General features: G+C 46.4%; 2 protein-coding genes and 2 long non-coding RNA genes across 4 annotated transcripts; 1 reads left to right on the top strand and 3 right to left on the bottom strand.

The window, feature by feature from the left end:
* Positions 1-618: 618 nt before the first annotated feature.
* On the bottom strand, positions 619-45,162 carry ONECUT2 (one cut homeobox 2). The gene is made up of 2 exons (XM_081562332.1): positions 43,614-45,162; positions 619-2,695 (listed from the first exon to the last, which is right to left on the bottom strand). Exons 1-2 carry the CDS (start codon positions 44,836-44,838, stop codon positions 2,409-2,411), a joined length of 1,512 nt encoding a protein of 503 aa, XP_081418458.1. The 5' UTR covers positions 44,839-45,162; the 3' UTR covers positions 619-2,408.
* Positions 45,163-48,617: 3,455 nt separating this feature from the next.
* LOC145534563 (uncharacterized) lies at positions 48,618-50,252 on the bottom strand. The gene is made up of 2 exons (XR_014074747.1): positions 49,787-50,252; positions 48,618-49,397 (listed from the first exon to the last, which is right to left on the bottom strand). It is a non-coding gene; the product is annotated as an uncharacterized LOC145534563 (long non-coding RNA).
* Positions 49,167-118,703, top strand: LOC145534562 (uncharacterized). Its single transcript, XR_014074746.1, has 7 exons — positions 49,167-49,391; positions 68,733-69,132; positions 74,010-74,158; positions 75,319-75,492; positions 103,402-103,570; positions 106,363-106,500; positions 117,223-118,703. It is a non-coding gene; the product is annotated as an uncharacterized LOC145534562 (long non-coding RNA).
* ST8SIA3 (ST8 alpha-N-acetyl-neuraminide alpha-2,8-sialyltransferase 3) lies at positions 99,761-108,194 on the bottom strand. Its single transcript, XM_081562330.1, has 4 exons — positions 107,912-108,194; positions 106,323-106,442; positions 103,374-103,931; positions 99,761-100,503 (listed from the first exon to the last, which is right to left on the bottom strand). Exons 1-4 carry the CDS (start codon positions 108,088-108,090, stop codon positions 100,221-100,223), a joined length of 1,140 nt encoding a protein of 379 aa, XP_081418456.1. The 5' UTR covers positions 108,091-108,194; the 3' UTR covers positions 99,761-100,220.
* Positions 118,704-121,896: the final 3,193 nt, after the last annotated feature.

The raw sequence follows: 121,896 nt of genomic DNA, 5'->3' as shown, positions 1-121,896 counted from the left end.
CAAGAGTAAGGGAGGGTTAAGCAAAGAACATTCAAGTGACAGTATGATTCCCCACGCTCTGCTGAGCAGAGAGAACTGCCCAGCACCCCAACACCTTAAAGTGGGGTTCCATGGAACCTTCTGAGAGATTCCATGTCGGGTAGAAAGCCATAAAACAAAATGATAGGGAAACAATAAAATCAAATAAATGACCCTTTCCTCTCGTTGCTCAGAAACAAAATTGATTACCTTTACACAGATCAATGGCGCTACTAGCATTTAAGCCAGGCAAGAGGGGATAATGAACTGAAACAAAGGTGTGAGAAATCCTCATCTTTGGTATTGTAGCTGTTGAGGTTTCTGTTGCTCTGTTCCGTGTTCTTTTGAAAAACTGCATAGGCACAAATTAAAGACAATCTTCAACTTTAAGATTACCGCGTGAGGTGTCGGATGAAGCGGCAGCCACGGAGGCTCTTCCTTATTTCTCTTCCTGTCTCAAACCCTTTTTAAAAATCTGCTTCCAAAAAATATCCCAAGAGGTCTGTTTGAACACAGTGTGTCTCGATGATTTTTCTGTTTTTTTTTTTTTTTTTCTGGCGTGCTTCCTTCTTGTTGGTGGTGGATTTTCATGGACGTCCATTTTTCTTTATTCATTTCAATGGGACAGTTTTGTTTGTTGCAGAAGTAGGTGCAGAAAAATTTCTTTGGTTTCGATTAAGTAATTCATAAAAAAGTCAGTCTCAAGTGTCTGTAAAGCATCACTGCAGCGTTTGGCTTGCTTTGAACACCCCTGTGGTGCCCGCCTGGGGCCATTCACTGGTAAATATGCACATGATGACCTTCGCAATCTCCTGGGGTCCTGGGGGCCCTCCTCCACTTGCTGTGGGAAGGTGACAGTCAGGAACCAGAAAGCCACTCGCTCGGTGGCTTGGCTAACATCCTTGGCGTAGCCGGGCCACTCGGCCCAGTGATGAGCCAAATGCGAGCGCTAAAAGCCATTTGGAGTTGCGCAGGTTTTCTGACTTCTAAAAGTAATCACAGTATTTTTTCAGGCTAGAAAATGGCAAGTAATAAATGTCTTTGGTTTGCAGTATTCTGCTTCTTTGGTGTGCTGTGTTTTTCTCCAGATTTATTCAGCTGTTCTGCTAGGATGATTCAATAATGGAAGAGATTCAGGACTAGATGATGGTTATGAGTAACATGTTTGGTGGTTTGAACTCTTTATTTTCTTTTCCTTGCTAGGAAACACTGAAAACGTCCCTACTGATGGGATGGACAAGGGAACAACCCAAATCTGAAAGAGCGAGAATGTATTATGTGGTGGTCATACTGCGCAGCAGGAGGGGCCAGGCAATGGATAACCAAGAAGGATATATTTATGATCTAAAAAAATCTAGATCTTTTAAAATGCTGTATTTGCTCCGCATACCGTAACAGTTAAATTGGCCTCCTGAGTGTGCGTTTTCATTATGTACAAACAGAATTTGTAGCAAACTGCAAAATGTGCTTGAAGCCATATTCCCAATGATTCCCTCTCCTCTTGACTTCCCAATTGGTGTCTTGAAAATCCAGATGCAGTGAATCCAGAACCTTCCTCACTTCTCTATTTATCTTCGTTGTGCTTGATACTTGGTGCTCAAGTGAACTGACTTGGTTTGTTTTATTTTTTGATGGATCCAAGACCACATGAGATTTCCAGGAGGTAAGGAAAAGAAAATCATAAACTGGATCAACTTAAAGCTTTCTAAACCATTCAATGAAAAAAGATGCCTGAGTTGGGAGAAACAGGTCCTCGGATTTTTTCTTTTTGTTAACTTCCATATTTAAAACTTGTGCTCAGTAATTGTCATTCGGATGGTTTTTTATGTTATGGCTGTGAACATTGGTGAACTACGGTTTGATGAAGCTAAGCACTTGGAAAGCAAATGAGGTCATTCTTGTTGCTAGATTCTTCTCTTACTGTAGCATCTTGGGAACTCAAACTCAAGAGTCCTTATACAAGCCAGAGTCCTACTATTAACTCACAGGAATGCTGACTGCAAGAGGCTGACAGGACCCAAACTGGGATGCTGACATTCTAAGCAATCCTGGTTGGCTGACACTACGCTGGAATTGACTTGCTCTAGAAAGGCCCCATTTGGGTTCCTGGGGTGCTTAGCACGCTCGCTCAGAGGACAATGTCCGGTTCAAAGAGATTAGTTTTCAGCTTGCACGTGGACTCCATAGCCATTAAAAACAAACGAACGAAAAAGAACACCTGGCCTATGATTACAGCTAGAATAGAAAAGTTTCTTTTCAAGATTATTGTGCTTTCAAATCACCAGTGAAGGGCCCCAGCTAAGAATCCGGTGTCTCTGTCCTCTGCGTTTTCTTTGGGTATCGGCTGTCCTCGTCGGGAGGCAACTTGTGCCCAACTGAGAGTCCTTCCATCACGCTTTGGTACAAGTGCCGGAGGCGGACGAGGCACCACCCGTGCTCAGGTCGTCCTGCCACTTCTCCAGGCTGCGGCGCCGGGCGTTCATGAAGAAGTTGCTGACGGTCGTGAGCTCCAGGCCCAGCTGCTGGGAAATGGTGATCTGCATCTCTTTGGACGGGCGCTTATTCTCCTTGAAGATGGCGAAGAGCGTTCGGCGTTGGAGGTCGGTGAACACCAGGCGGGATTTCTTCTGGGAATTGTTCCTGTCCTTGTTGGGCTCTTGCTCTTTGCGTTTGCACGCTGGAAGGGGAAGAGAAGGAGCAGAGAGTCAGGGTGAGGCTGAGACCGAGCCCTCCCCCCAAGCTGATGCCCCGAGAACACGGACAGACTCGCAGAGGGCATGCAGACCGTTAAACTTTATTCTGCGAATTGCCTGGCTGTCAGTAACCAACCTTTCCAGTTCATCTCTGCGTGATGGAAGGCATCCGTTAGTGGGGGGGATGGAGGGAGGAGGAAAAAACAGAGGTGTTCTACACACTCGGGTTTCTGAACCAAATGCCATTTCTTTCTCTTTCACCCCCGACTGCCCACCCCTACCCCCTTATAACTCTTCATCTGTGAAATCAGGTATTCTGAAGAAAAGGTCCCCTTCCCCTGGGGGAAGCCTGGTTACTCGGTTCCTCTTTCACAGTCTCCCTCTAGAACTGCTGAGAGCTGAGCCACAACGACTTTCTGGAGTCAAAACTTAAAAGTGATGTCATTTCTCAAAATCAAACCTTCCACCCATGTGACTTAAAAAATTGTGAACAGAATGAAAGGAGTGATGGCATCATCGCAACCCCAAATCCCCTTCCTCTAGACTCTCGAAAAATTAAAAAAAAAACAAACATAAAATCAAACAGGGAGGGGAAGTCCATGAAAAAGTTGGTTTAACCAGTTGTAGTTTGGCTGGTCTGAGGTGAAGCCAGTACACAAAGACCAGGGCTGAGGTTGGCAGAAGAACCCACATTTACAGGGGATCAGATTAGAGCCCTAGATATGTGAATAAGTAGATATACAGTGTCTGATTCAGCAGCTAGGTCTCCACACCTGGGGTGCCAGCACACTTTAATATGTGTCACTGCTCTGCTCACCCTACAAGTGAAGGCGGGCATCAGGTCTGTGTGACGCTCCCGACTGGCTCTTTTTGGAACCGCGGACATAACTGAATGCCTGGGATACTGAGGACAAGTGGTATCTTACTCTTTTAGGAATGTGCATATTTCACAGACAGAGTGGGTCCCAGAAAAGTAACCTCTAAGGGCTAATACAGTGCATACGAGTCACAGATTTAAAAACGAGAAGATGTGCTAAAATCACTGGACAGAAACCTCAGCTCATTCAAGGTTTTTGTGTAGCCTGAAGAGCCTACACATTGGAAAATTCTCTGATGCTGGGAAAGACTGAAGGCAAAAGCTGAAGAGGGCAGCAAAGGATGAGATGGTTGGATTAGACGCATCACCGACTCAATGGACGTGAGTTTGAGCAAACTCTGGGAGATAGTGAAGGACAGGGAAGCATGGCGTGCTGCAGTCTATGAGATGACAAAGAGTCAGACATGATGACTTAGCAACTGAACAACAACAACAAACACAGCTAATCCAGGAAAGGCGAGGAGGGAGCAGAAGTCTAGCTTTGAGCATCCTTCCCTGAATCAAATCCTACTGGACATTCTGGCCCCAGCTGAGGTCTCCTTGTACTCTTCTGACGTTCCCCCAAGGCGAGCTGTCTGGAGTACTGTCTGGAAGCCTTTTCAGACTTCTCAAAGCCCTGATTTGTGAGTCTTGCTTCTGAGCTTTGGGTCAGGCCATTTTTCTCTCTGCATTCTGCAATGGGAATGAGCTGTAGTGGGGCTGTTGCGGTGTGAGTATCAGGGGAACATCCTTCAAACTGCTGGGTCTTAGGATTTAACCTGAGGACCAACACTCACAGGAAAGATATTCTGGAAGCTGAACTCCCCCCGACCCAACTGGCCAGCCTCCCTGCTGGGTGCCATCGGCCGTAAAGGGCTCACTCCTGAAATAAGTGAGAAGCTGTGAAAAAGGGCAGGGCCAGGAGAGCCCTCCGAAAGTAAAACTGTTGGGCAACGTCAGCTCTGTTAAACCCCCTCCTCCTGACTTTTCCTTCTCTTACTTCCAAAAGGAATCATGTTACCTTTGAAATTTAAACACAACACACATATGAAAGTGAAAGGCACTCAGTCCTGTCTGACTCTTTGTGACCCCATGGACTATAGAGTCCATGGAATTCTCCAGGCCAGAATACTGGAGTGGGTAGCCTTTCACTTCTCCAGGGGATCTTCCCAACCCAGAGATGGAACCCAGGTCTCCCGCATTGCAGGTGGATTCTTTACCAACCGAGCCACCAGGGAAGCACACATATATACACACCTATAAGAAACAATTTGTTTTATTCCAAACCCTGATCTCTTGGAAAGTTTGGGCTCTCTCAGATAAAGGGCACTTGCCCTGCAATGGGAACTCAGAAAGGGCTGAAACGGCTTACAGTTACTCTTCTCCCATAGGAATTTCCCAGTTAAGATTTCTTCTTTGATTATCCCTGGGAGAGTCTTACACTTTTGTTGGATTTTGGATTTTTACTTTAACCTCATTGGTAAACTTACTCTCTCTAGTGCAATCCTCTACAACCGTACTTCTAAAGTTCAGAGTGAGGACTTCCCTGGTGGTCCAGTGGTTAAGAATCCACCTGCCAATGCAGGGGACATGGGTTCGATCCCTGGTCCAGAAGTTTCCATATGCTACCAGGCAACTAAGTCTATGTGTCACAGCTACTGAAGCCCACACGCCCTAGAGCCTGTTTTCCACACCAAGAGACGCCACCTCAGTGAGGAGCCTGCAGGTCGCAGCTAGAGATTAGCCCCTGCTCGCCACAACTAGAGAAAGCCTGCCTGCAGCAATGAAGACCCAGCACGGCCTAAGTAAGTGGGTACTAAAAAAACAAAGCTTAATTGCTCAGGGATTATCTGGAAAGCTCGTTCAAACGCAGGATCTGAGGCGGTCAACCTGGGTGAGGCCCAACAGCCTGCATTTCTAATGAGCTCCCAGGTGATGCGGAGGGTCCATATCCTGCTCCTGCTTGACCACGTCCAATCTTCCTTGATTTACAAACCTAACATTCCAGGTTCCTGTGCGATATTGTTCTTTACAGCATCGGACTTGACTTTCACCACCAGACACATCCATGGTGTCACTTCCGCTTTGGCCCGGCCGCTTCCTTCTCTCTGGAGCTGTGAGGAGTTGCCCTCCGCTCTTCCCCAGCAGCATACTGGACACCCGCCGACCTGAGGGGCTCCCCTTCCCCTGTCGTGTCTTTTTGTCTTTTCACACTGCTCATGGGGTTCTCGCGGCAAGAATACTGGAGTGGTTTGCATTCCCTCCTCCAGCGGACCACGTTCTGTCAGAACTTCCCACTCTGACCCGTCTGTTTTGGGTGGCTCTACACGGTATGGCTCGTAGCTTCACTGAGTCACGCAAACCACTTCACCACGACAAGGCTATGACCCATGAAGGGGAACAAGGATCTGTCTCGCTTCTGGAGTCTCAGAGGAGCACCCTGATGGAATGGAATGTTCTGGAACCCAACGCCTAGATTCTAATCTGGGCTCCTTCACCTCCAAGACTTGGGATCTTGGTAAATGACTTAACCTTTCTCATCGGCATAACTGAAAGAAGGCGCTCACCTCTATAGAGGCTTCCCTGAGTCAAAGTGTGTGCACGTCGCCTTCCCTCTGGCTGGGTTATCCCAGGAATCCCAAGGTAGGTAAGTGGAAGAATTATTCTTACTTTAAAATGAAATAAGTGGAGACCTGAGGATGTAAGGGACTGAGCTGAGGTCACATTCCAGGTTGGCTGCAGACCCAGGGCAGGCATCCAGCCCTTGGGTCTCTCTACCTTTGTCCTCTACAGAAATGGCACCCACGCCCCTGGCCCCTTAGATAGAAACTGCTGCCGGGAAGCCCCGGGGGTCTGTGCCCAGACCCTGACTTTTGCATTACGGGGCAGAGTTCTGGAATCTGTGCTTTCACAAACCTCTGAGGGCGCTTCTGAGACATGGGAGCCTGTGTGCGCGACCACACAGCCAGTTCAGGTCCCCGGATGGCTGTTCCTGCCCCAGCCTCCTGGGACATGGGTGCCATGACTGCATCTGGAAGATTCGGAATCAGCAGTGGTGTGGGGAAACCGCCTGATAACAAGATCTGGCCACATATATTCTACCCACATCGGCTGAGACCCTCAGTCAATTCATCCTCTTTGGGTTAATCACACAGTCCTCAGCCTTCATACCAGTATTGATTATTCTTCAGATAATGCTTTATCGGTGCCTTAAAAAAAACCCATTAAGAAACTGAAGTATAGTTAATTTACAATGTTGTGTCAGTTTTAGGTATACAGAGAAGTGATTCAGTTATATATACATACACAGACACACACATATATATTCTTTTTCAGGTTTTTCCGTTATAGTCTATTACAAGATACTGGATATGGTTGCTTATGCCGTACAGTAGGTCCCTGCTCTTTATTTTATATATAGCAGTGTGTATATGTTAATTCCAAACTCCTAACTCTCCCTCCCCATCCCCTGCTATCCCCTTTGGTAACCATAAGTTTGTTTCTATGTCTGTGAGTCTATTTTTGTTTGTAAATAGTTCACCTGTATCGATTTTTAGATTCCACACATAAGTAATATCAAATATTTATCTTTCTCTGACTTACTTCACTTAATATGATAATCTCTAGGTCCACCCAGGCTGCCGCAAATGACAGTACTTTTTGTTCTTTTTTATGGCTGAGTAGCATTCCATTGTGCATGTAAATACACATTATGTGTGGCACACGTACACACACACACATATATATCTCACATCTTTATCCATTAATCTGCTGATGGACATTTACGTTGTTCTACGTCTTGGCTACGGTAAGCAGTGTTGCTATGAACACTGGAGGTGTATCTATCTTTTCAAATTACAGTTTCCTCTGGGTATATGCCCAGGAGTAGGATTGCACAGTCATATGGTAACTCTATTTTTAGGTTTTTAAGGAATCTCTATACTGTTCTCCATCATGGCTGCACTAACTTACATTCCCACCAACAGTGTGGTAGGGTTCCCTTTTTTCCATACCCGCTCTAGCATTTACTACTTGTATTAATAGACTTTTTAATGGTGGTCATTCTGACTGGTGTGGGGTGTATTTGCGCTTTTAAGAGGGTACTTAGGCTGTGCTGATGCTGGTCCATGTTGGCCTGTCAGATTATATTTGAAGATATATCCATATATGAGTTAAGAGACAAAATGTTAACAGTTTAACGTTCAGCAACCTGTGGGAATACCAGACCACCTGACCTGCCTCCTGAGAAACCTGTATGCAGGTCAGGAAGCAACAATTAGAATTGGATATGGAACAACAGACTGGTTCCAAATAGGAAAAGGAGTACGTCAGGGCTGTATATTGTCACCCTGCTTATTTAACTTATATGTAGGGTACATCATGAGAAATGCTGGGCTGGAAGAAGCACAAACTGGAGTCAAGATTGCTGGGAGAAATATCAATAACCTCAGATATGCAGAAAACACCACCCTTATGGCAGAAAGTGAAGAAGAACTAAAGAGTCTCTTGATGAAAGTGAAAGAGGAGAGTGAAAAAGTTGGCTTAAAGCTCAACATTCAGAAAACTAAGATCATGGCATCTGGTCCCATCACTTTATGGCAAATAGATGGGGAAACAGTGGAAATAGTGGCTGACTTTATTTTTGGGGGCTCCAAAATCACTGTAGATGGTGATTGCAGCCATGAAATTAAAAGATGCTTACTCCTTGGAAGGAAAGTTATGACCAACCTAGACAGCATATTAAAAAGCAGAGACATTACTTTGCCAACAAAGATCCATCTAGTCAAGGCTATGGTTTTTCCAGTGGTCATATATGGATGTGAGAGTTGGACTATAAAGAAAGCTAAGCGCGGAAGAATTGATGCTTTTGAACTGTGGTGTTGGAGAAGACTCTTGAGAATCCCTTGGACTGCAAGGAGATCCAACCAGTCCATCCTAAAGGAGATCAGTCCTGGGTGTTCATTGGAAGGACTGATGCTGAAGCTGAAACTCCAGTACTTTGGCCACCTGATGCAAAGAGCTGACTCATTTGAAAAGATCCTGATGCTGGGAAAGATTGAGAGCAGGAGAAGGGGATGACAGAGGATGAGATGATTGGATGGCATCATCGACTCAACGGACATGAGTTTGGGTAAGCTCCAAGAGTTGGTGATAGACAGGGAGGCTTGGCGTGCTGCGGTTCACGGGATCACAAAGAGTCAGACACGACTGAGCGACTGAACTGAACTGAACTGAACCTTCAGAGAAAGAACAGATCACCACATCCTGTGTATTCCTTCCCAAAAGCTTCCCAAAGCCAACAGATCCCATACCAACAAACACAAAGCTGCAGCCTGTGGTCTGACAACGCATGGCAAGTCCAAAAGCCAAAAAGAATGAGGCAGCAAATACATAACATGCCCAAAGTCCTGACAGTTGGCAGCTGCCACCCCATGATTCTTACAAAAGCAGTTGGTCAGGAGTTGAAGGAAGGTACAAAAAGAGGGCAACGTCTGCTTTGCAAGTCTAAGAAAAAGCAGACAGCTTGAACGATGTCTGGTAGTTGGCATGAAGGCAGGAACCTCAGAATTTCTCAGACAAGATGTGAAGTCAGCTATGCCCAGGGGCACAGTCAAGAGTGTCAATGGTTTTTCTGTGAGAACATTGTGTGCTACAATCAAATACCCATCTCAAAACAGCTCAGGAAATGCCAAGTCGCTCCCAACAGCCCAGGAATGTGTGCTGGAAACCCAACAGATGGTGCTCATCAGCGGTGTGGATAAGCTGAGCTCCTCCCACTCAAGGAAAGCTCTGCTCCTGGAGGGTGGGAGGTTAGTTCAGGCTCCTGCCAGTGCTGGGATCTGCTTCTTCTCCTCCCTCTTCCAGGAGAGAAGAGAGGGTGTGCCACGGGGCCGTGTGTGTGTGTGTGTGTGTGTGTGTGTGTGTGTGTGTGTGTGTGTGTGTGTGCACGCGTTGTCGGATGGGAGGAGGGAGACATCCCCCAGCCATTCCCCATCTTCCTTCCTCTCTTGGAAAGTGGTCCCCATGTGGGCCATGGAAGTTTGAGAGCTCATTTCTATGGCAAACACAAGGAAAAATCATTTGTGTGCAACGAGGCTGCCTACTGGGGCTACATAGCTTTTTCTCCCCTCCTGGGGCAGGAACAGTGTCAGCTCAGATGGAGAATGCTGCCTGTCTTTTGTGGCCCATGACCTGGGACCAGCAGATTACAGAGACAGAGGCATCTGTGTTCACCAACAGAGGTGACAGCTACTGCCTAAGACAAGTGGACAAATGTTTCAGACCACCAGGCTCCTAGGGTGAAATAAGAAGGGAAACGCTGGCTTGAGGCTCAAGCCCTCTGAGATTCACCTGTTCGCTGGTGGCCACCCTTCGAAGGGGCAGAAACTGACAGAGAAAGTTCACCTCCAAGCCCGTGCCACTTCCCTGGAGCGGATCTTCCTAAACCAGGAGTGAGAGAACTTCTCTCTACCACTGGCCCTTTCTCCCTGCCCTCCGCAATGGGGCCAGGCCACTCCTGGGTATCCTCAGGGGCTCAGCTGTCCTCCAGCACCCAGGGTACCTGGCCGCAGTGCCGTCCAACGCTCTCACGTGGGCAGCCAGGCACATGGCAAGGTTGTACAGCCAGAAGTCATTCCCATCAGGAGGGCATTCAAAGGGAGGCGGGACAGGGTGAGGGACAGTATCAGAGACACGAGGAAAACATGTAGGAGGCCGTGACAAGCCACACGTCGCCACAGGCTTTCCTTTCATGCACAGCTGGGGAGCCCCCCGCCAGCCACAAAGGGCAGAGACCATGTCGTCCTTCTGACAGAAAAGGCTCATTCTCACCCATCACTGAGTTTCCTTCCTGGGACAGAGGTCTTTGGTATTTGCATGCTGTGAGTGAAAAAGTTCAGTGACTTGTTTAGGGCACCTGATGCAAGGAGCTGACTGATTTGAAAAGACCCCGATGCTGGGAAAGACTGAAAGCGGGAGGAGAAGGGGACGGCAGAGGATGAGGCGGTTGGATGGCATCACCGACTCAATGGACATGAGTTTGAGCAAGCTCTGGGAGCTGGTGATGGACAGGGAGGCCTGGCATGCTACAGTCCATGGGGTCGCAAAGAGTCAGACATGACCTAGCACCTGGACGACAAAATGAACGTCAGGGCTGACACGTAGGCCTGGAAGCCCCTTCCCTGCTGCTCTCAGTCCGGAGGGGCCAACAGCGGCCCTGCTCTGTCTGGAGCTGAGACCCCCCGCTCTCCCCCCCGCCCCACGCCACGGGGATTCTGCCCCAAGAATGCAGGTCCCTGTTGAGAAGATGCAGGTCCCGTCTGTTTCTGGGGAACCCGTCTCACGATCCGCTATGGAATCATGAGCACCAGAAGGGTCCCTTGGACTCTGGCCTGACCGCCTCAATTGGCAGAAAGGAAAATGTCTCACGGAAATGAACGACATGCAGGAGGCCACATGCCATTGACTTGAAACAAAAAGACGCTGTAGGTTCACCTTTCTTGAGGCCACGGACAGGGGGAGAAGACTGACACGGACGTGGGCAGGGCAGTTCCCACCCAACCTGAGTCCGGAGCCGGCTCTGCCGGTCAGCAGCCGGGTGGCTGGGGCGTGATCGCTGTGCCTCCCTCCCCCTCCTGGGGGCCAGACCTGAAACATCCTCCTGACGGATGTGCCTTCCTCTCCCTCTGCCTGGTACCATCTTACATATCTTCCCGAACCAAATGCAAACGCTGCCTTTCTCCGTGACTTCTCAAGGGGTCAGAAGAATTAAGGACATCGTCAGCCATTCCCTGCAAGCTGTTATCATACACAGTCCCTTCCACCTCTTGAGTCCGGTGGTGGGCAGCTGCCTCTTTTGGGGGATACTTATCCCACCTGTGTTAGTGGGAAATGGAATCGGGGCATCTCTTCCCTTCCAGTCTAGAAGCTTCAGTCTCATTAACCTTTGGACCACCTCGCAGGGGTCAGGAACGGTCTGCTGGTGGAGGCAGTCTGAGCAGGCACCGAGCGTGAGTTAGCAGTGGGGTAACTGTGGGTACGAAGTCGTCTTTGGGGTCTGGAAACATTGGCCTCCCAGTGCTTGTGGTCTTAGCTCACATCTTTTAGATTTGATTTTTATTTTTTTCTTTTTTTAAAATTAGTTTTTATTATAGTTGTTTTAAATGTATTCTGCTGTACAGCAAAGTGAATCAGCCATATATGTATATGTATATATACGAGTGTGTGTGTATATATATATGTGTGTGTGTGTGTGCGTGTCCAAAAAATCCCCTCCCTTTTGGACTTCCTTCCCCTTCAGTCACCACAGAGACCGGGTAGAGTTCCCTGTGCTATAAGGCTTGTTCTCATCAGTTATCTGTTTGATGTGTAGTGTCTACACTGTGGACATGTCAATCCCAATCTCCCAATTTCCCCCCCCTCCCATTTTAAACGCCCATCTTTCCTGCTTCCTCTCCGCATGTTGGCTGTTTCTCGTGAGTTTCTGGCCCGTCCAGTCCTCCAGGAACCCAGCAGCCCTTTCCAGCTCAGCCTCCCCTTCTGCCCCCATGCCCCCTCCTCCAGGCTGCACTCCAAGCTGCACTCCCCCCCGCTGACCGCCCAGCATCATCTCCCATGTCAACCAGCTAGCCTGGGAGTCCTGTGGAAGTAGACCTTTCTTTCCAACCCTCTTCCCTGGAAACCACAAACACACAAACCAAAGAGAGGTCCTTGCAGAGGCCTGGGGCGGGGGGGGGCGTTGGTGAGGGGGCCATGCCCCCACAGAGCAGAGGAACCGTGGCCCCACCAGCATGACGTGATGCCTGGAGATGCTCAAGGATGGCAGTGGAGAGCCACCCCCCACCCCCGCACGGTACCCAGAAGACGCATCGGCCTCAGGTGCAGGCAGAGGAGACTCTTTCTTGGTGTGGTTTCTGCCCCTGGGCTGGCTGCCCTCCTGTGCTGGCTGATGCTGAGGGCTGCCTGCCTCAGCTTAATCAGGTCAGTGGAAGGCTTAACCCCTGCCAGACTGACTGCATCCCTTCCCCCTGGGAAGGGGGCCATTTAAATCCTCCTTCGAAGTCATTCTGCACAACAGCCTCGGTACAAACAAGAAACAGCTCTGAGGGCAGGCGTGGCGAGGAGGGAGCAGGACAACTGAGGCTTCGAGGAAGCAAAGCAGCCCTGCAGCAGGACCCAAAGCAGGCTAACTGCAAAACTGGCCCCCGTTCTGCCCCTGCTACCATCCCGGCCTCCTGCCGCCACTCTGCAGGGCCTCCCGGCAAGAGATGGAGGTGGTCTGCACTTCCTGGATCCGGGCCGGTCTGGCGATTTGCTCTGGCCAGCTGACTGTGGCATAAGGGACAGCCTGGGCCTCCAGAAGCCGGGTACATTTTTCATGCTCCTGGAGCACTGGATGCCACGTGACAAGCCCAGGCCAGCCTGGGTCCGCCCATCCCAGCTGCCGACTGCCACGGGCCTAGCAGAGACCACCCGAGAGTGGCCCGGAACAGCAGAACTGCCCAGCTGACCCATGGACTCCTGAGCAGAAATAAATGTCCATGGCTGTATGCCACTGGTTCTGTGGTTCCGTGGTGGGTGGCATTCCTGTGGCTAAACAGAGCTGATAAGGAAGCGAAGGACAACTGTCGCCTTCCTGCCCAGGCGGTGAGTCAAGTGCAGGGTGAAAAAAAACCTCAGCCTGAAGTCCAAGACCTGGTCGCCAATTTTACACTGGCCACTTATTAGCTGCATGACTTGGAGCCTCCGTTTCCTCATCTGTAAATTGGGGATATGAATGCAAACCCTTCCAGACATCAAGGGTCTAGTTCAATGCTTGGCACACAGTCGGCACTCTGTAAATATTCTTCCTTGCTTCACAAAGAAAGAAGTAAAAAGGGTGGGGGCGGGGTAAGAAAGTGAGGTTAAGAATTTATAGTCTGAAATGATTTGCCAAGACTTAATCAACAGTGGATGTACTGTCCAGAGGGCTTATGGCAAATAAAAGGTTAAAGAGTTTTGCCTTCCTGGTGGAAGTTGCCTCGGAGCCAGCTCCCAGCCTGGTAGGAAAGGTAAGACGGTGACGCGTTTTTACACGTGTCCGAGATCCTGATAGGTTTGGGACCCCTGGTGTTTCCTAACATCACTAATTTATGTCCAAATACATTCTACATGTGATGGGTACTGTGAGCCCCTAATAAATAATGCAGGCGTGCTCTATTCTCCCCGCATTCAGTAGATACTTTCCCTGAATAGTTCAATGTGATCTTGCCAGGGCACCAGGTTGGGGTGGGGAAGGAAGCCACTGGGGTGTGCATTGGTCAGAGCAGTCACTTAAACCCCCAGGATACGGGTTTGAAAACGGTGCCCAAGGAGGATCGTCTCCAGCTTTCATCTGAAGAGCCTGAAGCCGCCCTCCTCCAAGGGCTTCTGCAGAGAGGGGGCCTAACTGTCTCCAGCAAGCAGGGCACACGCACAGGGGCTGCAGCTGGGTTGGGACCACCAACCGAGGCTATCAACAGGGTGATGCAGAAGTCCGTTACAGAGGAAGGTCATATCTGGACCTCCAGCTTTGTTCCGAGAAACCTACGGGGTTTTGAGGTCAGAGCAAAGGAAATCAACTCCCTTACTTCCCTGTGTTGCTGTCGGGATGGGAGGAGGGATGGTTGTCCAGGAAGGCCCTCGTTCATCAGGAGTTAATCTGCATGCCCAAGAGCTTTTGAAATAATAACAGCATCCCTTGCATTCAAATAAGGAAGCAAGAATAGAAGAGTTATGCACTCTGATAGTCCATATTTAATGTTCGGGAAGCCGTAATGCTGATAAATTGTAGCAATGCGGGCTCCTCTGGCCAACGGGATAGGTCCTGGCACATTGCTACAGGGACCAGCAGAGGTGGGGTATGACGCACAGGACGGGGTGGGCTCAGGGTGGCCGGGGTGCTGATCAGTCCCCGGGGAGGCGGGAGGGCTTGACGGAGGGGGAGGGGCTGCCAAGGACAAGATCTCTTCATCATTTATCTTGTGCTAAGATTTGGAAATTATAAATAGCTTGCAGTTTGATGCTTTGCAGTTTTCCCTGCTTCTCTGTGACTCCAAACCTTATCATCAAAGGCCACCTTGGTCCAGATGACCATGGAGAGAGTAGGGTAAACTTGACCCTCGAGAGCTACATTCCAACTCCTCTCTCATTTGTCCAAACGCCCCTGGCCCGAGTCAGGGGGGAAACGTACTGGCTTTGTCTCCGGGCTGGGAGCTGACTTTCCTCACAGACCAGCTCAGGCAGCAGAGCCGGGGCACCCAGGCCAGTGTCTACTTGGGCGGCAACGGGCAGAGAAAGGGGGGTCGCGCTTCCCAAACCGACTTGGGGTCATTCTCGGTCGCTGGGGTTTTATCCCTCCTTTTGCTCCCTTCTAACTAGCCTTCCCTGGTGAGAAAACCCTCTAAACCATTTGACACATTATCCTTGACAGCCAAGAGACTCTGAACCAAACAATCCATGTGCCAGAGAGCAAGCTGCTGCCTGGCTTATTATTCGAGCAAATATTACTGGTGGGAGATGCTGGAGCAGGAGGGAAAAAGGAGAGAGAAAAGAGACGAGGGAAGGAAAGAGAGGGGAGGGGAGCATGCGTGTGTGAGCACGCACCCTTCATTCTGAAGACCCTAGAAGGGGTCTGGCCCCAAGTGCAGAGAAGCCAGGAGCCCCAGGAAGCCTGGCGTTGCCCGGAATGCTTAAACCCCACCTGGGGCTTCACCTCTGACCTGGGCACATCTCTGCCCACCTGGGGGTCCCATGGTGCCCCCTTCCTCCTGTCTGGAAAACATGGGTGATAGGTGAGAACTTGCTGTGCTTCCTCTAACCCCGCCGCTGCCTTCACCAGGGCTGGGGGATAAGCGGGATACGTGGGTAGGTTTAGTCGCGCGGTCGTGTCTGACTCTTCGACCCTGTGGACTGCAGCCCGCCAGGCTCCTCTGTCCATGGGATTCTCCAGGCAAGAATACTGGAGTAGGATGTCATTTCCTCCTCCAGGGGATCTTCCCGACCCAGACATCGAACCTGGGTCTCCTGCATTGCAGGCAGACTCTTTACCAACTGAGTCACCAAGGAAACTGGTGTAAGCAGGTTGGTCGTGACAAGTAAGACAGTACCTCCCCCAGGTCTATTTATTGTCGCATCAGAGGCAACAAGCCAGCCACCGTACTGAGTTCCTGTGCCTCTAAGACCTCCTCGGAGGATGACAGATTTTATCTCCTCTGTTTTCCGGGCAACACAAAGTCACTGGAGGGCACTCAGCAAATGGGCTCCTTGGCTGCCTGACCGCTTGCTCAGAGAGAGGCCCGCGTGGCCCCAGAGGGGGGTCCCCAGAGGGCAGGCCTCCAGAGGGGGCACCGGGTCTCTGCACCGTGCCGCCCGCTCTTCCCACGGTCCCTCCAGGTACGTTCTGCCCGAGGGTGCGGCTCAGCTGCCCAGCGTGGACGTGCCTTCTCCTCCCCTGCTCCCCTTTCAGCAGAAACTCGGAGAGTAAAATGGGGAGCCCCAAGGAACAGGCTTCGAACAGCAGAGGTTCCGGGTCAGCTGGTAAAACCTCTGAGTCCTAGACTGGCAGGGTGTTAGAGCCCACTTGGTCCTCTCCTTGACTTTAGACAGATCGAACCAGTCAACCCTGAATATTCATTGGAAGGACTAATGCTGAAGCTCCAATTCTTCTGCCACCTGATGCGAAGAGCTGATTCATTGGAAAAGACCCTGATGCTGGGAAAGACCGAAGGCCAAAGGAGAAAAGGGCAGCAGAAGATGAGACGGTTTGATGCCATCACTGATGCAACGGATGTGAGTTTGAGCAAACTCCGGGAGACGGTGAAGGACAGGGAAGCCTGGCATGCTGCAGTCTGTGGGGTCACAAAGAGTCGGGCATGACTGAGCGACTGAATTACAAAGGAGTCCGGGGCTCCTGGGGCTCTTAGAGGTGTCATGATTTGCCTAACATTGACCACAGGAGTCAGTGACCGAGGCCTGAAAACCCAGATTCCCTCACTACTAACTCAGTGGGTTTTTTTAAGTTTTTAACTGATTTTTGACTGTGCTGGGTTTTCATTGCTCTGCGGACTTTTCTCTAGTTGTGGTGAGCAGGAGCTGCTCTCCAGTTGTGATACACGGGCTTCTCACTGCCGTGGCTTCTTTTGCACCAGAGAGCGGGCTCTGGGGGCTCCAGAGCATAGGCTCAGTAGCTGTGGCACACGGGCTTAGTTGCTCTGCGGCTTGTGGGATCTTCCTGGACTAGGGATTGAACCTGCGACTCTTGCGTTGGCAGGCAGATTCTTCACCCCTGAGTCACCAGGGGAGCCCCGCAGTGTGGTTTTTATTCTTTCCTTGGCTATTAGAATAAATCTTTAGGGGGCACTCAGCTTTTGGAATCATGATTTCCGGTCATCTATTCTGCCTGTGAAGAAGCCTGGGAGAGAGAGATCTTCAGAATGGCTGCACTCCTGCAAGCTATCCAGGACGTTGCGAGTTGCTGAAACAAATATTTAACTCTGGAGGGAACGCTTCCCTAAAAGTGGGTAGAAGAGTCCAGTACAGCCTCGCCTAACTTCCCACTAAAATCATCTTAAAGACCGATTAATAGAATAAAACAGAACTCACCAAACTGAACATCAAGACTGCCATCAACTTGCAAGAGGGGACATTTATGAGGAATTTTCACCTAAACACAAGGCCGATGCAATTGGGTAGGAAAAATAACACCTGAGTCCTCCAGCTGTTCCGAAATTCAAATTAAGCAGCGATCACTCAACGTGATGGGTGAACCCTTTTGAAACAGCCAGAGTGCTGTCCACTTCCTTTTACTAATACCTACTAGAGCTGAGAACCGCAACCCTCAGAAAACGCCCAGGGAAAAACATGAGGCTGGGTGGGTACAAGGGGGACATCGATGGCAGTAGAAAGAAGCCCAGGAGGTACAGCTTCCAAAGGGCGCTCCAGGTGAGAATAAGGACAAGAGGACAATCTGGCTCATGGCATATCAGGGACTGGGAATTCCTCGGTTGTTCAGATGGTAAAGAAACTGCCCGCCAACGCAGGAGATGTGGGTTCAATCCCTGGGGCAGGAATATCCCCTGGAGAAGGGAATGGCAACCCACTCCAGTATTCTGGCCTGAAGAATCCCATAGACAAAGGAGTCTGGCAGGCTACAGTCCATGGGGTTGCACAAAGTTGGACATGACTTAGCGACTAAACAACAATGACGACATGTGGGGAATTGATGCACACACATCATTTGAGCAGCTTGTCCGCAGCCTAGGAATGGGCGCAGGTGAAGAATCTATGTCAGTCCAGCAGAGCCAAATTACAAGAAAGCTAGTTAAATGGTAGGAACTGGGTTAGGTATATTAATTGGCAATTTACTGTAGGTCTACAAGGTTGAGCACACCAACATCCAGAAAGGAGGCTGGGAGGAAAACACACACCCTTCCTATTAATGCCATCAGGCCTGACTGGGTCTTCCTCCTGAGAATGAATAAATAGGACAAAAGGAAACAGATGGAAAATATTGGAAAACATAAAAAGCTATCTGGAATCAGAGAAAATTCATCTGAAAATATCTTACAGAAACTTAAAGAACATTTTAGAGAATTATTTGGTATCTCAAGATGATGCAGAAAGAGCTGGATTCTCTGAAACAGGATCAGAAAATAATTAAGAAGTAAATGAGACAGAACTCTATAAATAGTAGTATGTAAAAAAAAAAGTTAAGGAAAGAGATGAGAAAGATAGAAACTCTTGCAAGAAAATGAGAAATACATAGCATTGGAGGAAATTAAGAGCAAAATAGACGCCACACTTGTTAGGTTAGAATTTATGCAGTTCAGGTGGTCTTTCCTACAGGGAAGCATTTTCAGTTATATAATGACTCAAAAAGTGTATCTTACATTTTAAAAAACTTTTAATTTTGTATTGGGGTACAGCCGATCAACAATGTTGTGACAGTTTCTATCTGTATACTCTTTATGAAAGGAAAACTGAAGACATACTTGGAATATAATCAAAATTAAAACCTCAAGAATATGATATTTTGCTAGAAAAGGACTGGCCACCAGCTATGCGTGAATATAAACAGTCCTTCACTCAAGCCAAACATCGAAAGGAGTATTATTACATTAACAAACAGCACCTCTTTGGAAAGACTACATCAATGAATCTTTAGGAAGGTAAAAGGGTCGGTACCTCCTTTTACAGAAGGATTTCAATGATGTTTAAAAAGAAATAATTCCATTATTAATGGTTTTCATCATTATGTAAATAGCAGAGTTTGACAAAAGGAAATTCCTGTAAAAAATACCTTTCTCTAAAAAGTTATCTCCCTCTTGGAGAATTTAACCCAGATTCATACGTGCAGTTAAAGGGGGTTGCATATATGTCAAATGATGAAAAACAAAACCAAACAACCATGCCTTTTAAAAAACCTAGAAGGAATATTTCAAAGTGTTAAGTTTCAGGTGAGGTCTGAAAGCACCACTAAGATTCAGTATTACGCTGGAAAAGTAGCCAGTGCAACTAAATGAGAAAAAAACAATTAAGAAATGGGAATTTAGAAAGGAATGATGCTATTATAATGATAAAATAACAAAAGTCAGCATAACTGAGTGCTCATGACTTGATAAGCATTTTTGAAGTTGCACTAACTCAATTTTTAAAACCAACCTATGAGGTGGTTTACAATTAATTATCCTGAGTCACAGAGGATTAGGTAAATTACTTAAGGTTACACAGAAAAGTAATAGAGCTGGGATTCAAACTCGGGTAGTCAGATTCCAGACTCCTTGTCCCAAACAGCTACCCTATATTGCTTCTCTCGGCAGAAAGAGAACACTCATAATGATAAGTTAATATGATTTTTTTAACCTATGAAACATAAGAGCCTCAACACCCAAATTATTAGAACCAATGAGAAAGCTGAGTAAGGTAGTCAATTTTAAGATGAACATACAAACATCAATATGGATTATGCATCCATAGAAAATCCAAGATAACACATAGATAAACTATTAGAATTAATATGAGAATTTAGCAAGGCTCCTAGACTCAATATCCACAGACAAAAATCAACTGTTTTTCTACATAACACAACAAACACAAAATGAAAAAGATACCATTTACAGTAGGATTAAAACATCAAGTACATAAAAATGAATCTAACAATAGGTATGCAAGAGTTTGGCAAAGAAAATGATATACTCTGTTAGAGAAATTAAAGTATACTATAAATGAATTGTAAGACTCAATACTGTAAAAAATTTAATTCTCTCCATATTGATCTATAGATCCAACCAAATCTTTAATAAAAATCTTAGCAGATTTCTCTCATTCCCTTCCCATCTTCTTTCTTTCCTTTCAGCTTTTTGGATTTAATAAGCTGATTCTAAAATCTAGGGGAGGATACAAAAAAAAATTAAAGACTAGTCAAGCTATTCTTGATGATGAAGAAGAATAGACATGAGGAGTTGCTATATTAACTATCAAGACCTCTAATAAGACTCTAATGGTGTAATACAGGGAAAGGATATACAACAAGACCAGCATAACAGAACAGAAAGCCGACAAACAGATCCACATACACATGGCTGTGCTGTGTTTAGTCGCTCAGTCATGTCTGACTCTTTGCGATCCCACGGACTGTAGCCTGCCAGGCTCTTCTGTTCATGGGGATTCTCCAGGCAAGAATACCGGAGTGGGTTGCCATGCCTTCCTCCAGGGGATCTTCCCAACTCAGGGATTGAACCCAGGTCTCCCACATTGCATCCAGATTCATTGCTATCTAAGCTACCAGGGAAGCCCAAGAATACTGGAGTAGGTAGCCTATCCTTTCTCTAGGGGATCTTCCTGACCCGGGAATTGAACCAGGGTCTCCTGCATTGCAGGCAGATTCTTTACCTGCTGAGCTACCAGGGAAGCCCCATATATACATGACACAGGATTTAATAAGATGGGCACTGCAGAACATGAGGGAAGGTAGTCTTTCTAATAATGGAGCTAGGGAAACTAGACAGGCATGGGGGCAGGGCTTGATTCTTGACTCCCTACTTTATGTCATGCACACACAAAAAAGTTCTGTAGGAATCACAGAACTCAGTGTAAATGGCAAAACAATAAAGTTTTATAAAATAACATAGGGTAATATCTTAATAATCTCAAGAAAGATTTCTTAAACAAGACTTAAAAAAAATACTATAGCAAAGGAAAAAGACTGATACGTTACAGCACATTAAAATTGAGAACTTCTGTATCATAAACGACACAAATAAGAGAGGAAACGGACAGACATACAGAGAGATGGGGAGGGAGACAGCCTGGAAGCAGAGCCATGGATATTTTCAGTGCCTGTGACTGACAAAGGACCTGAATCCAGAATGGATAAATATATGAAGTCTTTTGGAAATCAACAAGAAAAAGTCAGACATCCCAATAGGAAAACAGGCAAAGACTTGAACCGGCACTTCACAGAAGAAGAAATCCAGATTTCCAACAATTATATAAAAAGGTACTCAAAATGACTAGCAATCCAGGAATTATACACATAAAACACCCTTATATATCTACAAAATGGATTAAATGAAAATCTCTCAATCTCAGCTACTGGCAAGGACATGGGAACACTCTCAGACCGCTGGGGGCAGTGTAAATTTATGTAACAGGTTAGAAAACTGTCTGGCAGGATCTGATATGGTTGAATACGCGCATGTGCTATGACGCAGAAATTCTGCTCCCAGAGAGACCACCACCTTGTTGCGGATGCTGTCACAGGCTGGCACTCCCCCCCTGGGGTTTTTGATGGCTGCCATCCAATGGCCATGAGGCCACGTAAACTTTTAATGAAAACTGAGCAGCAGAGGTCTGAGAGTGAACCAGACTTCCAGAGTCTTGCCCATGCTCAGCCACATAGCTGCTGAAACGGAAGAAAATTTTGTTTTTGTTATTACTTCCCAACTACCAGTTCTTCGGGTAGATTTCTCTGAGCACTCTCCTATCTCAGATTCCAGGAGAGGCTAACAGAGATGCTCACCTCCCACTGGGAGCTCCGCCCCTCTGCTGCGCTGGACCCCCTCCAGAGGACCCGACCTCACTGCATCCACAGGGCGGGGTGAGGGTGCAGCTGCAACCAGACCCCATCTGAGCCCGCCGGAGACGCGCCTGTGGATCAGAACTAATGCCATTAGGCAATCACTCAGGGAATAGAGCTGCAATTACCCCTTGGATGCTTTCTCCAAGATGACCACATGCAGAACACCAAGAGGGGAGAGAGTAATGAATCATCAGGCAAATTAACTGGAAGCCGCTCTAATTAGTGTTATAATTTTTCATGAAAACACTAATGAATATGAAATAATGTAGCCATGAAACCACTAGGACAATTAATGCTTTGGAGTAATTTGGGGTCAGGAAAGGATTCTACAGACTGTTTAAATAGACTTGCATGTTGAGAACTCAGTGGAAGCCCCTGGCTTCAAAATCTTCTATTAGCAGGTAAGTTGTTACTTCAGGAAAAGCAAAGTGTCTGTGGGTTTTCTTTCTTTCTTTTCATGTTAAGGCTCCTGGCTTTGGGAATAAAGATGATGCCATGAACCTTTTCCGGGAGTTAGATGAGAACCAAATACACACACAGTGAATGGATCAGGGGAACAAGAGAAAAAGCAAGGTCCAGCCATACTGAAACCAGAAAAGAAGAAATAGTACTTGGCACTTTTACCCTCAGCATTACCTGGATGTCGGAGAAAATAGCTTTCTGAAATGACTCCCAAACCTGCGATCATGAAGACAAGCTGAGCCTTGGTGGTGGAGTTGCAATTTTCATACGTACAGTTATACAATTCTAGCAAATGTAGAGCTTGTGCTCAACATGTACCACACTTACAGAATGGACGTTACCCCAAAATCAGTCAGTAAGGATGCCAATCAGAACCTACTGCACACATAGAAGATTCCCAGGTTCTAAGCCCACGTTTAGCAAAATGCTTACAATTGTTGAGTCTTAAAAGGACCTGCGGGGTGGGGGAGAGAGGGAGTGTGGTAGGGTGAATAACAGTGCTGTGTGTCTAACCAGCTTGCAAGGGGAGCACCCAAAGACCAGCATGGTGTCCGGCCATCTCTCTCATCACAGTTCCACCAGTGAAACTGACATAAATTCTGTCCTTGTGAAACAGGGGTTGATCCTGGGTATGCAGGCAGTGCTAAACACTACAGCATCTCATTTAACCAGCACACCAACTATCGAGTCGGCACCAACCTTATCCCCATTCTACAGAGAAAGCAGCTGAGGTTCCTTGAGGTTAATGACTTGAGTGAGCTCACACAGCTAGTTAAGTGGTATAGCTGGCACCCAAACTGGATCTGTCTAGCCCCGAAGCTCATGCTTCCAGTGATGACACCAAGCAACACTGATACATAAAAACGATGGAAGAGTTGGTGACTCAGGCCAAATCTGCTTATGTACAGAGAAGTTACAAATGTAATACTAATCAATTAATAATAATAATAATGATAACAACTATATTAGCAAGCATTCACAATGGATCAGCTGTTCTAAGTATCTATATGCCTGAGCTCATTTAAGGTTCACAATAATCTTATGATATACTCACTTTTATTTAAGGTATAGGGATTGCTATAGGCTGAATGCTTGTGTTCCCCACCCCCCCAATTCATTTGTTGAAATTCTAACCTCCAAAGATGATGGTAGTAGTAGGTGGGGTCTTTGGGAGGTGCTTACATCATGACAGTGGAGCCCTTATGAACAGAATTAGCGCCCTTATAAAGGAGGCTCCATAGAGCTCCCTAACCCCTTCCCCCAGGTGAGGATACCATTAAGTCTGCAAGCTTGAAGACAGCCCTCCGCAGACCGTGCCGGCATACTGATCTTCTTCTTCCAGCCTCCAGAACCATGAGCAATACATTTCTACTTTTGATAAGCTATGCAGTCTGTGGTATTTTGGTACAGTGGACTAAAAGATAAACAAGATAAACTTTGAAAGCTTTGAAGACTCTAATGAATTCTGAAATGTTTACAGGTTAGTTAACAATGCCAACAAAAAGTACATCTTTGGAGCTGTTTTATTTTTTTGAAATACTAAAGCAGTGCTTATGGAATGCGAACAACATGGCCGTGTCAGGGAGAGCCAGGGTAAAAGATGACTAGGGTCTGTTTTTCTTGTCTTCGGTGGTAGAGTGGGTGGAGTTGAGAGGTAAGGACTTTCTCCTGGGTTTTGCTTCCAAAGATGAAACATTGGAAATCACACCTCGTCCACTGGAGATGCATCCTCAGACGCTTTACCATATTTGTTTTCAAACCCATCTGGAATTCTATCCACCTCTGTTGTGCAAATAAGACTTTTGTATGCCCTGGCTTCCCTGGTAGCTCAGCTGGTATAGAATCTGCCTGCAATGCAGGAGACCCCGGTTCAATTCCTAGGTCAGGAAGATCCCCTGGAGAAGGGATAGACTATCCACTCCAGTATTCTTGGGCTTCCCTGATAGCTCAGATACTAAAGAATCTGCCTGCAATGTGGGAGACCTGGATTCGAACCCTGGGTTGGGAAGATAACCTGGAGGAGGGTATGACAAGCCACTCCAGTATTCTTGTTTGGAGAATCCCCATGGACAGAGGAGCCTGGCGGGCTACAGTCTAAAGAGCTGGACACAACTGAAGCACTCATGCATGCCCTAAAGGAGGTAAGCAGCCCAGGGCTGGACTGTCAACTTGTAAACAGGAGCATCAGCATTCCAGCTCATCCATGAAAGAAGTTACAGGTTTTGTTTACAATGCTCAGAATCTGAATAAGCCTAGCAAAAACCAGAGACACGAAAACACAAGGACTTTTTGGAATGACAGGGTGAACAAGTTCAGTAACCAGAGACGGCTTGTTATGAATAACAGGAGACTACATTTGCCTACAGAGTGTCATTTCTTCACCTCCACGGAAAGTAGAAGCACTGGGTATTGATTCATAGGATGCCATTTCATATGCACGCAGAACAAATCCAGCTAAACAAAGTTATCTGCCCAATGGAACTCAAAAATATTTCTCAATTGAATTTTAAACAGACTTCGATGTGAAGGAAATTTAATTAGGTGAGTAATATAGAACACAATGAAATGTCCATCAAAATTGCTTCCAAAGGTTTAAAATGTTTTCCTTTTCAGACAATGTAGTTAGAGCTGCTGAGATATCTGTGTTAGTACCGTGTCTTGAGAAGTGGGCCTGGGAAATCAATGTGATCACCTCTCTGAATTAAGTATGCACAAAGAAGAGCAACTGAGATCCATATAAATCAGCTCAAGGAGCCCACTGTGTCCCAGACCATTAGGGGACAGGCAGGGAAGAAGTAAGATGCAAATAAACACATTATCTGAGGCATACTCACTAATGGAAAGCATCTCTTAACACCCACATTAAGAACCAAGACAAAACCCATCAAATATTTTTAACACTGCTTATGATTTAAAAAAATTAAAGCATGCCAGAGGTAGAATTTCAGGTTAAAAAAAAACAAACAAACCCAAAACCAAAGCAAACCAAAAAAAACCCTCAACAAGCCTCAGACATTGTGAGAGTCACAAATGAGTAAATCTCTCGATCTTTCTGATATCACCTCCAAATAGCCCCTATATTGGCAAAATGAATCAAGGGCTCGAATTGTTTGGATTTTGTCTGCTCAGAATAATGGACCTCTGGATTGGATGGCTTAACTTCTGTAGGCAGTAGCTTTGGACTTGGTTCCTCAGATGTTTGGTGATTATTTCAGTGGAAAAAAAATAGAAAATTTTAAAATTAGGTCTTATCATAAAACACATGGAGAGCCACATATGGTCATCTAGTGAAATTGGAAGGGACGCCCTGCTAGGACGACAAAGGTGACCCTAGGGATCACCAGAATTTACTGAGTGCCAACTATGTGTTAGGCACCGTGCCGCACTCAAGGGAAGAGGAAGGAGAGGGATGCTTGGGTCCTACCTGCTTCCAGCTAGAGGGCAGGTCAGGCACAGCTACAGACCAGACTTGTACCAAGAAACATGGCTTCTAACAAGCGAGGCATAGTTTGTTATTTGTATGAAAGTTTGCTACTTTCTAATGTCTTTAACAGACGTGCTGGGTCTCTGCTGCTGCCAGCGGGCTTTCTCTAGGTGCAGAGAACAGGGGGCTACTCCAGTGGGGGTGCACAGGCTTCTCCTCACCCTGGCTTCTCCTGTGGAGCACGGGATTTAGGCGTGCTTGTGGGCTCTGCAGATGCGGCACAAGACCTAGCTGTCCCACAGCATGCGGGATCTTCCCGGGCCAGGGATCGAACCTGTGTCCCCTGCACTTGAAGACAGATTCGTAACCACTGGAGCACCAGTGAAGTCCGATAACCGGTTTTGAAATACTTCCACATTTATTTTCCATTTGTTGTCCTTATCCCAACCATGGAAATGGCATACTCCAAGAATGGTAGTGAGCTAAAATACGTGGTAAGAGGTAGATGGCAAAACACACACACACACACATACACACACACAAACCCCAAGCCGCTCAAACTCCAATCCACCCTTTCCTGCACCTAGGCTCCTTGCTGTGGCATTGGCTAGCATCCCCCGCTCTGTCTCCAGGCTCAGCCACGTGACCTGCTTTCCCGGGTGGAATGTCACGGGGTGTGTCATTGCTGTGCCTTCCTCTTCGCCAGTGCCGGGAGGACCTACCCAGGGTATCCCAGAGGTCCCGGGAGAGGAGACATGGACCAGAGCCAATCTCACACACACACGATCAAGCCAGCTGAACCACAGATGCAAACCCAGCTGGGGTCAGCCTAGACCAGCTGAACCCTACAGATACGTGAGGAAAAAAATGTTTAGTGCTTTTTTAAATTCATTTTTTTATTGGAGTACAGTTGATCTATAATGTGTTCATTTCTGCTGGGCAGCAAAGTGGGTCAGTTACAGAGACATATATCCATTTTGTTTTAGATTCTTTTCCCATGTAGGTCATTACAGAGTATTGAGTTCCCTGTGCTATACTGTAGGTTCTTATTAGTTATATCTTTATATACAGTCATGTGTATGTTAATCTCAATCTTCCAATTTATTCCTCCTCTCCCAAGTATCATATGATATCCCTTATACATGGAATCTAAAAAAAAATGGTACAAATGAGCCTATATATACAAAACTGAAATATAGTCACAGATGTGGAAAACAAACTTATGGTTGCCCAGGGGAAAGGCAGGGATAGAAAATGTTTATTGTTCAACGCCACGAGCTTTAGGGTGGTTTGTTACTTATTATTATGGCCATGGGTAACTGAGACATAGCACATCATAGATGTTCAATAAAAGATGGACTTTATTTCTTTTCTCTCCTTCTCCCCAACATCCAAGACCATCTTGGCCCTTAGGTCATCACTCTAGGAAAGGGATTCTGTGGAAAGTCCTGAAGACAGCTGATCAGCCTGCTATCTGACAAGTTGTTGTCCAGGCCATGGTACCCCAACCAGGAAAGAGGACAGCCTCTGACTCGGGGCTCAAGGCGCTTCAGAGAGGCCTCAGAGCTGCCTCTTGCTCTGCCCAGCCCTGCCTGTCTCTGTCTCCGTGTCAGTGGAAAGCTGGTTTGTCTAGGCAAGGCACACAAATGACGGTCACTCAGGCCAACTGCTTATCTAGCATATCTAATCACCAATGCAGCACAGCAATGCACTCAGTTAAAGGCATTTAAAAAAAGGTCAGGAATGTTTTAAACATTCTATTCATATATGCATAGCTTTCATAGTTTGTTACTCATGTAATATGAATGTCAAAATGTAGCTGCAAAGAGAAAAAAATATCTCCAGGCAATATACAGTTTCCACAAAAGCTATACAGCGAATTATCTTAGTTTCAGTTTCTCATGAAAGTTGACACAATGGTGATCACTCAGTTCTGTAGGGATATTACAAAGAGAAGGGAGGATTTATCCCCTCAGATCTTAAAATTCCAGTAAAATCAAGGTGAAAAAAGATAGTTTTTTCCCCCCATGCATAATTACTTGGTTCAGTATTGTGAAGGTAGAACCATGTATGTCCCTGAATACCTCTGACTACCAGGTTCCAAAGATCTCAAGTAACTTTATATCCTTACCTGCCGAAGACCAGGAAATGAGAAAGAAAAAGGATAACCTTGTAAGTGTTGACCCTGGCTTTTTTTTATTTTTTAAAATAACTACCTTATTTAGCCAGTGCCAGGCCTTAGTTGCGGCATGCAGGATCTTAGCTGCCACATGTGAGCTCTCATGCGCAGCATGTAGGACCTAGTTTCCCAATCAGGGACTGAATCCAGCTCCCTGCGTGGGGAGTGTGGCATCTTAGCCTCTGGACCACTGGGCAAGTCCCTGGCTTTTTTCTTTACAGGTAAATTTAAGTCAATAACAATCTAAGAATTTTTAGTGTATTAAGTAACTGCCATTAAAACACAAACTTGGCCTACAGATAACCGAAATGACTTAGAAGAGCAAAATAGTCCTTCTGATGTGCTGATGTGTTTGCAGGCGCAAATATTCTAAAATGGGTAACATTTTCAGCTTTGTGTGGAAGCAGAACCACCTTTGTTATTTACAAGACATTGTGAGCATTGTTTCCTCTATATTAACCTGTGTGTCATTTCAGGTTAACACAGGAATCTATTTTTAACTATGTAAGCAAGTATTTCTGTCAAGGATCAAAATATTTACAAAAAAGGAATACTCCTTTTTAAAGAGTAGAGGCTAGAAAAGAATGCCAGATATAAGCAGACATATAAAACCAATTTTCCCCACTCCACAACTGAATGGTTGAAATTAGGAGAATCCATAAAAACAGGCAGGAATGCATCAAAATGACTCATTTGAAAAGAAATGACTACTGTGTGTTCAGCCATGGACCAGCACCTGTGGGAGACAGGGGCGTATGGCTTCTCCCCTCCAAAGCCATAGGAAAGGGATACAGAAGAGATATGGAGAGTGGTGCAAGACTCCAGCTAAGAAGCTGCTTTGTAGTTTGTAAGAGATGACTGCAACCAGAGTTGAGGAAAGGGAGAAAAAAGAATGGGCTGGAGTTTGTTGTGAACGTTCAGAGTTGGAGGACCCGAGGTGGCCAGGAAGGATGGGCAGGGTATGGAGAGCGCCAGATGAGATACGACATTCCAGGAAGGAGGAAGAGAGGGTGTGGAGATACGGAGGGGGTGAAGAGGGCAGTATGCGAGCAGGGCAGCAAGAACTACCTGTTTGAGCAGCTTACCTTGGCAGACTGCTCAACTGGTAACATGGGTCCCCAGTTTAGTGCTTAGTGATCAGTATTTCACATCCCTTCTCTCAGTGGCGATAGTCTGAAACTTTCGAGAGGATTTAACCTCACTTTACGATTCCCTTTAAAACTCATACATACCTATAGTATCTTAGTTTAGGAGGAAAGTGACATTAATGAGAACTTGATATCATGAAACATGAAGCACTGCTTACAAACGATGAACCAACACTGTTGATTCTTTTTCTAATGCCACCTACTAACTTGGGAGGGTAAAAAGGCATTCATTAATTTATTCACAGGTGTTTACTAGCTGCCTGTCATATGCTATAGCCAATCTTTGGTCTCATAGAACTTAGAATCTAGGGAGGGGGAGGACAGTGACAGGTAAGAAGGTCACACCTATCTGTGTTCTGTGTGAAATGGCAGGGGTAGTCCAAGGAGATCTCAATTTAGGAGACCAGAGGAAACTTCCTGGAGGCAAGGACCTTTAAGCTGCCAAGATGTGAAGTTGAGTTGAGGTTAGCTGAGTGAGGGAAGAAGTGTTCAAGGCTAAAGGAATGGCCTGGTGTGTCTGGGGCCCAGAGTGAATGGGTGGGTTGAAGGGAGATGAGACTAGAGGTGGGCAGCGGTTAGTCTATCCTGTTCAGGAATCTGGACCTTCACCAATGGTCAAAGGGAGCTAACAAAGAGTTTTAAACAATGGTGTACTGTGGCCTGATGTGGGTTCCAGAAAAACCACTCTGGCTTAAGGCTGGAAAATAGATAGGAGAAGGTAAGACGGGAGATGAGGAGACCAGCTCAGAGGTTGTTATAATCGGTGATGCCTCCAACAATGACTGATGCGGAAGCTCCAATATTTCAGCCACCTGATGTGAAGAGCCGACTCATTGGAAAAGACCCTGATGCTGGGAAAGATTAAGGGCAGGAGGAGAAGCAGGTGGCAGAGGATGAGATGTTTAGATAGCATCATTGACTCAATGGATATGAATCTGAGCAAACTCTGGGAGATAGTGAAGAACAGGGAAGGCGGGCGTGCTGTAGTCCATGGGGTCGCAAAGAGCCAGACATGACTGAGCGACTGAACAACAGCCAACGAGTGCAGTAGTGGAGGGGATGGAGGCAGATATTTAGGAGGTATAATCAGCATGGCCAGTATGGCTAACCTGGGGGAAAAGGAAAGAATTTTGAGTTAACTTCCTGGTTTCTGGCTTGAGATTCTGTGTACAAGATCGTGCTACTGAGAGAGAGAATAAAAGAAGAGACTCATATTTCATGATGAGGGGCAGGGGTTAAGAAAAATGAGTTTACTTTGAGATAGACTGATTTTGAGGACACTCAGGCAAAGATGTACAGATGCAAAAGGAAAAAGAGACACCTGCAACTCAGGACAGATATCAGGGCTGGAAAGAGACCTAGAAGTCCTCAGCAAAGAGAGAAGACAGCCTAATGGATGCAATCTTGGGGAGTGAGTATGCTGAGTGGAAATAAAATAGCCTAGGCCTGAATGATGGACAGAGTCCACAAAGGAGACTGAGGAGTAGCCAGAATTCCAAAAAGGAAAGTGAGAGAGTCCAGTATTTCAGAAGTCAGGGGCAGAGTGGTCAGGAGAGTGTCACAGGCCACAGAGAGGCCAAGGAGAGAACTAAGAAGTAGACACTGGATTTAGCTCCAAAGACCTCAGCAGTGACACTGGCAAGAGCAGGTTCAGTAAACAGGAGTGGCTGGAGTAAGACAGCAAAGGGCTAGGGCTGGAGGGCAAGTAATAAACACATGCTGAGTTACAGCAGCTTCTCCCAGAAAGTGGAGGGAGGGAAGAGTCCACGTTAGAACTGGGGTCAGAAGAGCACTAAAAAAAGATAGGAGAGTTTGGAGCACAAAAATTCGATGGGAAAAAGCTAATGAGGTGCGGGACAGGGAGGAAAGAGAGGCTGGGATATAGGAAGACAGTAACATGGAAACACACATTACCATATGCAAAATAGAGAGTCAGTGGGAATTTGCTGTATGACTCAGGGAACTCAAACCAGGGCTCTGTAACAACCTAGCGGGGTGGGATGGGGAGGGAAGTGGGAGGGAGGTTCAAGACGGGGGGAGACAGGTAAACCTATGGCTGATTCATGTTGATGTTTGGCAGAAACCAACACAATACTGTAGCAATTATCCTTCAATTAAAAGTAAACAAATAAAGTTAATGAGGAAGAGGTTATAACCACAGGAAAGGATTGGGTCCTGAGAAGGCAAGAGAGGAGGGGGCCCAGAATGAGGTAAGGAATGGGTTTTCTTGCTTTCCTCTTCATTTTTTAATTATGAAACTATGACAACACATTCACGGGAGACTTAGAAGATACAGGACAAAGTTACATGTAGTTCCAATTATTTTGTAAGTAGGTAAATTAAGATTTTTAGTCGGGAGTTTCAATATCAAACTCTCAAAAACTAACAGAATCAATATACAGAGAAGTAAAAGGATATTGTAGACCTGAAAAGCACTATGAACCAGAGGAAGTGTTTTTCTTTTTAATATTTATTTTTAATTGGTTGATGACTGGTTTACAATATTGGTTTCATTTCTGTCGTGTGTCGACGTGAACTAACCCTAGGTGTATATATGTCCCCTCCCTCTTGAATCTCCCTCCCACCTCCTGCCCATTCCCAGCCCTCTAGGTGACTCCAGGGGCCCCGTGTGAGTTCCCTGAGTCACAGAGCAAGTTCCCAGTGACTGTCTGTTTACACGCGCTGGTGCACAGGCATCCACGCTGCCCTCACGGCGTGTCCCACCCTCTCCCTCTTCTCTCCCCTCCGTGTCCTTAAGTCTCTCTTCTATGTCTGCGTCTCCATGGCTGCCCTGCGAATACATCCATCAGTACCATCCTTCTAGATTCCACATACACGTGCTAATATACGGTATCTATTTTTCTCTTTCTGACTTACTTCAGTCTGTGTAACAGGCTCTAGGTTTATCCACCTCATTACAAGTGACTCAAATGCATTCCTTTTTATGGCTGAGTAGTGAGGAATTGGCTTTCAAAAGGAAGAATGTCTCTTCCTTTTCAGAAGAATGGAAATAAAAAAGGGATCAGAAGGGTTAAACATCAAGAGTGGACTAAAGAATTCACTTTCATGCCTTGAACATGAACTGATATAAATTCTGATATGTTAGGAGGCATCTGAAGCCAAGATTTAAAAAAAAATCCTTTAGATTTGTGGACCTATCATTCTGTTTCAGAAAAGCAAAAAGTTCTTTTACTTTTTTTTAAGTATTTGGAGTCAAAGAAGACTACAGGAGAGGTCCTGTTTACATTGCAGTCTTGTCAAAATAGAATATCTTTTAAAAACTACATTGAGTTCACTAGAAAGAAAGTGCATTTAGTATAAGCCCTGGTGGAGTGGACAGACTTATTTTAATAAGATGCAGTGCTGCATACAAAACAGATTAAAAAAATGACTTTCCTTACTGTCAAATCCATGTTTTACTGGAAAAGGTTTTGATAGTGTAACCCAACAACTACTAGGAAATGCATATCTGCAAATCTGAAGACCATATGACTTGAAGAAACTGCTTTAATCAGTGTTTATCAAATAGATTTAAAACCAGCTCTTAGATCTAATTCAAATATGTTCCTGCTCACTTACAGAGCAAAATTTCAGACACAGAAAATGATTTTTTTTCCAACACTGAGAGCGAATGCTCTACCAGGTTTGTTTTGCTTGGGGCTGGATTTTCTTCCTTTCATCCAAGTCACTTGGAATTTAAAGATGAATTGTCACAGGGAAGAAAATCTCATTTATCATACCCTTGACTTTCTTTTAAAGGGGATACACTTGTCTGTTCCTATGCTCCACCTCCCCGAGAACCACTTTAGCAATAAATTAGGCTTGAACTAAAGTTCCCTGATATGGAGCAAAAGTTTTACATTTTCATTAGCTTTGGGAAGTCAAGGGCTATTTTACTGGAAATCTGAAGAGATAGGGTTGTGCCTAATCACAGACCAAAAGGACCCACCTGCCTCCTTTCTCTGGACTAAAGACGCAAATAAAGCAGAGCAACTGGCTGAAAACGGCCAGAGGCAGGGGTCAAGCCTAATGTCAGCTCTCACCGCGGCCAGGGCCATGAGACTCCATTGTGTGGGTTCCAGGAAGAGGCGCCACCCCTGGCCCACGGAAGTGGTGGAGGGGTTCCTCTTAAAGACTGCCCTGTCGAGGAATAACCTCAAGAACTCCAACCTGCCTCACTGGAGGCAGCCTGGCAACATGACTGCTGACATGATGTCAGAATCTTGGTTAATACAACAAAAACTGTGTTTGCAAAAATCACGTGGTGGGGGAAATCCGTTTTTGTGCATTTGTGTATGGGCAACCAGACCATAAACCTTGAAAGGAAACTCTAAATCTGAAATACCATGTTGAGAATAGCAGTCACTGCCTGCAGAAGCCAATTCAATCCACCCCCTCCCCCTCCGCCCCCCGACACACACACACAGAGGTAATGTTCCTCCTCTCCGAAAGGAAGGCATCCTTCAGCATCTTTGGTCTTCACCTCCATCACCTCCTCTCCCTCTATTACCGCTGACCTCACACAGAGCACCGAAGCCGCGGGCGAGAGAGGACAATCGGAGGCCCTGTTCAGAGAGCTGGAGCTGCTGATCAGGTCCCCGCCCGGACTTAACCCGGCAGAGGACCCGGGCCCCTTCTCTGGGCTGAGATGTAAATTTGCTCTGCTCAGCGTGGGCGCGCTGGCTCTTGGGGCGCTCCGTGGCGCTGTTCGTGGTGCTGAAGTCTGCGCCAGGGGCGCGCAGGCGGCAACCCACCCACCTGCGCTCCGCTGTCAGAGGCTGAGGGCCCGGATCAAGGGGAGGCGAGCCTGGAAACACCTGCTGCCCACAGAGCCTCAGCCAGCACCCGAGTCTGGCTCCAGGTGTAGCTCGGTGGCTTACTTCCTTGCAACTGCAAAACGGCTGGTTCGCTTCTTCTCTTCCCAGGGGACTTCCCAGAGCCCACCTCTGGCTCATTGACCTGGCAAGTTTTTCCTGATGTCCCTTCTGCACACACTGATTCTCTCTCACCCACCTCTCCCTGGTACAATATTTTGCCTTTGCAGAGCACCTTATACTTGGCACAGTCCTCGCTGGCACCAACAACTGAACCATTTCTCTTCTCTTCTCTCCCACAGATATATATATATATATATATATATATATATATATATATATTGCTTTGTTTACTCTGCCCCTCTTCTCCTCCCAAGCACTTTCCAACTAAGCAGGAGACTATTACTTCAATGTGCAGGGTGGGTGAATCACCTTATCCATGACAGCAAAACTGCCGATTTCTCCTTAGCAACTTATTAGAACAGGCAGATATTAGACTTCCAAGGGACCAGGAAAAAGCCGACTAAGAAATTCCTAGGAAAACATGGGTAGTGGTCAGGAAGTGGGGAATGGAGACCCAGATCCTGGGAACAAAGTGAAGGAAAGAGCTTGGGCCTTAGGGGCGCAAGGCTTACTGCAGTTATGAGACTCCCGGCAGGTGGCGCTCTAGCTCAAGGTGCTCTTGGTAGAAGCGTTGACTGTGCTCCTGGCTCCACCTCAAACCTTCTTTCTGCTAAACACCCCCTCCCCCGCCCCAGGTTTGGAGCTCTGTCTTCTTGATCCAGGCACTTATCCAGACTACATTCCTGCTAAAAAGCACCGTTTGCACAATTCTATTTGGTGTAACACACAATGAGGAAGGGAACATAAATAAGAGAGACAAGGTCAGTGGGAGGATTTTTTTCTTTTCCGTGTGTGGGTCTCAGATCAAAACTGTGTAATCATCAATAACATGATTCAGCATTTGGGAAATGCAAACAAGTTGTGCAAGTGCTTGCTCTGGTCAGGGCCCTGGAGGGGCCCACAGGGCTGGAGCGAGCTTGCAGAGGGCCGTGCCAGCAGGACACCTCCTCCCTCCCACCAGGGCAGAGCTGGCTCTGCCTACAGCCTGACTGGCGTGACCTTTGGCTTTTGCGACACACACGCGGCTGGGCCGGGGTTAATGGCACTTTGCAGGGAGCTCCAATTGAGTAAACAAAAAATGCCTTGCCCTGTTCTAATGGAGCGCATTATTCTGAGGCCTGAGCCTTCACCCAGGCCGCTGCAGCTGCTCTTCAGGTCAGTGCTACCAATAAAGCAATTAGCCAATGAGGAAACTCTTCTTCCCTAAGGGGGACTCGGGGGTCTTTGTTGCCTTGCTGTGCTTTTGCTTTGGGTTTTTAAACAAGCAATCCAAGTTGATCTGAGCCTCTTACATCAGACTCCAGGATGAAGACAGTGAAACTGTGTGTTTGCGGAGTGTGATATTTTAAGGAACTGGTCCCTTGTTCAACACAGGCTGGAGAGCTCACAGCTTCCTGTTCAATTAACCTGAACCATAGCTGAACTCTGCCCTTTGAACTCACTCAGCAGATAAATACATTAGCGCACCTAAGGAATCATTAATATTTTTCAATCACATAAAACAAACATGAATGTCTGAACTCAACCCAAGAGAAAGCCAATTATGTACACCGCATAGAACATGTGGAAAAAAAAAAAATCACAAATGGATGTTATTTCCAGAACAAAAAGGGTCAAGGAAGAAATAAAACAGATCATGTCCACAGTTCTGGAAACAAAGAGGACTTTCATTTTCATCTCTGTAAACATGAGAGGTACCAAGCAATACTTAGCAATTCCTGTTCCATCTACACTGCTCTAGAAGAAAAAGTGGTACCTCACTTCTGGTCTGGTTTCTATCCTCTTCCATCAGAAGACACAACTCCAAGCCCCTCTCTTTGAAAGTGACTTCACTGTTCATGCTCACATACAGAGTCCAAAATATTGCATATCTGGGGACAAATTTTATTCCCAATCTGCTACAAATGAACCAAAAGAATTTTTGTGGAAGTTTTACTGCCTTTAAGGGAACCAGTTTTAATGAAGTAAGCTAGCTGCTTGATTGAAATAATTTCACAGTAGAAAATGATGTTCCCGTGATGTTAGTCTAGCACCTAAACAGATTTTGTTTGGGGGTGGGGGAGGGGAGGGAAGGGAAGGGAAAGGGAGAGGAGACATGTTAAATGCATCTATTTTGTTCTTATCCCTGCGTGTCATCTCAGAAGAATGAGTAAAGCATCCCCAACCGAGTCATTATGCATTTCAGTTTGATTCAGTTTCACTTCCCACAGTTCTGCCTCATGACTCCTCCCCTCCAACCCCCTTTTCATTTCTGTTTGGTTTGGAGTGTGGGCTTAATGCCCAGCTAGCCTAGATGAGAACACTTAAAGGAATATCACAAGCGCGAAGGGTAAATCTATTGAACGAGGGTCTTTAACTATGTGGTTTCCTTAAAGGGAAAGGTTGGATCAATAGGATCAATATGAAAGGTTTCCCTGGCCCTGCATAAAAGGGTAAGGGCTTCTCTTTTCACTGGTTTAACTTTACTCTCTGACAAATGCAAATCAATGGATCTGTGTTTACAACAGATTCCCTAACAGACCCAACTTGGGTACAGCCCAGAGCCTCGCTCTGGGGGGTGGGGCGTGCAGGCTTGTTCTGGGGGATGCTCCAGGCCCTGGGGGCGGGGTGGGCTTGATGTCCACTGGGATCCTGTGGCTACTGCCCATGGTCTCTCCAAAGAAAACAGACAGAAATGGAGCACCCAATTCTTCCAAAGATGCCTCAACGCAAACAAAAAGCCTCAATTCCTAGGAGTTGGTCAACCTACTAACTGGTTGTACCAATACAGACCTGGCAGGTTGACTACACAGAAGAAGCTGGAGTGGGATACTTACAATTGGAGCAGCCCAGATATTTCAGTTTCTAGAATGTTCCTTACATCCTTTCTCAGGTGGTAACTGGCTCTCTTAGCTACTACGAGGCAAACCACCAAAAAACTGTGGGTTTTTTCCCCCCTCAATTTTACCTTTCCCTTTAAAAATGTGATGCTTTCCAGAGATTACATGACTTCAAGTCAATGCCGGTTACAGAGAAATTATTTTTCTTCCTGTAGGAGAAAGTATATGTATATTTGATTATGCGAGCCAAAGTCCAATGCTGATTAAATTACATTGGAGGTGTGCTTCCAACCCAAACAGAGTCTGCTTTCTACAGAAGAGTAATGGATCTTCAGATGGCGAGAGGGGTACCAAGGTGGAACACAGCGCCTCCTGTCCCTCTGGGACAGTTTGTGTGGGACAGTTTTCCTAACAAATGTCCATAGCTCCAAGGAATCCTCCCCCACACAGAGACTAGCCCTGTGTGCACAGCCCACGCCTAGCCCATCTGCACCCTGCTGTGCATCAGATGGGCTCAGTCACCCAACGCCCCCCCCCCCCACAAAAGCCTGCGTCTATTTCTCAGAGTCTTTGCCTGGAGACCTGGGGATCATAGAGCTTTTCCCCAAGGGACTGACATGCATTAGGGGGACGGACGGGGTGCTGGGGGCCCCCAGCCCACTTGTACGGGCTCTGTACCTGACAGCATGAAGATCCTTCTCGGGGTCCCTCATAATGGCCTCCCCCCACCAGGAAAAGCAATTTTCCCAGGTCAGGGAAAACAGGGACCTCTGAGCAGGCCAGGGGTGAGCATAGTCCAGGCTCTGCAGATGAAGGTTCAGGCCCCGGGCTCCTCACCATTTACCCTTCTCCCCAGGGCTCTTTATCCAGACGGTGATCGCTATTTATTCCCTCCTTGGTTCCCTTCCTCTGGCAGGAACCCAGAAGCGGAATCTCTCTGCTTCTCCTCTGAGGTTTTCATTCCTCCAGGGACGCCCCGACACGACGCCATTTCTCCTCCAGACAGTTTCTGCCAACACCAGCCGCCGCAACAGTGAGAACCCTGCACCCCCTTCCCCTGATCTGTTCTTAGAAGAACATGTTCTAAAGCCCAGAAAAGGCTCACCCTTAAGTGAGGTTGTGGAGTGAAGGCAGCGGCAGACGCAGCCTCTTTTTCCCCTCCGGTTCCAGCCTGGAGCTCCAGGAGGTAAACCCTGCCCTGGGCCCCCTGTGACCTCTGGGCAGACCTGTGTCTCTAGAGAGAAGTGGGCACACTCTCCTCCTGGAGACGAGGGGCACCTGGGGAGCTCAGAGTCCCCTTCACCATTCCCCAGGAATCCAGCCGTGTTTGAGGATTCTAGGAGGGGTTTAAAGCCCCCAAAGCCTCCTCACCTCTTCCGGATCCTGAGGGCCCTTCCCCTGGGGCTTGTCGGGAGGAGCCAGCTGCCTGCCTCACCAGGCGGAAACCACCGTACCCTTTTGGTTCTGTATCTAATCACCTGAGCTGATTCACGTACATTTTCAGAAGAGGAGGTAGGGCTAGGCGTCAAGGAACCATTTGAAAGCCCCCTTCTTTAAGGAAACCCGTTGGTGGGAAGATGACCCCGTCTCTGGGGAGAACAGAAAGAAATAACTGCTTTCCCTTGGCCACACCTCAAGGCCGAAAAATGCCAGATTTGTTTTTGTCCTCTCTCCTTTCTTTGCTCCTTCTTCTCATCCCGTTCTTGGAGAAGGAAGGAAAACACTCCTTTCTTCCAGGTTGAAACCTTCTCTTGAAGGAAAAGCTTTCATTTTTCTCAAACTGGAGAACTTATAATTAAAAAAAAAAAGCTCAACGATTTAGTTCTGATCTCACCCGCACCACCGCCCCAACTTTCTCTTTCTTTTTCTTCATTCACCTTGGTATTCCTTCTGGAAGAGTCAGCTACTGGGCAAGACGGGAAAGGTTGGCAGAGTGGAGGTCTCCCTGCCAGGGGAAGGAACAGCTTTGAAGTTCTTTCTTTTTCTCCATTAAGGCAGATGTCTCAGAGAAAACTTTCCTACCAAGGGGCCAGGCCTGAGTCAGGGGTCTCAGAAGGGAAGATCGCTCCAGTCCTGGGGAGGCTGGCAGTCCCCGGGGCTGTGTTTTCTCATCATCCTGCCCCCAGCGGGGTAAGAAATAAGATTCTTCCCCCGTTGACCCAATTAGTCCAGAGCAGACCATACTGAGGGGTGATGCCTAGGCCACTGTCACTGGGGCCTTGTTTAATTGTCCAACTAATGCATCGGTGGGAAAGTCTGCGAGTGGGAACATTTAATGCGGATGTTCTTTCTTAAGGAAGACAAATCTGGATGGGAATGGATCCTCGGATCAGGAAGCTGCGAGGTTCCTAAGCAGCTTTAGAGACCTCGTTTCTAACGTTCAGCTCGGAATATCCCGCATAACGAGGGGTGACCAGATTTCCCGGATGGTTTCAACGGAGGAGAGAAGTTGCCCTGGTCCCTGCTGGATCCGATGCGGGCTGCGCGGGGCGGAGGCGACGGCACCCCCAAGCGCGGGAGGCCTTGCATCCCGCGCGACGCCTTCGGGACACCCGGGGAGCGCGCGGCGGGGAGCGCGGGGACGGGGCCAGAGGCCGGCAGCCCGGCGACAGAGGAGATCGGGGGTAGGAAGCGCGGGCTGGGGCTGCCGCCAGACCCGAGCGCCCGCCTGGAGCTAGGGGGGCGGCGCTGCGGGAGCGCCGGGGAGCCGGGCCGCTGGCGTGCGCTCTGCTGGGAAGAGGGCGCCCGTCAGGTTTACTGGAAACGCGCCGGATCGGATTCCGGATCAATGAAATCTGGGTCCACACGTTTACGTTCTCGTTGCCAGCATTAATGCTCTTTTAATCTTCTAAACATTATCAGCATCGATCTCCCTCCACATACACATTTGTTTGAGAAAAGTGACAAAGCCACACGGCGCAAAGCCTGGAAGGAAAAGAAAGTCTCCGCCTCTGGCATCCAGGGCGCGCGGCGGCCAGGCTACTTACCGCGCGCAGGTTCACTGCCCTCCGCCCACCCTACAGCGAATTAGGAAGGTGTTCTCCAGGCCACCGGGGATTTGATCAAGAAAGGATGGCGGCGAGCTTTCCAATTATTCACCCGACCAGCCGGCACGAGAGAACACGGGGTGTGCCGTACCGACAAGGGCGGCTAACCCGTCGGGAAAGACATACTGGGACCGACCGGGAGCCGGAGAGGGAGGGGGAAGGTCTCTGCAAACGGGGTCCCCGTCGGCACCCCGAGGCTCACCCCTAGGCTCAGCGAGGCCTCAGGACGTCCCCTTGGCCCCAAAGGAGCCGCAGGCGCGCGCGGAGCCCCTGGAAGGCGCCCCGGTCCACCGCGGGCGTCAAGGGGCCCAGGCGACATCCCGGTGGGTTGGTTAAGGGTTCCTCGCCGCTGGAACAGGGTTGGCTCCGGATCGGCCGCTGGGAGCTGCTGCTTGAAGCGGGCCAGGCGTCTGTCTGCCTTGGGGACAGGAGACAGGCTCCCCGCAGGCCGCCCGGGGAGTCCGGCTCACAGGAGGCCGAAACCTCGGCAGCGAGGGTCGTCGGGGGCTCTGCTCTGTCTTCCAGCTGTCGGAGGAAACCAACTCCCGCAATGGGGAGCTCGATTTTCCTCCAGGAGGTGCCCCTCCACTGTCTTGCCTGCATTCTCTCCATCCCTCCAAGTTAGTGTCGGTGCTTGGTTCAGAGGCCTCTTGGGCGCGAAGCCAGAGAGAATTTGTGCTGGAAGCCGCCGGGGAGTTGGTCCCCTCCTTCTTAAGCCTCTTCTCGGGTTAATAAAAACCGCCCTGCGGGGAGTCAACCCTCGACACTGCTGAGGAGGCCCAACTTGGCATGGTCGCAAACAGTTTCCGCTGTGTCCACCCTTTATGAACGGAGTCGTGCAGTTGGAGCACATTTCTATGAAATCGAACCTGAGTTTCCCCGACATCTTCTCCCTTCCCCTTTAAAGTGCTACCTGGGGATGTGGATCCAACACCCCCACAGCAAGAGAGGAGAGTCAGGCCCCCTTCTGCTGTGATGGGGTGGACTCCACCTCCAGGAGAGGGGGCCAGCGCTGGCCCGAACCAGACGTCTTAATTCTTAATTCAGGGTTCCCTCAAAGCCCTGTCCGCTTAGGCCTTGGCAAGACCCCAAATGAGAACAAGAAAGGGAAATTAAGAAGAGACTGAGAGAGAAACTTGGTCTTAGTGAGATGGGGGCCGGGCACTCTCTGCCAGGTTCCGGAGTCTGGCAGACTTGCCCTGTGGAGTTGCTGGGTTTGCGGAAATCCCCCTGGAGCCTTCCTCTGCACTGGGAGCCCCGGGGAGAGTGGGATCCATACTCCCGGAGAAGGCCTCAGCGTTTCTTCTCCATTTGCTCCCCTTCGCTAGCGCTCCTGAGCACATAATACCTACTTACCAGGCCCAGCTTCTGCGTCAGTGTCTGAAGAGACTGATCTACTGACCCCAAGCTGAAAAGATTCCTGTGTAATAATAACCACTCGACACACTTGTAGCTGCTGATAAAATGGCCAGATAAAAAGGCTAAAGCTCTTGTCCCTTTTCAACTCGGGGTAATAAAACAGAGACGTATTTGAATGCTTGAGCAAAGCGGGGTCCCTGGCAGGAGATTTCCACTCGCTGAAGGAGGCTCTTGGTCTCTCACCGAGGGGACTTTCGGGCTCCTGCTCCGAAAAGCCCTGGTGCTCAGAAAAGCCCCCAGGACTGGCCCTGGACTCTTGGCGATGGGTAGTGGGGCTGCGGTCCCCCACGGATGCCACACTCTCCCCTAAGCCCTGCAACGCTGTTGCAAAAAGGCTTGAGACCGGCCAACCAGCAAAGCATTTCTATCCACCTCACTTTCAGACATTTGTAGGCAGAAGGATTGCTTTTTTTAAAAAGCTCTGTCCTCTGCGGGACAGGCATGAGGGGGCGGCAGTGCTCTGAGATGAGCCCCAGTAGGAGCGGTGTCACCCTGTCTTCACCTTACGCTGGCCTCCCTTTCCCAAGACCGACCACCAAGTTTCTTCCGCTGCCTGTGCCCAGGAGGCCCGTCCTCGCTAGACTCTCGGGAGAGGGACCAAGGGCATGTTCGGGGGCCTAAGACAAAGGGGGGGATCACACCGCTTGGAATTGTCAGTAGGCTTCCAGTCCGTTTTTCACTGATACTATTTACTGCTTAATCTTTTCAAGGGACCAAGAGCAATCAGAGAAAATGGGAGGAGAGAATGAAGAGGAAGCTAGGAGAAAGATAAAGTAGGTTTCGAGATCCATGCAGAACTATTTGGAGGTCACCGACTCGCGGAAGCTCTAGGAGTGGCGGACCTAGTTTTCAAGACCTTTTCGGATCCACACTGCGGGGGTTACGGACTAGAGACTGGAATCCTCCAACAGGCAGAGGCGGACGGCGGCTGTCAGACTGGAAACGCCCCCTCCCTACCGCTTGTCACATCCCCCAACCCTGTCCAGCGTCGGGAGAGTGCACCCCGTAAGCCAGACTCATTGGTGCGAGGAAAGCCCCAGGGAGCCGGAGAGGAAGCTTGAGCTCTAGCTCCGGAAGCCGGTCGTGTGCGGCTCGGAACTTCGGGCTCCCCACTCCCCTATGTAAATCACCGCCACCGCGAATTGTCCCCCAGATAATCTGACGATTGGGAGAGGCGGCTCAGTCCAAAAGAAGCCGCCCAATCCCGGCCTGCAGTCGGGGGCCGTGCCTCCTCCCCGGCGGGGCGCCTGGACACTTCGCCCCTCCTGGCCCGCGGCAGGTTCCCCGGGGGCGCAGCGCAACTGCCACGCACACCGCGCTGGGGCACAAAAGCGCGCCACCGGGTGCCAGTCGCAGCCCGGGCTGCGCCTTTCTCTCGGCTCCCGCCGCCCACACGGGAGGTTTCTGCGCTCCTAGAACAATAGAGGGCTGTACCTCGCGGTTCGGCCGCTAGAGGAGGCACAAAGAGCCCAAGCCGGCTCCAGAACAATGTAACCGGCGCGTCGACCCGTCCCCTCCCGCCGGCCGCCGGCCCTCCCCGTCGCCGAGCCCGGCGCACCATCCGTGTCCGCTTAATGCAAAGGCGGAGCCTGGAGCCCAGTGCCGAAGAGGCGTTAACTAACCTGCATCTTTATTTCTCAGCACCCTCTTTCCGCGAGCTCCCAGCCTCGTCCTCGGGCTCCAGACACACCTCAGCACATCGCAGCCAACGCTGGGAGCCGGGCAAAGGGCAGCCGACCAGTACGGCAGGGCGCTCCCCGCTCTGAGTTCTCCTGTCCTCCCAGAGGGGTGAATGTGGCAGTCCCAACCTCACTGTGGGCAGGGACACGGGCCCTGGCCCCAGCCTGCTCTTTCCATCACAAAGTCCCCGCGCCAATGTCAAGGCCGGAGATCGGCTACGGAAGCGCGGTTGTATCCCGGCCCCCCACACCCATCCCCCGGTTCTCCGCGTGGGCAAGGCTGTGCTTCCTGTCAGTGACCGAATAAGTTTGCCCAACACGGTGGGGAGAAAAAACACAGAGAGCTCTTCCCCCTCTAAAGCCCACTACCTCTCGCCACCAACTGCCTCCATATGGGGAGACTGGGCAGCTGGGAGAAGTGAAATGTATTGTCTGAACCAGAGTTCAAGTGCACAGGGTTCTGAATAACGGCAACCCCGCCGTCTCCGGGAGTCCGGGAAAGAGAGGGCTCCTAGCGGACACCGCGCACCCCTCACCGTACTTCCCACAAGCGGGGAAGATCCAAAAGAGAGGGCAGAGTTGTTGGCACGGTGAGCAGAGTGCGAACAAAACGGGGGTGGGGGTTGCTCAAGAAGCTCGGGAGACAGGGAGGTGGAAGGGAGAGAAAGAGCACGGGAGAGCAGAGAGGCGAGAAAGAGGAAACGGAGAAGGAATGAAGTAGAGAACAAATGGCAAGCGTGGAGGGAGAGGGGCAGGGGACCCGGAGGGGAGGCTCAGTGCCCGCACCCGGGGCCACGGGCGCCCAGCAGCCTCTGTGTTAAGCCTCTAGGCTTACCTGCCAGGCGTAAGGCGGACATGCGCTGGAACTCGGGCTCCTGCAGCCACTTCCACATCCTGCGGAAGGTCTCCCTGCCAGATTTGAGTTTACTCCACGGTTTGGGGTTCCGGAGCAGGTCGGAGAGAGTCCCCTGAGACCGGCACAACACCCTCTGCGCGAAGATCGCCTGGGGGATGCTGTAGCGCTTCAGCTCGGCGGTGATGCGCTGGGCCACCTCTTTGGTGTTGATCTCCTCCAGCTGGCCGGAGGTGGCCACCTGCGACCCCGAAGACGACGAGGGTGGCCTCTCGCGGCTGGGCGCCAGCACCGGCCCGTGGGACTGAGCGTGGCCCGGGTGGTGCAGGCCGTTGAGGTGCGACATCATGGCCGCGGGCGGGGTGCCCAGGCCGCGGGACAGGTGCTGGTCGCCGCGGGTCAGCATGGCAGTGTGGTGCGCGTCGAAGTTGGGGCTGAGCATCTTGTCGGGGCCCGGGGGCCCGTAGTTGGGCAGGCTCTGCTGCGCGTTGTGGAGGCCGCCCAGCCCGTTGCCCAGCGGGGTGGCGGCCAGCGGGGACAGGCTCTGGCCCATGCCCGGCATCTCCTTGTAGGGGCTGTAGAGGTTGTTCATGGTCGGGAGCCCGCGCTCGTCGCGCAGGAGCGTGAAGCTGCCGCTGACGTTGCCCGAGAGGCGCTGCTGGTGGTGGTGATGGTGGTGGTGGTGCGGGTGATGGTGCGGGTGCGGGTGGTGGAACTTGTCCGACACGGTGGAGATGGGCGGCAGCGGCTGCAGCGGCGTCAGCGTGGTGTAGGTGTTGCTCATGCCCATGCCGGGCGGGGACGAGTCGCAGGACATGCTCATGGCGTGGTGGAGCGGGATGGACAGCTCGGGCCGGTAGTCGCCGCCGTCTAGGATCGAGGCCATGCTAGTGACCATGGCCGAGCGCGACGCCGCCGCCGCCGCGGCCGCGGCCGCCGTGCCCAGCTCCTGGTGCGCCGTTGGCGGCGGCGGCGGGCCCCGCAGCGAGCCGGCGGCGCCGCGGCCCGCGTGGTGGGGGCTGGGGCTGGCCAGCAGCTCCGGCTCATGGCCCGGGCCCCCGCCGCCGCCCCCGCCGCCGCCCCCGCCACTGCCGCCACCGGCCGGCCCGTGCAAAGTGCCCAGACTTTCCATTGTCAGCTCCGGGTTCATGGCGCAGCCTTCTAGGTCTTTGGTGAGGCATCGATAGGCGGTGTAGGCAGCCTTCATTCAGTCCATCGGGGCCCGGGGGCGGCGGCGGCGGCGGCGGGGGCGGCCGGCGGGCTGGCGAGGCGCGCGTGGCGGAGCTCGGCTGCGGGCGGCGACGGAGGGCGCGGGAGAGCTTGCGTGTGTGTGTCTGTGTGTGTGTGCGCAGGGGGGAGCGCGCGTGCGGATGTGCGCCCCGGGCTGCGGGCGGGCGCGCCCGGGGCGGGGGCGGGCGGGGCGCGCGTGCGGGAGGCGGGCGGGCGCGGGAGGGTCACCGGGCCCCGCCGCGCGGGCCGGCGCGCTGCCTCGCCATGTCCGAGCCCGCTCCGGCGCCGCCGTCCTCCGTCTGCGCGAGCGGGAGCTGTCCAGAAGGGCTCTGCCGCTCGCCGGGGCGGCCAACCTAACCCTCCCGGGCCCGGGGCGGGGCAGCGCCCGACGGGCGTCGCGGGCAGCCACTCGGCAGCCGCGGCTTTCCCAGGGGGGGCGGGCCTCCTGCGCGCCGCGACCAATGGCTGCGGAGGGGGCGGGGCCGCGCGGTTCAGGTTTGGCTGACGGCTCTGTGCCTCTTTTTTTTCCTCCTTGGCCGCTGGAATCAAACGTCAAGGGGAGGGAAGGAGGGGAGGGGAGGGTGGTGCGGACAGAGAGGCGAGAGTGCGGGCGAGGCGGAGAAATCACGGTGGAGATGCCGCTCTGTTTCTTCCGAGTTGCCACGACCCGGACTAAAGGACTTTGCTTCACCCCAAAGGTTTTCTCGAGGCTAGTGAGCCAACTGCGTACGGCTGTTAAATGCAAACTCACATCTCCGAACAAGCCACAACCCGAGGGTCACTAGCTGGGAGCCAGTAATGCAGCTTTTTAAAAAACGCAGGCGCTAATGTGTTGTAATGCACAGTAAATCCCCGAGACTGGGGAGTGCATAGTCTAAGGGGCGAAGAGAACAACCAGCGCCCTCGCCGCCCCCGAGCGGGCCGCCGTGATGCATGCAAAGTTAACACGATCACATCATTTAATTACCCGGCGAGCCCATAAATCTCTTAGTTATGAGCCTTCAGAAGGGCCCTGCTAGATTGCAAAACAAAACTGGAACACCAGGAGCTGCGGTTTCAAGGTGACCATATGCTGGCTGCGGGAGCGAGTTGGAAAGGAGTGGGTGGGGAGGGGGGTGTGGAGAGGCTGGGGGTGGGGGCCCTGTACAGTATGCTTGTTGCCGATGCCTGTAGCGAGCAAACTTCGGGGTGCAGGGGGTGTGTAAACCGTCCGGGAGGTTACCGATCTTTACACGCACACACACACACATGTCCCTCAAACCCTGGGAGAGGGACGCCCGGGGTTACGGCTATGGGTAGATGACCTGGAGCCCAGATCTGCATATCCAAACCTTGTTTCTGAAAAGAACAGAGCCCTGGTCAGTTCCAGAACGCTGGCAAGTCGCAGCTTTGAAAAGTGCACCCTCACGTACCCAGGATTTCCGTTGTTGACTAATCCCCGGTCGGCGACTGGGAGTGGAGCGCGCGTAGAGAGAAGGGGCAGATTTCTGCGGCCCCGGGTTGGGGTGGAGGGCTAGTGGAAGGCCGAGAGCCGCTCGGCAAGGAAAGCCTTAAAAGTAACTGCTTCTTCCAGAGCAGGTTGCGCTCTGTTTGCCTCCGAAGATTCAAGCTAGCTGAGGTTGCGCAGATGTTGCCTTTGTTTAAAGAGACAGTAATTAAGGACAGAGTGGACATAAGTTTGAGAAGCGTGACCTATTTTCTTTTGATCAGCTGTCAAAAGAAGAGCAGGGGGTCTCCTTAAGACAGCCCCCTCCAACCACTTCCAGCTGTTAGAGAAAACTTGATAAGAAAGGAGGACACAGTCTGGAATACTGTATATGCCTTCCTGGCGCTGGAGAGGGGTTTTATTCATTTGGAAAACAGCTCTTAGTCTCAGTCACCCCTTATGGCTGCCCTCCTCTCTATTCTAAATACAGAGCCAAAAAGAATAAAAATAAAAATCCTCCTCCCTCCCATCATCCTGTCACATGAATGTACGGTGACACTATTTACAGATCAACTTTATTGAGTTCTGGCCCAAATCTTGCCAATTATTCTTTCAGATAGCCTCTTCTCTGTGATATCAAAGCCTGGGCAAGAAAGTGGATGATCCCCTGATTTGCTAGATATACTTTTCTTAGCTGCTCAAATCTTTAATGGCACAGCACTAGACAGGTAGCATATCTCACTTTTCTGTCTCTCTGACTTTTCTCTCTCTTTCACCATCTCCTACCATCTCTCTTCCCCCTCTCCACCTTATAGATGGTGGCTGGACATTTGGGGATAACTTGAAAGTTCAATGTTTGAAATACACATAGAGTGGAACAAAAGTTCACAAGAGTGCAATCTCCTGTTGGCCCAAGAATGTTCAGAGACTGAAAGAGGGCGGGAGAGGAATCCGAAGTGTCCTAGTACTGAAGGCGGCCTCCCCTCCACCCTGGCTTCAGGCTCGAGGAGTGGCCCATGACCCCAGGCTGGGACTTGGGTAGGCACTATCGCGGTTTCAGACACCTCCGCATATAAATGGCCATTTAAATAAAATTTTAAAATGATAAACTCATTTACCACCCTACCAGGATAAATCTGCTCCGGGGTATTGCTTCTCCGTGTGCCTGGAAGCTGTCACGTGCTGGGGAGCTGAAAGGTGAGTTGCATATTCTGGCCTCTTCCTCGCTCTCCCCTTCCTCCCCCTGCCTTCCCTCGATCAATATTGGCGATCTCAGGGAAATCATGAAATCGTATTGGCTTCTTTGTGTATAATTTCATTGGGCTAGATTAAAGCAGATTTTTCACTTTGTTTTTCTGATAGTGGTTTTACGTTTTTGTATTTCAACCCCCAACCCATTTAAAAGAAAAATTAATGTGCATGTTTAGTCAGCATCCTAATTTTTTTTTTTACTGAATTATGTTTGCATGTTTTCCTCCTTTCTTTTTAAACAGGAAAAATATTTAATATATACTCAAAGATAATTTAAGAACATCAGTACTAATATTGAATACAATTTTCAAATATGTTTTGAAATAGCTTTGATTTTTTTCTCTCTACAGTTCAAGAAAATAAAAAGGAGGAGTTGCTTTCTGACCACCTCTTGAATAGCACATATGCTCTAACCTTCAGAAGTTCTGAGACTCAGAATTTTTTCTTTTATTTTAAAGTTACACTCTTGTTCCCCGTGACCATATAGCAATGCGACAGCAGAAATGCTACTTCATGACTATTAAAATTACCGGTCATTATATCAGGAGCAGACTATCCATTGCTCAGAATACCCCCATTTACAGCACCGACTTTCTTCAAGACCACACACTTAAATGGGTCAAAAGAAGCCTGTAAATAAAACACATTGACAACAAATGAAAGCCATTGTACTGTAAAAGAAAAAACAAACTGAATTTGAGTTAGCAAGTGGGGGAAAAGACTGGAAAATTTTACTGTTGGAGTTTTCATATGTGTTTTCACATTAAAAAAAAATTTAAGCATCTGAGAAGGAGAGAGTGTGAACATTCAATTAAAACAGAGAACTTATAAATTATTCACACACACACACACACACACACACACACACAAAATAAACAGACCACAAGTAAACCCAACCTGGATAACGGGCCCAACAGCTCTGTTTTTCACTAAACAACAGTAACCACGGCCCAAACCCCGGGGTAGAGGAGGGTGGATTATTTTCACCGAAACGTTCAAAATCCTGAAGAAGGTTTTGTGTTGGGGAGAACGCATTTGTGCTACAACTAGGTTTATCAGAGCAATACAAAAAGACATAATGGTGGGCTGATTTGGACTATTTTATTTTTGTCCTTCCCCAAACCATCTGGCGTGTGAGTGTAGGGGTATTGATCAGGATCTGTGCGCTGCAGACCCCATGCCAATCCATAGCGTTTCTGGCAATCAGCGTCGCCCATGAATTGCAGCTGTCTGTGTAGCTCCCGAACAGAAATCTTCAAAAAAGTCCCCCCCTTATCAAACACATCATCCGTTCAGGGGTAAGTCAATACCATTTCTTTGTCATTCCGTGAGCAGGGATTATGCAGGAGAAAGTTTTTGTTGTCTGTTGTAGCTGCTGCTGCGCCCTTTTTTTTTTTCTTCTTTTTTTAAAGGAAAGAGAGCAATTTTCTAGCCATTGAATGGTAATGGTTTTCCAGAAAGGCCTCAAGCGTTTGTAGGAATCGGAAGACAAATGCCGTTTCAATATTGTGGGGGAATTTTCAAAGGAGGAGGAAATTCTTATGTTGCTATACACAAACAATAATAGTGATAATAGAGGGTTCCTTTTAATGACGTTGGATTTTCTCGGAGCCCCTGGTGATGAAGACGCCGCAAGTCCGTGATTACCCTTGCAGATGGAAGGTGGGTGCTAGTGGAGGAAAGGGCGTCTTCGGAATCGTGACTGTTTGATATCTCCATTAGCTCCAGTTTTCTTCAGCCTGAAAGCTCCGGCTGGTTGGGCACATGGAGAGGAAAACCAAAACCGAAGCCTAGCTCACTAACTTCCTCCGGCCACTCAGCTCAGAAATTCACTGATCCTTCTCAGATTCCAGGTGAATCTAGGAAAGTTGTTTTTAAAAGTTTTCTATTAATAGGTGGTGAGGCTGAACGAGTCCTTTTTTGGGGGGTCTGTTTCTGGCGCTGCGTGGATGTTGTTAATTAAAAAGAAAGAAAACCTGCCAAGTTAGTTACAAGAGCTGGTGGGGGACTGCCCTGAACTTTAGGGTGGACAAAGGACACTCTGCACCAGGTCGGGGAGAGTTGGGAGTTTGTGAGTTCTCTTCCCACCCTCAACTAGCCTCTTAGGGAAAGAAAAACTAGGCTCCTGGAGCCCTTCCTGCCGGGAGAACTGTTCTCTCGGAGCCCCAAGCTGTTGTCTGGATTCGAAGATGCGGAGTAAGGCCGCCGGCGCAACCCAGCGGCATATCGGAGCCTGGGCGAAACCTACCTAGCCTCAGTTGTCCGGGCGCGGGAAGTGGGAGGGCTTGGGGGAGGGGAGGGGGTGGCGGGGACCCCGTCCCGGGGAACTTCGGCACGTGCTCTGGGACGGCCAGTCTGGAGGGGCAGCGTCAGCCGGAACGCTGAGCTTCGCTGCAAAGCTTCTTGCCCTTCCGCCTGCCTAATTTCAAAGAAAGCCCAGGACTAGGTCCGCCGACCGTGATCGCAGCCCTTCACCCCGTCAGGTGGGAGCCTGATGGAGTTTTGTGTCCTCAAGGACGCACAACACACACACAGATACACAGAGACACACACAGGTTTTTGTCCTTCGTCCTCCCTGCCCTCTCTGAGTTCCCCGGCCCTCTCGCTGGGGAGGAACTTCGCGGGGGGTGGGTCCCCGGGCCTCCGATCTGGATCCTAGGTGACTGTAGCCAGGGCTGGGTATTGGGACCGCAGTCCCTGCCCGGGCACAGTCCTTCCTTCGGGGTTCACAACAGAACCTCGTCTGGAGCCCCACCCCCTCTTTCCGATTCTGATTGAGAGGCTGCTACCACTTCGGAAGCTGGTGGGAGAAATAATTTGATGCTTGGGGGAAATAAAAAAAGTGAAGGAGAATTTGAGGTCTCGAACCTGTAAAGATCAGAGAAGGCTTATTTTATTTATTTAGTTAGTTAGCTGGAGGAGTAGGGGCGCGGGGGTGGGGGGAGTCTGACTCTTACACCTACGTAGCATTCCCCGCCCCCCCCAAAGAACGTTGAGCTTTAAGAGAGCAACTTGTTGGCTTGAAAACCACGTGGACGAATTTTCTTCTCACTGGCCTTAAGGTCCTGCCCCACGTTTTCTCTCCCCGCAAAGCCCTGAAGTCAGTTTTAAGCCGCGGGGAGCTGCGCTCGCGTTTTCTTTTTACAGTGGGTTTCCCAAAGCACAATCCAAGTATACCTCAAGTTCTCCTCTCCTCCAGTCGTCAGCCCGCAAAAAGAAAAATTGGCGTGAGGTCCTTTTGTTCAGGTCAACTTGTGCGTGAAATCTTTTTGTCGTTCTTTCAAAAGGAAGGCAAAAGTTGCAGTTGATTTTTAAAAGGACTCTGAAAGTGGAGCTGTTTTCAAGTTGTTCCAAGACACCAAGCACTGGCGTCGCTTTTGTTTATTGCCTCCTTAAAACGATCATTTATTTGCTCTGGACATAACCCTTTTTGATTGCTGTTTTCAATATTGTTTGGACATTAACACAAATATCCAGCACTTCTCTCTATGCAAATGGGGGCGTTTAAAAATCTTTTTATATAATTTCAATGGTCTAGCTACCACTGATTTAAAAAAAACCTACAGAATATTAAAAAAAGAGTCGGATTTTAAACTTGAAAAGTATTATTTCCGATTTCAAGGGTAATATTTCCGTTGGAAAACTAAAAACCAACTGAGGGGTTAAAAATATTCATGCGAATCGGACCGTTTCTTTTTTAAAAATCACATGATTATATATATTTTTAGATTCCTGGGACATCAGCCTCCAAGGACATTAAGTTGCCAAGTAAGTCTGAGCTGATCTTTCAAGGTAATACAATCAAAAGTAGAAGAGAAAACACACTCGAGATTATTTTAGGACCATTTAATTTTTGGAAAATCGCTTCGATGGAACTTTTGAGAAATTCTGAATTGTTTCGCTTCCAAAACGTGTCGGAAAAAAGCAAACTCTGGCCGAGTGCAGGGTTCCGGGGCGGCCGTGAGCGTTCGAGGAACCGGCCACGGTCCCCGCGGGCCACAGCCTCCAGCGCCGGGCCGGGCCTGGCCGGGCACAGGTGGTTCGGCTGCTTCTGAAAGACGCCGGGCGCCGAGGGCGTCCTGCCGCCGGGCCTGGCAGAGCGATGCCCGCAGCGCACCTGACTCGGGGCAGAGAGACCTGTTGGCCACCGGGAAGCTGCGTTTGCGCGGAGCGGCGTCGGGGCCGCGGGCGCGCGGTGGCCGCACGCGGCGGACCGCGCCCTGGAGCTGCCCCGGGTTCTGCCCTCCAGGCCCCAGGGCCTGCGCCCAGCCGCTGCTTGGGAGGCGGAGAGAGCCGGCCAGGATTGATGTCTAAATCAATGCCGTTTCTAGGCGCTTCTCTCTGCTCCTCTCCGTCTTTCTCAAAGGCAGAGCGCCTCCTCAGAGTGGATTTCCTCTCCCTGTGCAAAGTCAGGGAGAGGCGAGTGTCCGCAGGAAACCGAGATCGCTGCCCTGCGCCGGCCCCGGAGAGGTGGGCGGACCTTGAATAAGCGCCAACAGGGGCCTGGGAGCCTCCCGTGCGTCCTCGTCCTCCTTTTCCCCCAGGTCGCCCCCCACCCCATCAATTCCTACTTCGCTCGCCCACCTCGGAGGGCTCGGCCCCGGCTCGGGCTGCTCTCGTGGCGGTGGTAGCCGGCGAGGCCTGACCCCGTGCGCCCTCGTAGGTCTTAACAAGGCCCCCAAGTTGACGGGACCCGGGAGGGGAGCTCCTGGTCTCCGACTCCAAGCCCGGCCTGGCTGGGGCCGGCCTGGCCGCTTCTGATTTAATTCTTCACCGACGGATTAGGCAGCTGCAATTGTCGCGGAAAATCAGCGGCCACTATTGATCCCCGGGACGAGCAGGGGATGGGGAAACCCTGGGGGCGCAGGCGGAGGGCGGGGCGGGGTGGGGGCTCGGCTCCGGCCCTTGGGTGCCCTAGATCGGGCGTCCCGATTGGGGCCTCCGCCGAGCACGCGGCCGGGTCAGGCCTTCCGAGACTCGGTCTCTTCTCCTCGAGACGAGGCCGCCCGGCCTGCTCCGACCCGCTGCGGGCCTGCCCTGCGGAGGAGGAGGAGGGGGACTGAAGACAAAAGGCCGGGCCGAGGACGGATGCGCTCTCAAAGCCCGCGGGGGACGGCGGGGCCGGGGCGGGGAGCGGTACCCGCTGCCCCCGCCCCGGGCGGGCTCCCGCTGTCAGGAGGCGGAGGGGCGCCCCGGGGGCGCCTCCGGCCCCCGCACGCCCGGCTCCCCGCACAGGCTGCCTCCTCAGGGACTGGGCAGGCCTCGGCCGCTGGACAGGGGTGAGCTGCCACCGCCGCCGGAGCAACAAGTCCTCAAGGCAGAGGCCCCCCGAGGGCAGGCGGTGGAGGTCAGTTCCCTCTGCTTTGTCTCAAACAAACTTGAGAATTGTGTGTCCTCAGAAAAAAAGGAGCTGACCCAGTTGTGTGGACAATGTATGCTAAAGAAGCCGTTCTGGTTCTAACTGATGCAGAAAGGTGGAAGATGGGATGTCTGGAGACATCCTTTGTATATGGGAAATCCACGGGCAGCCGGAGTAGCCCTCTGCCGTCTATATCTCACCTTCCGCTACGCTGGACGTCTTAAAGCCACGTGGGTTCCCCTTACCTTTGAGATTACTTTTTTATACGACTTTTATGGGAATCACGGATTGTACAGGAAGTGTGTAAGCTATATAGAGCAGAAGTATCAAAGGTATCAAGCTCCTCATTTCCGTTGTTTCATTTTTCTCTTTCTTTCCAAAACTATCTGAAGTATTTACTGCCTTCTTTTGTTGGAAGGAACGTGTGCTTCAGACTTTATCCTGCAAAGAGTTGAGCACTGGCTCCCTGGAGATCAGATATAGAGTCAAAAAGGGCCTTCTCACTACATTGCCTGCTTCATAATCCATGGACTGAGTATAGGTCACTGAACACAAAATGGCCTTTCCTCTCTTGCTTACTCAGATGGTTTAATGGATTTTATAATGGTTTTGCAACTATCAGACTGGGGAAATCTGGTTTGGGGGCATTGTGCTCATATCAACCAAAGGCAATGCAGTATGTCAAATTCTTTACCTTATCAATATAAACTGGTGACAACATAATGGAATTTCTTAGGATAATTTTGAAAGATCATGTTTTGAAACACCAGGTTCCAAACGTGGTTTGTAATTTTCATTGTGGAAAAATCCTTGAGTTTTTCCATTTAGTTGATCTTGGGCTTGGTGAAAGTTCTGAAAACCCTTTCAATCAATAATATTCTATATACGTCTGCTACCAAACTATGATGTTTGATCCCATTGCAGTTTTTAGCATGTCTTGCTCCCTCTTTTTTTTTTTTTTTTTAAGTAGGAGACTTGTTGGGGAGGCAGTGAATTAAGAGTGAATTTAAACCTCCAGTAAAACAGAGATGCGGGTGAGTGGAAACATTTTTAGGAGTTTACCAACACACTAAGGTTGCCTGGATTCATACCTATGATTAAGGCAAGGATTTTGTTTTAGGAGGACGGTTGTGCTTTGCAGATGCTGTTCCCAGTGAACTGTGTTCACCCCCTTGAACTTGGAGAATGTCAGCTCATATCTAAAATTTCAGTTACCATTTTTATACTTCTTTTTTAAAGCTATTTGCATATCTGAGTTTTGGAATTTTTTTTACTTCCTTTTTCCCCTCATACTTTAGTTTTTCTCCCCCAGCTCTTAATCTAAACTTCTCTTTTTTAGAGTTATTACTTAAGTAAATTGCTCATTATGTAAGTGATACGCTCACCATGGTAATTAATACTGTATCATGGCATACTTGGGGAAATAATGACTAACCCTAGTTTAGTTAAAAAAAATTTTTTTTTTTTGCTTTACTCTTGCTTCAAGAAGAACTTGCCTTTTTAAGATATTGTAACTTAAATATTGGGACATAAATGGGGGATAACTTTGTAATGATGAGCTTCATATTCCAAATGCTTTCAAGATTCTCTTTTTCAAAAATGAATTTTCTTGTAGTTCTAATTCCAAGTGATGTAATTCAGTGAATGGGTTCTGGGTTTTTTGGTTCCTATCTGTGACTAACTTACAGACCAAGAAAGGCAGAAGAAATGGAAAACAGAGAATGAGAGAAAAGAAGCTGTCAGAACTTAGTGACTCATGAGACCAAAATTGCTTCAGAGTTATGTCATTTTTTAGAATTTATTACACATTTCCGATTGAGGGATTTTTTTTTTTTTTTGCTGAAGGGACTTTTAAATTTCATGTGAAAAAAATTGCTTAAGCCCTGTTTTTTCAAAGTGGAACCATAGCAATATTTACTATATCATCAAAGAGTCCTGAAGGGAGAGATGTGGGGACAGTTTCAAGGGTCATGTTTAACATTAGGTTTGTTACACAATGTGAGCAAACAGCAGCAACCCTGGATATTTTGTTTTCTTGGTATTCTGAAAACAATTGGGTGTCAATCAAACAAGCATATTAAACCAGGGTCCCTTACCTTGTAAATGAACATTTGTGTGGACTCATTTTAAAAGTGAGTAATCCCTTGGAAAACCAATTGATCATAATTATGTATATATGTTATATGTATGCTTAAAATATTGATTTCTGTATGTTGGGGTTACATGTAGTAGTGAGTAGAGTTGGGGTAGGGTAGGTGGAGTGAAGTGGGCAGTGGAAAAAGTTACATCTATAGGAGTCTATTGATCTATGATGGGGTAAAATTTTTTCCCTTGGTGTACTCTCCCCTAGGACACTTTAGATCATACCAACCTTTAACACTGTGTTTGTAAACTTTCTGGGTGATATCCACAGTGAGAAATGGATTTTTGTGTTACAACCCCAGCACATACGTATGTACATTTCAGGAAGGAACGGCATGTTTTTAAAGTGACCTTTTGTAGCCAAACTTGTATTGGAAATTAATTACTGAAGTTTTAGAACCCTGTCTGGTTGTTCTGTGTTATTTTCTCTGCATAGCCTGTGTTTTTCTTGCTACTCATTTAGTACTTGCTTTCTCATTTGGTATTATTTGTGTTTGAGGTTCACTGGCTGGTTTAGATAGCACAGGAGGACGCCTTCCAGGAGGGAAGTGTCTTGTGCTATGCCCCAGGGCTCTTGATCCTACCTTGTTCATTATTTTTTTGAAGTCTTTACTGAAGGTTAAAAGATCTGCTCATCAAATCTGTAGGTGACACAGAGCTAGCAGTCATATCTAATATATTGAAAGACAAAATCAAGATTCAAAGTGAAATATGAATATTGAAATGAAAACCAGTATGATTTAATCAAACACAGACCAATATAAAAGCCCTTTATTGAGGCTGAAAATAGAAATCAAAAGAGACTCCTGGATTGCCACAATAACGCATGTACAAAAATAGAGGTGTTAGTTTACTCTAAATGCAAAATGATGTAAACATATTATGCTCTATAAGCAGCTAATGTAATTTTAGGCTGAACTAATAGAAATGTGGTATATAGCTTACAAAGAAGGTAGCAGTTTCCCTGTATTCTGGGCTGGAGGCTTGTCTTGCTCTAGCTCCCTCATTTTAATACAGATATTGACAAGTTAAAGATTACCGTGGGCTCTCAGGGTGTGAGGGAAGAGGAAAGCATGATTTATGGGGAAGAGTTCAAGCAAATGTTTAGGCTGGAGAAGAGGTGAATGGTATGATTACCACTTCAAATATTTGCCTAGCTGTCATGTGGCAGAGTCGGGGGAGAGTAGTTTTTGCTGATCCCCAGGGCAGAGTTGGGACCAAAGGGTAAAAGTGTCAGGGGAGTTGACTTTGATTCTCATAATTAAGGTTGCTTGAGAGTACAGCAAGTTACTGCCTGAGAAGTGAATCGTTTATCCACAGGAGTATTCGGCAAAGGCTGAGTGACCATCTGGCTAGGATGCTATAGTAGGGATCAGCTGAATTAGGCAGCAGGTTGAAATAAGTGATCTTTCTGGTTGAATTGGAGGGTTTTCTCAATGATTTTAGACTATTGTGAAAGTGATTTTACATATAGATGAATTTAAGAGATAGATTTAATATTCAAGCTTGTAGGAACTTCAAATGGACCTGGTAGAGCATTTTCTGTCTAAAAGCTCTGTGAAAACAATCTCTTATTTACAGAAAATGCAACCTCATTATTTCTTTCTTCTTTAAGCTTTTTATTTTGTATTGGGGTATGGCTGGTTAACCATGTAGTGATATTTTCAGGTAAGCAGCAAAGAGACTCAGCCGTACATATACATGTGTCCATTCTCCACAAATTCCCCTCCCATCCAGGCTGCCACGTGACATCGAGCAGACTTCCTTGCACTAAACAGTAGGTCTTTGTTGATTAAAATGGATTCATTATTTCTTGTCTGCATTTTTAAAATCCAGAAGAGCTCTGAAAATCAAGTTTTTTGAATCTCATGTTGAAACTGCCTTAACTGAACTGAGGTGAGATATCTCAGTCTTTATCCCACTTAGAATGAACATTCATACGTATCTCTGCAGAAATGTTAGTGTGTTTAATTATAAGGTGCTTTTCCAGACCCTGTTGGTGGTGTGTAGTGTATGCTTTTTTGCTGCTAACACCTTCCCAATATCTGAAAAAATGTTCAATTCTAACCCATCTATTTCCAAATGATTTGGCTAGCGGATTGTTATTATTACTTGCCTTATAATTAGATAGTTCTTGTTTTTTCAGAGTAGCTTGAATCCATTGGTCAGAAATCTAAACAATAAGCCACATTACAAAATGTAGGCTAGAATGATTCTCGGAACAAGTATTGAGTCCCTAAACCTTGTCACAGAAGGAAATTGCTTTACAAGCCAAATTTATCCTAGATAATGAAACGGTAAGTTGCTCTGCCATTCCCATATTTATTTTATGAAGAGGTTAGTGGCAAAAATGATCAGTGTCAAAGGTCTCCTCCCAAGCATATTTGATATTACTTAAGACTGGCAGTGGGTGACAGTATCACACTTGTCTGGCCTGGGAGGAGGATTTAGTAGGATCCGTTAATTAATGACTTTCATTTTACAAATCATTTCTGCCACTATTACTCATTCTGTAGACATTTATGGAACACCTACTCCAGGCTGGCCCTTGGCTGGGCAACAGACAAGATGAATGAGATGTAAGTAACATCCTTAACACGCTCGCATACTAATTCGATCCTCAAAACAACCTGTCAGATAGGCAAGGCCGATACTATTGTTCCCATTAAAGATGAAAAAATGGAGTCTCCAGGAAATTAAGTGACTCTCTGAGGGTCACACATCCAGTAAGTGGTAGAACAGGACTTGAATCCAAGGCTGTAATTCAGAATCTACGTATTTTTCCGTTGTATTAACATATATTAAGGACCTGTTGTTCACCACACAAAGTGTATCTTCTCATCCAAACTTTATCTTCGACTTTACTTTTACCTGGCTGCTCAGAATTTGTAGCCATTTTTTATGCGAGGAGAAGGCATTGTGAAATGAGTTTTATGGGAGATTGGTCTCCAATTTCTTCTTTTTAATATTTATTAAATTTAAAAAATGTTTTATTTGGCTGCACTGGGTCTTAGTTGTGGCATGCAAACTCTTGGTTGCAGCACGTGGGATCTATTTCCCTTGATGGGATCAAACCTGGGCCCCCTGTCTGCCTTGGGAGTATGGAGTCTTAGCCACTGGGCTATCAGGCAAGTCCCTCTAATTTCTTCCCATGAAAGCCCAAATACCCAGACTCTCCCTATTCTTCCCCCTGGCAGTCTCCTGGCAGTTGGGGCTCAGGAACATCAACCAAACTCAGTCAATAAGATACGCCTCCCTCAAAGTCAGACACCAAAGGACAGAGGCGTGGGGAGAGCCTAGAATTCATGCTGGTGAAGCTGGTGCACTGTGTCCAGCAGCGTCAACTGATTCCTTATGCCTAAACGTCACTTATTTCAGACCATTTTCTGGACCTGGTTCTCATCCATCTTGGTCTGTTCTGTGAGCCATCTGATTTCCTTTCATCACATTTGTTCACAAAAGTTAGCCTGAGTCAGTTTCTGTTGTTTCCAAGCTAGGACTTTAGAGAACTCTCTTACAGACTAGGTAGTGAGAATTGGTCAGATTTTGGACGTATTTTGAAGAGGGACCTGACAGAATGTGTTGAGGCATTTGGATATGGAATGTGAAAGAAAGAAAGGAGTCAAGCATGCCTTCAAAATTTTTGTTCTGAATAATTGAAAGAATAAAGCTACCATCAAGTCCAGTTCTCTATTACTGCAAATCTCCCCCCAAATAGTGAATTAAAACAGCAACCATTTTTTTTTAAATATCTCTGTTGAACTGGGCCTCTCACAGCATAACGGCTGGGTTTTGAGAGGGAGCAGTCCCTGAGGGTGGACACTGCAGGAGAAGAACCTGGGAGAAACTGCGTGGTCTTTTATGACCTAGTCTCAGAGCTCACCCTGTGTCACTTCCTCCATCGTCTATGCCTAGAATCATTCACGGACTCATTCAAAGAGGAGGGGACACTGCAGCAACAAAAAATCTGGAGCCACGTTTTGAAATGTATATCAAAGAATTCTAAGAAAGGTGGGGAATATGGGGAGAGGGGGTTGAGGTGGGTTATCGTGTGTTTGGACACGTTAAGCGTAGATGTCTTAGGATTCAAGAAGGGATAGTGGGTAGGCAATTGGGTTATAAGTCAGGTGTTCAGATGAGAAGTTGAGGATAAAGATAAAAATTTAGGAGTTGTTTGTGTGTACTTGGTGTGTAAAGCCACGAGACTGGTTGAGATAGATCATCTAGAGATGTAGCCTTATAAGAGGTTTTGAAGTCAAAGAGCGCCATACCTCCAGCTTTATTGTACTTGCTCGAAATTACTTGGCCATTTGGAGTCTTTCGTGGTTCTAAATGAATTTTAGGATTGTTTTTTCTATTTCAATAAAAATGCCATTGATATTTTCATAGGAACTGTGTTGAATCCACAGATCACTTTGGAAAGTGTTGACATTTTAACAGTATTAATTCTTCCAGTACATGAACATGAGTTGTCCTTCCATTTATTTGTGTCTTTTAAATTTTCTTTTGTCATTGTTTTGTAGTTTTCAGTCTACAGGTCTTTCCGTTCTTTTGTTAAGCTTATTCTTAAGCCTTTTCTTATTTTTGATGCTACTGTAAATGGAATTATTTTCATTTCTTTTTCAGGTAGGTTGTTGTTAGTGTATAGAAACACAGTTGTTTTTTATATGTTGATTTTACATCTTGTAGCTTTACTGAATTTGCTTATTAGTTCCATGGTTTTTGTAGAGCCTTTACAGTTTCTACATGTGAACTCATGTCATCTTTAAACAGGGGTAATTCCACTTCTTTCTTTCTGATTTGAGTGGCTTTTATTTCTTTTTGTTGGACTAGTTTCTCTTGCTAGGACTTCCAGTACTATGTTGAAAAGGAGAGGTAAGAGTGGGCATCCTTGCCTTGTTCTGGATCTTAGAAGGAAATCTTTTGGCTTTTCATTGTTGAGCATGATGTTTGCTGTGGGCTTTTCATAGATGTGGGCTTTCATAGATGTTTGCTGTGGGCTTTTATTGTACTGAAGTAAGTTTCTTCTACACTTAATTTGTTGAGAGGTTTTTTTTTAATTTATTTATTTTTTAATTGAAGGATAATTGCTTTACAGAATTTTGTTGTTTTCTGTCAAACCTCTTGTTGAGAGTTTTTAATTGTGAAAAGATGTAAATATTGGGAAATGTTTTTTATGCATCAATTGTGATGATTCATGTGATTTTAATCCTTTATCCTGTTAATATGGTGTATCATGTTGATTGATTTAAATGTGTTGAATCATTCTTGTATCACAAAGATACATTTTACTTAGTCATGGTGAATGATAAATGCTGTTGTATTGGGTTTGCTGGTATTTTTTTGTTTTTTGAGGGTCTTTGTGTCTATGTTCAGGAGGATACTGATCTGTAGTTTTTTTCTCTTGTGATATCTTTTGTCTGGCTTTGGTTTCAGACTAACTTCATAGAATTAGTTTAGAAAGTGTTTATTCTTCTAATTTTAGGAAGAATTTAAGAAAGGTTGGTATTCTTTATAAATGTTTGGTAAAATTCACCCACAAAATCATTTGATCCTGATCTTTTCCTATGTTGGAAGTTTTAAAACTACTCCTTTGGCTTTTTTTATTTGTTATTGGTATGTGTAAAGTCTGTCTCTTTTTGACCTGATCTAGATAGGTTGTATGTGTCTAGATTGTCCAGTTTTTTCGACATAGGATTGTATGTGTTTAGGTTGTCTAATTTATTGGCATATGATTGTTCATAATAGTCTCTTATGAGCCTCTTTATTTCTGTGAGATTAGTTGTAATGTCGCCTCTTTTATTTCTGATTTTATTTATTCGTGTCTTCTCTCTCTTTTTTTAACCCCCTAGCCTAGTGAACGGAGAAGGCAATGGCACCCCACTCCAGTACTCTTGCCTGGAAAATCCCACGGTGGAGGAGCCTGGTAGGCTACAGTCCATGGGGTCGCTAAGAGTCGGACACGACTGAGCGACTTCACTTTCACTTTTCCCTTTCATGCACTGGAGAAGGAAATGGCAACCCACTCCAGTATTCTTGCCTGGAGAATCCCAGGGACGGCGGAGCCTGGTGGGCTGCCATCTATGGGGTCGCACAGAGTCGGACACGACTGAAGCGACTTAGCAGCAGCAGCTTAGTGAAGGGTTTGTTGATTTTATTTTATTTTTCAAAAATCAGCTCTTAGTGTTATCAATTTAAAAAAATGTCTATCTGTTCTCTAGCATTTATTTATGCCCTAATATTTTTTAATTCCTTAGTTATCCATTCTTGGAAATGTTCCTTCTCTCTGCTAATTTTGGGCCTAGTCTCTTCCTTGAGGTGTAAACTGAGATTGTTTATTTGAGATCTTTCTTATTTTTCAGTGCAAGTATTTACTGCTATAAACTTTACCTTCTGTACTGTTTTTTCTGCATCTCATTGGTTTTGGCATGTTGTGTTTTTATTTTCATTTGCCTTGAGATGTTTTCTAATTTGATTTCTTCTTAAACCCAATAGCTTTTAAAAAGAATGTGTTGTTTAATTTCCATGTACTTGTTAATTTTTCCAGTTTCAGTCCGTTGTGATTGGAAAAGATACTTGGAATTATCTCAGTATTCTCAAATTTGTCAAGGTTTGTTTTGTGCCCTAGCATATGAAATGTTCTGGACAGTGTGTTTCTGTGAAAGAATGAAGGCTTGAAATGTCCTATTCTGCCATATTGCTGACCTTTTTAAAAAAGAAACTGCAAACTTTTTCCCAGCGTGACTGTACCATTTTGTTTTCCCACTGTATTGAGTGATTGAGTTTCTATACATCTTTACCAGCTTAAGTATTGTGAATATTTGTGTAGTGATGTTTTAATTTGGATTTCCGTAGTGGCTAGTGATATAGAAGATCTTTTCATGTGCTTATGTGCCATCGGTATATACACATCAATGAAATGTCTGTTCATATATTTTGTCCATTTTCCAATTGGATTAATAACTTTTACTGTTGAGTTTTGAGAATTATTTTTATATCATAGGTAGTTGTTCTTTGTCAGATAGGTGGTTAGTAAATATTTTCTCCCAGTCTGGACCTTGCCTTTTCACTCTGTTAAGTAGGACCTTTCACAGAGCAAATACAAATTTTGGAAAAGTCCAATTTATAAATTTTTTTTGTGTGTGCCATGCTTTTGATTTCAAGGCTAAGAATGCTTTGCCAAGCCTTAGATCAATTGTCTCATATTTAATTTTTCTAAAGTTTTATAGTTTTACATTTAACATTTAAATCCAAGATCCATTTTGTGTTAATTTTTGCAAAAGAGTGAGGTTTAGAACAAAGTTCTTTTTCTTTTTGTTTATTTGCCTGTGTATACCCAATCAGTTCAGCTTCATTCATTGAAAAGACTATTTTTCCTCCACTGAATTACATTTACACCTTTCAGTTGGGCATAAATAGGTGGGTCTGCTTCTGAGTTCTCTATTCTATTTCATTGAGTTATGTGTCTGTCTATCCATTAATATTACATAGTCTCAGTTACTGTAACTATATAATAAGTCTGGAAATCAGATAGGCTAATTCCTTCTACTTTGTCTTTCTTTAAAAAAAATATTTTAGATATTTTCATTCTTTTGTTTTCCATACACATTTTAGGATAATTTTATCTATCTCTAAGAAATGTTGATGGGATTTTGATAGGAATTGTGTTAGACCTGTGGTAAACCTTGATCCAAAGGAATTAGAAAAAGAACAAAAAAGCCCAGAGTCAGCAGAAGGAAGAAAATAATAAAGATTAGAAAGGAAATAAATAAAATTCCCCCAAATAAAATATCAGTGAACCCAAGAGCTCTTTTTCTTTTTTAAAGGATGAGCAAAGTTGACAAACCTTTAGCTAGGCTCATTAAGAAAAAAAGAGGGAGGACCTAAATATAAAAGCTAAGAAATGGAAGAGGAGAAACTACAACTGATATCACAGAGATACAAGAAATCATGAGAATTCTATGAATAGTTATATGCCAACAAATTGGACAACTTAGAGGAAATGGATAAACTTCCAGAAACACACAATCTCCCAAGACTGACTCAAGAAGAAATGGGTAATCTGAATAGATTGATCACTAGTAGTTACATTTAATCAGCAATCAAAAAATTCCCAGTAAACATAACTCTAGGATTGGATGTTTTGGACATTTTCATAAGGGAATTCTATCACAATTATAAAGCAGAGCTAATACCTATCTTCCTCAAGCTATTCAAAAATTTGAAGAGGAGAGAGCACTCCCAATGGAGAAGGCAATGGCACCCCACTCCAGTACGCTTGCCTGGAAAACCCCATGGATGGAGGAGCCTGGTAGGCTGCAGTCCATGGGGTCACTCAGAGTTGGACACGACTGAGCGACTTCACTTTCCCTTTTCCCTTTCATGCATTGGAGAAGGAAATGGCAGCCCACTCCAGTGTTCTTGCCTGGAGAATCCCAGGGAAGGCGGAGCCTGGTGGGCTGCCATCTATGGGGTCGCACAGAGTTGGACACGACTGAGCGACTTCACTTTCCGTTTTCCCTTTCATGCATTGGAGAAGGAAATGGCAGCCCAGTGTTCTTGCCTGGAGAATCCCAGGGAAGGCGGAGCCTGGTGGGCTGCCATCTATGGGGTCGCACAGAGTTGGACACGACTGAGCGACTTCACTTTCCCTTTTCACTTTCATGCATTGGAGAAGGAAATGGCAGCCCACTCCAGTGTTCTTGCCTGGAGAATCCCAGGGAAGGCGGAGCCTGGTGGGCTGCCGTCTATGGGGTCGCACAGAGTCGGACACGACTGGAGCAACAGCAGCAGCAGCAGCAGCAGCAGAGCACTCTCAACTTCATCCTATGAGGTCACCATTACTTTGATGCCAAAACCAAACAAAGACACTATGAAAATAAAACTACAAGCCAAAATCTCTAATGAATATAGATGCAAAAATGATCAACAAAATGTTAGCAAATGAAATTCAACCATATATTAAAAGGATCACACACCATGATAAAGTGGGGTTTATTCTAAGAATGCAAGGATGTTTCATTATCTGCAAGTCAATGTGATACACGATGTTAACAAAATGAAGGATAAAAATCACATGATCATCTCAAAAGACACAGGAAAAGCATTTGACAAAATTCGACATCCATTCATGTAAATGAATAAAAACTATTATGAAAGTTGTTCCATAGCAAACATATTTCAACATAATAAAGGCCATTTATGACACACCCAGAGCAAACATCATATTCTATATGAAAAGCTGCAAAGATTTTCTCTAAAATCAGGAAAAAGACAAGGGTGCCCAGTCTTGCCACTTCTATTTAGCAGTTTTTGGAAGTCCTAGCCAAAGCAAACTGACAGGAAAAAGAAAAGGCATCTAAATTAGAAGAGAAGAAATAAAGTTATCACTAATCTCAGATGACATTATCCTGAATATAGAAAACCCTAAAGTCTCCACCAAAAAACTGTTAGAACTAATAAACGAATTCAGTAAAGTTTTAGAAAGAAGATACACAGAAATCTATTTCTTTCCTATACACCTATGAACTATCAGAGAGAGAAAGCAAGAAAATGACCCTGTTCAAAATTGTATAAAAAACAGTAAAACACCTAAGAATAAACTTAACCAAGGAAGTGAAAGACATGTACTCTGAAAACTATGAAACACTGATAAAGGAAATTGAAGGTGATACAAAGAAATGGATAGATATCCCATGTTCATAGTTTGGAAGAATTAATATTGTTTAAAATTCCTATCAACCAAAGCAATGTATATATTGAATGCAATCCTTATCAAGATACCAGTGACATTTTTTTCACATAACTAGGACTTGACTGAGTGTCAGAGCATGGGACAGAGCAAATAATCCTAAGATTTATATGGAACCACGGATGACCCCAAATAGCAAAAATGATCTTGAGAAAAAAGGACAAAGTTTGGAGATACCACACTTTCTGACTTCAGACTATACTACAGACTATAGTCATCAAAACAGTATGGTACTGACACAAAAACAGACACATAGCTCAATGGAACAGAATAGCGAGCCTGAAAATAAACCCATGTATGCTTGTTCAGTTACTGTATGATTTCCCTGGTCACTCAGTGGTAAAGAATTCACAATCTGCCTGCAATACAGGAGACAGAGGAGATGCAGGTTTGATCCTTGGGTCAGGAAGATCCCCTGGAGGAGGAAATGGCAACCCACTCCAGTATTCTTGCCTGGGAAATCCAATGGACAGAGGAGCCTGGCTGGCTACAGTCCATGGGGTCGCAAAAGAGTCGGACATGACTTAGCATGCACGCATGCACTGTATGACAAAGAGGGCAAAAATATATAGTGGGGAAAAGACAGCTTCTTCAATAAGTGGTGCTGGGAAAACTGGACAGCTAGATATGAAAGAATGAAATTAGAATGTTTTCTCATGCCACATACAGAAATAAACAAAATGGATCAAAGACCTCTATGTAAGCCCAGAAACCATAAAACTCCTAGGAGGAAACATAGGCAGAACACTCTTGGACATAGTTTAGGAATATTACTTTTGGATCAGTCTCCTCAGGTAAAGGAAACAAAAGCAAAAAGAAACAAATGGGACCTACTTATACTTAAAAGATTTGCACAGCAAGAAACCACTGACAAAACAAAAACACAACCTCTTGAGTGGGAGGAAATATTTGCAAATGATATATCCAGTAAGGGTTAAAATCCAAAATATATAAACAGCTTATACACTGAAATATCAGAAAACCCTTAAGCAACACAATTTGAATGGACAGAAGACCCAAGTAGACATTATTTTCCAAAGAAGACATACAGATGGCCAATAGGCACATGAAAAGATGCTCAGAATTGTTGCTGATTATCAGGGAAATGCAAGTCAGAATCATAACGGTTACAAGTAGATACGCCCTCATGCCTGTTAGGATGGCTATCATCAAATAATCTACAGATAACAAAAGTTGGCGAGGATGTGGAGAAAAGGGAACCCTAGTACAATGCTGATGGGAATGTAAATTGGCACGGCCATTATGTAAGGTAGTGTGGACGTTCCTCAAGAAACTAAAAATAGGGACTTCCCCTGTGGTCCAGTGGTTGAGAGTTTGCCTTCCAGTGCAGGGGGCACGGGCTCCATCCCTGGTCGGGGAGCTGGAAAGCAGTGTTGCAGTGAATTCAGTGGAGACTTTAAAAAAAATGGTCCACCTCAAAAAAATCTTAAAAAAAAAGAAAAAATTAAAAGCAGAGCTACCATAAGACCCAGTAATTCCACTTCTGTGTGTGTGTGTACATATATATATATATATATATATATATATATATAATAACCCTTATTCAAAAAGATATATGCATCCTTATGTTCATAGAAGCATTATTTAAAATAGCCAAGATATGGAAGTAACCTAAGTGTCCATCAAAAGATGAGTGAATAAAAGAGAAGTGGTACATATATACATTGAAATATTACTCAGCCATAAAAACAGAATGAATTTTGCCATTTGCAACAACATGGATGGACCTGGAGGGTATTAGAAAGAAAGAAAGAAAGTGACGTTGCTCAGTCGTGTCCGACTCTTTGCAACCCTATGGACTATAGCCTACCAGGCTCCTCTGTCCATGGAATTTTCCAGGCAAGTGTACTGCAGTGAGTTGCCATTTCCTTCTCCATGGAGGGTATTATGCTTAGTGAAATAAGTGAAAGAAAGACAAATAGTGTGTTTTAATCACATATATGTGGAATCTAAGTAAAACAAAATGGTGAATATAACAAAACAGAAACAGACTCACAGACACAGAAAACAATCCCTCTACCAGTGGGAAGAGGGATGGGAGAGGCAGAAGATAGGGGCAGAGGATTCAGAGATGCAAGCTACTTAATGTATAAAACAGATAAGCTGTAAGTATACATTTTTCAGGTTTCCCAGGTGGCTCAGTGATAAAGAGTCCATCTGCCAATGCAGGAAATGCAGTTTCCATCCCTGGGTCAGGAAGATCCCCTGGAGGAGGAAATGGCAGCCCGCTCCAGTATTCTTGCCTGGAAAATCCCATGGACAGAGGAACCTGGTGGCTACAGTCCATAGGGTCGAAAAGAATCAGACATGACCGAGCGACTCAGCACAGCACAGCTGCATATATTGTACAGCACAGCGGGTATTTGATAATAACTTTAAATGGAATATAACCTATAAAAATATTGAATTACTATGGTGTACACCTGAAGCTAATATAATGTTTTAAATCAACCATGTTTTAATTAAAAACTAGGTATCCATCTCTAGATAGTACAGAAATGATAGGAAATTATCAAATAAAGGGGGAAGACTAAAACAATAAAAGAAGAAGTCATTGAAATAGATTTCAGACTTCACATTCTAGAATATTTGCTACACCAATATATACCTATGTGGGGACAAGTTTACATTTATTTCTTCAATCAGAAAAATGAAGTCAAGTTTGATTGATAGCGTAGAAAGACTCTGGCTTAGACATTTGCATGCCTGGGTTATAATCAAAGTTCCGCCATTAAACCACATGACCTCTTCATACCTCATTTGTATCTTTTTGTCAAATAAGATTATAATACTCAAGTTATTTCATATGATTTTAGATCTTGTTGTATTGGAATAAATCATAAGACTAGGTACAGATTTGAGCCTAGAATCATAGGTTCTAGCCCTGCCACTTTGACCAACTTTATGCCATTAAGTCATTTATCCTCCGTGTCTGTTTTCATCTAGAAAATAAGAGAATTATACTCCCTCCTAGCTTTCTGTATTAGGAAGGAGAATTTAATTATCCCCATGTTACATATGAGGTATGTAGGTTTCAGAAAATCCTAAAGGAAATTAACCCTGAATATTTGCTGGAAGAAGTGATGCTGAAGCTGAAGTTCCAATACTTTGGTGAAGAGCCAGCTCATTGGAAAAACCCTGATGCTGGGAAAGATTGAAGGCAAAGGTAGAAGGGGGCAGCAGAGGATGAGCTGGTTAGACATCATCCTGACTCAGTGGGCATGGGAGGAGGACAGAGAAGCCTGCATGCTGCAGTCCACGGGGTCTCAAAGAGTCAGACATGGCTTAGCAGCTGAACAGGGCTTCCCTTGTGGCTCAGCTGGTAAAGGATCCACCTGCAATGCAGGAGACGGAGTTCAATCCCTGGGTTGGGAAAATCCCATGGAGAAGGGAAAGGCTATCCACTCCAGTATCCTGGCCTGGAGAATTCCATGCCCTATACAGTCCACGGGATTGCAAAGAGTCGGACATGACTGAGCGACTTTCACTTTCACTTTAGCAACTGAACAACAACAACAACAGGTTATACAAAATCTAAGTCAGTGTCTAAGGGCACACAGCTTATTGATCAGGGACAAGACTAGGAATAGTCAATATCTAAACATTTTTATTTTCCTTTTTAATATTTATTTATTTGGCTGTGCTGGGTCCTAGTTGCATCATGCGGGATCTAGTTCCCTGACCAGGGATTGAACCTGCCCCCCCCCAACTCCCCGCTTTGGGAGCAGAGAGTTTTAGCCAGTGTACTACCAGGGAAATCCCTAAACATTTAAAAATCAACGCTGAATATGCTTGACAGAAAAGTGACCATGTACATGGTATGATCTGAAGGACTGATGGTTGTTGAACATTTTGCTCAACAATTACTCTTTTTTTAGCTCACATGGCATCTGAAATGTCCATGTCTCTTCATTTCTTTAGGTTCAGCCACTGAAGACCTTGTGAAAAAAAGCGATGCCACACTGAAAAGGCATATACAACCCATCACCAAGACTGATGCTGAAGCTCCAATTAAGGCTTTTCCACCTGATGCAAAGAGCTGACTTATTGAAAAAGACCCCGATGCTGGGAAAGATTGAGGGCAGGAGGCGACGGAGGATGAGACGGTTGGATGGTATCGTGGTCACAGTGGACATGAGTCTGAGCAAACTCCGGGAGACGGTGAAGGACGAGGAGGCCCGACGTGCTGAAGTTCATGGGGTTGCAAGAGTTGGACACAGCTCAGGGACTGCACAACAAGAGCAACTGAGACTTCAGCACCAGTGCTTCAGTTGCATTGTCCCGGCGTGGAGGGAATGGAGCGCACCCAGGGTGCTTTCAGGTACCGAGCAAAAGCCAAGTTAAGGCATTGATGCCGGAATTTATGGGAGTCCGTGTCCCAAACTGAGAGGATTTTACACGTCTTTCAGTGTGATATCAGTGTAGATCATTAATTGAAGAAACAGCATTTTATAACGAGAACGATTTTTAAAATTCTGTGGTGTATTTCCTCTGTGAAATGGAAACCTGTCAATCAAACACCAAATGCAGCTCAGTGTGTTTGGGAATTCTCACAGAACTGTTAGTGCTGCTTCCCTGATAGCCAGCAGGTTCCTGTGCCCTGGGCTCAGTCTTGTGGAGGGGAGCCAGTGTTGAACAGAGTGCCTGGCCTCTGGGGTGGTCATTTACACAGCATGCGGCGGTGGGGGACATTCCAAGTGTCACAAAGGGGGATGGGTTCTAGAAAATAATATTCATTCGGAAGACATGCAGAGGGCTTCTCAGCTGGCGCTGGTGGTAAGGAACCCACCTGCCAATGCAGGAGACATCAGAGTCGTGGGTTCCATCCCTGGGTTGGGACGATCCCTTGGGGGAGGAAATGGCAGCCCACTCTGTATTCTTGCCTGGAGAATTCCGTGGACAGAGGAGCCTGGCGGGCTACACTCCATGGGGTCACAGAGAGTCAGACAAGACTGAAGTGACTGATCATGTACACACGTGTGCTAAGTCAGAAGAGGGAAGAAGGCAGATACAGGAGCAAGATTTGCGATGGTCCTAGCGAGAGGAGGCAATTCAGAGTGGGGGTCCAAACAGATAAAGAGAAGGAGAAGGAGGGGTGAAGGAAAGTTAGCCTTACTTATAGGAAGGGAATACAGACTTTAGGGCTGTTTAAAGGTGAGATTAAATGAAATGGATTGGACTGGTGGAGTTGGATTGATCATCCTGTTCTGGCATTATGTTTGAATGGTTTTTGAATTCTGATCTGTGTCTTTCCTCACCATACATATGCCAGTGTTGAAGTGGTTCAGTGACCCAGGGATCTGAATTCACGGAGTCACTGTAAGGAGACGGAGAGAGATGGGTTTCTAACCTGGCAACTGTTAGGCTGCGTTCAGGTCCCACTTAAGAATATTACCCGGATTTAAGATAATCCTCAGAGGATTTTGTTTCCATTAAAAATTTGGAGCACAGGATAGATGTAATCCTTGATCCTTCATTTAATAAAATATAAGGGGAAATGGTGCACATACAGCAGGACCCTGAGATAGCAGATGATTAGAAATAACTTGATTGGAATATATTCAGACCAATAAAAATACATTTGAAATCTTTGGGTGACTTTTCATGTGGAGCCAAGAAATGTAGCTTCCCCTCTCCTTTTGTACTCTAATCCAGAAAAAAAAATAAATCTCTCTTCGACAGAGTATTATAGAAGCATTTGCTTGCCAATATTCATAGGGTGCCAAGGCCTGGTATTACTGATTCCCATCTTGAAAGTCAGGGAGAAGATTTTAAGCATCTGCCCAGTAGCAAAACACTGCACTAGATGCACTAATGATATTAAGGAGATATGGCCAAACCTCTGGAAAAATGTAAAACATTACCTATTGAATATATTGTGCTGCTATCAAAATTGGTGGCATTTTTGTACCATGTTTCAGTTTCAAAGTAATTTTGTAAGCTTGTTTTCATTTGATACTAGTCATATGTGGAGTGTTTATGTGTTCCAGGTATCATAAAATATCACCTCGTTTAGCCTTTCCAAGAAGCCTCATTCTAAGAATTAGGCAGGTAGTGTTATCTTTACAGATAAGATCCTCATAGCAGTAGTCTGAACAAGCTTTTAACATAGTTTAGGAGACAGACTCATTGAAGGTTAAATGATTTCCATAAGGTTGTATGACCTAATGACCTAGTCTGCTTAACCCTTTCTCATAGACTACAATGATACCAGCATCTGAACTTTCTGACATTAAATGTCTTTAACATACTATCTTTATACCAACCCTTTGTTTATATCTTTCTATCTAAGGCCAACATTTTATGTCAAAAGAAGCGGGATACTATGCCATGGATTTATTCAATAACCTGTGCAGCCTCATAGATTAGAATGAGATATGGAGGGAGAATTGCCCCCCAGATTTTGAGAGGGCAGGTATATGTGATTAAGTGGAGAACTTTGTTAGGGAGATGAAGCCATGGTAAGAAACTCCTCCTGTTATATCTGTTCCAGCGCAGTCTTGTTTGGGCCATGTGATGATGTGTGTGAGCATGGCTATCTTAGATTGGGTACTTGGAAATAAACTTTGAGACAGATTTTCATGCAGAAAGTTCGCTCCAAATGTATTCAGGAGAGATATCTATTAGGTAGTGGGGAAGACAGGACTGGGCTGAGGGAGACACTGACCCATATTTCTGTGGCTTCGGGACCCCAGCTGATGTTACAGGGAGCTCTGGAGCCCGGATGACCCTCTAGCGTTGTCCCATATTGAGGCATGGGTACCAGACTTTGTTCTCCTTCACGAGCCAGGCATTGGCCATAGGTCGTCCCCTCGGAGGAGCCGCAATCCTGGATCAGGCAGATCCCAGTGGTAGAAGGCAGTTCCCAGGGGGGTACTCAGCCTTGAGTCACCAGCATCCAGTCTTAGCAGCTGGGCTGTGAGTGTGTCCACCCTGAAGAGGGGACATGGGTGAAGTGCCCTAGTGTGCACTACAGTCCATCCTAGTGCCACTCAAATCTACTTTTTGTTGTCGTTCAGTTGCTCAGTCATGTCTGACTCTTCATGACCCCCTGGACTGCAGCATACCAGGCTTCCTGTCCTTCTCTGTCTCCTGGAGTTTGCTCACATTCATGTCCATTGAGTCAGTGATGCTATCTAACCATCTCATCCTCTGCCACCCCGTTCTCCTTTTGCCTTTTGTCTTCTCCCAGCATCTCAATCTTTTCCAATGAATTGGCTTTTTGCATCAGGTAGCCAAAGTATTGGAGCTTCAGCTTCAGTCTTTCCAGTGAATATTCAGGGTTAATTTTCTTTAGAAGTGACTGGTTTGATCTTCTTGCAGTCCAAGGAACTCTTAAGAATCTTCTCCAGCACCACAAATTGGAAGCATTAGTTCTTTCGTGCTCAGCCTTCTTTATGGTCCCAACTCTCATATCTGTACATAACTACTGGAAAAACCACAGGTTTGACTATATGGACCTTTGTCAGCAAAGTGATGTCTCTGCTTTTTAATACATTGTTTGTGCTATGCTTAGTTGCTCAGTCGTGTCTGATTCTTTGTGACCTCATGGACTGTAGCCCACCAGGCTTCTCTGTCCGTGGGGATTCTTCAGGCAAGAATACTGGAGTGGATTGCCATACCCTCCTCCAGGGAATCTTCCCAACCCAGCGATCGAACCCAGGTATCCCGCATGGCAGGCAGATTCATTACCATCTGAGCCACCAGGGAAGCCCAATACACTGTCTAGGTTTGTCAAATCCACTTGATTTTTATAATAAATTTCCCCTATCTGGGAACATTTGTTTTTAAATCAAATTTTGACTGGTCTTGTTTCCTGGGAACTTACAAATGGGGCTTAGTGGGAAATACTACAGCTCTTGCAGCCATAGTTGATCTCAAGGCTGTAACTAATACTTGTATGATCCTTCTTTACCATTCATTCTAGGTCTTTCTCAATTCTGGCTAACGCCTCTGCTGGGCTAGGTGGCTTACCTCTAAGAGGCTCCTGAACTCCTGGATATTACTGTGCCCTTCTTGGGGGTATGGCTGCTGTTCTTATCCATTTATCATTAAATGGTAAGCGTGAGACCATCACCTGGTTGCCAGACACACTCTTTACTTCTGTATAGAGCAGAAGTAAAGCTCCCCCTGCGGGCAGGGTTAATTACTCTTGCCCATGTGGCTGATTTTTTTGCCGACTTGCTGGTCTCTTGGCATGAGGATCCCCAAGTAGTTGGGTGGCAGCTGGAGCCTAAAGACTCTGACTGTGTGCCCAGAAAGTCATTTCCCTCCTTTGAGAGTTAAGACCTGGAGACCCTCAGAGCCTAAGCTTGTGTGGATCGCCAGTGGGTTCCTGGAGGCAGGGGCAGTAGATAGTTCCATCTCTTGGTTTCAGGATCCATGCATTCTACCTCAAGGGGACACAGGACCACGTGCCAGTCATTAAGAGTATATATCAAGTCCTAGAGGATCCTGCCACCCTCACAGAATACCATCTCTAGGACAGCCCCTCAGCTTTGTCACCAAAGAGACATTCCACTGCTGGTTCACAGCAGACTTTGCAGTGAAGCAGTGTGTAATCGGAGTAGCGGTTCCCATGGCTGGACACTCCCTGCCACAGCACCTCTGCTGTGTGGTGGGTCCCTTGGTCTGAGGCAGTGTTTTGTGGAACCCTGTGTTGGTAGATCAGACACTTTTGTGGGTCTTTGAGTGATGATACTGTCACATCTCATGGAAAACCCGAACGAACTTTGTGGCACACCTAATAGCTGACTTGCCCCTGGGTGGCTGGCTGATCTCTTTGAGGAATGGTGCCACGTGTTGGATATCTGGTGATATTCGGTGCTGGCGCTTGGTAAGTGGGAGCCTGTGCTGTTGGTTTCATGCTGAGGTTTCAGCTCTGCAAACGTGGCTTTTGTGTTTCATACACTGTCCCAGGCCTGCGGTGACTGAAGACAGAGATGGGTCAGTTCACTCTGTCCCGCTGGTTGTGTAATGTCTGCCTCCAGAGAAGCTCTCTGGTGAGAATTAACGTGTGATACAAAAGTCTTCAGCGTTCGTGCCCTCTCCCCTAGGTCATCCAAACGCCTCTTCCCAAACCTGTTTCTCCCCAGGCCTCCAGATTTGCTCTTGCCAGCCCCCTGACCAACCAGCTAGGCCAGTGACCGCGAGTTCATGTAGATTCTAGCCCCTGACCCCTTGTCTTTCTGTACAAAGTGGAAGACTGGTGTGTCACCTGAAGCTCTGCCCTCGGAGAAGACTGCTGTCTTCAGGGCCTCCAGAGTGGGCTGTATACAGCAACGCCACTGGGCCGGGAGGCTCCCCACACGGCCTCGGGAGAGGAGCTAGTGCGGCAGTCCTGGAAGGTGAGTGGGTTTGTGCTGCTCACTTACACAGCCTCTGAACCTGCTCCTGCCGCATCCCTGTTGGACCACTTCCATCCTCTAACAATTCTTTTCTTTTGGTCTCCAAAAGATGTGATGGTACCTTGCCCTCTGGGAAAGCTCAGAGACGTAATAAATTCTGTATTTCCTGGACTAAGGCTTAAGTAATAGCTTGTAAGAAAGAAATGTTGGTATCAGTTGCCGATAGTTCAGTGGCATCTAGGGAATTTGGCCACACGCTAGAAAGAGAATTTCAGAGAGAGTCAAAATACCGCCAGTGTCTAAACCGATAGGGCTCGCCAAGGCTGAATTATGGAGGAGGCAAAGTTTTTTTTCTTTTTCCTTTTTATACAGTTTTTTACTTGAATGTTTTCATAGTAAAAATTGGAAAGTCCTTGGGTTTCTGTGTTCAAAAGACTTGGATACTAGCTCCAAAGCTTTCCAGCGGTGTGACCTCAGGCAAATTATTTAACCTGTCTGAGACTCAACTTGCTAGCTAAACACAGTCAGTTCAGTCGCTCAGTTGTGTCCGACTCTGCAACCCCATGGACTGCAGCACGCCAGGCCTCCCTGTCCATCACCAACTGCCAGAGTTTACTCAAACTCATGTCCATTGAGTTGGTGATGCCATCCAACCATCTCTCATGGGGAGAGAGGATTAAATGAGATATTCTTGGGACTTCCCTGTTGGTCCAGCAGTTAAGGCTCCATACTTCCACTGCAGGGGGCCCAGGTTCGATCCCTGATTGGAGAGCTAAATAACCCACTTGCCTGGAGGTAGGGTCAAAAAGTAAAAAAAAACAAAACTCATGCTTGGCATATAGGATATAGCATTTAAGTAAATACTGAGTAAACGATTGCAGAAATGACTGTCATCTTGAGCTGGCATGTGTGGAGCACCCAGGGCAGTACCTGTTGTGGAGGAAAGGTCAAGGGGATGAGGAAAAGGATCAAGAAGAGCTGAACGAAAGTGAAAGTGAAGTCGCTCAGTTGTGTCCGACTCTTTTGACCCATGGACTGTAGCCCACCAGGCTCTTCTCTCCATGGGATTCTCCAGGCAAGAAAACTGGAGTGGGTTGCCATTTCCTTCTCCAGGGGATCTTCCCAACCCAGAGACTGAACCCTGGTTTCCTGCATTGCAGGTAGACTCTTTACCATCTGCACCACCAGGGAAGCTGAAGTTGGCTCAAATATCAGACCCTCTGCAAGCTGGGAGGTGGCAGGTACTGAGACTGTTCAGGAGCTCGGAACCATCTAGAATCGTCCCTCTAAAATCACTGAGAAATTACAGGGAGACTTGGAGGATTATGCAGAGGGTATGTGATTTTGGTGGGCAAGACCATTTTAAGGGGCGAGACTGGCAACATATTTCTATTCCTTGAAGCGCCTCTCTTCCCAAATTCTGTCCTGGGTTTGAGGTCCCACCACCTAGGCCTGGTGGGCCTGGTGTCCCGCCCTTCCGCAGCCCGCTCCTCGGTCTGCTCAAGCCCCCCTCCCCCCCCTCCCCCTCCCCCCTGCACCTTTCCCAGTGTGCTTCCCCCACTTGGATTGCCGCTCACCACAATCCTTCCGATTCCATCTCCTCCATTCATCCTGGGCTGAGCCCCCTCCCGTGAGCCAAATAGCCAGGCCCCCAGTGAGCACAGGAAGCGTCCCTGCTTACCTCATTTATGTGTCTCTCAGTCCAGAGAGTTTCAGGAGAGTGCCCTTCACACTGCCTCCCCCCCCCCGCCCAAGATAGTTCTAACTCAATGTATATTTGTTGGATAATTATCACTTGTCTATTTAGACCTTCCAGCAAATTAAAAGGGAAGTCCCTGAGTAGAGAATCCTGATTCCTTTTCAGCGTGTCTTTGGAGACACACGCTCCATCCCTGAGTCTCATAAACTGAGAGCACTGGCTGTGATCTCTGAGGTCCGTCTCAGGAAGGAGAGTGCATGATGCTATGAAATAGGAAGCAGTAGCTCGTGATCACGTCTTTGCATGGCGGGCTTCTTGTCATTCAGGTCGCCTCGTCACTCAACACGTGACCTTAGCTTTCAACTGAATTTATTTACTTTTTAATATTTATTTATTCGATTGCGTCTGGTCTTGTTTGCAGCACCGTGGGATCCTCACTGCAGCGCAGTGACTCTCTAGTTGAGGCATGCGGGCTCAGTTGCTTGGCGGCCTGTGGGATCTTACTTGCCAGGGATCAAACCCATGTCCACTGCACTGCAAGGTGGATTCTTAACCACTGGACCACTGGGAAAGCCCCAGCTTTTAACTTTAGATCGTGATATATGCAAGGAAGAAATCGCCTTCGTCTCTCTTTTCCCCCTTCCATCCTTCCTTCTCTCCATTGTTTGTCTGTTGGTTTATTGTCTGTCTCTTCTCACTGCAGTGTGAGCTGCAGGAAGTCAGTTTTATTCCCAGCTGTGTCCCCAGCATCTGTAACCGGGCGGAGCAGGTGCCCTAGAAGTATTAGTTCAAGGAATGAATGAGGTCCATATACTGGGTTTATATTTGGACTGTTCGTAACCAGGATCCTCACAGCTAGAAGAGTTCACCCCAGATTGCACCGAGAACTACACATAGGTTGGCTATGTAAATGGGCTTCCTCATTGCCAGCAAGTCCTAGGGTGAGAAGTGCCACAGCAGCTTCAGCTGCTTAAGCCTGATGTTTGCCATATTGTTCTTTTTAACTTTACATTGTCCAGTGGCTTCCCACTGCCCTAGCTCCAGGAACCATGTGCGTCAGTGGCTCCAACCCTGTGAGAGAGTCTGAAGATTTGTTTCAATTTATGAGTTCTTTGGACCAGTCTCCTCTCCCTTTCAAAACAAGTCTGGAACCATAATTTAGTGAGCCCTGTTGATACCTTTTCATCTCACACTGGTTGGTTCATTACACTGTCTGGTTTATATGGTCTCCTAGTAGACTGTCAGCTCATACATATAGTGCTTCCTTATTTTAAAAAAAAATAGTATTCACCATTGAGGGTGGCTGCAGCTCATACTCTGCCGAGATTCTGGAAATAAAGCAGCTCTGCAGAGCAATGCTTCTCCGGTTGGCTCAATGATATAGAATCTGCCTGCCAATGCAGGAGGCATGGGGAGATGCAGGTTTGATTTCTAGGTGGGGAAGATCCCCTGGAGAAAGAAATGGCAAACCACTCCAGTATTCTTGCCTGGAATATCCCATGGACAGAGGAGCCTGGTGGGCTATAGTCCATGGGGTCACAAAGAGTCAGACATGACTGAGCGACCCTGCACACACAGACACAGGGACTCAGCACAGACCACTGACATCACAGGGCGTGACCGTCTTCCCTCTACCGCGTGGTGCCCAAACAGCGCCTGGCGCACTGGGGATTCTTCACTGAGTGAGTGAGTGAGTGTTGATCTTGGTTTTATTTCCTTGTGATTTCCATTTTGGTGCCCTCTTTTCCTTTCTACTCCAGAACGGCGTGCCTGCTTAACTCTCCTCTCTGACTGTGGTGCTCCCCATGGGTCTGTGACCCTCTTAACTCTCTGATCTATCTTTGACCTTGCACACACAGCTCCCCACCCATCGAGACCTTCTGGTCACGTTCTTCCTCTTTTTAAGACCTTTCCCAGGAAGTTGGCAAAATAACGCGTGCCTCAATGTTTATGGTGCTCACTCTGCACTTACCCTCTGGAAGAACTGCTTTTACGTGAAGGCGCTATCTCTGATCGCGTTTGTTGCAGGGACAGTTGCAGTTTGGTAGATGAGCTAGACTTCAGGTGGGACTCTGTGTGTCCCCCATAGGGACGGGGGCAGAGGCCAGTCGCAAGGCAGCAACAGCAACTTTGTGCTGAAAACTCTGAGCTCAGCCTCACTCAGCGTGCAGACATCACATGGAGTAAGTTCAGTCTAGATAGGCATCCTGGAAGAGGTGTCTCCTCGGCTAATTCATACAAGGAATCGAGCATTCAAATTCACGGGGAAATCAGCGAAGGCTGTTCTCGGATCTGGTTTGCTTAGGGATCAAATGTCCCTGATGAATGGAAAAGCGGCTGCTTTTTCTCTCTCCTCCCTTTTCCCTTCGAAGTCTGACTTAGAGGAAGCGAGAAGGGGTCCTTTCCCTCTGAGTCTCTCTTTTCGCCTGTGCCGAAGTAGGAAACCCCATCTCACTTTTATCTTCTTCTTCCTCCTCCCCTCAGACCAGAGATTTCCATCCTGCATTTTGTGGTTTTCACTTAACGAATGTTAATGAGATGGCATTGTAATCACCGGATTTTATAAATATCCCATCCGCAAATTGGACCACAAAGCCCAAATGAGCCAGCTGAGCAGCTGTATTCCACCAGCCTGTGTTTTCCCCACAGCCTTAAGCAAAGGATGTAGAACAGGCTCTTGCTTTGAAGCTGTTTGGGCCCATGGGTATGAGATGCTGACAACAACTGCTGCTTTGCCTGGCCCTAACTCAAGTGGCTTCTTGGGCGTGAGCCTTTCACACAGGCCTGGGTGATGTAAGGGATTTAGGCATGATCAATTATACCCTTTTCAAGTTAACGCTAGAAAAATGAGAAATTGATTTTTTTGACGAAACAATATTTTAGAAATTCAGGATATAAAAATGGGATTTGACCTCTCTTATCAAGTCAGCTATCATCATGATGATTACAGTCTACAATTATGCCATATTTTGTATGTCACGGCCTAATGCCATCGGCTTGTCGGACTTGTTTGGGGAGAGGGCAGAGCCGTGATGAAGCATCCAGCTGTGACTGCTTTGTGGTGTGAAGGGGAGAACCTGGAGGATCCGTCTTGTTCAGCAAAACTGCTGGACGGGCATCGTCAGACGTGGGCATCAGAATCTGACAGTCTCGCTTAATCTCTCTGCAGAGATCTAATAAACAAAAACTGTATTGAATGATTTTTCTGGTGCTTCATGTTTTACTGGGTGTATCTTATTTTTATACAATATACTACTATTACTATGCCCAAATCATAATCAAACAATAAGTGAAGAGATGGTGTATATTGCAGACAGACTTACTAATAGGTTAACAGCATTTTGAAGGGAGGGCTAAGCTTTACTCACTTTTGTATCCTCAGCACCTAACACAATGCTTGGCCGGTAGGAGGGACTTAATTCCTGTTCACTGAATATTTGTAAATAATTTTCTAACCACGGAACTATGTGAACTCTAGTCCCTAGGCTTCTCCATTGCAGTAACATGAAAGAAATCCAGTTCTTAAAAATTTGCCAGTTAGAGGACTTCCTTGGTAGTCCAGTGGCTAAGAATCTGCCTTGCAGGGGACATGGGTTCAACCCTGTTTGGGGAACTAAGATCCCACAAGCCTTGGAGCAACTAAGCTAGCAGGCCGCAACTAGAGTCTGTGAGCCGTAATGAAAGATCTGGCATGACGCTTTGGAGATCCTGTAGGCTGCAACTAAGAGATGAAGTGACCCACTCATGTCCGACTCTTTGCTACCCCATGGATTGTAGCCCAGCAGGCTCCTCTGTCCATGGGATTCTCCAGGCAAGAATACTGGAGTGGGTTGCCATTTCATTCCAGAGGATCTTCCCAACTCAGGGATCGAACCTGGGTCTCCCGCATTGCAGGCAGACTCCTTACTGGCTGAGCCATGAGGGACATCCACAACTAAGACCTCATGCAACCAAATTAAAAAAAAAAGTTACCAGTAAAAGTATTGCTTACTTTGGGGAAGTGACTATTTGCAAGGTGATTAAATATTTGAATAACCTGGTAAATGAAACAAAAGATAAATATAATGGGAGGAGAACATGAAAAATTTTGTTGAAACACCATCACCACCAAAAAAACCCCAACTATCATACCTCTTCATATTTGGGGACATGAATGACTGTAACTTTAACTTTATGAACTATTTATTCCTAGACACTGGGCCTTTTTTTTAATACCATTTATTTGATCACTGATTTAAAATATCATTGTAATTACATACTGAATTCTTGGATCTGCTTTCAGAATTTCTATTCTAGAGCAGAATATATTGATTTTTTTCTGTCTACTCATTCAGTAATATTACACTTTTAACTGTGGTAGCTTTCTATACATTTTAATATCTACCAAAGCTAGTCATTCATTACTAATTGTTTTCCGAGAATTTTTTGGTTATGTTTTACATAGATAGTCTTTAGGCTGAATTTAATAGTCACTTTGTCAAGTTAAGTTGTTTTTTGCTTGCTCTTTGCCTTCTATTCCCCAAATCTGATTGGAACTTTTGTTAGAACTGCTGTGTTAAATTTATTTACTAATTTGTGAGAGAATTGACTAGTTAATGATGTTATATCTCTCAGTAATAGAGAGTATTACACAGCAACACCCAGACTAAACCCAAGGTGTGTGAATCCTGTTATCTGCCCAGCTGTGACTGTGTGTCTCTTTATGCTGCAGCTTTGACATTTCAGATGTGGAAACGCGTAAATGCCCTTACATGCCTGGGGCTTTTAATGGTTTACTGTTCAGTGTTTGATAGAATATAGGTGTTGTGCTGTGCTGAGTCACTTCAGTCGTGTCCGCTCTTTTCATTCCTGTGGGCTGCAGCCCGCCAGGCTCCTCTGTCCATGGAGTTTTCCAGGCAGGAATACTGGAGCTGGTTGCCATTTCCTTCTCCAGGGGATCTTCCCAACCCAGGGATCAAACCCACGTCTCTTGTGTCTCCTGCGTTGGCAGGCAGATTCTTCACCGGGGCGTCACCTGGGAAGCAGGAAGTTCAGGTAGTCTGGAGGTTAAGTGCACAGACTTCGTCAGCGCGACCTTTGGAGGTTAGTAGCTGCCTGAGAGGATGGTAGAGAAAATGAGATAATGTTTCTCCCTGTGCGTTGTTCTGTAAATACCAGTACCAGGAAGTTAGGTTTTCAGGTTCTGCATGGTGCCTCTACACTTCTTAACCTTTTTTGAGCTATTAGATCTCTTTGGCAGTTTAGTGAAGCCTGTAGACCATGTCTCATAATTTAAAAAATGCAATAGTTGTATTGCATATAGCTGAAAATAGTGGAAACAAAAATTTTGACCTAATAATATATTTTCTTAAGTTAATGCATTAAATGAGATCTAATGAATTAAAGTGTTGGCTTTAATACCCATTTATTTCAAAGTAGTGAAGAATGTATGATATTTTAAGATATCTGCTAAAATTTCTGTTGGTGACAGAGTCACAGATATTGCTAATATCACTGTGATTTGTTGCCTACTTTCACAATTGAAAGCAATTGTTAATTTCAATTACAGGTTAATCAAAATAAAGATACGATTTCTTTTGCATCCAGATTCAGAGACCTCTTGAATTCTATTTAGGCAGAACAACTATTTCCCAGGACTCAGGATTTTTTAGTGCTAAAATTGGGGATAGTCTTGCAGACTGGGACAGTTGGTCCCTCCGACCCAAGGTTAGCCTCTGGGAGCTTCACAATAAGATGTAAATTTCACTGTTAAAGGCAAGATATTACCCCACTATTACTTTTTAGATAGCATCACTGACTCAATCATGAATCTGAGCAAACTAAGGGAGATAGTGAAGGACACGGGAGGCTGGCGTGTTGCAGTCCATGGGATCAGAAAGAGTCAGACATGACTGAGCAAGCACATATTGACCCCTCAGAGCTCTTTACTTTAGAAGAAGAAAAGCATTATCAACCATGACAGAATATTCTGGCTGGGACAGGCCAACCACAGAGGATTAGACACTCCTACATGAGGCTGTTGTTGTTCAGTCGCTAAGTCAGGTCCAACTCTTTGCGACCCCATGGACTGCAGCACACCAGGCTTCCCTGTCCTTCTCTATCTCCCGGAGTTTGCTCAGATTCATGTCCATTGAGTCAGTGATGCCATCCAACCATCTCATCCTCTGCTGTCCCCTTCTCCTCCTGCCTTCCATCTTTCCCAGCATCAGGGTCTTTTCCAATGAGTCAGTTCTTCATATCAGGCGGTCAGAGTATTGGAGCTTCAGCTTTAGCGTCAGTCCTTCCAATGAATATTCAGGGTTGATTTCCTCTAGGATTTACTGGTTTGATCTCCCTGCTGTCCAACAGACTCTGAAGAGTCTTCTCCAATGCCATAAAGCCATTCAGTGCCAAGACCGTACACTGAGCTACACTATCTTCCTGTGTCTGAAACTGAATAAAGTTTCTGTTGATAGAAATGATAATGCCAAGGAGACAGGGCTAGCAGTTGCAGGAGCTTTTGCAATTATGACTCTAACGAGAGCCACAGGCAAGTCTGAACAATCGAGCAACTAACAAACACCAAGTACCTCTTGTGAAAGAGAGTAAAGGACACAAAGCAGTATAGGATGTGGTCCTTGCCTCAAGGAGCTTACATTAGTTGGGTTACAAAGCATGAAATACAAAGCTGGATGAGCTAAAGGTCAAAGAAGTAGCAAATACCAGGAAGGCGGTCCACGGTGGGGATTTGAGGGCAGAGTAGGAGGGCAAACAGTCTCATGTCAGGATGAGGAAATGGGAGTGGGAAGGCACAACTGTGGGAGTAGGCCCTGTGCCCAGATACCAAGAGTGTAACCTGGAACAGTCTCTCTATGCAAACCATCTATTGGTGATAGCTCTTTTTGAAAGTTTAAAGTCTAAAGTATTATATTAATCTATGTTACATTTTGGGCTTCCCTGGTGGCTCAGACGGTAAAGAATCTGCTTGCAATGCAGGAGACTTGGGTTAAATCTCTGGGTGGGGAAGATCCCCTGGAGAAGGGAATGGCAACTCGCTCCAGTACTCTTGCCTGGAGAATCCCATAGACAGAGGAACCTGGTGGGCTACAGCCCATCGGGTCTCAGAGTCGGACAAGACTGTCACTTCACTTCACTTCTTCAGGTTATATTTTAGTAACACATTAACCCCCAAATCTCAGTGGTGTAACAGCTTGGCTTGGCTCACTCAGACATCTCTGGGAATGCAAAAATCATGAATAGGTTTCCGAAGATGCAATTCTTCTATAAGGCAGTTGGGAATCTGCCCACCCCAGCTTATTGTCTCTCTTCCCATAGCCACTTTCTTCCTCCCTAGAGGGACTAAGTCTGTTTTTCTTTTTCATCACAGTGCTGTCATCTGTTTTATCTCTTGAGCTTCTCTATGTGTCCCCAACTGGCAGCAGAGGAGATTAGACTGCTAGTTCCAACTCCTGGGGTTACCGTGATAATTCTCTACTTACATGGGCTGGGTCTTGGGGTACTGTGGGCTGGCCGAGTCACGTTGCAAAGGGCCTGGCTTGGGGGACACTATCACAAGCCTGAGCTTATTGCCGTGTGTGCATCTCAAGGGCAGTCCCCGGTTATAAAACAAGGTGGAATCCGGAGTTGGCGTTACTGCATCCAGCCAGGGACAGATAAGGACACCAAGCTGGGAGCTGAGTGGGAAAGGGGCTCTGGGGAAATAAGATGGGAGGAAAGTCAATGTGATTGAATGAAAAGGAAAAGAGGAACGTCCCTGAAACAGAATGCTGGGACCATTTAAAGGGCTGCCAGACAGTTAACTACCCACAATAGGGGAACAGTCTAGGTATTCAGCAAAAGAAACATCGGGAATCACAAAGGTTAAAGAGAATGACAAAGTTCTCTGGTTCCTTGACCCTAGTTGGTAGTCATGATTCTTTTCTTTCAACAGTATCCAGATCAAGCCAGGGTTTCTCTGGCAGTGGGTAAAAGAATCCACCTGCAATGCAGGAGACACAGGAGATGCAGATTTGATCCTTGGGTCCAGAAGATCCCCTGGAGAAGGAAATGGCAACCCACTGCAGTATTCTTGCCTGAAAAAAATCTCATGGACAGAAGAGCCTGGTGGGCTACAGTCCAAAGGACCTCAAAGAGTCAGACAGGACTGAGCAACTGAGCATGCAGATCACCCCAACCCTCCTCCTTTATAACACCTCTTCCATCATTCGTTCTTTCTGTCCTTGTGTGTGGTGGCTTCATCATATGGGAAATCCCCTTTCTTAGTTAGAACTGGATCTCAAGAGTGAGAATGGGCAGATCCTGAGGTGTTCCCTGTCACCAGTGGATCCTTTCCTGGTCTAAGACGTCTCGGTGGGGGTGGAGGGATGTCTTCCATCTGGGAACCCTCAGCTGCTAACAGGAGAGACCATTTAGGTCCCTAGATTTCATGTAATTTTGTCTCCTCAGAATGAGAGCTCCAAGTAGTCATTCTGGCCTTGACTCATTTGGTTGACCAAAAAGTTCATTTGGGTGTAAGATGTTATGGGAAGGGCTTCCTTAGTGACTCAGATGGTAAAGAGTCTGTCTGCAATGCGGGAGATCTGTGTTCGATCCCTGGGTCAGGGAGATCCCCTGGAGAAGGAAATGGCTACCCACTCCAGTATTCTTGCCTGGAGAATTCCATGGATGGAGGAGCTTGGCAGGCTACATTCCATGTGGTTGTAAAGAGTCAGACTCAGCTGAGCAACTAACACTTTCAACTTGTTATGGGAAAACCCAAATGAACTTTTTGGCCAACCCAATACTTTACTGCAGAAAACTTTCTTGTGTGTGTTCCATTTTGAAGGATGTCATGCTTCAGACTGGACCAAACAAGTCTCTGTGGCCCTTTCAGTGTCTGATCTTTCTCTCCTTTAAGTCACTCAATCACCCTCCTTAACTATCTTCTACAGTTCACTAAAGATAGTTTCATTGTGTTCCATTTCTGAGAAACATGTCTCCAGCTAAATTTCCACCTTAGTTCCCAAGAGGCTTTGTTTACTGACTGGGTCACAAAGGTTTCTGGAAGCTAAATCAGAAGTATTAGTGTTTGTAACTACAGTTGCTGAGATCTGTATCTATATATCTGTGGTATCTGCTGCAAGATAAGAATGAGTTTTAAATTGATCTTTAAGTGTTGAACAACCCTGTCCACTGGAACGTTTTAGACGTCTCTTCTGAACTTATCATTTTGTGTCATGGGTTGGTCAACTTTCATATTTTCTCCATACACTTTTTTTTTCCTTTCAATGTGGTGCATGTACACCAGCCAGAAAACTCACTTATCCAAGAGCAGTCTCCCTGGCACTGAGCAACACCGTGCTATGGGAAATGAGTTCTTTGTATACTCGGAGCGTTTTCAGAATTTTTTGGTTTTGGTGGTGGTGTTTGATTTGTCCCTGAATCCACTGATGGAACCTCATCCATTTATTATCTATAGATTCCGAAAAGCTTTATCAAATATAACTTAAGGACGTGATTTGCACCGCTCAGTCAGGCTGTTGGGAGTTCGCAGTTTGGGTTTGTTGACTCTGAAGGGGAATAATGGCACCTGGAGCTCAGCTGAGCCTGTGCCTCCCTGAATGGGGTTCCATGGATTCTTCCCTATGGGTCCTTGAATTCCTTGGTGGATGGGGTCATGTTGTAAATGGATGTAGTGGGTTGAATTGTGGCCCCTGAAAATATGTCCACTTGGAATGTGACTTTATTTGTAGTAAGGATCTTTGCAGATGTGATAAGGTGAGGATCTTGAGATGAGATCATCCTGAATTAGGGTGGGCTCCAAATTTCTTATAAGGTGGGTCCGTATGAGACAAGAGAAGGGGAAAGATACAGACACACAGAGAAGGCCGTGTGAAGATGGAGCCAGATTGGAAGATGTAGCCAAAAGCCAAGGAACGCCAAGGGTTGCTGGCAGCCCCAGAAGCAAGAAGAGAAGCATCAAATAGTTCTCCATCAGAACTTCCAGAAGGAATCAACCCTGCTGATAACCTGAATTCAGACTTCTGGCCTCCAGAACTATTATAGCATAAATTTCTGTTACTTTAAGGGAGCAAATTTGTGGTAATTTATCATGACAACCCTAGGAAACAAATACAGTGAGGGTTGTCAAATTAAATATTTTGCATATAGGAAGAATGTGATTTAAAGCAAGGATTGGCAAACCAAAGCCCCACAGGCCAATCTGGCTGCTGACTATTTTTGTAAATAAAGTTTTATTGAAACACATCTGTACTCATTTATTTATGTATCATCTCTAGCTGTTTTTGCCCTACAATGGCAGGGTTGGGTAGTTGTGATAGAGACTAGGAGACCCACAGTGATGAATATATTTACTCATTTTGGGGTGTGCAAATAGCGGTTTACTTAAGAGAGGGGACGATGATGGGGAATGGGGAATTCTGTAGTTATCTCATTGACCTCCCTTAATAAATCTGCTTTGAAAGTTTGATAGAAGTGGAGATATTGATTTTAAAAACTTCAACAAAACAACTGGTCTATAGAATTATATAGCCTTAAGGTAGATTATTTACCTCATCTTCCTCATTTTGACTTCTTGGACTTAATGGGAATTGAAAGCATAATTAGGTTGTAGGATTGAGTAAATAATAACTTACTCTCAGAATCAGGGAATGAACTATCTATTAATATTATTGTTGAAGGCCCATCTCTTCTAGATGGCCCTGGGTGCTTCCTATTTGATTAGCAATGAGGATGTGATTGGATGGGCTTCCTCTTTTGATGCGTAAATTTCTCCAGCTCCCAAACAAGAGATGTAGCAACCGAGTTAAGTGGCACACAGTGGCTTTACTTACTCACCTTGGCATCGTATACAAATGAGCATTACTTCTCTGCTGAGGAGTCATCCTGTTGATGAAGCATGCTTTCCACCTAAACTTTTTGCCTTTTTAAAGCCTTTACAACTTTTCTGGTGAAACCAAGATTTGTAAATTTGGTCGTTGAACTTCTACTTGAACATTTCTGATTGGTTTTGAGAAAGACTTTTCTTAAAAAAATGAGTCATATCTCCTGAAAATCCATTTAAAGGGATTTATACAGAGAAACAATCACTGATGTTCAAACATTCAAAGATGTTTATCAAAGCACTATTTATAGCAAAGAACCCAAACTTAAATTTGAAACAATAATGGAGAATTAGTTAAACAAGATATAGCTTCCATTCTGTGAGCTTATCAAAGAATATTTAATAACATGGAAGGCTTTCTTGATATATTTTTAAGTGGAGAAAAAGTAAAAGAATGCAACAGTATGCATGGTTAGGAACAAACACACACTCAGAAAAATAGGTGAAAGTTGTAGGTGGTTTTTACTATTCTTTTGCTTATCTCTATTTTCTCATATTTTTTCAAAGAATATTTTTATAATAATAAAAAAAGAGATAAAGTGAGCAGATTTTGCTTTCAAATATTTTCATTCAGATTTGAGAACTGTTGGTATAAAAATAACTTTATTGTTTGGGTCCCAGAACATTTGATAAATTACTTAAAATGTGGCTTATGAGGACAATGCAATTTAGATAAGTCACTTTCACACCTAAGCCTCAGTTTCTTCATCTGGAAACCAGAGCATTGAATTCATTACCTATCTAAGTTCCCGGTCACCTGTGACATTCTGTGTGGTATGAGATAGTGTTCAGAGCAGCCTGTCCATCAAGCTAACTTACTCACCAAAACTGCCTGTCCGCTCAGTCGTGTCTGACTCTGCCACCCCATGGACTGTAGCCCACCAGGATCCTCTGTCCGTGGCGTTGTCCAGGCAAGAACACTGGAGTGGGTTGCCATTTCCTCCTCCAGGATATCTTTCCGACCCAGGGATCGAACCTGTGTCTTCTGCACCTCCTTCACTGGCAAGCAGATTCTTTACCACTGAGCCACTGGGGAAGCCCACTCACTGAGAATAGTGCACTCCAAATGGGGTGCATTTGTGTGTGCATGCGTGCTAAGTCGCTTCATTCGTGTCTGTCTCTTTGTGACCCCATGGACTGTAGCCTGACAGGCTCCTCTGTCCATGGGATTCTCCAGGCAAAAATACTGGAGTGGGTTGCCATGCCCTACAGCAGGGGATCTTCCCCACCCAGGGATTGAACCCACATCTCTTATGTCTCCTGCACTGGCAGATGGATTCTTTACTACTAGTGCCACCTGGGAAGCCCCCAAATGGGGTCTACCTCCACTTATTGAGGCTGGTACAGACCCTGTGGAAGGCGCACTGGAGAAAGAGCCCAGACTCTTGCTTAGACTAAGAAAGCCAACTGCCTTACTGGCCTGGGAGAGTTGGGTCAAGTTGGCCCTTCTATGGGTGAGGTTTCTTTAATCTTCTTTGTCTTGGTCAAGTTGCGGCAATGCATTTTCTTAGGGAAAAAAATTCTACTTTTAACATTTAATTTGTACCAATTGGCCCCAGGCAAAGAGAGCCTGCAATAAACTTGGTGTCAATTTCATGTTTTGCTGAAGTTTCTGAAGGGTTTTGTTTTGTTTTAGAACAACTAAACCGCTTCTCTGTGAGAGGCGATGGAGGGCAATCATCAGCTTGTCAAGTACTTTTCAGAAAAATAAGCCCGGAGTATTACATCTGGCCTCTAAAATGTTTATTGCCTTCCCTTGAGTATAATGGGGCCACCCTTTGCTCTGTTTGCCTCTCGTTCTCTCTGTCCTTCACCTGCATTCCATCATCCCCTGGAGCTGCTGCTGCTGCTAAGTCGCTTCAGTCGTGTCCGACTCTGTGCGACCCCATAGACGGCAGCCCACCAGGCTCCTCCGTCCCCGGGATTCTCCAGGCAAGAACACTGGGGTGGGCTGCCACTTCCTTCTCCACTGGAGCTGCATAGGGTAGAAGATATTCCCTTGTAATGTGTTGACCTGTTTCCCCAGTAAGACTTTTAAGTTCCTTCCGGCTAGGCACTGTGATTTTGCTCATTTTGTATCCTGTTCCTATCCTACCCGGTGTCACACATAAGTGACCAGGAGGGACTTTTGACTTGAATTTTAAAGAGTGCTGCAGCCAGCCCTCTCTGATGCAGCCCCATCTACCGAAGGTGGGCTCTTTCACCCTCCATGAGCTCGCCTTTTGCTTGAAGTTACAATCAGGGCGCCGCGCTATGGTGCATTCATATGCTGGGACATTCTTTCTTTTTCAAGTCTTTTGAATCTGTTACAATATGGCTTCTGTTTTATGTTTTGATTTTTTTGGCCTCAAGGCAGGTGGGAACTTAACTGCCCGGCCAGGGGTCTAACCTGTACCCCTGGCCCTGGAAGGCGCCGTCTTAACCCCTGTTGAGTCCCTGGGATAATCTTAATGTTGGAGCATGTGTATTGAGAGAAACAATTCTGAGGCTGTCTATTCGTTCAGTCAACAAGGACTTATTCATGAGGCTCGCTGAGGCAGCAGGGTCAGAGCAGAGGGAGGCCTTCTGGCATCTGTGATGTCGGCACAACTCGGTGGTCTGTCCGTGCATCCGTCTATCCGTCCATCCATCAGATACCAGCTGATGGCCTACTAAGGTCCTAGCACTGGCTTGGGCACTGGGCGTACCGTGTGATTAAAACAGGCAGAGAAGGCAGAGTTTACAATATAGAGGGAAACACAGAAAAACAGTAAATAAACGAACAGATACTGTCTTTTCAAGTGAAGGAAGAAAATCGTTCGAAAAAATAACACAGGGAGTAGCATCGACATATATACGCTTTACCATGTGTGAAATAGATAGCTGGTCAGAAGGTGCTCTGTGACGGGGAGCCCAGCCTGGCGGTCTGTGATGACTTCAGGGGTGTGATGAGGGGAGGGCAGGGAGGCTCAAGAGAGAGCAGACGCGTGTGTCAGGGCGGCTGACCCACTGTTGCACGGCAGGGACTGACGCAGCACTGTGGAGCAATTTTCCTCCAGTGAAAAAATACATTTAAAAGCACAACAAAGGGCAAGGGGACAGAGGCTGACGGGGGTATTCGGGGCAGGTGGGCTAAAGAGCGACTGGAATGGCCCGAAGGTGCAAAGAAAAGAGCCCTGGCCTGAGAGTCAGTTTCTCGTTTCCACACTGCCACTCAGTCTGCAGCCGAGTCAAGCTCTTAAGCATCCTCCTCTCACCTGATTACTGATGAGATAGGCTGCTGTATGTGACTGTACCACTCAAGAGTAGCATTATTATTATTAATGTTAAGGCCTGTTGCATGATTTGCATTTAAAGGACCTAGGGAAAAATTGGGCATTGGGGGCCAGTTAGTATCTGCTGCTAGTTCATGGCTGTAGACAACCAAGCTCAGCCTTTCTGGAGTCCTGCAAGTCTCCAAGAATTCCTTAAAACGCAGGGAATGAGGAAAGGAAGGATGCATTTAATCTCTTTGTTGGATGCAGTGTGTGTGTGTGTATGTGTGTGTGTGTAAGTGTGTGTGTGTGGATGTGTCCTGGAATGGGACAGAGACAACCAGTAGTGCTTTCCAATGCACAATAAAACAGTTTATTTAAAAACAACGCATTCAGTACTGTGTTTGGCACAGGAGGCAATGAGGCAGGCACATTCACACTTAACAGGTATATTTGGGGAGCTGTTGAAGCAGATCATTGCATTTTCTTCACAAAGTACAGTCACAATATACACGTGATTACGATTACCTTTACAAAAGAAAAAAAAAGGATGATCATCCTTGTTCACCAAGAAGGCAGGAGGTTATTTACACGTTCCTCAGTCCGGCCTGCTGGCTTCGGTCCAGTCTCCACGGCCCTGTCAGTCTGGCAGCTCGTTTCTAAGAGTGACTGAGGCTGCCTCTCTCTCGTAAGAGATGTGGGTCTGAGTCCTAAGGGTTGAAGCTTCGTCCAGAGAGCAAGGAGTCTTCTCGTTTGCTGGAAAGGAGTAAAGCTTTCAATGCCAGTCTCTTAGCATGAAGTTGCTTTTCCAAAACAAATGCATCCGGCGCGTGGGGGAGGGCTCCGTGGTTATAACAACTTAAGAAGCATTTATTTTTCCTGACACATGCTTCTTCTGCATTTCTATCATAATTTACAATCACTGTACTCCTACCTTTTGACCTTTTGGTTCCATCATTATTCTATAAAGAACTTTGTTCCTCACCCTACATTCCTTAAAATGATGCTAAAATGAGGTGGTGAAACCAAGCAGGTTAAGCGAGAGAAGATATTGTATACATTCTTTTGTCTTGATTTCTGATTCGTGCTTCCACAATAGATTGTCAGCTTCCCATCTAAAGAATGGAGGCAGCATGGTGTGCTATAGCCTAATAGAATCAGTGGTTGGGAGACCCAGACTCTAGTTCCAGTTAACAAGCTGGGAACATAAATCATTCTGTTTCCTGAACCTCAGTTGCCCCATCTCCACATTGAGGATATTCACCTAGGCTCTAGACCTGAGTTAATGTCTAGATTTGTGAAGTTCTGCTGTGGACTTAGGTGACTGCCTGCGGGAATAAGTGTTGCTGCACCGGGGTGCTTCAGTGCTTAGGTTCTGAGTCCTGGGAGAATTTCAGTGCTAATTGCTGACGCTCGGTATTTAGATTTCAGCCCATCGATAAACCCCTCCCAGGCCTCTTGGTAGTAAGGCTGCTTTCTGCCTAGTAAGGGCTTAGATCTGGATCTTGAAATGTGGTTAAAGAGCATTTCTGTCACGGGCACCTATTATTCTAAGTCCTGCAAAATGGTCTAGGTTCTAGATTTCAGAGGGAAATCTCCTATTCCTTTCTGCAAATATTTAAATGACTTTATTTCACCTACACACATTGACCAAACCTCTCTCCCACCATCTACCAGATTTTCTTCCCTACCTCACAAGATGAAAATGTTGTGGGGGTGGCTGGTTCCTCAGTGCTGGTTTTGCTGTTAATTTCTTCCTAGTAAACTCGGGACTACTGTCAAATCTCTTCCGTTTGTAGCTGTAGGCTAACCCTCTTTGTGTATCAGGAAAAGAGCTGGATGAAAGCCTACTTTGTGCCCAGGCTGTATGCAAATTGTTCTGAACACAGGAAAAAGCATTTTAACATGTACCTGACTCACTTAAAATAAAATGTAGTGTATTAAGCATAGTGGAACAAGCTCACTTTGATAATTGTTAAGAACAGAAAACAGAGGTATACCCTGACTTTTTTAACATAATATAGAAAATGTCCAAGTTGAGTTTCAAACCTTCACAAGTCTAGAAATATTTTACAGAACCTGTAGGGTATTTTACTACAGCAAGGAAAATAGACTTGGTCCTTTATGATCTAATTTTGATTTACCACACACAGAATAAAAACTTATGGCTACTCATTGTGTGTAAGGAATTAAGTACACTTTTTTTTTTTCCAGCATTGCCTTCCAAAGGATTTAATTAAACTCACCTAAGAACGACTTCCATCCTAAAACCTTTAATTTGCAAGCGAAGCTTGTTCTGTGGCTCAGGAGGGTATCTGATTTCCAAACGCTCAAGAAATAGGGCTCTCACTTACGACTAGTGGTGAGGGAGAAGGAAAGCTCTGCTCAGTGCCCAGAGGCCGCAGCAGCCAAGTGTCCGCTGCTAGGTGTTTCCCAAAGTCCAGCCTTAGCTAAGGGCTTAGCTAAGGGCAAGGCACAACATGGTGCCTTCCCTTGCGGTGTTCCTAGCAGTATTCTTATTTAATGGTGTTTTTAGCCCACTGTGAACTTTCTGAGTGCAGAGAAAGTCCAGCTGAGTGCATACTCAGGCCCTGGGCAGGGTTGTAGTGTCCCCCTGGTGAGGTAGAGACCTTTGAACCACAGAGCCTCCCCAGGTAAGGGTGGTGGGTCCAGGTGAGCTAATGCGATGTCTTTTTTTTCCCTCCTGCTCCTTTGCAGGCACTAATTTCTGGATGCCTGTCACTTCTGTGCCACATCAGAAGGTTGAGGAGTAAGTGGACAGGGAAAATTAGCCAAATAGGGAAAGAGGCAATGGACAACAGGATATGAGGAAAGATCAGCCAAACATGATTTCAACTGGCAGTTAAATTAAAGGGTGTTTACCTGGAAGGTCACCTTTAGAAATCAGACAAGCCATGGCTAGTAACTCTTTAAGGTTCTGAGGAGTCTGTTGAGAGGTTTCTAAGTGTCACGTGGCTAAGGGAGTATTTTGAACCCCTTAAGGTCCTTAGACTCAAGGACCAATAATATATTAAAAATTAGTAGAATTGATCAAGGCGGCCATGCCTCTCTGTGGCAAGTGGAGTCCATGGGAGGCCCTCGGAAGCCACGGCTAGCCCTCCTATTTGGTGCTCACTGACTCAGAAATTGTTCAGGCAGTGCTGCGCTGGAGCCAGCTCAGAGTGGCTCTTGAGAACATATTTTGACATTTCAGCTGGTTGACATCAAGTTAGTAGTTGGAAACTGGCTATGAGGAGAGTATCTAGAGCATGGAAATTGGAAAGTCCTACAAATCAGGGCTCCATCATCCTTCAGAGCCAGTTGTTAAACATTTAGTATCACACCAAAGAGCTAAAGCTGTCTCTTAACCCCACAACGGGGAAAAGAGAGATCTCTAGTATCTCTGATGATGAAAGTCTTTGCATGTGCACAGCTATGGAAAGGAGCCTGGCCAAAACTTCATTAGGATGTAATTTAAGAGTAATTCAGAAGTGAAAGTCACTCAGTTGTGTCTGACTCTTTGTGATCCCATGAACTATACAGTCCATGGAATTCTCCAGGCCAGAATACTGGAGTGGGCAGCCTTTCCCTTCTCCAGGGGATCTTCCCATCCCAGGGATCGAACCCAGGTCTCCCGCATTGCAGGTGGATTCTTTACCAGCTGAGCCACCAGGGAAGCCCAAGAATACCGGAGTGGGTTGCCTATCCCTTCTCCAGCGGATCTTCCTGAACCAGGAATCGAACTGGGGTCTTCTGCATTACAGGTGAATTCTTTACCAACCGAGCTATCAAGGAAGCCCTTCATTAGGATGGAGGGACCTTATTTAACAGAGGCTGGCACCAGGCAACCAATGCCAACTGAGCACCCCTTTTATATTCAGCTGGTTTTAGAACCTTAGCTTCTTTTTTTTTTTTCTGTTTTGATCGGTTTCATTTTAACCTGAAGATCTTTGCATTTGGGGGCATTTCCTGGAGATTGAGAAATAAGACCCCTTTAAAACTATGTTAGACTCTGGGAATGACATCTAAGTAGAATCTGAATGAATTGTTCAACCTTCGTATTTCTCAGTCTGCCTGTTTTTAGAGATGAGTGACCTGAGATGGCTCTTAGTCTGAACCAGAGTGACATATGAAGAGCTGGCCTTGGGGTATAAAGCAGGTTAAAGCTATGCTCCCCACTCCGACTGTCTTCAGGCCTGCGTCCATCCTGACAAAACTGACCAGGTACTGTTCACTTACAAATTAGCGACTGGTCAATTTAGCCGAAATAGTTGAATGGCTGAGTCACTAAGACTGTGTTTCTATGGTCGTGATAAGTCCAGGGAGCAGATCTGATGATAACTGCATGAGAAGTGACAAGCATTCAGCGACTTTGGTCAACATGATATACATGACTTCGCTCTATATTTTTGGTTCCCAAATTGTGGCCACATCAGAATCACCTGGGAATCTTTGTAAGCAGGCTTTTATTCTAGGACATTCTGAGCCACAGGTCTAGGGAGGAGAGCAAGGATGATATTAGCTCTTCCCGCCTTCCGGCTTGGCTTGCTAGTGGATGGGTAGCGAATCCAGGTCCTCTCCCCACAACCCCCTTGTCATCTTAAATTTGAGACAATTACTCGACAACAGGCTCGTCACTGTGATTATCCATTGTAGTTAACAACAAGAGAATGAGCTTCATTGAGGATAAAAACATCTGTTCAAACACATATATCTTCGATAAGTCATCACAGTAAAAAGAAATCTTAAGAAATACTGCATAATACAATAATGACATTCTAAAATGTTTCCCACTTTAAATGTTAAATCTATATGGCAAAGCAATCAAAGGGTAAGACAGGCATATTTAGTCATTTTGGCCTGTGGTATCATCTCACCTGTGGCCTTGATTAATTGGGCCACAGAGCCCAGACAGGACCAGCAGGTGACCCAGGGGCTCTAAGTCCCCAGCACCCATGACCCTCTGTCTGGGCTTTTCAGCCACACACACACACACAGCCCCAACTTTCTTTGTGAGCAAAAGCACAGTTCTACACATTCAGGGAGAAGTAGAGGTGAGACATAAACTTTGGCCTGGCACACAGACCACTGCGGGGAAAAGGATCCAGAATTATACAGAAAATGGCTATCTCTCATCTTGCACAGGAAGACCCAGTCCCAATTATTCATTGTTATTTGCGCATCTTCTCAGCATATTGAACTAAATGCAATAATGTGAAGTCTGCTCTTGAAATTACTTATAACATGGAAAGGCACTGACAAAACATACTTTTACCTAGAGTCCTCAAATGAAAATTTACATATGGAAAAGTACATAAGCATTCGCCGCATTCAACTTTTAAATTATGTATACATATTACTAAAACAAGGTTGTATTAAGATGAATAGATTACTAAGATCCCAGCTGTCAACTGGGAACTGTCAGTAACTTCATTGTGATTTACCAGATTTATCAGAATCATCATTTACCAAGTAGGTTTCCTCTCATGTTAGGGGAGAATGTAGGTTATTACCAGCGGACTGTTGTATACCTAGGCAAGCATCTCCTTTTCTGTTTTGCATTGAGAAATAATATTTTTTAAGTGGAGGGAGAATCTTTTTTTCCTCTTTTCCAGCTTTTCTAACTTATTTTATTTTCTGTGCCTTGTAGACCCCAGATCATAATCTCTTTTCCTTTGAGCCTACCTTTATTGGATGCTGATGAGCCAAGAAATGTTAGATGAGGAGTCAAAATTTCTCCACTGATTACCTGTGCATTCTCGGGAAAATCATTTAACCTCTCTGTTTCTCCATTTCTCATTTGGAAAGTCAAGGATTAGGACCAGAGATATTGAAAGGCTCTTCCATTTCCAGTGTCCTAAGTCTCTAGAATTCTGTCCCTGCTGCCTTTCCCCTCAAGTCAACACCTCTTTGCTGACTGACTGTGTCTAATAATTAGTACTTTGCCCAAGTCAAGGAGAAGAGGGTGGCAGAGGATGAGACGGTTGGATGGCATCACTGATTCAATGGGCATGAGTTTGAGTGAACTCCGAGAGATAGCGAGGTTACAGGGAGGGCTGGCATGCTGCAGTCCATGGGGTCACAAAGAGTCCGACATGATTTAGCAACTGAACAACGACAACCCAAGTCAAAAGAAATGCTTTTCTATTCCTCCGCTTCCCCACCAAGTCAGGTTACTTCCAACATTCACATTCGTGGATAACTGGATAACTGGAGGCCTGGGCACAAGGAGGCCAGGGGACCCTCTCCCTGCACAATCTGGCTGGTAGCGCCACGGTCAGGGGCCTGCCATCAGAGTCACACAGATTGCCCGGTGGTCACAGCCAGCACTGCTAGGCACACACACCACTAAATGCACTGCACTTGTACAACGGTCAAGGACACTTAAGACACAGAAGCAAAGACCGAGGAACTGCAGAGGTTTAATTATCAAATATGGAGAAGATTTTCTGGGTGTGGGAGGGGCTCTTAATACCGCACTTTAACTCTGTCTCCCCTGGATCTGCATGCCTGCACATGACACTCAGAACAACTGATGAAAACCGAGGGACTAGCATTAAGTAGGTTGTTAAATGTTTGTGGGGCTTTTTTCCTGTGCAACCGAATCGGTCATTTGTGTTGGTGTTACGTGTAGACAGACTTGGGGGCTTTATGGTGATATTTATTCCAATAGTGAGGGTGGACTCTGACATGAGTATATGAAAAAAAGAAGTGTTAGTTGCTCAGTCATGTCCGACTCTCTGTGACCCCATGGACACTATAGCCTTGCCTGGCTCCTCCGTCCTTGAAATTCTCCAGGCAAGAATACTGGAGTGGATTGCCATTTCCTCCTCCAGGGGATCTTCTCAATCCAGGGCTCGAACCTGGGTCTCCTGAATTGAAGATGAATTCTTTACCATCTGAGCCACCAAAAAGAAGAAAGGTTCTGACAAAAGGATGCATTTAACCTAGAACCAATAGAGCAAAGTCAATGGAAAAGGAAGGGCTTGGTACCTGTGGCTGAATCAGGAAGAAGGAGGACCCAACAGGCCTGTCTGCCCATGTCACTGCTGTTGACCACACAGCCTTGGAGATCATGGCTATTTATACCACTGCCTTCCTAATCTGGGCTCACAGGACCCATCAACTCTTTTGGTTGAGACAGTAGTTATACAGGTTTAATCTTTGGAACAGTCTTTAAAAACAAAAAGGCTTTTTGTATCATCAGCTAGAGGCTGTTTTTCTCTATGCTGAAACTGTAGGTCAAGGGCATAACTAACCAATAAAAATAACAGTAAAAGGTGCCATATATTGAGTGCTGACCACATGCCAAAAACTGAGATAAGTGCTTTACCCACACGCTGAATCTAGTTGTTTTTTTTGCAATAGAAGGATAAAGACTGCATATAAAGAATGGATGAATTATGAGAATTGTGGTTAACCACTAAGGGAGGGCTTGGGATTGTCTTCAGAGATTTTTAAGGACAAAGGGAAAGGTGGTCTTTTGGTATCAGCTCCAGGAAGTCCTACCTGGGAACAGGAGATAAGCCTTATCTCTCAGTTCTGGTTCTGGGAGACAGGTCTGTGTCCTCAGCATGTTGAGTTTTTGTGAAAGTGATGGATGAAATGATGATGGGAGATGACAGAGTCCTCTCACTCTAGGTTAAAATGGAGCCAAGAGTGAAGTGAGATTTACTCAGTCTCCCTGAACTTAAAGAAAAATCCCCAAACTTGCCATTCTGATGAAAACTAATTTAAATGGTCCACAAATAGAATAATTTACTGGCTTTAGGGATTCTGGTCTTTTGCTCTTTTAACCTGCCTGGTTCAAAGTGTCCACATATTTAGTGAAATCTAGTGGGCACATTGGGATTAAAACTCCAGAGTCAGGATCTGGCCCATATTCAGTTCAGTTCAGTCGCTCAGTCAAGTCTGACTCTGCAACCCCATGGACTGCAGCACGCCAGGCTTCCCTGTCCATCACCAACTCCCAGAGCCTACTCAAACTCATGTCCATCGAGTCGGTGATGCCATCCAACATCTCATCCTAATATCGGCATTATCAGTTAGCTGAAACCAGATGAACTAAGTGCTTCGGAAGATCCAACTAAACACTCTGTCAGTGTCCCATCTCCTGTGACCCTAACAGAGAACAGCACAAGACTGCAGTACTTTCCTCTTTTTTTTCTATTTTCTTTTTTAATGTAGTACTTTCCTCTTTAGAGTGATAGGGGGACAAGCCTGTGGTTTGGGTGCCCATCAAGTTGTATCATTGCATTTAGAAGTGTTTTGGATCTCTCCCCTTGCAATTATTTCAAGTATCAGGCTGTTTTAGTGGCTCCCCACTTCAAAACATCCATTCCAATGTCTTCCTGTCTATTTGGATGATTGTCACTCACGCAATGGAGTGAGGTGTGTCACAAGTGGTAACACATTTGGACCTGTCTGAGTTTCTGTCACTGGTTAGCATCTGGATCTATGTAAGCTGCCCTGATTAGCTTTCTGGAAAAAATTAGAAGAAAACAGCCCCTCCTCAGAGCCAGGCAGAACATGAGCATAAGAACTGCATCTTTCCTTATCAAATCAAACTTATATTTGGTTTGATTTTTGGCGTGATGGTACCTTCCCAAGGAGGGGCAGGGAGCTGCTTACTGAACAATAGCAATGATTTTAGACAGTATTTGTAATATTACAAGCAATCTAGATGAGATTTCTGGAAAAGAACAAGCTACCCCACCCAAATGTATTATAAATGTGCTTGACTGGCATTTGGAGAGAAGAAAGAAACTCTTATTAAAATTTAACATAGACTTGGCCAGACTTTGGGCTGAACTGGAAGAACAAAGTGCTGCTCAGTGAAAAGCTGGGGACAGGAGTGACATGATTTCTACTCCTAAGGCTGAAAGGGGAATGGCTGGTGAACCCCTTGCAGCAGGCCCATGCATCTCCAGTTCCAAGGGTTCGTTTAGTACCAGTCTTGCCACAAAACAGTGGCTTTTCCTTTTGAAATGCTAGATTTGCAGAGCCAATTTCAGCAGAAAGAGGGAATATCTGATGTCTACCATCGCCGTGGAGTTCTGGAGCGGTGCTGATGGACGCGGTGATGCTCAGATGACCTCACCTCAGCGCCACTCACAGGGGCCTGGCCAGCCTCAGAGCACCTCTTCTGCTTTGACCCTGCTGGTTCTCAGAGACCCTGACCGTGGTTACAACACTTCAAGGGCTATGGGATCCATAACAGCTTCTAAGTATTCTCCTTCCTTCTTGTTCTTCTGTAAGTACCAGACTCAAGCTGACTCCCCTCCTCTACGTTCTGAGGGAATTCCCAGTCCAGTGCTTGGGTTGGGACTGTGGGAGGCACTGAGCCCAGGCTGGAACGCCCTTGAAGGTGTGGCATCAGGATGATTTGCCATAATAGCACTCAGGTCATGAGATGAGATGCCAGCCGCGCCAGAGGCTTTCTTAGTGATGGTCAAAGATGCCCTGGGTCAAGTGCCTCCCAGCAGAGAGGAGCTGCTCTGCTGCAGGATGGCTGCACGGACCAGTGAGGACTTCCCGAGGGGCATTTCTTATAAAAGGAATCGCAAGGGGCTCCATCATGACTCGCTCGGTTTGTCATGAAACATCAGTTACCCAGAGCCTTGAACGTATCAATTACAGTTGCAAGACATACAAGCAAAGCTATTTCAACATGACTCCTAGAAAAATATCTAACTCCATGGTGGTGGGGCCAGGAAAGTGGTTGTAGGAGGTGGAAGGGAGAGCGTGGGAGGGGCAGTGGGGGAAGAGAAAGGAAGAGAGAGATGATATTCGCAAACCAGTTTTTTATGTTTTCATTTCAAAGAGTCTGATCCCACCCAGGAAAAACTGAAATCCTGCCCAAACCTCTGCCCAGAGGCCTCTGCTTGTGAGGACTCTATCTGAGCAAAGCTGTAGACACTACAGTTCTAATCCTCACTAGGAAAAAAAAAAAAAAGGAGGCAGTTTATTATTAAAATACAAACGTGAAAATACTTCAAACCATTTCTTTAGCAGCAGAGTCCCCAATGCAACAGTCCCTTTATCAATAAAGTTTAGATAGAGAGGCTTCAAAGCATCTGTCTTGCTAAGACCCTTAAAAGAGCAGGGAGAGGGGGAGAGAAGACCCCTTTGCTCTTAAGGGGCAGACAGTCCTTATGAGAGATTCTCTAGGGGTCTATTCTGACGGGCTACTCGGTGTGAGTCAGGGCACTTTTGAACCAGCCGTTCGGCACTGCCCGCTCGGAGTTCTCAGGCACAGTGTGAGAGGGTCAGCTTGGTGAGCCCTTCCCCATGCATTCGGTACAACAGCTGAAACTCGGCAGGCAGCTGGTGGGACTCCTGCCACTTGGTGGTAAATTTGGTTCCTTTTTTGTCATAGTAATGGTACGGAAGATCTTCCCTTGTGTTGGGGTCAAATCCAAAAGGCCAGAATCCATACAAGTGGATCTCTTCACAGACCGCTGACGCCAGGGTGTACATGAGAATCCCTGTGCTCAGCCGTTTGGGTGACAAGTGCTTGTTCTTCCAGTACCTGTGGGATAATAAGTACAGGTGGATTCAGAGGCCAGTGTGGAAGGTTTCCGTCAGGTGAGTCACTGTGACCAGTTTGGGGGAGTGAATTGATCCAAGTAACTTAACCAGTACTACTGTGAATCTATCTTTAAGACCACAAAAAAAACCCCTCAGGGCAGGGTCATCTACTTTGTGAGATCCAGTGCCAAATGAAAATCCGGGCCCTTTTTAAAAAAATAGTTGAGAATTTCAAGAGGGCAAAGCAGAGGATTAAACCAAGTGTCGGCCCTTCTGAGCGCGGGCTCGTCTGTTGCCGTGGAAGTCCCACATTTGAAGCCGTCCCTGCTCTGGGCGTCTGCTTAGTCGCTTAGTTGTTCTGACTCTGTGGCCCCATGGACTGCAGCACGCCAGGCTCCTCTGTCCATGGACGTTTCCAGGCAAGAAATACTGAGGCGGCCCTGCTCTCGGCTGTCCTAAAGAGTGGTGTCTCTGACCCCCTGGTGATGCCGTAAAAGCCCACCGATGAGAATGCCCACGGCTCTCACACGTAAAGGGCGCATCTAAGGGGCCCTCCTCTGTTACTTCCCTACCCAAACTCAGAGATTAAATCTTTCTTCGTGGGTTTGAAAAGATTGTGGGGCCTTATTTTTTTTCTACCCTTTTGTGAAAACCCCATTCCCTGTTCCTGTGTCTTAACTAAGGGCTTCCAAGCCCTTCTTTGATGTGCCAGAACCTCAGAAAAGTATTTACACACTTTCTCAATTTTTTAAAAAATGCTAAATAATGGTTGTCGTGACTTCCACATTTAGATAGTAATTTGAAGCGTTGCTACCTAAACTGCCAAATATCTGAGACTGCTGTGGCATGGAGGAGTGTGTATGTGTGCGCATGCGTGTGCCTGTGCACTTAGGACTGGCTGTGCAAGCACACTCAAACTGTTCATGAGTCAGATTTCCACAGACGGTACTTCCTCCAAGGTTTCGTTGAACCACTGTGTTTGGTCCAAGCCCAAGTGGGTCATTCTGGCTACTCCACGGGCCTCCCGAGAGGCTGGGGGCCAGGAGGGCCACGCAGGCCGCTTCCAGAAGGTTCTATCACATGCAGTTAGTCCCTTCTTCACTACCGGAAGGCTTCACATGGACATTCCCCTTCCAGGTGAAATTCACAAGTTCAGTCTTTGTTTTCATATTCTTACCTAAGGAGTTAGAATGACTTCTGATGATTCTTTCGGTACAGCTGTGCTTAAATGGAGCGAGAGGGGAGCACAATGACGAAGTCAGAAAGACCACAGGGCAGGTTGGCAGGAAGCCTGGCTTCTAATTCTGGTTCTGCCCATTTGGGCAGAGATGTTCAGTAAATACCTGGTTCTTTGTACCTCAGTTGATATATCTTTAAACTTAGAAGCTGGGTTATATTACCTCTTAAAAAGGTAACCATACATCCTGGAAAACTGAAATAGCCCCAGCTTTTGTCTGTTGTCTTTGCTGTAATTCTTAATAGTGCCCTTTTTCTTTCCAAGAAAAAGTTCCAGCGTGGACTATAAATGTTGGCATCACCCTGCCTGTTAGATACATACTAGTTGATTACATGAGCATTCCTCCTTACATGAGAGGCCAACTACAAGATCTTAAATCTGGAAGATGTTAGAGGACTACAGGATATACCACCATGTACCCATCTGCGATGTGACAAAAATGTTAGAATCCGTCCACCAGGACCTCCCAGAACCCACTCTAACTTGCAGTAACACCTGGAGAGTATGTGAGGCCACTGGGGCTACTCGAATAGGAGACATTAGAGCTGAGGCAATTTCCTCAGATAATTTATAGAAAAAAATTCTGCAATTAATCTTGCTTTATAAAATTCCCTGCATTTTATAAATGTGTGTGTGTGTGTGCTCAGTCGTGTCTGACTCTTTGAGACCCCATGTGCTGCAGCTCACCAGGCTCCTCTGTACATGGAATTTTCCAGGCAAGAATCCTGGAGTGGGTTGCCAGGCCCTTCTCCAGGGGATCTTCTCAACCCAGGGATCAAATGCAGGTCTCTTGCATTGCAGGTGGATTCTTTACCATCTGAGCCACCAGGGAAGCCCTTAGATGCCTGCTCCCAATTCTGGCTGCTCATTAGAATCATCTGGGGAGTTATTAAGACATACCAAGTGCCTGAGCCGCTCTCCTTCCCCACCAGACAAATCACGTTAGGATCTCTTGAAGCAGAGCCCAGACAAGAGTATTTTTTTAAATCTCTCCAAGTGATTCTGAGGTATAGCCAGAATTAAGATGCATCAGACTAGATGAAAATACTGCATCCTGCTTAATCTGTCTTTCAAATTACAGGGGATAACAACAAGCTGCTAAAATACTTTTCACATGTTTTGGCACTCAAATCTCCAATGATAAAAGCTGATTATACAATTTTGACTTGTCTAGGTGGTTTTCTAATCTTGGCCATCTTAAAAAAAAAAAACACTCATCAAATAAAAAGGAAGATTTAAAGTCAATTGCATCTTTAAGAAAACCACTTGATTTGTCTACTTTAGTCGTTGGCATTATTGGGACATAGCTGTCCATTCAGAGAATATTATTGATTTGTGGTGATTTCCATGACTGCTTATTAGGCTTACCACCAAGGAAGGGGACAGAGGGTAGAGAGGCAATTGATGAAACACCAGTCCCTCCATTTGACACTTGGTTACCAGCTGGGGTAGGAGATTGAACTTCTTACCTAGAACGATCCATTCATTCATTACAGAATGTCAGAGTGTGCTCTAAGGTACTATGCTAACCACAACAACTAACTAATCAGATAGCTAGCTCCCACCCCCAAGAGATTACGATATTGATTTGCCATCTGGTAGGGTGTGAGTTAAAGGCAATAAAACATACACACCTGTTGACATGTTGCATTATATTTCCAGGCCAAGCCAACTGGAGCTTTAACTGACCTCTGTGTTCAACAAAAAAGTCAACTAATGTCCTGGTAACAGTGGCCGACGTGTGGAAGAAAAAGGCAGGGATCCAAAGAATGGCCCCATCAAGCTTTTTCAAACTGAGAAAAAAGTTGTTACGGTCCTGAATGGTCAAAAGGTTGTTGTAATATTTTTCCAGGATGCTGGGGTTGAAGGTGGTAAGGTTGGTTTTCCTTCCAACATCTCTTTGGAAAGCCTCCGTAGGGGCGAAATTGCAACGGAAAACAAAATCTGACTTATCTATCTGTGGTCCACACCGGCTCCCTGTCAGGATCCCGCTATTTCCAACCACAGCGCAAATGTTATAACGCTTATTCACAATGGGAGACACCTCTGGAAGCAGTGATCGGAAGTTATTGCTAATAGAGAAAACATATTTATGGCTGGAATAGTCATAGTGCATCAGTTGTCCAATCCGAACACTATTCTTGGTCAAAGAAAAATTTTTTATTACATCGACATGCTGAAGAATTTCTTGCCTAAAATAAAAAGAGATTCATTAAATGTATCCCATTCAAAAGAACTGATTTTCCATCTTAGGTCTTACACTGTTTCATTCAGGCAAGAACTGTAGGCACACTGAACCCAAGACAGATTATACATTCATAATGACTGAGGGGAGATCTGCTTCAGGATCACAGATATGCCCTAGTCTCTCCGATTCTGCGTGTAATCCGCTAAGGCTTGTAAATGTTGTGATTTATGGTTTTCAGTTGCTGATTCTTTGGGTTTCTGCACTACCCGAAAACTATATTTGATCAAGGGGGAGGCATGGGCCAAACTGTGTCAGAAGATACAGGGAGACAATTTACACAGACCCCAAAGAGCTCACATTAATGCACAAACATTGGTGACTTAGAGTTTGCAACTAGGGACTACTTGTTTGCTATTGGACTATAGTGTACAAGGAATATCAAATATCACTGGTGTCCAAATAAGAGTCAAATAGATATGAGTCAGTATGGTACTATCTAGTATTAAAATATGAAAATGGTAATAGCAGTGGGAGTAGTTGAATATTTAATAGAAATGAGATGATAATCTCATTATTGTCCTTTGAATAATGAAAAAGGAATCTTTCCCTACTTGATTATATAGAAACCCAATTAAGTTAGAGAAACCTAATTCTTTAGAAAAAGAAGCTATTGTAAATCCTGAAACCATGTGTACATTCTAAGAATTCAGAGGATAAACAGGCAAGGGTGATACTTAGCACTAATTTCTGGTTGCTTTCATGTTGAGCATTAAGTGTAATGAACCGTCTCCTCTTAAAGTCTCTGCTGTTTAAAATACTTAAGAGAGATCCGTCCTGTGTTACTCTGCTACTAGGGTCTTCAGGTCTAAGAAATCACATTGAACTTCCTCTGTCTTTTGCCTAAGAAAAATAGCAGGAATGAAACTAAATGCTTTGCATACTATCACTTTACCTGGAATCTTACTTTTTTAAAAATTACTTCAATTTGTCAAAATGCAGAGCAACATACACTGAAGGCTTTAAACCAAAACTTCCAAAGTTACTAATAGTGTTCACTGCAAACTGTTACAAAGGTAAAAGTTTAAAGTGACACTGGGCAAATTAATTAAAGATTACCTAATAAATGGATTGAAAGAAGGGAAGTTTTGAGAAGGAAATATTGTTCTAATTGGTTATTTGGATCACATGGCTGAGTGTGGGGAGAACATTTTACTGAGACAGAAATATGTTTTGGGAAATATATAATATATTTGGCCCATGACAATTTTCTGGGCTGCCTAGAAAATTAAGTTGGATTAAAACCACAAAAGTTAAAAAAACACTTCAGAGTTTTAGAATTAATCAATTATTATCATGGACTAATTTCTAATTAAACAGTGTTTTAAAATTTTTAATCATAATCATATGACTCTATGCCAGCTTTTCAAGTAAACATTTTCATGTACCATAGATAGCTACTGAATTTGTTTTAATTCCATCATTAGATTAAAAGAGTGTGATAACTAGAAATTCTATGACCAAAACACAACACCCTAAATAGAGTGGTAAAATCAACTTTTGTAGAATAAGTATTCATACCCCTAATGATTACACGAGATAGCTCACATTCCACTTAGCAGCGTAATTATCCCAAGAAGGAAGCAGTAATGACTTATCTGGGATTGCTAAGAGTAGACCGGAAATTATTGAGGAAAATACATACATTCGAATAAATGTCACCCTTCTTCCCCCTCCTCAAAAAAGAAAAAAAGAAAAGAAAGGAAACACACACACACAAACTCCATATATAAATGAAGCTGCTGTAAGACAACTAAGAGTAATTTTGGGTAGCTTTTACAATATATTAAAAGCTATAAAAGTTTAACGAGAACAATCAGGTTAAAAACCAAAACCATACTTTGACATCTGCATATATTTGGGCTGAGATTTTTCACTAGTAATTTGTTGGGGATGAATTGTAGTGTCTTCCGTATTTCAGTGAGACAATACTTTTTTACTTTTTTTTTTCTTTTTTTTCCAGTGAGGGGCAATGAAAATGCATTGGGTGGTCTTTTTGCCGTTAACTTTTTTTTTTTTAATAAATAGCTTTGGCAGTATTAGCCAGACATGTTAACTATGAATCGTGGTGCTCAGTTAAGCTCAAGTTAAGGAGAATACTGGAAATCTCTTTTTTTCCCATTCTTTTCAAATTGGCCTTATTGATGTTTTCCTTTTATGAGGGGGCACTCCATAAACAGAAAAGTGTTACTAATCAGCCTTTGTGCAGTCAGGCCAAGAAGGCAATGCAGATACACCTAGGGTTGGGGGAGTGGATTTCTGTTGTTCTGTTATTATTTCGTTTTGTTTTGGTTTTGAGCCCCAGAATTCAGGACACCTCCTGGATCTCCTATCCTACCTTTGATGTAAAAACGCTGTCCGATTAAATGTCCACTTAGGTCTGGCTTGGAGTTCATGAGTCACAGAATGCGGAAAGGGCACCAATGACGAATCTAGAAGCTTCAGCGCAAATTGTGACCTGGAGAGGAGCATGAGTACACAGACAAACGTGCTGGGCTCAGCTCGGGGAAGCCAAGGTAGCCATTAAGGTCCGGCCGGATGGCAGCGGGGCGGGGATGGGTGGGGGGGGCGGTTGGTGCGGCACTCGGTGACATCCCGCTCCAGAGCCCCCTGCTCGTCTGGGCCACCTTCTGCTCCCCACACACACTCGGGGGGAAGAGGGGAAACTGGGGAAGCCCGTCTCCATTGTCCATCCCTCCGGGTGAGGGGGAGACCATAAAATGGCCGTCTCGCCGAGAGCAGAGCCGGGAGCCCGGCGCTCGGCCAGAAGCGGCCGCGCCAAGGTGGGGAACCCGAGAGTCAGCACCGCGGACAGCGGCCGCGCCCGGGCGGGAGGGCCGGGGAGTCAGCACCGCGGACAGCGGCCGCGCCCAGGCGGGCCGGGCCCGCGCCGCCCCCGCGCCGCGGCCCGATTGATTTTTGGAGAAAAGGGCAGATGAACCCGTCAGACCCTGGGGAAGGCTTGGTGGGGGGTGGGTTGGGGAGTGGCTCCTTCCTTAACCTCTTCCTTCCCGAGCCTCGGTCTGATTTCAGCCCCTGTCCCCTGACCGGGGGCCCTCCGGACGCCCGCTCCACTCCTTCCCTGGGTTTCGCACCTCGGGTCTGGCTGAGACCACAGGGTGCAGTTCGAATTCGCCACCCGCCCCTCTGGAGGCTCAGTTGGCAGAGCTCGGGGTCGGGGGCCGGTCACAGTTGGGGCAAAGGGTCTCCACGAGCTCCGCCAAGCTTCGCCCGGCGCCTGCCTTCTTGGTCCAGCCTCGCGCCCGGCGGTGACTTGGACCCGGGGCGAGGGGAGGCAGCCCTTAAGCGGCTCGCTTCCCGCAGAGGGCGGGGGTGGGGGGGTTGCAGAAATCCCGGAAAGACTTGGGGGGGGTGGAGGGGGGGCGATGGCAGGGCGGAGGGTAAGGATCGAGGTCGAGGACCCCAGGGGCTGCAAGAGAACAGACCCGCGCCTGGTTTGATGGCTCATGGGTGGGGGGAGGGAAGCAGGAGAGCGCGCCAGAGGAGTCCGGCGCCTGCGCCATTAACTCGCCCCGGTCCGCGCGCGGGGTAGGCGCTCACCGCCACGCATGTCCATCTCTCCATGCCCACTCCCAGATACACACAAGGCCTCTCCATCCACCATCATTCTCCTTAAACCACCCTCCCCACCCCACCCCCCCATTTTTGAAATGGGGGAAGGGATGCCAAAGAAGAATATGAGAATGCAATCACTTTGATGAGGACGACGTCTGGATTAAAATTTTAAAAAAAAGCAGGAGGTGGGTGGCAGTGGTGTTAAGAATCAGAGCGAGGCATGGAAGGACCACGCAGTTATCTTGCCCAAAGTGTCTCGGAGAAGGCAAAACTCTGTCCCTCCCCCTACCCCCCGACCTCCCACCCCCATAAACCAGATAACCGGAGGGCGCCCAGAGGCCCCGCACTCACCGGAATCCCGCGTGGAGCATGTACATTCGGGGCGCCCCCGGGTTGGCGTACTTGGGAGTGGTGAAGATGCTCTCCTTTTTCAGGGACACGTAGCTGATGAGCGATAAAATCAGCAGGGCGACGCTGAGCATGACCAGCCCCAGCACACTGGCGACCCGGGCCATTTTGCAATTTCTCATCCCGGGCCGGCTTGGGATCAGGAAAAGCGGGGAAATCGGTCCATTGAGCGGCCAGCAGCTCGCTGGCGTGTCAGTGTGTGTGTGTGAGTGTGTGTGTTCGCGCGCGCGTGTCAGCGTATGTGCCGGGGGGAGGGGGACCGGGCAGGGGAGCCGCGCAGGGGCCCGGGGGTAGGGGCAGGCAGGAGCCCCAGAGAGAAGCCGGGCACAGGAGGCAGGGGCGAACGGGCCCGCTAGGCTGAGCAGGGAGACGGAGGGTCTGCGCGGCGCCGCGGCGCTGCAGCGGCGCGCCGTGCGTCTCAGGCCGCCGGCTCAGGCTCCCCCGCGCGTTTCCAGCGAGGCTGCCATCTCCTCTGCCGCCTGCAAGACAAATGTGATTGGAATAATGTTACAGTTCGATCTAAGCACAGGATTTAATTAATGAACTCTAATCTCCCAAATAACCGGGGGAGGGGCTGGAAAGGGAGGGGTGAAGGGAAGGTGGCAGAGGGAGGCGAATTGAGGCTAGGAAGGCTGCATCCCGCATCCACTGGGCCTTCCTCGCGGAGGGTGCCGGCGAGGGCGATGCCTGTGGCCGGACAGACGCCCGAACTTAGTTCCGTGGACAGTTCATTGCTTTATAAGTATATCATGGAATACAGAGATAAATAACTGGGTGGGCTGTCCTGGAGGACGCACACCAGCTGGGTGTTTCTGAGATGCTGGGAGAGTGGTTTTGGGAGCAGACATTAAAAAGCTTCTCTTCTCACCACTGAGCCCAGTCCCACCGATCAGCACCTGCCCTGGCACCCCACAAGGAAGCCCTGAGAGCCACTGGGCCTCCTGAGCATTTCAAACCTTCTTGGCATTTTCCATAATCTCTCCCCTAACCACTTGGGTTGCTCAGCGCATCCTTTACTTCTCTCTAGAAGATGGGCCGTACCTAGCAGAGTTGTAAGGTGAGCTGTGAGGGTGGAGGGCTGGACTCCCCCCCTCTTTCCTCCCAGTGTCTGGTTCCCAGCACCCTGCAAGTGGATGACAGGCACGCCCCAGAGTTGACCAGGATTGCAGCAGGTCGTTCTGATTTAACTTTCCATTTCGCACTTTTCTGACTCCTCCCTGTGGCCTGGCCTTCAGGAAGGGCAGCTCAACTTTGCCCTGAAGCTTAGCTTAGCTTGAACCAGAAGCTGCGCGTGTGCTTACTTGCTAAGTTGTGTCTGACTCTTTGAGACTCCATGGACTGTAGCCCACCAGGCTCTTCTGTCCATGGGATTTCCCAGGCAAGAATACTGGAGTGGGTTCCTATTTCCTTCTCCAGGGGATCTTCTGAACCCAGGGATTAAACCTATGTCTCCTGTGTCTCCTGCATTGCAGGCAGATTCTTTACCCTCTGAGCCATGGGGGAAGCCCCAGACCAGAAGCTGGAGTATAATAAACCTCCATCCATTATGAATGCCCACAGCTCTTTGGAGGAGCCCAGGAGCCAAGGCAGAGAGGCTGCCTCCAAGGGTGGAGGGAAAGCTTACCAGGTAACGCTTTGTGTTGCTTAACTTTCAGTTTGTTTTAGCATATTCACATGTTACCTCGTTTAATGTCCATTGGAAACAAAAGTTAATTCATTTTCAGTCATGCCGTTGGATGCTAAGAAGGCAACTCACATGTTTCTTTGGCTCTGTCCACCTTAGCTGTAGCTTCTTCTCTCTATCTTTACTCTTGGCCTGGTCCTTTTTGCTGACAGAGGTCTGTCTAACCAAAACTATGATTTTTCCCAGTAGTCATGTATGGATGTGAGAGTTGGACCATAAAGAAAGCTGAGTGATGAAGAATTGATGCTTTTGAACTGTGGTGTTGGAGAAGACTTGAGAGTCCCCTGGACTGTAAGGAGATCCAACCAGTCCATCCTAAAGGAGATCAGTCCTGGGTATTCATTGAAAGGACTGATCCTGGAGCTGAAGCTCCAATACTTTGGCCACCTGATGCAAAGAACTGACTTATTGGAAAAGACCCTGATGCTGGGAAAGATTGAATGCAGGAGGAGAAGGGGACAACAGAGGATGAGATGGTTGGATGGCATCACCAACGTGATGGACATGAGTTTGAGCAAGCTCTGAGAGTTGGTGATGGACAGAGAGGCCTGGCATGCTACAGTCCATGGGGTTGCAAAGAGTCGGACACTACTGAGCAACTGAACTGACTGACTGACTAACTGGTCCTTCCAATAATGGTCAGTAAGCGCTAAGGTCAGAAGCCGAGGGGAGAAATTGGCCTTCAAGAGCCTTTTCCAGTAAAACAAGTTGCTGTTTTCCAAGGTGACTATGATTTCTTTCTGTCTTGAACTTCTGATTTTATGGGCTTTGGTGAACCTGATACTATGCACTGCCTGTCTGCGGGCTGCGAATTCCTCAAAGTGGTGAACTTCTGGGATCTAAGGTCCTGCAGAGCCAGGGCCGTGTCTTCTTCTGCCCTGTTTCTCTGCGCGCGCGTGTGTGTGTGTGTGTGTGTGTGTGTGAGTGCGTGCACACTTCCCCTTAGTCAACAAGTTTTATCTGACTCTTTGCAACCACCTGGACTGTAGCCCACCAGACTTCTCTGTCCATGGAATTTTCCAGGCAAGAATACTGGAGCAGGTTGCCATTTCCTACTCCAGGGGATCTTCCCGATCTAGGAACCTCAACGAACCCGTGTCTCCTGCATCTCCTGTATTGGCAGATGGATTCTTTACCGCTGAACCGCCTGGGAAACCCTTATTTCCACATTGTCCCTGCGTGCGGTCTAGATGTTTAGGGAGTGTTTGAGGACCTAATAAGCTCCCTGTGAAACACATGTCTGGTGTGGACAGCAGTGCACAGAATGCAACTATCTGTTTCCAATGGAAAAGACAGTAATTTGTACCCACTCAAGACATTTTATATCAAAATCTAAAAATGTAGGTCAAGAGGGCACAATTTTCCCCCCATGGGACTTTTTCCCATGTAAAAGTTACAGAGAGGGCTTACAGGTCTGTGCATGATGAATATTTGAACCATATTTTTTGAATAAATACAATTTTATAAAAAGAGATCATATGAGTATAGTGTAAAATGCCCAAAAGAATAAGACCTTATGAGAGCTGCCTGGGAATGACACATGTTGGAAAAAACTCTTCTTGAACAGGAGGTGGAGGGGCCTGCCATGGAGTCCAGAGGACACGGGTTACAGCTCCAGGCTCTGGAGTCAGCAGACTGGCCCTCAAATGCTGACTCTGTGACCTTGGAGAAGTTGTCAGTTTCTGTGCTTCTAGCTCCTTATCTACAGAACTGAAATAAAGACCCGCCCCACTCCCCCACCCCCCAGGATCTGAGAAAAAATTAAACAAGGCAGGTAAAGGCCTTGGCACAGCTCCTGGCTTGTATTAAACAGTTAATAAATATGAGCTAAAACAGCCTGGGTACTTTTTTAGTGTCTTTCTGTGACCCCATAAATATCACACTGTAGAATGCATAGAAAAAGATGTACTTGATGAGGCATTTTCCTACAGAAAATGGCAAAGAAGCTCTTTGGTTCTCTTACAGCATTACAAGTTTTCCTGGGACATATGATATGGACTCATTCTGCTTGGATTTGAAAATTGATGTATTGCTTATGCTTAGCACACCTCTGTGAACCTTCTGAAGAAAGTCCTGCTAGGATAATTCCCATATTGCATATGGATTACTGAAAGTCACATGATGTAAAGGAACCAAATCAGCTAGAAAATAAATAGGCATGCAGGAATCCTATGCCAGGCCTAAAGGCAAAAATGGATTGCTCAGTAATTACCAGAGTGAAAAATCTTGGGAATGCTTCATCAAAGAGCAACTGAGTTTACAGAATCTGATATTTTTCAGGCCTGGGATTATAGCCACTTAGTAAAATAAAAATCAGGTACTTTTACAAAATATCTCTTTTCAGATTTCATTGGAAATCTGACCTCTACAGGAGTTCAGGAGGACGAATACAAGATATATATATATATATAATGACTATATATATATTCATATATATGATGAATATATATACATATCAAGACTTCTTTGACTTAATATTTCCTATGGGAGTTATTATTTTGGATACTAGTATTTCCCCACTTTTTCAGGTGGCACAGTGGTAAAGAATTTCCTGCCAATGCAGGAAACGTGAGAGATGCAGGTTCGATCCTTGGGTAGGGAAGATCCCCTGGATTAGAAAATGGCAACCCACTCCAGTATTCTTATCTGGAAAATTCCATGGATGGAGGAGCCTGGTGGGCTACAGTACGTGGGGTCACAGACAGCTGGACACAACTGGGCACACACACAGAACAACACCACTTTTTTCAGACACAGTTCTGTTGCCCTGTGTAGCTCCTCACCAACGCATGCCTACCAAGAGTAAGTTATAGGCATCACTTGGATGGGAAATCTGGGAGGGGTGGTGTCTTTGCTTAGAAACTCCCTTGTTCCTTTATATATTTGTGTTTTCTTTCATCAGTTCACTAAACAGGGTGTGCTGGTTGTCGTATACCCCAGTGGGCAGACGCGGGCATCACACCATCATTCTCAAGCTCATGACGCTTGTGGTCTTGCGAGGGGAGAGAGAGGAGACCTCCTGTCTGTGCTGTGTGAGCAGCTCCACAACGAAGGGTTGAGGAGAGAACTGGGCGATGAGGCCTGTCTGGAGAGGCTGGTGGTGGGGTTCTTCACAGAGGGCGACCTCTGAGCTGAGTTTTAAAGTGTGAGTGGGATTCACTAGGCAAAGAACTTGAGGATTCCCTAGGAAGGGTGAAGACAGGAGGCAGGGAGGATCACGGTGAGCTTGGGGAACAGCAAGAGCGTGAGCTTAGTGCCACAAAGACGAGCCCTTGGAGGCTCCTGGTGACACTGGATCTTCAGCAGTGCCGCTCAGAACTGTCCACAGTCTGCACAGAGGAAGGGCTCAGTCTGATTTGAACTGAGTGGGTGTAGGAGCAGCTGGAGTCAGACCCACGGAGAGAGGGAAACAGCGGCTGCTCACGTGGAGACCAGCTGATGCATCCAGGGACCTGCCAGCCTCTTTTGTGCCTTAATTCATGAAAGAGAAAAGTGGACCATTTTTCGTTATGAGACACCATTGAGTAAGACATCACAGAGCTGACTTTTGGAAGGACAGGTCACTTCTCCAGATGACAAGCCACTGGGAAACTCTCAAGGAGCCGTTCCCCAGCAGACGGTCCCCAAGCTGCATGTGAAGGAGTTTGTTCTGTACCCTGTCGCCTGACTCCTTTGTTCCTAGTGGGTCTAACACTGGCCACAGAGGAAAGCTCTCGGAATCCCTCTGGATTTCTACCTCCTAATTCCCCACAGAAGATAAATACTTTATGAGTTCAGAGGTAGGAAAAGCCATTGTGGTCAAAGAAAGCTTCACAAAAGCTCTCAACCGGAATGGAATCTAGAAAGATACGTGGAAGTTTCCAGAAATGGAGATGGTCACAGAGGCAGGGCAGTCAGGGGCGACCAGGCTGAACAAAGACATAGAGGCGCAGGAGAGAAGGGCATGTCGGGGCCAGCGAACGGCTAAGGCCCCTTGGAGTAAAGGAAAAACAGCCAATGTGTCGAGAGCACTTTTTAAGTGCCAGGTACTTTTTAATACATCATCCGTAATCTTTCCTTGATTGGGTAAGGAAAGCATAATTCCCTTTACTTTATCGCTGAAGAAACCGATGTTACGGATTTGCTCAAGGTGAAGCCTCTTTGACTTTAAAGCCCAGCCTTTAAAGCAGGTCTAGAGACAGAGAGCTGGAAGTGTGTGCAGGCCTGGGAAGTTTGAAAGCATAATCATTCGACAGTGAGAATCAGTTCATGCTGCTACCATTGAAGATGAAAATGATGGTGATGTCATCTCACTTTTATTGCACACCTGCTATGTGGTGGGTATTATACTCGGCATTTTGCTATGATTACATAATTAGATTACTAACTAATCTCATCGATCTCCATTCCATCCCTCTGATGGTGTAATGTGTGTGTGCATGCTTAGTCACTCAGTCGTGTCCAACTCTTTGTGACCCTTTTGATGGTAGCCCACCAGGCTCCTCTGTCCATGGGACTTTTCAGGCAAGAATACTGGAGTGGGTTGCCATTTCCTCCTTCAGGGGATCTTCCCCACCCAGGGATTGAACGTGCTTCTCCTGTGTCTCCTGCACTGCCGGTGGATTCTTTACCGCTGAGCCACTGGGGAGAAGTCCTGATGGCATAATGACTGCCACCATTTCAAGAATGAGCAAGGGGCTCAAAGAGGTTAAGTAACTTGCCAAAATCATGAAGCAAGTGGCTTCAATGTCTTCCACTGATACTTCAGGGCCAAAAGGAAGAGGAGTCTGAACCTGCTCCATTGGGCTCTGTGTCTCAGGGTTACCGAGGAAGAGAATGCATATTAGCCTCTTTTAAAAAGCCATTTAGGGACTTCCTTGGGGGTCCAGCAGTTGAGAATCTCCCTTGCAATGCAGGGGACACAGGTTTGATCCCTGAATGGGGAAGTGGGTTCCCACATGGCAGGGAGCATCTGAGCCTGAGAGCCACAGCTGGAGAGAAGCCTGTGCACCATGAATATCAGTGTGCTGAGGCTGGGGCCCAACGCGGCCAACACAAGCGAATACATTTTGCTTTTTTTTTTAAAGAAAAGAAAAACCATTTAATCACAAGGGTGGGGAATGCGTGGCAACAAGGAAAAGACCATAGTGATACCCATGAAAAGCAGTAGCCTGCTGTGCCTGGGAGGAGACTAGGAAAGGCATAGGCAGGGGGCTGGTGCTCAGCCAACGTGTGGGGACACTCCGGAGACAGCGTCTTATTTTCACTGTCTACTTCATGCCACCGCAGCACCCAGCACATGCCCAGCGTGCAAAGAAGGCAAAGAGCTTCTCTGACGTAGAGCATGACTGAGGTCCAGGTTAGGGAGAAGGTCAGTCTCCAGTACTGACTGTAGAGACGGATCCTTCATCTTGAATGAGATGGGTGAGTTGGCTTGTTTATTGAAGAGAACGGGTTTAATTAAATACAGAATACAAAGCAGAGGAGGGGTGAAATGCCCTCCTACCCTGATCTCCCCAGAGACAGCCACTATTGCCACCCAGAGGCACTCTGTGTTCATGGGCATCTGACTGTGTGTTAATTTTTACAACATAAATGTCAAGGCCAGTTTGGAGTGATATATGTTTCAAGGTTTTTAGCTATGTCTTTTACAAAAGACATTTTTTGCATAAAATTTTAACATGTCAGATGTTTGAAAGGATTACATTTTCTAGAAGCTGAGGAATTCCTCATTTTGCACCCACAGACTTCTCTGAAAGCTCAGTGAGGCATCTCTATGCGAGAGGAATACAAGAACTTCAAATAGCCTTCTCTTCAGTGAATACACAAAATATGTTTGGAAAGCTGTTTTAAGGCTTTTTGCGGTCCAATCCCTAGGAAATGGTGTGGAATTGTGTGTGGAATACGTTCAATTGTGTTAATCTCCCGGGTCCTTGCATAGAATTTCGACGATGTTTCAAATATTTGCAGCGATTATTTTTTTCTTGAAGCTGAGGTATTATACTTGGAGAAGCTACTTGAAAAACAATCATACAGTTAAGCTTTAAGCTCTTCTTATGTCAATTGTGTCTCTTTATGGCACTGGCTCTGGGAACAGGAAATCACCCACAGTGAGAGCAGCTGCAGTAACATTTCCTAGGGATGAACAGGGAGGTGTTTTTAAAAAAGAAATCTAGTTTTAGCCTTCATTTTGAGTTTGGGGACACTTTTTGTCCCTTGTGCTTCTGAAACTGTAATGGTCAACAACGTACCTTTCAGAGCAGGGGGAAACCCTTCTGTTTGTATATTATTATAACAAAAAATGATAAAATTTCCATGTAATTTAAAACAATGCACTACCACATGCTGATTGATTGATGAAATGGTAGGACCTGTGGAAGGAAGGACTGCTAAGAATCCCCTCCCCACCGCCTGTCTCCCGATTAGAAGCACGTGCCTCTAGCTGAGATTTCTCGTACTCACAGGGAAGTCCCAAGAATAAGAGGTCACCAGACTTCCCGACATTGAAAAACTCAGTCTCGACAGAGCCGTGGGGAGACTGAGCCACGCCATGTCACGCTATGGACCTCCGTGCTCCGTGTCATGGTCACAATAATGCTACATGGCCGTGTGTTATTCCTTGCCATGAATAAGGGGAAAGAGACTAAGGGGGATTAAACAACTTGGCCAAATTCGCAGTGGCTTTTTTTTTTTTAATGGGATTTTAATATAGGACTGAGTGCCTGCATAGTTATTCCCCTTTTCACCAAATCTGATTGCCTTCCATGCCAGAAGGTTAGGGACTGTACACTGGGGCATGAAAGATGCTTCCTCAAAATGAACGTTTCTCATTTAAAAAGGAGCCAAGGATGTGGTCTCCACCTCGGCTTCTGTATCCCTTTCTCCTCATGGTCAGCTTTTTACATGGATGTCTGAATGTGAGGAAAGTGGTTTCTCAATGGAGGAGATGACTGATGTAAACTTGGGAAGAATCCTTCATGTCTCTATTTCAAAATTCTATTTTACTCTGTACTTTTACATGAGTCTGGTTGGAGGTAGTGTACACTAAGGGAGTGTCTGGCTTTGGGTGTCTGTACTTCTGTTTGAAGGAGGGCAATTTTTTTTTGTTTAATCTGTTGATTTTTAGTTGGAGGATAACTGCTTTGCAATACTGTTTTGGTTTCTGCCATACCTCAACATCAATCAGCCACAGGTACATGTATGTTCCCTTCCTCTTGAACCTCACTCCCACCTCCCGCCCTGTCCTGCCCCCTAGGTTGTCCCAGAGCACCAATCTGAGCAAACTCCCACTGGCTATTTTATATATGGTAATGCATATGTTTCCATACTACACTCTCAATCTGTCCCACCCTCTCCTTCCCCGACTGTGTCCAGAAGTCTGTTCTCTATGTCTGAGTCTCCGTGGCTGCCCTGCAGATGAGTCCGTCAGTACCACCTTTCTAGATTCCATGTATATGAGTTAATATACAATAGTTGTTTTTCTCTTCCTGACTTACTTCACTCTGTATAATAGGCTCTAGGTTCATCCACCTCATTAGAACTGACTCGAATGTGCTGGGGGAGGGCAGTTTTGATGTTGGCCTTTTTGCAGGTAGAACAAGTTGAGTGGAGACCGTCCGAGGACTTGCCAGCAGATGGAGAATGTGATTACCACCTCCCCCCAACAGCAACCGGAGTGGAAGGAGCCAGGGTGGGCTCAGAGGTGAGAGGTAGGTAACCGATCTTCCCCAGGATATCTCTGATGCTTACACCAGTTATCTGACACCTGACTTCACTCCCATGTAGGGCTTTCATTCTTGCTCTGAGTTCAAGCTGCTCAGTAGGAAAAAAAAAGAAACTTAACCATTGTGTATGCTATGTCCCTGACAAAGAATTTTATTTCTTGTATTTTTCCCAAAGGAAAATCTCCAACAAAAGTGAGTAAAGCACATGTTGTGATACTGTTCTTTTGCATCTGTGATCATCTAGGGTTAAAGAAAGCCTCCTGATTGGACCTTAGTCACCATAAACAGATAACCACTGCTCACCTGGGGGCAAGTGCTACCTCAAGGGAATCAGAGTGCGGGAGATTGAGAGTGTTGCTCCATTCCTTGGAGACCTGGCATGACATATTTGTAGGCATATCCGGGTATGACTACAAAGGTGGTTACTGAATTCTCCTGGTTTGGGCTTAGATTTTGGACAACCTCTCCCCATCCGCTAGGCAAATGAAGCTTTTCTGACCCTGCAGCATCGTCTGCACTCTCAGACAGCTGTCCTCTGCCTTCCTCATTCTCTATGACAATTAGGATTGACGACTAAATGGGGACCTTGTAACATTAAACTTACTCTTTAGTCTTCACAGCTGCTGTGGCTGCTGCTGCTAAGTTGCTTTAGTCGTGTCCGACTCTGTGCAACCCCATAGACGGCAGCCCATCTTCACAGCAATATCCTTCAACTCTTTAGTTTCGTGTGGGATGGCTGTGTAGTTAGCAATGTTAGGTAGGATTTGTAAGACTGTGGAAACTGCATCTATTATAGATCTGGTGTAAGGCTAGCTGTGAAAAAGTGAGGGCTGCAGACAGCATTAGACCTTTAGACAGTGGCTGTGAGAACTTATCAAAGGATGCTCCCTTTGTGAGCTCAGTGTGGATAAGGATGCTGGTTCCTCGTAGGTCTCTACAGTTGATAATCACTATCTTTAGGGCCATCTTTGGGGAAAAAACTGACAACCGTATAAATCTTACATTTTTATAGCCCTTCAATCTGTTTTCAAAGTACTCTCACATCTATTATCCCGACTTCACCTCCCAAGGAAACTGTGAGCTGGGCACAGCAAGTATTTCTATCTTGATTTCATAGATAAGAAACAAGGAGGTTAAATCCCCAGCGAGGCAGTGGAGACTGAGGCTAAATATCCTTGTCTGATGTTAAGACTGCTAGTTTCTCTACTGAAAAAACCTCTCCTTTTTTGTTCTCTGCAATCTAGCCTCTACTGTTGAAGTCACTTTATTTAAGGCAGTGTTTCTCAACTTGACCTGCACATTTAAGTCACCTGAGCAACTTAATACCAATGCTCAAGACCCATCCCAAACCAACTGCATTAGGATCTTGGCAGTAGCTCCCAGCTGTCTGTAGGTTTTAAAGTGCCTCGGATGACTCTGATGCACACTGAGGATAAAAAACCATTGCTAGCAGCTGACCAGGGGCAACTCTCCTGTCAGATTCCATAGCTTTCCCTTCACCATTAGCCTGGAGACACTGGATGTTAATTTCTTCTTTAAACCCACTCCAATGCAGGAGACACAATAGACGTGGGTTCGAAATCTCTGGGTTGGGAAGACATCCTGGAGCAGGAAATGGCAACCCACTCCAGTATTCTTGCCTGGAAAGATCCTTGGACAGTGGAGCCTGGCGGGCTACGGTTCATGGACCCAGAGAGTTGGACATGACTGAGCGACTAAGCATAGCACAGAGAAAGAAACATTAAATCTTTTATTTATGTTTAATTTTCAACTCCTTCAAAAATGCCTAATTTTTTGTATATACCTTATGATGTGCAAATATATAAGTAGAGTTATATATAATTTATAAGTTTTTAGATACAAGTATATTGAGTGTAGCTAAAACTTTTGCAAATGGAGATGAATGATCAAAAAACTTTGGAGACCATCGATTTTTAGAAATTCCTGGCTGAAACCATCAGGAAAAGTCCAGAATGCCACTCCTGGAGTAGCGGGGAAGGGAAACGATTATTCTAAGGCATCAATGATTTGAGCAAATGTTTTTGCAAAATCTGCCAATAGTTGGTTTCTCCCAAGGGCCCAAAGAGCTGGGTTTACTTTTCTCTGGAGAGGTGGGTCTGCTCCTGGCTGGACCAGTGTTTGTGGAAGGTGCCAGCTCTTCCCCCCGGGACTGAACGCCCTGGTGCCCCCGGGAAGACACGCGGCACAGGCGCTGGGGCCGACTCCCTGCTCACACGGTCTTTCCTGCCACCCCTTTCCCAGCAACATCCCAGTTTGTAAGTGGTAGTTTTGTCACTCTGCGTAATCCTCTCCCCACCCCCACCCCACTTTTCATCTCTCCAGCTGCCCGTGGTGTTCTCTTTGCCCAGATTTATCTAGATACAGATGTTGTGGGGAGGAGGTCTGGCCAGAGTGCCCTGAGCCAACACTGTCCCCTAGAATACTGAATTCTGGGGAGGTGGTGTCAGACATGCGCCCCCTCCACTGGTGCTGGGAAGTGGGGTTCTGTGGGTCCAAGGCCTGCAACAGGGTGTCCTCTAAGACTTAGGGGCGGGTGTCTGGGTTGAAGAAACTGCCAAGTCTGTGACCCTCAGACATGCCAAGCGTGAATGCAGGAGTGACAGCAGGGGAGCAGAAGCGGAGGCTGAGAGCCAGCTCAGAGGGTGGGCGAGGAGTCCTCCTGAGAGGCCCCCCTTCCTGCTTTGCTAACTGAGCTATCTGTGCCCTCCATGAGGGGTGTCATAGGTGCCGGGAGGACTTAAAGCACAAGATTAAGGCATCTTCCTGGGGTACCAATTTTACCAGAAGAACAGGGGAAAGATTTTTTTTTTTACACCAAAATAAATACAGAAAGAGCATGGAATAAAATACAAAAAGCGTCTGCACTTCAAAGGTGAAAACAGATTTTTCCTGCAGATCTTTTTCCTGCCTCTTCCCAGGCCTGAGGCTTTGCCTCCCTGGCATCTGCCTGTGGGAAGCCCTGCACCAGAGCATCCGTCCTGGGGGGACGCTCGGCGTGAAGGGCCAGAGACCCCCGCCTTCTACCCCAGGGGCGGGGCTTAAAAGGGGTCGCCCTGGCCTCCGGCACAGCCGCCCGTGAGCAGAGCCTGGGCGTCGGGGTTGGTCTTCGCTGCGGGGTTGGTCTTCGCTGGGCAAAACTCGATCCCAGCCAGGCCTGCGGTTTCAGTCTCACATCTCTGCAGGTAGCTCTCGCTTCTCGGTGTCACTTGCCCGAGGGAACTTGGAACCAGGGAGAAGTTTCCACTATGTCAGAGCCAGGGCCTTTTCTAGCCAGGAGGGCAGAGAACTTTCTAGATGAGTCAGGGCTGCTCATTGGGCTGCAGAGTCACCGAAGGTCGGAGCGGTGAGGACCTGATAAACCCTCTGCCTGAGGCCATCATCACCTCGGCGGACCCTCCTGGAGCCTGGAGAGGCAGTTAGGCTAATGAGATGGCAGTTGGCAGAGGCAGATTCACAGTTAACATATGTTTTTATAAAAATTTTTATTTATTTATTTTTGGCTGTGCTGGGTCTTTAAGGTATGATTTCACTTAAAGGAGGTATGAAAGTGAAAGTGACAGTGTTCATCGCTCAGTCATGTCCGACTCTTTGCCACCCCATGGACTGGAGCCCGCCAGGCTCCTCCATCCATGGGATTTTTCCATCCATACCTCCTTTAAGTGATAGTTGCTGCTTGCAGGCTTTCTCTAGTTGGGGCAAGCAGGGGCTCTCTCCAGCTGTGGTGCAGGGGCTTCTCTTCCTGGGGAGAGGCATGTGGCTCTAGAGCACAGCTCAGTAGTTATGGCACATGGGCTTAGTTGCCCCATGGCGTGTGGAATCTTCCCGGACTAGGGGTCAAACCCACGTTCCCGGCGTTGGCAGGTGCATTCCCATCCGCCGTATCATCAGGGAAGTCCAACATCTTTTCTTTTTAAATTAAAAAATTTTAAATTGTATTCTAACAAGAATACTTGATATGAGATTTATCCTCTTAACAAAGTTGTAACTGTGCAAATACAGTGTTACTATCTCTAGGCATGATATTGCACTGCAGATCTCTAGAACTTATTCCTCTGGCATGACTGAAATTTTATGCTCATGGGTTAGCAACTTCTCATTTCTCACTCTCTCCAGTCTCTGGCAACCAGCATTCCTTTTTTTCTCGTTTTTTTTTGTTCCCATGAATTTGATAAAAAATCTGCCTGCAGTACAGGAGACAATCCCTGGGTGGGGAAGATCTCCTGGAGAAAGAAGTGGCAACTTCAGTATTCTTTCTTGGAGAATCCCTTGGACAAAGGAACCTGGTGGACTACAGTCCACGGGGTCACAAAGAGTCGGACATGACTTGAGCAATGAACACTGTCACTTTCACTTTCATACCTCCTTTAAGTGAAATCATACAGTGATTTCTGTCCTTTGGTAACTGGCTTATTTCACTTAGCATAATGTCCTTGAGGTCCATCCATGTTATCACTTATTGCAGGATTTCCTGTTTAAAGGCTGAACAATAGTCCACTGAATATACATACCACTGTTTCTCT

Source organism: Giraffa tippelskirchi, chromosome 14 (genome assembly GCF_054371585.1).
Source record: "Giraffa tippelskirchi isolate mGirTip1 chromosome 14, T2T-mGirTip1v1.2.pri, whole genome shotgun sequence".
In the NCBI taxonomy this organism is placed as follows: domain Eukaryota; kingdom Metazoa; phylum Chordata; class Mammalia; order Artiodactyla; family Giraffidae; genus Giraffa; species Giraffa tippelskirchi.
This window is presented reverse-complemented; position numbering and strand designations above follow the sequence as displayed.

Excerpts from the sequence above, each read along its gene's own strand:
- ONECUT2 (XM_081562332.1), bottom strand. The coding sequence starts at position 44,838 with ATGAAGGCTGCCTACACCGCCTATCGATGCCTCACCAAAGACCTAGAA. Across the intron at positions 2,696-43,613 it reads GTCCGCCTTACGCCTGGCAG|CGTGCAAACGCAAAGAGCAA; the intron begins GTAAGCCTAGAG and ends TTCCCCTTCCAG.
- ST8SIA3 (XM_081562330.1), bottom strand. The coding sequence starts at position 108,090 with ATGAGAAATTGCAAAATGGCCCGGGTCGCCAGTGTGCTGGGGCTGGTC. Across the intron at positions 103,932-106,322 it reads ACAGCGTTTTTACATCAAAG|GCAAGAAATTCTTCAGCATG; the intron begins GTAGGATAGGAG and ends TTTTTATTTTAG. Across the intron at positions 100,504-103,373 it reads ATAATGCAACATGTCAACAG|GTACTGGAAGAACAAGCACT; the intron begins GTGTGTATGTTT and ends ATTATCCCACAG.